Here is a 113550-nt window from a genome sequence, read left to right as displayed (position 1 = left end):
TTTTCTTCTTTTTACTTTTCTGTTAGTCTGTTACTATGTTAATATAACGTGGGCAGTAGGTCATCCCTCTCTCGTGTGATAGCAGCCATGACGTGTATATATATATATACATATACAAGTCTGCATTCTTTTGTAACAGAGATATAGAATAATATACAGAAAACATTTAAGCAGTGTTCTTCACAGAAGAACAATCAAACCATCTCTCGCTCTCTCATTATTTCTTCTGCAACTTTTATCATTTGTTACATGGTATCAGAGCCTCTGGCTCTCTAGAAAACTATGGAAACAGAAAACCAACAAACACCAACCTCAACCATGCATTCAACCTCACGCTTCCACAACCTATCAGATCAAAATAATCCATATCGACTTGACAACGGTGATACATTAGTTCTCAGTCTGGTAACCGATCTACTAACCACAGAAAACTATGTTACTTGGGCAAGAGCCATGAAAAGGGCTCTTAGAGCCAAGAACAAGCTGGGTTTTGTTGATGGCAGCATAACAAAACCAACAGATCCCAACGATCCTCTTCTGGATGCTTGGGAAAGATGCAACGATATGATCGTCTCCTGGATTCATAACTCTGTAAGTCCCTCAGTGAAATCTTCCTTCATTCTTGTAGATAATGCTTATGAAATCTGGAGGGAACTCTGTGAGAGGCTGACTCAACAAAATGGACCACGAATTTTCCAATTAAAAGGAGCTCTAGAAAACTTAACACAAGGAAATGATTTAGTCAACATTTATTATGTAACAAGGTGCCACATGCTCTCTATAAATAGAACATGTAATTTGATAAATAATGTGAATGATTGGACTTGTAACTTATTATATAATTTAATATTGGACCGACTTTCTTTTCATATAATTACTTTGCGAATGGGATGTTGGATCTTGAAGGAAAGACCAACGAGAATTAATTAATTATCAAAGAAAATTAGACTCTACCATGTTAAAGAGGACGTCGTAATAGACAAATTAATAATGCAAGGGCATGCAAATAGCTAATCATTCTCCCCTATGAGCATTGACTTTGCAGCCTGGTATTAATAAATATTGACAAAAATAAATATTTACGTAATATGGAAGTGTAAAGCAAGTTTACAATTAATATGCTTAAAAGAGTATGATTAACTCATGTCACTTGACCGTTGGAACCGGTGGTGGAAATAGTAAACTTCACATGATATGTAGCGATTCCATCGGATCCTGTTCTTTTAATTCTCTCATGAAGAAGTAATGTCACTGATTTTATTTTATTTTAATTGGAATTAGTGTTTGATTGTTATACCAGTTATTAGTTAAAAAAACAATATAAATTATATCTTGAAATTTTTTTTAATTGAATTTATTTAATTTTGGGAGTACTAACAACAATATATTTAGTGAAAATTTACAAGTTAATATATTTTTATTTTTATTTTCATTGTTTTTCTTAAAAAACCATAAGCGCATCCAAGTTGTAGAAAAACATTTATGAATCGGAAAAACAAAACCTAATTACAAAAAATAAAGAAATTAGTATCACACAATAATTAGCAAAAAGATCTTCTTATATGTGTCAAAATACACGAAAACCTTACAGACAATCTTTCATGTATTTCAGTTTTCACCCGAAAGAAAACAAAATCAAAACTAATTCATAAAAGGAAACGAACATGTTTTCGAAGATATAAATATTTACTCTCTTTTTCTTCTGTTCAAGATTCTCTCTACTGTTGATGTACATGATTATTTCCTCCAAGAAATAGGTATATTCTTCATCAGCCCCATTTCCGTCTCAAACTTCTCAGGAAGCCAGTCTTTGGACATCTCTACATAGTTCGGTTCCAAAATCCAATATTACAACCAACAGAACTCATCTGTGGTCTGATTGTCTTTAAGAAGCTGTACCTCGTATATATGTATTAGGGAGAATCGGCACTTGAGATCACCTTTGTCTTCACATGAGATGCACGTAAGGATTTATACACGTTGATGGATGCTTTCTTTAAATCATAAATCCAGGCTATTGAAATATAAATTCATCATTGTATATAATCATATCAAAATTTGCTACAAAACTTTTTTATATAAGAAGAAGAAGAAGAAAAAATAAAGTAGAAAAAAAAGGCTCGTCTGTTGCGAAATGAGGGATTCTAGTCTTTTTATTGGGGTATTTTATCGATAATTTAACAAACGAATAACACTACAAGATTTCACAGTTTTACCGACGGAAATATTCCGTCGGTGTGTGATAGAACTTTCGTCAGTAAAGTATTTACCGACTATATTACCGACGGAATACTCCCGTCGGAATACCTTTTGTCGGTGATTCCACATTCCGTCGCTATATCGGTCGGAAATACAAAAAAAAACTTTTACCGACGGTTTTACCGACGGACCGTGCGCGCCAAAAAAAAAAAAGTTTCCCGCTTGGAATATACTGACGGAATATTTTCTGTCGGTGTTATAAAAAGACCGACGGACTAACTCCGTCGGCAAAAGTGTCGGTGATATTTTATACCGACCGAATATTTCCGTCAGTATATACGTCGGTAAATTTATACCGACGGATTTGTTCCGTCGGTGATGGTTGGTGACGTGGCAGACACTGTCTAATGCCGACGGAGTTTTTCCGTCGGTAAATCCCTGTGTGATTGTTTTTTTTTTAATTGTTTTTTAATTATTTTGAAAAAATAATATAAATTAATGGTAACACAAACCAATTATGCAAATAAAATTTATATTAAGCAACAAAAACTCAAAGTGAAAAAATATTCATTACAAAATGAATGTGTTTCAAAAAAACATTAAACAAAATTTTAAATGTAAATAATGTTTATTAAAAATTAATATAAAGGTGGAGGAGGAGGAGGAGGAGGAGGATGGGGGTTAGGCGGCCAAAAAGGATTAGACGCACATGTTTCACCTTGTGTCATGTTCATGACCATTTGCCGAAGCTCTTCATAGGCCGCTCTTTGTTGTTCAGACTCTGCTCTGTGTTGTTCGTTCGCCAATCTTTGCTCTTCTTTGAGTTGTGTGTATGCCTCTGATAGGTGGTCGCACCTTTGCTGCAAGGCCACAAACTCCTTAGATTGGGAGCTCGATACAGATTGGAAGCTCCCAGCGGTTGAAGCAGTACCGGTCGACCGCAAGTTGGCCGCGGTAGTGTTGGAGAGCCCGTAAACCTGATTTTTATCGGGTCCACCTGACGATCCAGCCTCCATCCACAAATCCGGATCGAATTCCGGATGGGTCGATGGATCGTCCTCGTATCTCTCCCTCAACCGATTATTATAGGTCTCCTGAAAAAAAAATCATCATATTCAATTCAATAAACGTAATAATAACTTACAAAATAAAATGGTTGAACAAACATACCACAAAATGTTGAGCACGGTTGTCAACGAACTGTTGCGTCCCCTTTTGGCGGTCATGACTTCGCACGTGCGTCTCCACAAACAGCTCCATAGGGCTCGGCTCACGTCCAAGAGACGTAGCCTATAATGAAAAAAATGTATTAACAACAAATTAATTGAACGATATATTTCATTTAAATTAATCTTACCATCCGTTTCGCATGTGCAGAAAACGGAACGGAGCCGCCGGTGTGCGTTGTCACCGAGCCATGAATTGGCCGATTCCGGTTGCCAGCACCGGACTGTGAGCGTCGAGTGAACCGCTCAGACGTCACGTGCTGAAGATAGTGCGGCCATATATCTTCCGGGATGTATATTGGTTTGAAATCCCTCCAAACCGCAACATCGTTCCAACCTTGGAACCCCTTATCCCTCGTTGTTTTTTTTGCTTTTTTCTGGGTGTCATACCAAAAATCACGCAACCTAATTCACGCACAAAAAAATTACATTTCGAAACATAAATAATTATGTAAAAAAAAGTCGTATTGTTTTCGATGTTACCTAATTGCCGCGTGATTTTCCCACACCCTCCTCACAACAGCGTCATGTTCATCATCCCAGTAGAATCGATGTTGTATATAAAAAAATAATTTTTTAAAATGTTAATAATTTATTTACAATTATAACTAGAATTTATTAGAAATAAGCTGAAAATTGTATATTAACACGAACCACAAAATCTACGAAACCATGCATTGATTTGAGGCATCCATTCAGGATGTCTGGATATCTGACTTCATTGAAACAATGGAATCTCCATCGACGCTTTAAACGCCGATGATATTACTCGGGCGGCCTCAATGTTTGTGAACCTAAAAAGAAATGAAATTAATTTGTAATTACTTCATAAATTACTTCATAATTTGTTTCACATCGCTGAAGGGGCGTGCCTTCGAAGCGGAATCAATTTACCCGCCAGTACGAGGCACAGTGGAAGGACGATCTTTCAATGTAAGTTTGTTAATGTTTTAGTTTTTTTTATATAAAAAAAACTAAAACATTAACAAACTTACATTAAAAGATCGTCCTTCCACTGTAAAAAAAACTAAAACATTAACAAACTTACATTGAAAGATCGTCCTTCCACTGTGCCTCGTACTGGCGGGTAAATTGATTCCGCTTCGAAGGCACGCCGCTTCTGCGATGTGAAACATCGCTGGAAGAGGCAGCATCGGTTGACGGCGCAAGTGGTGTAGGTGCCTCTTCTTGAGAGACACCTAAGCAAACATCATCATCGCTGCTAGACGAACTTGATTCGACTGGACGTGAACGACCAGCTCTGGATTTCATTCTCCGCATCTAAACAATTTTATATAAATAATTGTATAATAAAATTCAAAAGTTAAAAAAAAAATCGGCAGCACCTCCCCTATACTGGATACTACCCAAATCCACAAACCTGCAAATATTAACAATAGCCACAACCAATTGAACCAATCTATACTAATTATTCCAACATATTCAACTATTAATCCTAAGATAAATTCAACGTTAACAATTACAATTCACAAAATTAATCAGTAATTATATTCAAAACAATAAAAAATATGACAAAAAATAAATTCAACAAATTATAATTCAACAAATTAATCAATAATTATATTCAAAACAATAAAAAATATGACAAAAAATAAATTCAATAAATTCAACAAATTATACTTCAACAAATTAATCATTATAATTCAACATTAACAATTATAATTCAACAAATTAATCATTATAATTATGACAACAAAACAATAAAAAATATTCAAAAAATTCAAAAAAAAAAAACCTACATCAATAAAAGGAACGAAATATACATACCTTAATAATGTGACAAATTCAAAACTTTATCTACATTACCAAAAAAAACCAAAACAACAAAATAACAAAAATAAAAACAACTAAAAATAAATTAAAAGTAAATAAATTAAATTGGAAATCGATAATTATTCCAACAAACGCAATTATTAATTCTAAGGTAAATTCAACATTAACAATATTAATTCAATAAATTAATCAATAATCATATAGGCAATACAACAATAAATTATATTCAATAAATTAAAAAAAATATAGACTAACAATTAAATTAACAAATATTCAACAAATTCAAAAAATTCAACAAAATTCAAATATTCAACTTTAACTAATTCTAAGTTAAATTAACTAATAACAATTCTAACAACACAACAACAAAAAATATTCAAAAAATTAAAAAAAAAAACCTACATCAACAAAAGGAACGATATATACATACCTTAATAATGTGTCAAATTCAAAACTTTATCTACATTGCAACAAAAAACACCAAAACAACAAAAATAAAAACAACTAAAAATAAAATAAAATAAAATAGAAAAAAAACACATACCTTTTAATATGATGAAGATTTACAACACCAAATCTTGCTAGAGATTAAAGGTGAAAGTGTTTAAGGATTGAGGGGAAAAAAATGAAAAATCTGAGGTGAAAAACGGAGGAGAAGCGAAGCGGCGGGGAGAAGAAGAAAAAATGAGGCGAAGCGGCGGGGGCTGGAACTTATAGGGCAGTTTTACCGACGGAATTTATATCCGTCGGTAAAAGGTAAAAAATTCCGTCGGTAACAGGTCAAAAATCCGTCGGTATTTTTTGAATTTTGCCCGGAATTTTTAAAAGCCCTCCATATTTTTCACAGTTCGTCGGTGATTCCGTCGGTAATATGACAAGTTCAGAGGCGCATTAATTCACACACTTTGGAAATCGCGCGGTCCGTCGGTATTTCTGTCGGTAATATGTGTGACCGACAAATTACCGACGGACCTATTCCGTTGGTATTAGCGTCGACAAATCTGTCGGTGAATCCGTCGGTCATTGTGAATACCGACAGAATATAATCCGTCGGTATTCCCGTCGCTGATTGTGGCATTTTGTTGTAAATATTTTCGAACTCTCTGTGAGATACCGACATAATATAATCCGTCGGTATTCCCGTCGCTGATTGTGGCATTTTGTTGTAAATATTTTCGAACTCTCTGTGAGATACCGACGGACTATAATCCGTCGGTGTATGTGTCGGTGAAGCCGTCGGTAAGTTCGTCGGTGTTTGTGGCATTTCGCGTAATTAATTTCGAACTCTCTGTGAGATACCGACGGATCACTATCCGTCGGTATTGACGTCAGTAAGATTGCATGATGTAGGAAAGGTTGTCTTTGTATTGCCTGTTTACCTTCCTGCAGAAACTTAACTGATAAACTGTCCATCACATAAACACAATAACCACATTGCTTAAATAGTAAATATTTTGTTTTACAAAATACATCATCTATAATCTAAATTACATGAGACAAATGTTTTTACATAGGGCTTCATTTTCATAATTAGTCGGAATTTTCTTCTTCTTCCTCATCAGTTGAATTGTCATCATCTTCATCGCAATCTTCAATATGGATATCATCTTCTTCATCGACATTTGCTTGTCCGCTAGAGCTGAGAACAACATTCAACTCCTCTCCGTCAATATCAACAAGACTATCATCGAGAACTCGAAAATTTGAATTTTCTTCCAATTCAATCGAAGGAGCAACTCGATATGGTTCAACCAACTCACGAACTTGAAAGACTTCATCTCGCACACTTGTGTCTTCGTTCTCATCCTGAACAACCTCGACACGACCCCGTGGTTTCGTTTTTAAAACGGAAAACCAATCAACTCTTGAACAATCCTTTCTAAATGAAGGGTTGTATGTGTAATAAACTTGTTGACATTGCTTTGCGAAAACAAAGACATCGTTTATGTTGCAGAGTCTAGCTTTTGAGTTGATTTCGACCAGACCATGGTGCGGATCAACTCTGATTCCTCTGTCCGTCATGTCATACCAATAGCATTTGAATAAAAACACTTTATTCTGCTCGCTATGATATTGCAGTTCGACAACCTCTTCTAATCTACCATAGTAGTCAACTTATAACTAGCTACTTGTGGATCCCTTAACACAAACACCGCAGTTGTATGTCTTTCTTCCTTGCCCGTATTCTTCAGTATGGAAAACATATCCCTTGACAAAATACCCGTTATAGCACCTAACTTTTCTTTCAGAGCCGAGGCTTAGTGAAGACAATGACTTGGGTGCACTCCTTCCCATTTGATAAACTTTGTAAATATATGTAATTAAATGTACATCAATACACGATAAATGAACGAGAATCTCGTAATGACATGCATACGTTAGAATGAGTTTGTGATAGTGCTTACATGTGTTCTGAACCATGTGGCAAATTATTCATCTTGTAATTGAAAGATCTGGGATTCGGTCAGGTGCGAGTTATTGGAGAGCAAATATTGTCGATGTTGCCTGCAAGTGATAATGAGTGTATGATATTACAATATATAATTAACAGTATATTACTGACAAAGTTTAATTAGTATTACACATATATAGACTTACTGAATAAATGGTCTCAGCTCATCACAGTTAAATAGAACATAGTTGTGTGCTTGTTTGAATTCTATTTCCGAAAAATATCTTCCTCTTACGGCATTTTTAGGTGTGGGTCGTCCAGTATTGGAGAATATTGACAAGTTCCTACTGGAAGGCACTTCACCGCCATCGTCATGCCGTGGAACGCGATTGATTCTGGTTCTCAGATGAGGTTCGAAATAGTACGAGATAAATGTTGATATCTCTTCAACAATATAGGCCTCAGATATCGAAGCCTCAACATGCGCCTTGTTCTTAACCTTTTTTTTTAGATTAAACAAGTACCTGCATTGAAGAACAATTCAAGTATTTTCAAATAAGAAAAACATAGAAAATACTTTAAGATATGAATTCCATTGCAACTGTAATATCTCACCGTTCGAATGGGTACATCCATCTATACTGGACCGGTCCTCCAGCTTTTGCCTCGAACGGTAGATGTATAGGGAGATGCTCCATTGAGTCAAAAAATGAAGGAGGGAATATCATCTCAAGTTTGCATAGTGTCTCGATGATATTCGTTTGAAGCATCTCAATGTGCTCAACATTCATCTTGCTGGAGCATATATCTCTGAAGAAATGACTGATCTCCGTTAGTGCATCCCATATTCCCTTTGGCAACAAATCACGAAAAGCTAATGGGATGAGTGTTTGCATAAACACGTGGCAGTCATGGCTCTTCATTCCATACAATCTGCATTCCTCTATGTTAACAAGCCTTGATATGTTCGATACATGTCCATCCGGGAAACGCAGACTCTTAAGCCATTTGTAGACTAGCAGTTGTGCGTTTTTCTCTAACATGAAGCTTGCCCTTGGTTTTGCGACCCGTGACTCGTCATAAACCAACTCCATATTTTTACGGTTACAGTATAAAGCTATATCCAATCTAGCCTTTATGTTGTCCTTTGTTTTCCCCTTCACATCCATGACGGTGTTGAAAATATTCTCAAACACGTTCTTTTCGATGTGCATGACGTCAAGGTTATGGCGGAAAAGATTAGTCTTCCAATATGGAAGCTCCCAGAAGATACTTCACTTTACCCAATTATGGGTCAAACCAAAACCACGAAACTTTTGCTTACCTGATTGAATGCCAAACACAATGTCACCGTACTCTGATACAACATGATGCAATTCTTCACCAGAAAGACGCAGGGATGCAACATCTTTTTCAACTCTACCAACAAAAAAATCTTTTCTGTTTTTTCTAAACCTGTGATTAAGTGGCAAGAAGCGACGGTGACAGTCAAAAAAAGAAGCTTTACCTCCGTTTGCTAACGTGAATGCCTTGTTGTTTTCCATGCAGTATGGACATGCGAGTTTCCCATGCGTGCTCCAACCAGAAAGCATTCCATAAGCTGGAAAATCACTGATAGTCCACATCAAAGCCGCCCTCATAAGGAAATTTTGTTTCCTTGATATATCATAAGTCAGAGATCCGGAGGACCACAACTGCGCCAGCTCATCTATCAACGGTCGAAGACAAACATCTATATTCCGCCCCGGGCTGCTTGGACCGGGTATGACAGTAGATAGAAACATGAACTCCGGCCTCATACACATTCCCGGTGGCAAGTTATAAACTGTGAGAATGACCGGCCAACAAGAATAGGGAGCAGCAAATGACCCAAATGGGTTGAACCCGTCTGTACACAACCCAAGTTGAACATTCCTTGATTCAGCAGAAAAGTCAGGATGAACATTGTTAAAGCGTTTCCACGCTTCGCCGTCAGAAGGATGCACCATCACACCATCAACGACATCGTGTGTTTGGTGCCATGTCATGTGCTCAGCAGTCCTTGGTGACATAAATAACCTTTGCAGTCTAGGTGTGATCGGGAAATATCTAAGTTTTTTATATGCCACTAGAGTCTTCCCCCTGCCAGTTCTGGGTTTGTAACGGGAATGCCCGCATGTCATGCACTCGGTCATCTCAGCATTTTCAAGGTAGTGTAACATGCAGAAGTTAGGGCACATGTCAATTTTCTGGTATCCTAAACCGAGGGTTTTCATCATGGACTTCGCAGCATAGAAGTTCTCTTTGAACCTGTTCCCTTCAGGTAAAATGCTTCTTGCCCAATCAATAATTTTGTCATACCCGGCCTCACTCAACCCGTGATCTGACTTGATGGTGAACACCTGTGCCACAGCCGATAATTTACTGTGGTTTGTGCAGCCATCCCATAATGGTTAGTTAGAATCTTTCAACAAATCAAAAAACCTAGCTGCCTCTGCATTAGGTTCTTCTTCTACGATTGGACATTGATTGACATTATCTTGATTCATTCTCATTGCATCCATAACCATGTTTCTGTAAGGATTAGTGTTGTCATTTGCCGCTTCATGCACGTTGCTAGCACTAGAAGTTGACCCAACCACCGTTTCTCCCATTCTCCTATTACTAACAAATACCTCTCCATGTGCATACCAACACTCGTAATCCTCCACAAACCCTTTGTGTAGAAGATGCATCATTACAACATCTGGATGCAGATACTTTTTATTTTGACACTTCCTGCATAGACACCTAATATCGCCTCCAGTAAAATTTCTGGGAATAGATGTTGCGAAATTAATAAAACCCTGAACCCCGTTATAATAATCCATCCTCCGCAATCCTTGGGGTAAATCTAGATACATCCATGAACGATCATCCATGACTTCTATCGAACCTCTATAAAAAGGACCCATTAAGCAAGCTCTTAATTATTTCAAAACATAACATGTAATTCGGTAATTATACAAATTAAGTTTTAACAATTTTCAAACAAATACAATCTTACAAAATCTAAAACAAACCATAACAAGTATAAAATTATACATTCATATACTACAAGTTTGTTTGAGAAATAACAATAAAACATGTACATCTACTAAAAAAAAATACATATACTAAAAAAACAATAAAATTGACATTTAAATAATGTTAAAATTTTGAAAGATAGAATTACTTACAAAAAATGATAAAATCCGTCGGTAAATCAGAAAACGGATGCTGTGACCACAAAACTTCAAGAAATACAACTTGTTATGCTGAGATGAGGAAGATTTTTGTTTTGGGGCGAGGGGGGGCTGGTTATTTTGTAGATGGGGAGGGTTAGGATTAGGAAGAAGAAGGAGAAATGGGGGAGGAGAGTGACGGCAGATCGTGGCCATATATTCACTTTTGCCGACGGACTTACCGACGGTTTTTATTCCGTCAGTGAATCCGTCGGCGAAACCGTCGGTACTTTTGACGGGCAATTGACACGTCACCGCACGGACCTGCTATTCAAATCCCTCGGTGATTCCGTTGGTCTTTTTAACGGTTCACCGGTCACGTCACCGGTACGGATCTGGCATTTCAAATCCGTCGGTGATTCCGTCGGAAAAATCACCCGCCAAAACCTCCGCGCCACCTACCCGCCCTTTTTCATTAATTCTAAATTTTCTGTCGGTAATTACCGACCGAATTACCGGCGAATATTGTCTATCGGTGATTTCGGCCGAAAAATACCGATAGAAAAAATTCCGTCGGTATGTCCGTTGGTATTTAGCGAATTTCTGGTGGTGTAATTAAATATTAATATTTTTAATTATTCTATCGGTGATTTTGTCTTTAATATTTAATTTAAATTTTCAATATGATATTTTTTTTTAATATTAAGATGATAATATTTTGAGCTTTGTAGCTTAACCTGTTAAACCCGCAACCTGAATTATGGACTTCATTGAGTTTAATAACTTTGTTTTTTGAAATTATTTTTTACCTAATTTTATAATTAGACACTCATAAAATTAAGCACCAATTAAATATCGACTCATTTGTTTAAGAATGTAATAACTTTATAGAAAGCAAACCAAAATAAATTATAAAGAACAATTTAAAAGCAATGCATCATTGAGTAATGAAATTTAAATTAAAAAAAAAAGAAAAAAAGAAAAAGAAAAGAAAAGAAAAGAAGAGGGACATGCTTGTATTGTTTACATGAACAGTGCTAGCAGGTGATTTCCCCTTCTTGATGTTGTTGTTAGTAACAGTAGCCGTAATAACAATAATAAAATAAAAAAGAAAGGTGTCAACAATAATAAAAACAAATTATTTAAAGAAACAGAGGCAATAAACTATACAAAAATTGTAAAAATATCAATGATTCTTTATATTAATTTTTTACGATATACATCTATTTTGATATAAATAATTTATTTAAAATCTAATTGAAAATAAATTTAGTTATAATATATAAAATCTAGTCCAAAAATTATTTTACCTTTAATACCCAAGAGAAATCTTAAGAATAACCACTCCATAAACCAAAATAATTATATCAACAAAAAAAACAGAGCTAAAATATTTTTTTAACATAAATAAAATATATAATAATTTATTTTATTTTTCATGATATTTTGGGTTTCCAAATGGACGACCCCAAATCCAGCCCTAAACCCTATATTTTTTTATTAATAAATCTATTTTTGGAAGAATGAAAAAGATAGATTATTTTGTTGTTGATTTTTAACCTAAAAACATGAAATTTATGCTTGTGAAAATTATCCAGTAATTAAAGATGAAAAAATAAAAAATAAGCCCCAAATATCAATACCCCGAATTCCCAAAACAAATTGAACTACCCAAAAAACACAAAACACCTCCTCAAATAACAAAAGTAGGGTTTTATAGCTCTTTACCGCCTATATATAACTTCTTAACACCCCTGTTTCTCCTCTATTAGCAGGCTCCACACCTCCAAGAACCCTGTTTTCATCACACAAATCCTTTTAAAAACTTACCTTTTAAAAAATTTTCTCTCTGAATGACGCCTCCTAGTCTTCACTTGTTACATTTCACTGAATTATAAAGCCCCGATGCTCATGCTAAAACACCTGTCGTTCAGTGTTGCAGTTTAGCCTCTTGTACCTTTTTTCACGGCTTATCTGTGTCAAATCAACGACAACATCTCTTATTTTTTAAAATTTCTCTTTTTTTAATCTGGGTATGTGTTTTTTTGTTGCCTCTCTATACCTCTAGCTTGTTTTTTGAGAACTATGGTGGAAATAAAGCTAGTCACTAAGGCAAAAATTGAGTTTTTTTGGTGGTGTTCACGTGGGGGCTCATGCCCTTTGTGTCAGTGGTTTTGCCTCTAAAAAATCCTTTCGAATTCATAATGTTTTGTTTGTTTTATGATATTGAATTTGTTGGCGATTATTATATTGGATTTATCACTCTCCTGAGAGAAATCAATGAAGCAAAGAGATAAATCAAGTTTTGATTGGATTCATCAAGTTTTCTTTTTACTGATTGATCTTGGGTTCTGTTTGTTCTGTGATTAAAGTTATGCTTTTTTCCAGAAATTTTTGGTAGTGATGATTAATATACAACTTTAATGCCAGTTCTGCTACTGAAAATTCTTGATTGATAGAGCTGTTATAACTTTGAGCCATTTAATTTATAGATACAAAATAGTTTGAATAGCTTATTGCATTGCATCCATTCATGAATTCCTTGTATATCTATTTTTAATGTTAAGTAATATGTAGGAGGTTTAAGGTTTTTGAGACTTGGCTATGGTAATTTTTGGTTTGAGCAAAACTGTAATGTAAGATTGCCTATGATGATATAATCCAATTTGTTTAAGGTGTAGTGGAGCCATGTCCCTGTTTATCAGGGAGAACCTACCTGGTGGAAGCTACATTACGATGATAGTAATTTGATTTTGAAATTTATGTAGTGTTTGATATGCTGTAAAAAATGGATTGGATGGTATAATCTTTTTGTGAAGTTTTTTTGGAGTATTTACTTTTTGTTCTATACAAGGCCAGTGTAGAAATTTTTGTTTATTAAAAGGAGTAGAATAAGCTAGATTGTTAAATCTTTTGCATAAGAATTAACCGGGTTGATCTGTATTAATATAAAAATAAAAATAATAATTATTATAATTTTTAAATTTGAATAATAGTTGATTTCAATATAAGGTTTGATTCATACATCATGTTCATCGTTAATTTGAGTGAATATAAAAATAAATATAATTATTTTTATAGTTTAAAACTCAATATAAATAAAAATCCAAGGCAAGATTTTGATTACTTGTTAGGAAGGTTACCAGATTGACTAAAATTAATATATAAATAAAAATATTTGTTATAATTGTTTTAAAATCTAATCCAAGAATTGATGTGAGACAAGGCCTGGTCATGAATTAGAAGGAAAGTCAATTTAAATTGATTTAAATTAAAAATAAATTAAAATAATTTTATTTTAATAAAAAAAATTAAAAGTTTTTATTTGTGTTTTATCTCAAGTAAACTTGATAATAGGTCAACTTGAATTTTTAATCGGGGTCAAGTTAGATTAATAATTATTTTTTACTTGTGTCTTGACTAATGCTAATCAAATACAAAATAAAACAAATTATTTAGTCTTAAAACACTAAACATAAACATAAATTGATTTTTATTTTTTTTGTCTCCGTTGTTCAAATTGAGTTTTAACTACACTCTTTACACCTTGTCAGTGGAATTAGGGTCTGAGAAACTCAGACATTGGGTGTTGTCATCAGCTTCATGTCCTTCATAACCCACTAGATCGGAGTTAAATCATAGCACTACATCATTAATTCATTAATTTCTCAAAATGTTTATGTTCTTCTGTTTTATATACCCATTTTCCTCCTTATTTTTATTATGGTTTTTCTTGTGCCTGTCGTAAAATTTTCCTTTGTTACTTTTTTATTTTTGTTCTCGTAAAAGAATGTTTTGCATTTCATGAGAATGATTTCGGTTAAACAAAAAGTTGGGAAGGTGAATGAAGTTGCAATGTGTAGAAATTCAAGTCTTTCGAAAATTATGGCTCAGTGCCATTCATCAAGAATCAAAGGTGAAATTATTAGCCTTGATTCTATGATCTCTATATTGAAGGTGTTAGCATTTCCCAAGTGCCAAAATTGAATTTTTCGATCATTGTACTCGTGAAAAGCAAGGTAAAATATCTTGATAAATAAAACCAACGTTACAGCTGATGCCATCAAGAAGATGACGAGAAGATAGTTTACAACACGAGCTAAATGAGAATCAATCTTCTTCAATATCAGATAACTCTTTTAAAGTCTGCTGAGAAGTGTTTATTTTCAATATTTTAAAATGATGCGGACTGGAACTATGAATGCCTTGGACGCAAAGAAGATGAAGGCTACACCAATGAAACAAATCGTGATTGCAAGCCATAATGATGGAGCTAGCACTGCATAACTTCCAGTGATGAATGCGATGACCATTGCCGGGATGGCCCTTATGGTTAAAGTAGATGTCCAATTCAGAGAAGTTTTCTTTTATATCCTCTTCCACTTGACCTCTTTTTCCAAGCAGTGCCCCAAAAGAGTGCATGAAGAGAGCAGAAGTTGAGAGAACCATCGCTATTGCATCTGATATAACGAAGACTACAAAAGCAGCATTTTTTAAGAAGAACTGGAGTGCCTTGTTCGTTCTTGTAAATGTTACTGTTGCTACGAGTGCCTATCAAATTTATGAATCTAGTCATGAGGTTGATATAACCCAATAAAAAGTAAATAAAAAAAATTATAAAACTTAATTCTTAATCGATTGTATCGGACCTAGTGTTAAATGATGAAATTTGTAAAAATTTAATTAAAAAAAGAGCTAAGTTAATATATGTTAACCTGTTAAGTATTATTCCCGAGTCATTAGACTGAAATAATCCCATAAAAATCAAATCAAAATAAATAATGAAACTTAATTCTAAATCAAACACAATATTAAATGATAAAATTGAGAAAAAAGTTAGTTATAAAAAAGTGAGTCAACTGTATTAATTTGTCAAACACGCAACTTAGATCATAAGACATGAACAACCCAATAAAAAACAAATATAATGTTGAAGGACATGAGATCAAGATAACCTCTTGAAAGAAAATAAAAAAATAACAACATGATTTAACCGAGGTTAAAATACCAAAACCCACAACCCTGATCATGATACCAAGATATCCTAGTAGAAAAGAAATCAGAAAAAAATATGAAAGCTCAATTTCCAACCGACCTAATATTCAATGATAAAATTAAAAAAAAAATTCAATTAAACAAAAAACATAAAAAAAACAACCTCAGTTAACTTGAGATTAACCTATTAAAAACTATTTTCGGGTCATGAAACCAGATTAACCTAATAGAAAGCAAATAAAATAAATCATGAAACCTAATTCTTTATTAAAACCAATATTGAATGATAAAATTGAAAAAAAAAAAGAGGAATAAAACCCCAGCCAACTAGGTTAATTCGCCGTACCCGCGATCCATATCTTGAGAGTGAGATAACCCAATAAAAAAAATAATATAACATGATGAAATTAAAAAAAATGATTGAAAAAAATAAAAATAAAAGCAAATGTATTTTTTAGAGTCACAAAACATGTGGGAAAATGTGGGGAAATTATTATTGCCATAGTACTTTCCTCACAAGTTTTAGATTACAGGTAATGTGTTTGATTAACTTTTTCATGTCTGAAAATTATTAGTATAACAAGAGATATTTTGATATATATATATATATATATATATATATATATATATATATATATATATATATATATATATATATATATATTAAATTCTTTACTTACAATACTTAGATATCAACACTATTGTTAAAGTATCAATATTCTCTACTTATAAAAGAAGGAAAAAAAACACTCACAATTGTTTTTTAAATTGTGATAAAATGTTTTAGTTTCATTTGCTATATAATGTTTTTATGAATGTACATCCAATATTTATATTGATTTAGTTTATGTGTGGGCGCGGAGGTGGGCATACACTTGCATATATGTGTGTGTTTTTATTTCACTTTTTAAGTCCGATGTAGGGAGGTGCTTTAATATATATAAGTGTCTAAGTATCAGATTTTTTTTTTTAAAAAAAAAGAAAAGAGTGTCAGCATGGTAATCCTTTCCTTTTATTCTGTGTTTCAGAATCCTTTGCATTGCTAGGAAATTATGCTGAGGGAATTAACAATAAATGTTTTTTGAAAACTTCTTATTGTCCTAAAAAATAATTAGGCAGACAAGTGATTTATTCACATTTGAGCATTTGTCACCTATTACGATAGAAAGCATTTCATCTCTATTGTCTTTTATGGTAAGAAAAAAAAACTTAAATATTATAAATTTAAATTTTTTAAAAATACGGATTGAACCGGTTTTCAAATGGGGCCATAAACATGAAGAGCTGTGTTTTTTTTTTTGTTTTTTTTGGAGTGAATAGCTGGTTTAGAGAAGTTTGATGACTCTTGAATGGGCGCTGTTGCTTTTTTACTACAGCATGATGCAACATCAGAGGAAATCATCTTGCATGACTGTTGTTTCTTAACAGTGGCCGTTGACAGGAGGTAGTTTTGGCTAATTAATCCAAGTACTAGCTAGACTTGTAAGCGTTTTTATACTAATTCGTATTGAAAAGAGGTAGCTGCCGTAATTGAGCTCTTGAATTTAATTGTTGTTTTTTATATATGTTATTAAAATTTAGTTGTCAAGAGTTACGAATTTCAATAACTTGAATTCTTAAATTGAAATGATTATTTAATAAATTATAATGTATCCTAACAAAAATATTAATTTTTTATTGGAATAATTATTTGAAAAGTTCATATACATGAAGATAAGTACAAAAAGAAATATAAAGAACATGAGAAAAACTATTCTAGTATAAGTGTATAGCAAATGGTGTTTTAATATAATTAATCACACTTTTTTTGCCTATTCATTTTTTTGTTCCTTTGTATAGCAAATGGTGTATAAATTAGAGAAAATAATAGAGAGAGGAGAAAAAAGAAAAAAATAAATGTTAGAGTGATATAAACAAAGAATTATATAAAAGTTAGAATTATGGGTTAGATAAATATGCACAGATAGATTGCAACAAAAAAAAAGAAATTAAATATGCGAAAGAAAAGAAAAAATGAAGTACGAGAGAGAGAGGCAGGTAATACCCTATTCAGACAAGTATATAAAAAAGGCAGGTAATACCCTACCATAATCACATTTCTTTCTCTTTTCACTTTTGTGTTGCAAAATCCTTTGCCCTGCTAAGAAATTATGCTTTACATAAGGAATTAACATTAAAAAAATTGAAAATTTGTATTGTTCATAAAAAACAATTAGGGGGACAAGTTAGGTTATTCATATGAACATTTCGCATGTTCAAGAGCACATACAACTTCAAAAAGCAGGCAGGTAACATCAAAATGCCAGGGTGGTCTAGGAACTGGCTCCATTTCAGCCAAAACTAAAGCTTTGATCTTTAAATGGTTATGGAGATATGGAAATAAAATTCCAGATTGTGACACCATATTCCTCATTTTAACTAGATTTTGTGTATGGATTAAAGCTTTAGATTCTGACTTCCCATATTGTGCTCTTGATCTACTTTTATCTGGTGATGGTTTGAAAAAAAGGGTCAAATATCAAGAAAATTATTTCAGTTGTTCGATGGTCCCCCGGGGAACATGTTCAAATATTAAGAAAATGAAGGCCAAAGGGAGAGGGTAATTAAAGAGAAGGGTGCAAAAGAAGACGAAGAAGGGCCAATTTGTTAACTTTTGGTGAAGGGGAATCGAGGCAGCTCCTCAATCATAATTAACCCACATGTGATTCGAAATTTGGTTGTCTAATTAACCCACATGTGGCATTCAAGAGTCAAAAATTTTAAAATATAGCACAAAAAATTAAAGTATTTCATTACACCCACAGCCACTAATAGAAATAGTAAAATAACCGCTGTTCATATTAGTGGTTTTATTAATAAATTGTTAATAACAATAACGGTTGTAAACAAACATTATACAATCACTAGGCGTGCTATATTGACAATAAAATCAGTTTTTTTAACTGTCAAAATATGGATGGTCAAATATTTTATATCTACTCATTCTATTTTTTTGGTGATATTTTTCTTCTCAAATTATAATAATTAAAATGCAAAACAAATAAGGTTTAGAACTCTAACATGAAACTCTAAAAAACATATATAAAGATCAAAACTGAAAAGAAAAACATTAGGAATAAATTGTAATTTTACATGCTGCATAAGCAATAAAAGAATTTTTTTTTGTTTGTGTTAAGCTCGGTCTGTATATATATATATATATATATATATATATATATATTTACATTGATAAGATTAAATTTATTTATATAAAATTGATGATCAATTTAACCAATGGCTACAGGAAAAGATTAAAAAAAATTACGTGTGTGTGTTTTGATAGTCAATTAAAAAAAAAAAAAACCAATCCAGCATGGTTTAATAAATATATAATTGTTGCATACAGATGATATATTAATTGGTAGTTGAGAATTAGAGTATTTTGCTGTCGATAACATTAGTGGATTCACTTTTCTCCTGGCATGCATTGTTAATTAACCTGGGCTAAAAATTGCTAGATATATAAAAAGTTTAAGAATACCCATAAAACTTTAAGAATACCTTTCCAAGCCAATAAGAAAGGTGAAATCCCACTCCATTTGGCAACAAGATATGGTCATTCCAAAGTGGTAACGGTCCTCATTGACTGTGCCAAAGCTCTACCTACTGATCCAGAGAGCGGAGTAACAGAAGCATAAAAGATGTTCATGGAGAAACTCCGCTTTATATTGCTGCTTCCAGTTGGGGTCAAGAACGAGGAAAGGTGATCGATGAAATCCTAACTAATTGCATTTCAGTCGACTATGGCGGCCCTAATGGTATAACTGCTCTACACGCCGCAATCAGGCGGGGAGATGATGGCAGGATTTTGTGCTCAAGTCTGGAGAATTAAATACTTTATATATAATAGTGTAAACTATAATTTAAAATCCACGTATATTTGATTTTATATATCCGTGTTTGCTTCATAATTAGCTTTTTTTCTTTTTAAATAAATAAATTATACCACTAAAATTATTTGTGAGCTTAAGTACTGGATATATATATAGTAATTCACACAGACTATGTGAGATGTCTGTTGTTAAAGAAATTCAAGAGGGTGTTTTACAGAAAAGAATACCTCAATCGTATTATGGTTTGCTGTTCTATACATGTATATATAGTAGGAAATTATGTGACAAGGAAATACAATCTTGCACATAATTTCTCCAAGAATCTCGCTAGGATTTCAGACTAATAATAACAGAGCATAAAATCATGTTTAATCTAGGCAACAAATAAATTACATTAGGAATTATTATAATACTGGAATCTGCAGGATCTCTTGGTGCAGCTGGAATATCTTCTGCAATATCTTCAATATCTTCAATACTCCCCCTCAAGCTGGATCGAGCGGATTGGTAGATCCAAGCTTGCCCAACAACCGGTGAAATTGAGTAGATGGCAATGCTTTGGTGAGCACATCAGCTAATTGATCATGAGAACGAACATACTGAGGTTGAATAAGTTTGGCTTGAACCTGTTGACGAATGTAATGGCAATCAACTTCGATGTGCTTTGTACGTTCATGAAATACCGGATTGGACGCAATATGCATGGCAGCTTGATTGTCACAAAACAATGTCATAGGAGTCACCCCATGAAAACCGAAATCAGTAAGAAGTTGTTTAAGCCATATCAATTCGCAGGCTGCAGAGGCCATAGCACGGTACTCAGCTTCAGCACTTGACCGAGCGACGACAGATTGTTTCTTACTTTTCCATGATACTAAATTACCACCAACAAACATACAATAGCCAGTGGTAGATCGACGATCAAGAGAGTTTCCTGCCCAGTCAGAATCAGTATATCCCATGATGTTGGTATGACCATTGCGAGTCATAACTATGCCACGACCAATGGTGCCTTTCAAATATCGCAAGATACGTTTGACCATACCAAGATGTTGGACTGTTGGAGCATGCATGTAACCACTGACAAGACTGACAGCAAAGGTAATGTCCGGTCGAGTGATTGTTAAGTAGATGAGTTTTCCAACAATCTGTTGATAATAAGTGTAAGATTCAAGAGGTTCACTAGAAGAATCCAATGTTAATTTGTTGTCCAAGGGGTTGGCAACAGGCTTCGTGTGCAGCATATCAACATCCTGCAATAAATCAAGGATGTATTTGCGTTGATTGAGAAAAAAACCTTTACGGGAGGCTGCCATTTCAATGCCTAAGAAGTATTTCAATGAACCAAGATCTTTGATTGGAAATTGCTGCTGGAGAGATCGTTTAAGCTGGGCTATGGAAGCATCATTACTCCCTGTTATAATAAGATCATCAACATATATCAGTACAGCCAGAGTATGATCAGAATTAGTCTTAATGAACAAAGAGTAATCTGCAGAGCTTCTTGTAAAACCGAGACTCTCAAGAGCAATGCTTAATTTTGTATGCCAAGCACGAGAGCTCTGTTTCAACCCATAAATAGATTTGTGAAGCTTGCAAGCTAACGTAGAGTTTCCACTGTGAGGATGTCCGGGAGGAAGCTTCATAAACACTTCCTCTTCAAGATCTCCATGTAAAAATGCATTGCTGACATCCATTTGGAAGAGAGACCATCCCTGGTTGATAGCAACTGAAAGTAAAACCCGGACTCTGCAATATCTTCAATATCTTCAATAGTTGTTCATGAAGGAAAGCATTTATTCATTGTTTTGTTGGTTCCAGAGACAGCAAGAAAATTGGTAGAAAAAGAAAAAAGGTTGAGGAAAACAACCGATGAGAACGGCTGGTCTCCTCCTATAGTGGAAGTATTACTAGAATGCCCTTCACTATGCTGCCTGTTATTCCTGGTCTCCTCCTATAGTGGAAGTATTACTAGAATGCCCTTCACATAGTAATTCACATATATATTACTGGATATATATATAGTAATTCACACAGACTATGTGAACGCCCTTCACTATGCTGTGGCCAGTAAAAGAAGCATAGTATTCAAGGAATGTCTGAGGATTCCGTTACTTGACAGACTTGAAACTGAGGAGGATGACAAAGGAAACACGCCCTTCCATCTAATTGCTGCTTTAGCGCACCAGCAGAAGCAATGGAGACGTGTTTTATATGAATATAGGCTTACTGAAAGGGAGATATATGGTCTCAATAAGGGAAAGCTAAGCATCAACGACATATGTTTCTGAAATTTAGCAGAGATACAGGTACTCAATCCTTTATCAATTAACTGTTGTGATATATATATATATATCAATTTCTCGATTTCTCAATTTGGATTTGAATATAATTAAATCACAGCAAACTAGTTTTCCTTTGCATCCAAGATTCTTTTAGCTCCGCATCTTAAAATCATATCCACCAAATGGGATCAGTTATATATCATCTTACGAGTGTCTTTTATTTTTTTTTTTGTTTTAAAAATGTATTTTATTTAAAAAAAATTAAATTAATATTTTTTATAATTTTAATAAGCTGATATTAAAAATAAAATAAAATTTTGAAAAAATATTTTTAAATAAAAAAATACTTTTAAAAATTATCTATATCGCAGTACTAAATATAAAAATGAAATCAGCGAAATAACTTAATACTATTTTTTATTTGAAATCAAGTTGTTTTATTGATTTTGTTAAGTTTTTCATATGAATCACATGTAACTATTTTATAAAAACATATATTATTCAATAAAAAAAGTAGTACAAATGAATGAAAAAAAATACAATTAATTAAAATTTTAAAAATCTGAAAATTAAAGTTGAAAAATCTAATAGAAACTTAACATAATCTTACAAGCAATTAAGTCCTCCTAGGAAATTAATTTTAGAATGAAATGATGTAAAATTAATGGTACATAAAATGAAGTCCACATCTTAGTTTTCTTTTCTGGGATAGTTGGGCTAATGCAAAACATGCGGTTTATTAAAAATTAGTTTTTGTCACCTTCTAATATATACAGTAACAAAAAGGATTAGTTGTGGAAACAAAAACAAAGGCTCCCAAGTGGATATATGATATATGTTAAATTGCTAAAAATGATGGATTATTTGTTTAAATTTTTGGATTGATGTGGGTTTTTTAAATAGTATTAGAGTCTTTCTGGTCAAGCAATTATAAATTCAGATTTTATTATTTTTATTTTTATTAATAAAAATTAAATGCAAAATAACATAAATAAAGTCCAAAAATTTTTCATTTTAAAAAGTATGCTAAAAAATAATATAAAATTATTTTTAAAACCTCATTAGCATCTTAAATTCTTAGACCAATTATCTATCATATTTTACCCAAAATATATATTTTTGCATAAATTAGAGCTCGTAAAATCCCTTGAAGATGTTGGCAGTGGACCGATTGGCTGGGGTCCCTTTGTTTTGAAAGGAGAGGAACACTTTGAGGAGAGAAAGAAAGAGTATAGGATGCTTTGAGTAAAGCAAGAGAGTCTCAACTAGTTGTTGCGGCATTGATAGCAACGGTAACATTTGCAGCGGCATTCACCCTACCTGGCGGTTACAAGAGCGACCGAGGCACTGCAATTCTTGCTAAAAAAGCTGTTTTTATAGTATTTATCATATCAGATACAATGTCGTTGGTGCTCTCTATTTTAGCTGTCTGTATCCACTTTTTAATTTCACTAATTAAAGGTTTGGAAAAGGCAAAAGATGAAGAGATGGATGATGTAGGAACCACTGAGAAATTATTTGAGGTTGCCACGTGGTTGACCATGATTGGCATGGGGACAATGATTATCGCATTCATCACAGGCACATATGTAGTTCTAGAATCTTCATTGGGGCTTGCCATCAGCACTTGTCTCATTGGTTTGAGCTTCTTTTTCTTTATGTTTTACGTGTTAGGGTTAATTTACATGGATTTAGAAGATGTGATTTGGGAGTGAAACAATCATTCTAAATTTTTTTATCAAAATAAAATTTAGATGTATTTTTTAAGACATTCTTATTGTTTTTGAAGAAAAATTGTGACATCATATGGTTAGAAATCATGTGGATGGTTGCCAAATTAGTTGTTAATTTTTTATTGTAATTGATGCGTATCACAAGTCAAATGGTCAAAAACTCTAACACTATTTTTTATTTATTTTTCTTATTCATGACTAAAATCTAGTGATGCAAGTACTAGTTGGTAAAACTAAATTTATTTTCCAAGTACAATTTGCTTTGATTGATTGTTTATTAATCAAGATTGTACTTGCAAAGTCTTTGTTTTTGTATTCAAAAGGTATTATTAGATTTTTTTATTTTTAAAATTTTATATTAATTTTTTTATAATTTTAAATTGTTTTAATATGTTAATATTAAAAATAAACACAAATAAATTTTTTTAACATATTCTTAAATAAAAATTATTTAAAAAAACACTTTTACCACTGTTAAAACATTGTAACAAAAACTACTCTCCAAAGTGGGATATGCCAAGTTTCATTCCTCTTGGCTCCTGTGTCCGCTAGCTAGCTTTTTCCATGAAATGCATGTATGGTTGGACTAATCTCATCGACTCCATTGGATGACAAGTCAGACCTGTGGACATGTGTTTTGATAGCATAAAAATTTTAAATTGAAAATTGAAACGATAATGTTTGTATTTTTTAAAAAATAATTAAAAATACCAAAATCAAGTGGTCAAAAACTCTGAAACTATTATTTATTTATTTATTTATTTTCCTTTTCCTTTTCGTGACCAAAATTTAGGGACACAAAAACCAACTAAATTTACTTTCCAAGTTCAATTTGCTTTGATGGTTTGTTTATTAATCAAGATTGCACTTGCAAAGTATTATACTCTAAGAAAACTACTCTAAAAAGTGGGATATGCCAAGTATTACGTGCATGAAAGGGTGGAAGAATCTCATCGACTCCATTGGATAACAGGTCAGACCTGACAAACCAGGCCGGTCTTCATAAACAAGAGCGTGTTTCAAAATTGTATCTTGTCCATGATAGATGAAAGTAAAGACTGACATCTTCGCCGATGAAGGTAACGTTAAACAAAGAACTTAAGATGAAGGTAATATTAATCAAAGAACTTAAGCATCCATTAAGCATAGCAAATCGAGAGTTTCCTACAAGAATTTAAATTTGGCATGATACATCATAATAAATTTACAATAAAAAAATTAATCTGAATCGAAAAAACATTTTGCCAACTTAATTAATCAACCATATTTGAATCAGTTAACCGATTCATTTAATCAAACTGGTGGACCGGTTTTTCAGTTTTTCAAAAAAATTAAAATTTAATTTATTTTCAACAATTTATCAATAGGAGGAATAGTTTGTCTAATTAAATCAGCACTCAATAATCTATTATTTTTTTATTTTTTTATAATAGTTGATTTTATTAAAAACATGACTATCTAGACAATAGCCATAAAAAGAAGATGAAGAAACTTAAATTGAGATATAATAAAGAAAAATAGACAAAACAAATCAAATCAAAATATCAATAAACTCTATATTAGTTTGTTCAAAATTTAATATCATCTGTACTGATTAAAAAATAAAATCCCAAATATATTTGAAAAGATATTTTATAAGCATTGATAGGCAATACATTTTTATGTTTATATATGCGCTCGGTATCCAAGTAGAAGCTCACGATTGTATGGCATGACATAGCTATAAGCAAACATGACGTTCTCCTATACAATATATTTTGTAGGATCATTACATTGATTATAGTAGATGAAACGATGCTCATCAAAGATTGTATCGAATTTGAGCTTCAATGGAGGATGTATCGAGCAATGTTTTTGCTTTATTCATCTTGATGTTGCAGGGAGTTGGGTGGGCATGGGGAAATGAGCTTTACCACTTGAGCAACATGGCGAAAACTTAGGATATCATTTAGAAGAGGCTGAAAGACGGTCATGAATCCAGGAAGCTAGGAGCACTGCAATACTCGCATGCAAAAACCAGCTTGTCTCTAAAATCAAGATGGGCACTGTGGGGCTGGCCTGAAAGCTTGTGTTTTCTTTTTATAAGATGCATAAATTGATGTTGGTGCTTGAAAATGTAATGATTGGGAACGATATATCAAGGAGGCCAGGAAGCACAGGTTATCAGCTAGCAAAAATCGAGGTACGTGCAAATTAACCGGACATTTCATATGAAAAAAATAAAAAATTTTGCTGTACTAAAAGCTATGAGGCATGCATAGCCTGCTATAAACGCAGGGTGGATACTGTAAAAATTAAGTACCTGAGATTGAAGGCTCTGCTACTATTATGATTATAAAATCATTTGAATGATTACTACTGTAAGAATCTTCAATGTTCATATGATCAAAAGACGATGTTGTTGAAGTTTGATGAACACATTTGGCTAAAAGGTTTATAAATCAATGAAAAAGGCTCTTGTATTGAAAGCTACGAGGCATGTATGGCCTGCTATAAACGCAGGGTGAATACTGGAAAAATTAAGTACCTGAGGTTGAAGGCTCTGATACTATTATAATTATAAAATCATTTGAATGATTAGTACTGTAAAAATCTTCAATGTTCATATGATCAAAAGATGATGTTGTTGAAGTTTGATGAACATATTTGGCTGAAAGGTTTATAAATCGGTGAAAAAGGCTCTTGTACTGAAAGCTACGTGGCATGCATGGCCTGCTATAAACACATGGTGAATACTGGGAAAATTAAGTACATGAGGTTGAAGGCTCTGATGCTGTTATGATTATAAAATCATTTGAATGATTACTACTGCAAGAATCTTCAATGTTTATTTGATCAAAAGATGATGCTGTTGAAGTTTGATGAACATATTAGAAAGAACATGTTCGCAGAGCAAGTGACCTTGCAGCATTTACCAAGATTACAAATGCGCTTGGCAAAACTTACCTGTTTTGTTTTTATAACATAACGCATGATGGCTCATGGATTGAGAGAATTTACACCTGGGGGACTCAAAAAAAGGTGATAATAAATTTGGTCGTTAATTTATTAATAATTAATAAAATTATAATTTGAATATATAGGAAAAAATAGATGCTTAATTGTTACTGGTTTATTATTATTTCTACTTATTTTATATTTTATTAACTTTTTAAAGTAACAATTAAGATTAATAGTAAGAAACTGAACCCTGTAATAAAGATGAGAGAAAAAAAAAACATTTATGAAATATCTGGTTGGAGAAATATATATTCTTTGCTGAAGAAGAATAATTGATTAAATTTATGGACCTTTCTGTTATCTTTTTTTTTTAATTTCTTACAAAAAAATTGTTGGAAATTATGTATGATAAAAAAAAATTATAGAATGCACTACTTGTTCCATGAAAAAAAGGGATTTTTTTTTATTAATGCTTATTGAAGATTTATTTAATTGTTAATTTTAGAATTTATAAGGATTAATCTAAATATCTTACATCAATTTAAAAAAAAAAAAAAATTAATGTAGAGGTAAAACATCCCGATACAATTAATCAAACTCCAAAAAAAAGTAATTAACCCAATAATCAATGGTAGATATCCTTCCTCATCAAGCAAACACAATCCGTCTGCGCGTACATTCACCAAATGACATCTCCCTCCCTCCCCTCTTGTTTTTATTAAGCTTCAAAAACAAATCACCAGCCACCCAAAGCCAAGCCAAGCCAAGCCATCCAGTCCAGTACCTTTCGAGTTTCAAAAGAATTGCAGCGAGAGAAAAGAAATGGCGGGGTTGACTTCTTTGAGATCAACAAGGGTTCCTTTCCTTACCAAACCCAAACCTTCTCCTCTCCATCACAGGCCCAACAACTTCTCCATGAATCCGAACCCGGGTGCCGGGAATCGGTTTCCCGTTACCTCCATTAAAGCTCAACAGGTTCGTTTGTTATGTGGATTGATTAGTTTTCTGAATTGTTATTATTATTGGTATTAATTGATTTATTTAATTTGCAGGCTGAGGCTTCAACAGTGAACAAGGAAGATGAGCTAAAAGCGAAGGATTGGGAAGTGAGGATGCTGCAAGAAGAGGTAGCTGCTAGCCAAGGTATAAGAATCAGACGAAGGCCACCCACTGGCCCACCTGTGCACTATGTGGGACCCTTTGAATTTCGGATTCAGAATGAAGGCAACACTCCTCGTAACATCCTTGAGGAAATTGTTTGGAACAAGGATGTGGAAGTTTCTCAAGTAAGTAATTTCTTGATTTATTTATTTATTTTGTTAGTGAATATATGAATTATGGTGGATACTGTTTTCAGATGAAACAGAGAAAGCCACTTTCTTCGCTGAAGAAATCTCTTGAGAATGCTCCTCCCACAAGGGATTTTGTTGGAGCTCTTAGGGAAGCAAATCATCGAACGGGGTTTCCTGGTTTGATTGCTGAAGTCAAGAAGGCTTCACCAAGTAGAGGGATTTTAAGAGAGGATTTTGATCCTGTATGTATATGCCCTTTTTGTTAATTAGTAATACAGGCGGGTTGTGTTTGACATCATCTAATGCATGCTTTCACCACGACTAATCACTATTTTCTGGTTCTATATGTTTTTCAGGCTTACACACTTCTTTTTCATGTTTCCCTTGTAATAATTGATTAGCTTTTCTTGGTCAATTTATGTTTTCTGAGTTTTTGTTGTAGTTTTCTGAATCTGTTTTTTTTCCAAGATGACCTTACAGTTATTTGCTTAGACCTTTCTTGTAATATGATTTTCATACAAATCTATATAATTGTGATTTTATTGCTACAAGTAGTGCTTTAATGGTTTCAGGGTTTTTTTTTTTTAATTTAAAACTGGGAATAACCTTAAACTAGGGATGGTTTCTGCAATTTTGGCATTTTGAATGGTGTGCAAATGTTTTTGAAAAATCAATGGGGGGTTGCGTAGTAATAATGCATTTTCCCCTAAAAAGCCTTCAAGAACTGCCACATTGGCCTGGTAGTAATCATGTTAGTGATTTCATCATGACTGACTGTTTCCCATGATAGGTTGAAATTGCCAAAGCTTACGAGAAAGGAGGAGCCGCATGTCTTAGTGTTTTGACAGATGAAAAATATTTTAAGGTATGATTTTCTTCCTGGACATCCTTACCAAGCACATTCATTGTATTTTTCATTTCCTTTTTTATTAGTAGGATGTGTGGGTATTGTAGCAAAATCATTTTATATGTTCTTTTAATTTGATTTTGCTTTGATAAATGAAGGGGAGCTTTGAAAACCTGGAGGCAATAAGAAATGCTGGAGTAAAGGTATGCTTTTGTGTTCTGCTATTGCTCAACATGTAATGTATTGTACATGCTTGCCTACATCAATGAGAGCATAAAACATGATTCTAATGCTAGCAAATTATGCAGTGCCCCCTGCTTTGCAAAGAGTTTGTTGTGGATGCATGGCAGATCTTCTATGCTCGGGTTAAAGGTGCAGATGCGATTCTTTTAATTGCTGCTGTTCTTCCTGATCTTGACATCAAATACATGACTAAGATATGCAAGATGCTTGGTTTGACTGCACTTGTGGAGGTCTGAATGGTGCTCCTTTTGTAATTGTTACACTTCTTTGTTACTTTTGTCTATACAGGCATCCAATGCAACATTTTCTTTTATTACATGCTTTGGACAAAATTTGTAATTCCTGATACAGAATTTTGTTCATTGTATTTCTCTTTTTGACCAATTATTAATCTGATGGAACATAGACAAGTTTCTAACCAATCCTTCAATTTGTTTTTCTTATAATGCTTTGTTTTTTGTAACATTCAAGTTTAACAGCACCATTGGCATAAAATAATTTATTTGGTTGGTGATCTGAAGTGTTGTTGCTCTTGCTGTTTATCCATAGGTCCATGATGAGAGAGAAATGGATCGCGTACTTGCAATAGAAGGGGTTGAACTTATTGGCATCAACAATCGAAACCTTGGTATACCTCTCAACATCTATAAACTTGCTTTTTCGATGGACCTGTATAAGAAGCTTTCACTTTCAAGCATTTTCAGTTTTTGTAATTATACATGTCATATGCTTTGCCAAGTTGTTCTACCACCTACATATCGACTGACAATATTTCACTTATGTGTGCGCTCTCAGAAACATTTGAGGTTGATATCAGTAACACAAAGAAGCTTCTTGAAGGAGAGCGTGGTCAACTTATCTGTCAAAAAGACATAATTGTAAGTGCCTCTTGTCTTGATGAGTGGTGACAGCTTATCTGATTGTGACCCTCTGATTAGTTGGACTAGTATTCATCATGTAAATGTGTTGTTTCTGACTCTGGTGTTCTTGTAAACTGTTGTTTTGATGGGTTCTTTGTTGGACTGTGCAGGTCGTTGGGGAATCTGGGCTATTTACTCCTGATGATATTGCTTATGTGCAAGAAGCTGGTGTCAAAGCAGTAAGTCTACAAATTGAAAACTCCATGCTAGATGTGCAATTATGCAAATGTTTGAAACCACAGTATATTTTCTTGCCCAATCATGCAGTTCTTGATGGCCTATTGTTAGAAACAAATAATTATGTTGTGACTCGGACTTGTTATGGATTTTCATCCCAATAACTTGATTTGTGTTACCCATGCATGTGAATAACAAATCCACAGTTCGTTATGTGAATCCATAACACCGCATTTGCAATGGATAATTATCTAGTGCATATTAGATGTTGAATATGCAATGCTGTCCTGCAGGTTTTGGTTGGGGAGTCAATTGTGAAACAGAGTGATCCTGGGAAGGGAATATCAGGACTTTTTGGTAAAGATATCTCCTTGTAAGCTCAAAGTAGGAACATCAACCTTGTTGTAGCTGGCATAGAGTGAAGTTAAACTGAGGCACTTGTTACTTACATATACGTGTTCCTGCATCCTTATTTCTCGCCATGCTTTACCATGATGTCTTGAACTGTAGCGGGAATCATTTTGGGGTTGGTCCAAAAGCTGTATTTGAAACATGTACGCAGTGTTCATTACAATGGAAGAACTGTAAAATTAATGATGGATTTCTTACGAAGTAGTGCATCTGGTTTTTTGGTATTTGATTTGACCGTAACGAGTGTTCTTGGTCCAAGCTTGCATCGGAATAATTTGGAGTGAAGAAGCTTTACGAGACTGGTTGTTAAAGTTGTTGCTTGTGCTTATGGTTTATGTATTTATTTTGGAAGGGTCAATACAACCAAAGTTATAGCAATGTCACAGGATAATGCTGCTGCGCATGGAACATCGATTCCATTTCTTACCTTCATAGACATGCTCGGATTTGAATGTGGTGTTTCAAGTCAAACCATATTAAAGTCCTAGAGATTTAGACGCTCAAATGGCTGGCTGGATTTGTTGTCTGCCTTGGAAGAAATGGAACCAGTCAAGAATTTCTATGGCCTTCTGCTGCAAGTCAGGTATGCTAACTTCCAACCTGGATAAGTGCTCCATTTCTTGTGGGAAAGCATGTGAGATTATCCATTCTCCGACAGAGTAGAAGAAATTAGTGTCTAATATTTTGGTTAAAGTCTGTGCTAATGATAAAAAGAGGAGCCAAATAATCCGTCCCATGGAGGCATGAAGAGTAGTACTTGATTGTCTCTGTAATCATATTCTATATTCATGAAGAGTACTTGAATTCTCACAAATTCTTCCGGTAAGCTTGATTAAAGTTAATGGAATAGCCATCCTTTAATTAATTATATCATTATTAATAATTAATCTAATTTGAACAAATCAAGTGCCACATTGTTAAGCTTAGCTTAACAAAATTGAAGAAATAGAAGAAAAAACAGAGAAGGAGAGGAAGAGAATTCAGAAAAAGGAATTCTAATTATTCTTTGCGTGCGTTCTAAGTCATCTGCTTCCCCTTTTTATATCCTCATGTCATGCATGACATGCTTACTAACAACTAACTGAATCTAACTAACTTCATGTGCCAATCAATTATTATGTTAGTAGTAACAGAATAATTGTAACCGTTATTATTCCAGTTGTAACAATAACCTTCCCTTGAATGCTTTCTTGACACTAAGAATGCTCAATTAAGAAGCTTTGAAGATTGCTTGGCAATCTGGGAATTGCTTCTGTAGATCAAATAGGTCTTCCCAAGTCGAATCTTCGGGATATAGGTTGGACCATTGAACCAAAACTGCAGTGGCTACTCCATTACCCTTCTTCATCAACTTCCTGTCCATTATAGCTAAAGGCATGATTTGCATCCGCCCTTTTTTATTTGATATTGGAAGCTTTAACTCATAAGCCACCATCCCAATCTTTTTGATGATTTGAAAGGGACCATAATACCTGGGGTTGAGCTTGAGGTTTTTTCTTACGACCACACTATTTTGCCTATAAGGCTGCAATTTAAGGAAAACCCAATCTCCCTAGTCAAATTCCCTTTCTGTTCTTTTCTTATCAACAATTTGCTTCATCTTGTTCCTTGTCGTTTCCAGTTGCTTCTTCAATGAGTGATCCATGTTTGCCCTCTTCTACAGTACTGCTTCCACTGCAGCTATTGGAGTTGGTTCATGTGCCAACCATTCCCTCTGAGGGGGAGCATAACCATACAGTGCTTTGAAAAGACTCATGCCGAGGGTTGAATGATGGCTTGAATTATACCACCACTGCGCCAATGACAGCCATTGAAACCATTGATTAGGCTAATGCATGGTCATGCACCAAAGATAGGTTTCCAAACACTGGATTGCCCTCTCGGTCTGCCCATCTATTTGTGGATGGTAGGCGGTGCTCATCAACATCCTAACCCCCAGCTTCTTGAATAGTTCCTTCCAAAACACACTGGTGAAAATTCTATCCTTGTCAGTGACAATCACTGCAGGTAATCCATGGAATTTATAGAAATGATCCAAGAATAATTGTGCAATGTCTTGTGCTGTGAATGGATGTTTGAGTGCAATGAAGTGTTCATATTTCGTGAATCGATCCATCACTACTAGGATAGCATTTCTCCCTTCTGAACTTGGTAAATCTTCTATAAAATCCATGGTCACAGCCTCCTATGCATCTCCAAGCACTGACAGGGGCTGTAATAGTCCTGGATATGTCACTCTTTCTACCTTGGCCTACCTACACACATTACATTCTTCCACTACCTTTTTCACCATAACCTTCATCCCATACTAATGAAAGTTTGTCTTCAGCCTTCTGTAGGTATTCGGAACGCCCGCATGACCCCCAACATATGAATCATGAACATATTTAACCGATTGAGCTTTGAGTTGTCCTCCATGTCCAACCACTATTTTGCCTTTATATCGTAGGATTCCCTCATTGTAAGTGAAGTCGGGTTCCCTGCTGCACCTGTTAATTTGTTGATAATAATAGCCTATAATTTGCAGTCCTTCTCATATGATGCATAAACATCTTCATACCATGCAGGAAGTATATTGGTAATAGCTATTAGGGTCCTATTCTCCTTCGTAGATAGGTTACTATTGCCCTTCCTAGACAAAACGTCAGCCACAATGTTCTCTCTACCCTTCCTATACAATATCTTATACTTCAATCCCAACAATTTCAGCAGGCCTTTCTTCTGAATTGGAGTATGAATTTTCTGATCCAACAAATATTTTAGGCTTTCGTGATCAGTTTGGATGATGAATTGTTCTTGTTCTAGGTAGTGCCTCCACTTCTCTACAGCCATAAGAATAGCCAGGTATTCCTTTTCATTGATGGATAATCCCAAGTGCTTTGCACTTAAGGATTTGCTGAAATAGGTTACTGGTTTTTCTTCTTGGCTTAATACAGCTCCCAAGCCATAGTCACATGCATCTGTCTCCAACATAAATGGCTTGGAGAAGTCGGGTAATGTGAGACTGGGGCCTCACAGAAGGCTTGTTTCAAAACTGTGAACGCCTGCTGAGCTTGTATACTCAAACCATAATTGTTTTTCTTCAGCAGGTCAGTAAAGGGTTTACTGATGATTCCAAAATGTCGGATGAATTTCCTATAATAACCAGCCAATCCAAGGAACCCTCTCAATTCCTTCAAAGACTATGGAGTGGGCCAATTGGCTACAGCCTCAATTTTTCTCTTGTCTATGGCCACTCCTTTGATGGAAATCACATGCCCCAGGTACTCTATCTGTTGTTCCCCAAATGCACACTTCGACTTCTTAGCAAATAACTGGTTAGCATGCAATGTCTCCAAGACTTGTCTAAGGTGAGCAAGGTGCAGCTCAAAGGTGAGCTATAAATCAGGATGTCGTCAAAGAAGACCAGTACAAATTTTCGCAAGAAGGGTTCCAGAACGCTATTCATCAATGCTTGGAAGGTGGCCAGGGCATTTGTGAGGCCAAAAGGCATGACTCTAAACTCGTAATGCCCATGATGCGTCCTGAATGCTCTCTTCTCAATGTCCTCCTTGTACATTCTGACTTGGTGATATCCTGATCGCAGGTCTAGCTTGGAGAAGAACTTGGATCCATGTAGCTCATCAAGGAGATCATCTATAAGAGGAATAGGGAATTTGTTCTTGATGGTCTGCTTATTAAGCTGTCGATAGTCTATGCAGAATCTCCATGTGTGATCTTTCTTTTTTACAAGCAAAACTGGAGATGCAAATGGACTAACACTATGCTATATCACTCCATTGGTAAGCATTTCTATGACTAACTTCTCTATTTCACCTTTCTGGATGAACAAACTTTTGTATGGTCGAATGTTGACCACCTGGGAACCAGTTTTCAATAGGATTTTATGGTCAAACCTCCTTGCTGGTGGTAAAGTTTGTGACTCTTCAAAAAGCCCTGTAAATTCCTTTAACAAGGATTCAATCTCTATAGCAGCCCCGGTTGGCTTTTCTTCCCCTTCCACCTCCATAGCAAAAAACTATCCAATTACATCTAGAATCACGTCTTTGAAGCTATTCTGCTCTTTAATTGTTGTTATCATGTGTAAGTCAGAATTGTGCACTATCCCCTTTAATTTTACCATTCTGTCATTTTTTTTTTAATGACAACCGCAGCTTGATGAAATCAAAGAGCACTGGAGAATACTGCTTCAACCAATCCACACCAAGCACTATATCATGCCTGCCTAATTTCAGCACCTTCAGGTTGGCCTTGAACTCGTAGCCCTGCATGAACCAAGTAAATCCAGGGCTTTGCATCTCACACAACATTATGTTTCCATTAGCAACAATGACTGCTAGCAACGTGGTTTTGCTTTTGGCCACATTTAACTCTGTGATTGCGCCTTCATCAATGAAGCTATGGGTACTCCCACTATCTATCAGAATTATAAGGTCCCTTCCTTGACAGTTTTCTTTAATCCCGATAGTATTGTAGGTATCATTTTATGCCAATGCATTTAATGATAATCTGAATTCATCTATCAGCCTCCTTTCTTGGCATTCATCTTGCATTATGTCTTCTAGTTCCTTCATTTCCTCACCCTCTTTTTCCTTTACTCCTTCAATCATATGTAAACCTTTTGTATTGCATCTATGTCTCGGAGTGTACTTGTCTCCACACTTGAAACACTATCCCAGCCTTTTTCTCTGCTCAAATAGGCTATCTGAGTGAGGTTTTGATCCTTCCATCCGATTTGGATTAAAGGCAGTGGCTGGAGTATTGCTGGCCATCCTTCCATTGTTGAATATAGCACCATTACGTTGCGCTGGTCTGGACCCCCTAGATAGGGCATTATTAGACTCTTCTTGCCACCTAGCTTATTCAAATGTCATTAGCACATTTAAAGGTTTCAAGATTTTCAACATTGGTTTGATATCCTCCTTCAGCCCACTAATGAAGTTAGAGACGTAATAAGATTCTGCCAAGGATGGATTTAGAGCACTCATCAATGATCTTAACTCCTCAAACCACTCTATGTAATCATCCACACTCTTATCTTAGTTCAGTTTGTTGAATTCTTCCATACTATCCTCTCTGCTGCCAAACCTTCTACAAAGAATCTGTGCAAATTCTTCCCAATCCATCCAAGATTCATTCTCCCTTACTAATCCTTTGAACCAAACGTCTGTCTTGCCTTCTAAGTAATAGGAGACCACTTCTACCCACTAGTGTGCAGGTATTGTGTTTAGTTTGAAATACTTTCTGCATTTTCATAACCAGCCTCGAGGATTCTCTCCTCTAAATGTTGGCATTTCAACCCTTGGCAATGGTATGTTGTATCCTATCTTATGAAGTTCTTGCCCCATCATTTGGTCGCCTCTGAACTGATTCCTGTGTCCTGGAGCGATTCTCTCGACTGAAACTGGCATTCTTGTTTCCTTCTTAGTGCCCGGGGTCGTCAAAATGCCTTTAGAATTAGTTCCAATGTCCCTTCTCGCAGGTTGAGAAGCAATGAATTGTTGGAACTGTGTGGATATTGTTTCCATTTGTAGGGCCAGCTGATCAATCATGGTGCCTTGTTCCATCCAACATTCCTTACTTTCAGCCATAGATTCTTGCCATTCTAGGTGATGGCTCTGCAGCTGAGACTCCAACTTTTTGCAGTTCTCGTTCACCGTCTTGAATTTGTTGCTTTCTGTCATGCTCTTATACCAATTGTTAAGCTTAGCTTAACAAGATTGAAGAAATAGAAGAAAAACAAAGAAGGAGAGGAAGAGATTTCAGAAAAAGAAATTCTTATTATTCTTTGCGTGCGTTCTAAGTCATCTGCTTCCCCTTTTTATATCCTCATGTCATGCATGACATGCTTGCTAACAACTAACAACTAACTGAATCTAACTAACTCCACATGCCAATTATTCTGTTAGCCATAACAGAATAATTGTAACCATTATTATTCCAGTTGTAACACACATGCTAGGAAATACCAATAAAAAAATATTTTTCTCCTATCATGGCAATCACCAGTCAGGACACCTCTCTTTTCCAGACGTCAAAACCAAAACCTCCAAAAACCGCAATGTCGGCGGCGAATCAAAATACACGGCCACGCGCCGCCTCCATTGAGCTTCGGAACTTGATTGATGTGCTTGGTACAACGTCTTCATGGTCCTCAAAGGCGAGGAGCTCACCGTGAAGTGCCAAAGCTTTGGCGACAAAGAGGACTCCTTTTTCGAGCGAGGCTAGGAATGTTAAGCTCAGCTTAACAAGATTGAGAAAGAATAGAAAGAAAAGAGAACAGAAATTGAGAAAGAAGAGAGAGCAGAGGAGGAGCAGAGAAATGAGATTAATCTTCTGTATTTTCATGTTCTTCAACGCGTTTCCATACACCAGTTTATATACAATGGTTTTCCCTCCAATTACAATTGATTCAACCCCTTTATTCAACTACCAACTAACTCGACAGCTAACTACCTCCTAACAATTCTTTGCTTGAAGGCTAGCAATTCTGTTCTGTACTGGAAGCAGTACCGGAGGCTTGCACTCTTTATTTGTAAGCTAGTAATTCCATGGTAACTTGAATCATAACAATACCCTTCCCTTGAAAAGGTTCTTGACCTCAAGAATCCATAACAAAATCTGGAAACTGCTTGCTCAATTCCTCTAGATCTTCCTACGTTGCCTCTCGATTCATTTGGAATGGATTGAATAGGATATAAAGTGTTCAAATAATCATAACTTAATGTGAATATTCTTAAGGTTTTTTGTGAGGAAGATTTTGCAGTGATTGGTGTAATGACCTGAACATCTGTTATCATTCTACGTCAATTTGCTTTCATTTCATTTGCAATTCTTCTGGCTGTTAGCTATCTGTGGTTACTAAGAGGTCATAACTGCGCTTCTTCTGAAACAGAGTCTCTAGCTTCATCTTCTTCGAGGATTTGGGGCAATCTATCGGTTAGAGAGGAGGGATGGCCTTTCGTTTGGCTGTCTAAAACCTGCAAACCCCATGATTAGAGGATTTGAGAATCAGAACTACGAGTGAGGTTTGGAGTGGGAAAGCAGGGCTGCCACCATCCAATCGCGTCAATCCTTTTCCGAGGTAAAACTTCTTTAATGGCTAGACTAAAACCTCGACGTGGGACAAAACAAACGATCTTGCGTTGCCCGAATGTTTTGTCGGTTAAGAGACAGATAATTTATGTGGGTTTCAGTTTCTAGTTTGAAAGAGAAAGGGAAAACCTCTTCATCCATGTCCGTTCATGGAATCTGTCCAAATGATGTCTTGGCTTAGGAAACTTGGCGCTCTCCATTCGAAGCCTATGAATAAACTATATGGGAAATTTAATTGAGGAATTTTTGAATACTTTAGGGATCCGATTGAGACAAAGAAATTCTCTAGGATTTCAATAAAGGAAAGTAGGGTCCAACAATGGAGGTTAAGGTAAATTGCCTTGATATTTTATTTCTTCTCCATCTTCTGAGTCTCCACCATTACTAACATTTTCTCATCAGCTATGATAAAACAGGGACACGGAACCCTATCAACAACACAGAGCCTCCGAACCCTTGGGTTCATTATGGCACCAAAACGTTGCAGTGATTTCTCTGGTATTTCATCCTTCATGAGGTATAATAAGCACACAAATACACACACGAAAATCATATAACTCGAAACAAAACATAGAATGTCACAGCAGTGTTGCCTAATGGGACATATTGAATGGAGCAGACAAGCATAAACCTCAATAATCACCCATCGGTATTCATAAACAGAAAATAAAAGTGTTCTTTCATCACATACTTCCCCAAGCCCTCATCGTTACCAAAGCTCAAGCCACAACAAATAGATTTCTGCAGGACCCATCATAGCTTCTGAAAACAGCTCCAGTCTTCCGGATTGTATGCTGTGGCTAGGTGTAGATAAATAATATCTTGCCATCAGTGCTCTTACAATGCAAGAGCCACTTCATTATTCTGCATGGGTAGCTTGTATGCAGCAAAACCATTTTTTCTGCAAACCAATAATAAATTTTGAAGTATCAAACATGATGCAAACCTAGAATTTGTTCAATTTAGCAACTGTTAATAAAACAAAGCATTTTATTGTTGCTCATTGATGTGGGTTTTGTCCAGGGGTTTAGTCCCAGCAATTAAGAGTGTGATTGGAAAATTCATAACAACCAAGTACAATTATTTATTATCTAAGAGACTACTTCAGAAAAAAAAAGGTCCCAAATTCATCCAAATGAAAGCTACTGAGGAAGATAGTGTGTTGCTAAAATGCTCAGGAAATGATAGAAGACTGAAAATACTTGTGAGCAATGATTTACTTTCCTTTTAGTTTTCTACCTCTCTGATATGTAATAGCAACAAATGAAAAAACCCTAATTCTGAAAGAACATAGCATGCACATTTTAGAATGAAGTAGCATGTCCCAGAAGTTGGGATCTCCGTTTATTATTTTGAATTGCTGAAGCAATTCCCAAAGTAGCACTAGCACAAGCAAAATCTTCATGATTGGAAAAACTTAAAATTCAAGAGGCAATCAGTAAACAGTATTGAGAATTATTTAAAAAGATTACTTTCATTAATGTTAAGTGAAAGAAAAATACATCCAAGTTCAAGATTAAGGCATGGGACTGGTGGCGTGATGTGTGAGATGAAAATGCTTCCAGCTGATAATGGCAGAGTATTTAACCTAACCCAAAAGCCAGCGAAATAAAATAAGAACGGTTGTTTACTTACAGTCTGAGGCTTTCCAAGAGTATTAGCAGCACCAGGCTTGTATGTGGAGGAACTATCCTTTGTTGGTGAGTCAGGCTGGCCACCTGTCTTTTTTTCATTCCTAGCCTTGTTGAAGATTACTGTGAATCCCTCAGCTGATGCTGGGTCGTTGACATCCCATTCCCCGAACTTTGGCAATGGTTGGTCCTTTTCCTGAAGAGGTTCAAAATTCACACGAAAAGTCAGTCATCTCAGGACAAGACAGCGAAAGGGATAACTGGAAGGCATAATGATATCTACATTATTTCCCATCACTTTTTTCCCTTCGACTGGCAAACAAAAAAAGGATCTTGCTGATCTTGTAAAATAAGGAATAGCAAAGTATAAAAAAATAAAAAGAGAGAGGGAACAGCAAGATTATATATTAAATGCAAGATTGAAACAGATACATCGAACCTTGAAGCAGATACATCGAACCTTGCATGCACTGAAACACATGCCATTCAAGCAAATGGTAATATTCTAATTTATGACCTGGGAGACATTCGATGTTAAACAATATAATAGCATGCATTCCCAATCAATTAAAATAAAATAAATCCATAACAAAACAAGAAAGGAAGACCGGTATATTAGGTTCATCAACACAAAAAAAGATGGCATCTTGAATAATAATTGACCACGCCCAAAATAACCACAAGCGAGCAGATGGCCTCGTAGGCAAGATTAGGTAATTTCAAGGTACAATCCACAACTACATAAATGGCGTTACTTACTTTATCACAAGGCTCATTCTGGAAAACAACTTGATTTAGAAAAAAACAGCAAGGCCACATAGATAAGCAAACATACATGCTCTCTATAGTGTTGGCTACCGAAATTTTTATCATCCATTTATATCCTTGTCCACATACAACCACTGCTGCTTTGACTATAAAAATCCTCTTCAACTTTCTATAATTACCCTCTTGGAGTCTCTCACAAAGGGTTCTAGTTCAACAATGATTACTGTGACTGAAATATTTTGTTTTTGGTTTTTCCATAACCAACATCAAAATCTAACATAAACATACAATCCCAAGCGTGCCACATCAGGTCATCTGGGCTAAGTTTAAGGTTGGTATAGGCTATTCATGTGTACAAACCCTGTTTGGAAGTGTTTATCTTTCTCAGCAGAGAAAAAGAATGGACCGGGATTTCATATAAGAACACAAGATACTAAATCAAAACTCAACTCCCATTGAGGAATATGATCAGGGAGGGTGTGCTCATTCAATTTGTAGTATCAGCAACACTTTATACGCCTTTAACAAACTCATTTTTCACCTAAAATAAAGCCCTCGCTCTCAAGCTTCCATAACATCCATGTAGACCTAAGAGGTAAGGCCTGTTAACATGATGTTGTATTCATTTATAAGGCAAAGACCACCACTAAATAACTCTTTAAAAATCCATGCTGGAAGACAATCTCTACAAATGAATAGAGCTGCATATATAAATTTGCATTCGGTTACAAATTGCCCTTCGCAATTGTCAGAAAAAGGAACCAACATTCTCCATTACTAGGTTCATATAGCAGGATTGATTTCTATATCTGCATGTTAAATAGAGAGAGGAAAAAAAAAAAAAAAACAGGATGTCAACAAATCGAACAACCCAGTTTAGCTTGGATCTGTTAGACTTGCATACATTATTGTAGCGAACAAACACGTATTCAAAAACAATTAGCCATCGAGGCATAACCGCCTATCATTTCATTAGCTAAAATACATGGAGGCCGTGATCGCCCTTGATTTTGACAAGGCGCAAACTAACAACTCATTTTCTTAGGAAGGCACTGCACGACCCGACCTAGTAAATCATCACTTGCGGCAATCTTCTAACACTTCATTTCATTTTCAGACAACATAAATAAGCATCATTTATGCAGGAACTTTGCGCAATCAGCCCAAATTATAATTATCATATATAAAGAATATATCATCAGAGCTAGCTGCAATATTTATGAATTACGGTAGAAATTAACATAAGAAATTAAAGAGAGAGAGAAGAAGATGAGAAATGTTAAAGAAAAGGAATAATAAAATAAACGCCGCATAAAATAAATAAATAAAAAGAAGGTTAATTATCATATGAAATGAAGAAGAGATTTTTCGGGTTGAGACAGTACCGCCATTATTTAGAGAGAGAGAGGAAGGGAAGCGCCGCTTGAGTCTCCTCCTCCTTCCTGTTAGCTGTTTCTGTGATGATGATGATGGTGGTGGTGGTGATGATGATGAGGGAGTTTGAGAGCGTGAGTGGGCCAAGTTGGGCCGAGAGAAATGGAATCGATGGTAGTTATAGTCTGTGGGTCGGTGGGGGCCCACAAGGAACGATTAATAAATAAATAATAAGGAAAGGCATAGCGTAAGCTTGTTTGGGTCAGGGTCTACAACTTCAATTGCAGTGTTAATATCCAGCTTGGCATGGCCAAATTGAAAAGCAAATTATCATAATTTTATTTATTATATTTCCAAGTTGAGCAATAATATGGTAGGTACTAGGTACCTCCTCTCCTCTACACCATTTTTTATTCATGTCAATTATCCATGCAAATTCAAATGATCCTACTCTTTATTAATTATATATGATTTGATTTTCCATTAACCCATCTTCACTACAATTACAAAAAAAAAAAAAACCAATATTCCTCAGTCAATTACCATAGCTACGGAGTGTAAACACGATGGACTGGAGCAGTATTAAATATTAACTCTTATAAAATTTTATCTTTTTTATTAAAAAAAAATAGTACAAAATATAATATCTTTAAATAAATTTATTAAAGGAGGTCAACTAGAAACCAATATTTATCTCAAAATAAATCCATTCTCTGCACTATTTAATGAGCAATAATTTCGTTTTATTTTCTCTTACATAAATATTCAAGGTGAACAAAGAACAATTATTTTTTATTTTTAGTTATAAAATAGTTCAATTTATCAGCTCTTGAGTTTGCTTTTTAAATATTATTAATTTGATTTTTTTAAAATTTCAGTCATTAATAATTTATATAATTGTTAATTTTAAAAATAATAGAATTAATTGAGATATATATAAATTTATATAATTGTAGAATTTTAGAAGTAGTAGAATCAGAGCCACGATGGCTTGTTTTTTTCCGGACTTCGCATCTGCTTTTGTTTTCAAACCCAACAGACCAGATGGTCCCAGACATTGTCCCATGCCCAAAAACCAAAAGAATTCTATACTCCAACCCAGATTTATTTTTATTTTTTTCGGAAGAAATAGATTAATTACACCTCACAGATTACTATGCGCTGTCACATGATATGGCCTGCTTTACATATTTTTATTTTATTATCATTTATTTATTTTGCTTTCTCTGACTACAGCTCCTGCAACCTCTTAGAATAATAATATGGGTCCACGCCCAGGACAAAGACCACAATCTTCCCTTAGTGAATCACGATGTACGTAAGGTGGATGGATTTAAAAAATATAGTTATGAGTATTTTTTAAAATATTATTTATTTAAAAATATATTAAAATAATTATTTTTAGTTTTTAAAATTTATTTTTGATATTAACCTATCAAAATAATTTAAAAATATTAATTTAAAATAAAAAAAATAATTTTTTTAAAACACGAAAACAAATAAATATTAATAAATACCGCAAACTTTATTTGATTATGTTTTAAAAAACATCTAAAATTTTTATTTTTTTTATTTTTTAAAAATTATTTTTTTATATAAACACATCATAATCTAAAAATATCAAAAAAATATTAATTTAAAATTAAAAAAAAATTAAAAAAAATCTTTTTTAAAAAAAAAACACGTAAATAAACAAAATCTTAATAGATACCCCAAACTCTGTTTAATTTTGTGTTTTTAAAAATATTTTTAAAAAACATTTAAAAAAAAAATTTAATTAATAATTTTTTGATATTTTTAAATTATTTTAACACATTGATATCAAAAATAATTTTTAAAAAATAAAAAAAAATATTTTTTTTAATAAATTTATAAATAAAAAACAGCAATACCAATTGCACTCCAAATAAAAAAATAATTTGAATTTAAAGTAGATAAAACTCAATTTATTTTATTTTTTATATTATTCTAGTTATAATTATAGAGCTGCCATGTAAAACTCGAAATAATTCTACTCGCTATTTGATTACAACCTCTGAACTGGTTACAAACGTGTTGTAATTTTATTGGATAAAAAAAATATCAAAACGAGGAGAGAAATTGATAGGCATCTGTTCTTCTGAAAGGTAAATACAACAACTAGTCTAGGTTATTAGAGAAGAAATTGAAATGAGAGACGGATGAAATTGAACGTTGACTTTGATGTTGACGGAGCAGAGGTTTATCTCACTTGATCGAGTCCCCATCCTTGTCTACCGCCTGAAAGAGAGTTACGTTATCGGACTAGAAATCTTGATTTTTCACCCACCACCATTATCAAGTGAGGGTCGAATCGCATCAAGCCATCATCTACGCTAGGTATTTGCACGAGATTTTGTACTCACCAGATATTGCAAGCTACAGAAGCTCTACAACTACGGCGGAGGCACCTCCGCCTCCATTGCAAACACCACTGACACCATATTTACCATGTTTCTGCTTCAATACCTACAGTACCATGACAACTGTACTAAGAGTCCACGCACTCACATGAATACGGGAGGGAGAAGGGGCGGGGGTAGGAAGATGTTATTAACAGCTCAGTAGCAATTCAGTAGAGGTTGAAGAAAGCATACCCCTAAAAGTGTGACCAAGATACGAGCTCCGCTACAGCCCAGTGGATGCCCCAAGGATACAGCTCCACCATGCACATTGACCTTCTCCTGTAAGCAGGATAAAAGGGGTGCTTCGTCAACAAGAATGAAATGCACAAATTTCAATGTCAACAAACATGAAGGAGCTAAATGAGATGATATTGCAGTCATTCATTAACATTATTAATCCATGTATCTTGAATATTAAAATCTTTACAGGTGCTGAGTAACACTGTATGCACACAAGGATTAGCAGAGGTCAAAACTCAAAAGCACTCACTGGATTAAGTCCAAGCAATTTCTGATTCGCAAGAGCCACCACCTGCATATAGTGTGACATAAATGGTGATTTTTATCATCAAAGATAGATGACCGAAACAGGCAGAAGATAAAGAATGGAAGCTCACAGCAAAGGCTTCGTTTATTTCATAGTAATCAACTTGGGAAGCATCCAAGCCAGCATTTGAGATAGCTTTAGGTATGGCGAGGGCTGGAGCTGTTGTAAAAAGCTCTGGCGCCTGCACAGGGAATTGCACATGATTAAGCAGTGCGTGGCATTAAAAACTCAAAAGACAACGTAATTTAAACTACACAGTATCAAGAAAATAGTAATTTCCCACCCAATTTAATGAATTACCTGAGCAGCATCAGCATATCCTGTAACCTTTGCAAGCACCTGCAGTCCAAGCTGAAGTGCCTTCTCTCCACTCACTAGAACTAAAGCAGCAGCACCATCACTGTTAATGAGAAAATTACACTTTTAGTAAAACATTTGGGCACTTGTTACCATGATTTTAACATGCTAGAGGTTCAAAAAAAGCTGAAAGAGATATAACAAGGAGAAACAATGTTTATAGCTCTTCAGGAAAAATATCCGTTGGGTATGGTGTTTGGAGATGCTCATAATGATGAGGGAAGTAAGGTGCTGGTATCAAATGACTACACTGTGGAAGAGATAGACCTCTAGTAGTCAAACATATAGCTATTTCTCATATTCTGACCTAACTGAATAATTAAAAGAAGATGGATAAGTAAATTGAAGGTGAGAGAAATATTAAACCTTATGCTAGAGGCATTGCCAGCAGTAACCGAGCCTCCAGATTCTTTGAAACTTGGTCGGAGCTTCCTCAATTTTGCAGCATCAAACTGGCATGGCATAAAAGCAACATAGAAAATTTAAGAGCAGAGCAAGTTGGATACTAATAACTAATTCCCAACATCAGAAGCAAGGACAAAGGACTGGTTTGGAAACATACCTTTCCTAAACCTTCATCCTTGTCAATAATTGTTGAAGGTCTTCCTCTTCCTCCAGGGACTTCAACCTGTGCAGTAACAGTTTAGATATACAATATTGACAAAAGCAAGCAAAGGAAATATTTTCAACATAAAAATAGATTTCTAACCGGAACAATTTCCCATGCAAAGGCACCACTATCTTGCGCAGAAATACCACGCTCAAAGCTCTGAATAGCGTAGTTATCCTGCATAAATCACCAAGATCCTAGTAAGAAACTGATTTGAAATTGAAAATAAAGGTCGTAGGTTTGAGGCTCTACGTGGCTGTGAGGACAGCCGAGATTCAGAGACTTGTGTCCATTAATCTAGCGCCTCCAGCTTTTATCATCATGCCCTCACTGGTAAAGCTGCCCCTGATACAGTGATACCAGAGGACTGAAGGCTTATGGTAACCATGGGTGTAGATAGGCTGGCTACTAGAGGGAAAAGAAAAGGCAATGGGAAAATGTGTGTTCAAGAAACTGAACTGAAAAGAGGTAGAAAACAAGCCAGCAAACTGGCTGCGTAACAGTTTACCAATTAATATTGGGGTTTGTGGCTAATACAAGGCTAGGTGTGATCAAAAAACATCAAATTGTCTATAAGATAATTCACTGACCACAAGACCATAAAGTAGATTTGACACTATATTATGAAGAAAATACGTAAATCAAAAGCCATATCTAACAATGAGGTTCTGTCCTATGGGATTAATACAGTACCTGGTCGTCCCTGGGTATTGAATGAGTATCAGCGCATAATTCAGCACAATTTCCCATTCCATAATCATTATAAACATCCCACAAACCGTCTTTGAGCATTCCATCAACCAGTGAATCGTGTCCAAGTCGGGATCCCTTCCTGCTTGAGATAATTGAATCATAAAATATTCAATGGAGTTTCAAAGTAATGGAACTGACTAACCGTAATGAGTGTCACACTAACCTTGCTTCTGCCAAGTACTTAGGGACATTTGACATGCTCTCCATGCCTCCAGCAACAACAACATCATTAATACCCAACTGGATACTCTGGGCTGCAAGCATGGTTGCTGCAACATCCCCCAAAAAAAAAATTAAATAAAACCTAAAATGCTTTAGTGATATTTTCTTAACATAAAAGGAAGAAGTAATTAAGAGATCAACATGATATCACGTGCACCTTTCATCCCTGAAGCACAAACTTTGTTAATGGTCGTGCAAACTACTGAATTAGAAATTCCTGCGCCTAATGCAGCCTGCCTAGCAGGAGCCTGTCCTAAATTCGCACAGAGAACATTGCCAAAAAACACTTCTTGCACAGTTGAAGGATCAACATTGGCCCTTTTAAGAGCAGCTACATATCAACAAGCAAAGGAGAGTATTTATCACCAAATGCCAAAAAGAATGTTTCATAAACAGAGATTAAGCCAATAAGTAAACACAAGGCTGTATTCTGACCTTCAATAGCTATAGATCCGAGCTTGGTCGCAGGTAAAGATGACAGTGAACCCAGAAAGGCACCCATTGGTGTACGTGCAACACCAACAACACAAACATCTGCGAAAAAAATTAAATCAAGAAAATTGAACAGCACATATAGAAACTATATTTGAAAGTTTTCCACCAATTTCATAAAATGAAATGTTGATAAAATAAAATTAAAATAGAGCATCAGGACTATACAAAGTTTCAGCCACAAGGATTACATTCAATTAACATGCATGTATAGATTTATCAAAAGAAAGAGAAAATACGGCACCTCTCGGCTTTATCTCTGCAGAAGTCATTGAGAATATTGGAAATGAAAATCTGCAAGAGATTACAAACCCAATTAGCCTTTGATTGCAATTAAAAGAAAAATAATTATGGTAAGCATAAGCATAAACATAAATGAGCTGTATAAAAAAATTATTTAAAAAAAAAAAACGACACAAGCTTTAGATGATCCGTCTTTTAAACAGTTGATATTAATGAATTAATGAAATGCTTAGTTAATCAGTTAAGGAAATCCGAAATCAATAGTAGAAAAAGCATGAGACATTAGATTATTATTATTATTATTATTATTATTATTATATAGTTTCCAAACGAGACGCGTATGCTTTAATTACTTAAAACACGAAAGATACTCACATCAAAGGCTGTTTGTTTACTGAGAAAATATAGAGAGAAGAAAAGCTAAGAAAACAGACAGATGGATGGACGGATCAAAGGATGAATAAACAGAGGTAAATGAAAAAAAACATTATAGAGAGAATTTATTAGAGAGGAGAGTAATGAAAGAAAGAAGAAGGTTATACCTGCAATACGAGACGCAGAGGACTTTTCGAGAGATCCTCAAGAAATGAAAGCGGAGAGCTGGAGAGAAGTTTAATGGCAGGATTTGAAGTGATACTTCTGTATATATAACAGAAAAAGACTGGGAGTGTTTGGAAATAGGCAACTGCCCACCTGCAAAATAATTAATTTAATATTCGGAGTATTATAAAAGTTTTTTTAAAAAATATATTTTATTTAAAAATATATAAAAATAATATATTTTTTATATTTAAAAAATTATTTTTTAATATTATCATATTAAAACAATGTATATATTTACCGTTCGTAAAAAGTAGAAATTGGGAATATCAACTTCTTAAAAAAATAAAAAAAGATAGGATGGTTTAAATTTAAGAAAGAAAGAGCAGAAAATTAAGTAAATAAAATTTTGAAAGGATTTTGAAGCGTTGATTACACCACATTTATAAAGATTTCAACTGTCCACATTCATTAATAATAAAGAAGTTCATCATCAATAATTAAAGTGGGTCAAATTATTTTGACATCAACAATAATAGCAAAATAATTTAATAATATTTGTTAGTGTTGTTGGATTTTATTTTGTTATGATTTTTCTAACAATATTGGTAATGTCATAATCAAAGCTATAATGTATCTCACAAGTCTGTTTTTTTTTCTTACACCATGTTTATAAAGATTTCAACCATCCAAATTTAATAATACCAAAGAAATTTATCACAATAATTGAAGTGGGTCAAATTTTTATATAAGGATAATACTGTATAATTTAATTATTATTTTTAATATTGTTAGATTTATTTTATTGAGATTTTTTTAATAATATTGATGATATTATAATCAAAGCTATAATATGTTTAAGGATTTTTTTTTCTCTTTTTTTTTTATTGTAATTATTTTGTTGTTTTTAAACAGAGGGTGACCCACTCTGATTATTGTAATATTTTATAATGATATTAACAATATATTTATAAAATCTTTTTTCTCTCTCTTTCATTTTTATTCCTAAAATTTGTGCTATCCTGTTTTAACAACTCTTTAGAAGTAATATTCCTAACATCAACCTCTCGCATGGTTATTAATCTGATTGGCCTTTTCTTATAAGAGATATTTGATATATTCGGGAATTCTATTTTATAGTATTCTCTTAATGGGTTTTGTATACAATAAAAATCTTATATTTTATTATTTCCACCTCATAAATGGTTATTTACCTTCTTCTTTTCTTTTTTTCTTTTGTGTTATATATCATTGATTTTGATTCCAAGAAAGTATTTATGAAACAATAATAGTTTGGAGTATAGTTGCGGTTTTTTTATTTGTTTTTTCGTACCGAAATGTATTAAAATGATATTTTTTTATTTTTAAAAAATATTTTTGAAATCAGCGCATCAAAACGATATAAAACATAAAAAACAAATATTAAATTCTAGTAAAAAAAATAATTTTTTTTAAAACACAAATACAACTATATTTTCAAAAACTCTCTAAATTTCACTTCCTAGGTGATAACCCTCAGAGATTTTAGCATGTATTTTTATATATAAGAGATGATTACCGGTTATTTTTTATCGATTTTATTGACTTTTAAAAAAAAATAAAAAATAAAAACTTTGTCTAAACACTACGAAGAACGTGGAAATAAAAAAGAATTCCAGGGAAGACCAGTAGGAACATGAAAAACAATTTAGTATAAAAAGGTGACGTTAAGTAAGGACTGACTCTTTTCTTTTCTTTTTTTTTGGTCAATATGGGTTGGTTTGACTTGTAACATTATGAGTTTTAAGTATAAATTTGTCCCTCTATTTTTTTCTTTTAAAAAAAGAATTAATTAGTTGCCCTTGTTAAAAAAAAAAACTAAAAGAATGCGGTGAATTTATTTTGCCCCTAAATACAATGCATGGGTTAATCTGTTATTATTGTCTACAATTTAAATCAAAATTATTAAATCAAATGATTTTATTAGATATAATTAAATTGATGACTTGAATATTAAGTTTTTTTTACTTTTTAAAAAAAATATTGTCATTTGAGCATTTTTTAAATACTAAAATATTTTGGATGACTTGCAATATAGTGTGAGTCATCATATAATTTTAAAAATTAATTATTAATATTCTCCATTTATTTTATGTTATTTTCTTGTTTTGAAATATAAAAATATTTAAAAATAATAATTAGATATTATGAAAGGTAATTTTATTTTATTCAAACATGAAATTATGAAAGTTCCTTAAACCAGTTTGCACATAAATTAAAAAAAATTAATTTCTATTATATTTCATCATAAAAAATTAATTATTTTAGAGCCTGTTTATTTTTTTATTTTAAAAGTATTTTTTAAAAAAAAATTAAACTTTTTTATTTTTAAAATTTATTTATCATTTAATAAAAATAATTTTAAAAAATAAAAAAATATATATTTTAATATATTTAAAAAAAAAACTTTTAAAAACAACCATAAAACCACCTCTATTTACACAAATTGATAAGCTAGAATCTGGCCTAAAAAGATCATAGATTCCCAATTCTGAAGGGTAAATCAACTAATCAGATATTATATATTTTTTTAATAATCACAAGTTTAAAATCTTTTAAAACTATTAGAGGGTTATATAAATATTAACTTTAAAAATTATAAAATTAATTAAAATATACATAAGTTCCCCAAAAATCCATGTTAATTAAAATAAAAAATCAAAGATTCCCGGGCGTGTTTTAACATCTAAAAAATACCGACGCTCTTGTTTTTTCCCCCCTGTTTTCTTTTGTCTTTTACTCCTCTCCCTTTCGTCTCCCTCGCTGTTTTTCATTTATTATTATTATTATTATTATTATTATCTTGGTGGGTGCAGCGATTACAAGATATCACAGACAACAGCGGCATCTCTCTCAGCAGGTAACGGAAGAGAAACAGTAAAATCAATAGGTACAAAACACAGCATCTTTTTCAATACTTGAATACATTTGGTTTAAGTGGATTGCAAATATCCCTTTTACCCTTTTGCATTTTATTTAAAAACAAAAAGGTCAATGCTTTTGGTTTCCACGATAGCCATCATCGAACGTACCATCATAAATGTCAAGTTCGGTAAGTATTAAGTTTTTTATTTGTGGTTTAAAAATATTTTAAAAAAAATTAAAATTTTTTATTTTAAATTAAATTTTTGTTAATATTTTCAGATCATTTTAATACACTGATACCAAAAATAATTTTAAAAAATAAAAAATATATTATCTTAATTCATTTCCAAATAAAAAATTCTTAAAAAAAACAATCCCAATCACCTTTCCAAATACATTATGATGAGGTGAGGTGATTAGGAATGATTGTGCTTTTTTTTTAATTAATTAATTATTGTTAATGATTTAGGCTAATAAAAATACAATATAGACAAGTCATCAGCTTTTTCCCCTTTGGATGAATTCATCCGACGAATCAGCCAGCCACCTTAATTGACTAGCTCTATAAATCCGTTGACTTTTAAAACAGTTAGCCAACCCAGTTCACCCTCCTCAGCCGTCTCTCAGGTCAATCTATGATTTGAGATTTTAACCAAACTTTTAATTAAATTTTAAATTTATAATAATAATAATAATTATTATTATTTTTATATTCACTTAGGTCAGTTATCAACTCAGCTTATATCCTAAGTTTTTCAACGCTTGTGTTAAATTTGTAATGTAAATGTATTTGAGTTTGGCATCACATAATAATTAAATACTCTTTAGTTTTTCATGCACCCCATTTCAGAAAATAAATAAATCTAAACTGCAAAAAAATTGTCAAATCCTATTCAAAGGGAAATACTAGTGTGCATGGATTCGTGGAAAACATTGCTGGGTTAGCAGCGGCTGATATGTGCTCTTTGACTAGGAGCTCGTTTGGCTTGCCACCACTAGTCAAATTTTATTTCTTTATTTTTATTGTTATTTTGATTTGTTGGTGCAAAAAATAATTTTTTTTAAAATAAAAATATATATTATTTTAATAAATTTTTAAATTACAAAAACAACTATTTCAAGCACTTCTAAATTCCAGTATTTACTTGCAGTAAGTTTCCTTGATTTTTTTGAAGTATAAATTTTAAGATACACTAAGATTAGTGTTTGATAAATCCTTTTGTTTTTAAGTTTTTAAGATGTGTGTTGCATTATATTTCAGAAATGTTTTTTGAAAAAATTTAAAAAAAAATTATTTATTTTCTTTACTATAAATTAATATTATATATATATATATATATATATATATTCAGATCATTTTGATATGTTAATATAAAAATTAATTTTAAAAAAATAATATTTTATTTTGTTTTAAAATAACAAACACTTTAAAAAACCACTATCATACTAACAAACACACTCTTAAAATCGATCACTTAATTTCCATTTGATACATAACCTAATTCAAACATATTTTTTTTTTCAATTAACATTGGTATCCGAACTAATTTGCACGCACTCCAACTAATTTTCCAGACCCTGAAATTAACGACTATATAAGCCTCAGTAACCCTAACATTTATGTAACTTAAATTGATCATCTCTTGAAAACAAATTCAGAACATGAATAGTTAACTCAGGGTTAGTTCAAACATATTACTTGAGAGAGAGAGACTTGGAATTTGGTGAGAAGCAACCAGCCACCTACCACTACCGTCCAAAACAAGGTATTCTCAGGCATGCAAATTGGCTTGTGGAATGCGTGTGACACATGCACCGGTCAGTTCACGGCACCCATTACTCATTAAATAAAAGAACACCCTCTTTGACAATATTTTATTTTCCTCCAATGTTTAATTGATGTTTTCTATCTTCCTTTACACGGAGTCTTTCTGTTTGTGATCAAACAGACAAATAATTAATGTATACCTGTCTGCTTGACAAGTTCCTTGCCACTCAGAGTCTTCAGGAAGCCATATCACCACCTCAATGGTCAAATTATATGATTTTGAGCTTGAAGTTATGGTTGATCTCTCAAGCTTGTGATCACTTGGATTAAGAATAGGACAATTGACGACTTCAGATAAATGATTAGTGTCTGGTGTGCACCATGCAGCAGGAAGTCTGACCAGTCGCTTCAGAAATCATACCATCTTCTCAAATTTATCAAGCTTCTTCACCCTTTGCATCGACCTTAGAAGAAGTGTCAGAAAAACTCCTGCATTTTCAATGACGAAACACTTTATGCCATGGAATTTCAATGTTTGAAACCAAAAACTCGCGGATATGATTTGAAGGTTCTTATGCAAGAAAGCTCACCTGCACCAACGAATGATCCATTTGCTATAACTTGACTGCCCGTGTTGCTGAAGGTTACCCCGAGGTTTAGTAGGGTACCTCCTAAGACGGTATACATGGTCGCCATTTGTAGTATTGTTGCTTTTCGAGCTGCTCTTTCTGACTGGTAAAGGCAGTTTGATTGTGGTGTTAAATTGAAGTAGGAAAAAGATATGAACTCCTAAAAGCTCGGTCTAGCTATGGTGGTGAGCTTTTTCAAAAAACCATTTCAAGAGGCCATCAGACTGCATATTCTAATTAGAATATTAAAGGATGATTACCTCAAGCACCCGGACTCGGAGTTTCAAGTCACCCGCTTCAAGTTGTTTCACAAAATCCTCTATTCGCTGGATTCTGTACGGCATGGATATGGTGGAACTTCTAGCCTGAACAAATATACAAGTACACTTAACACAGGGATAAAATATAACCAAGGAAACTAGAAGCAGGAGTTTCTATCTAACAGCATTTCTAGGGAGGAAATGGAATCTAGGAGGAACAAGAGCGAGGGCAATACATCATTTGCTTGTTTCCTTATTTCCTCAACTAGTTGTGTTCCATCACGTGGCCTTTGTCTTCCATCTAAAAGCTCCTGTAGGTGGTGTAAAGCATCAGTCAACTGTATACAGACCATGAAAGCATTGGGAGAGAAGCTGTAATGAAAACGAGCTAGTAAAACATATCCAACCTGCGCATAAGGGGCAGCAATCTTCACAAAGGAAAAATCTGGATCAAGAATGTACCCGATACCTGGACGAACACAATGATACCGAGGTAAGAGCGACAAATATGTAGGCTACCCTTTAAACTTTCCTCATTCACAAAGTTAACAAACTAACAAAATATCCCAATAAGATTCTGTGAACCAGCACAAATCCAGGAAAGCCCCTTCAAATCAGCACAAATGTGATATGTGTGTGAGTGTGTGTCTATCTGGTAGTAAAGCTTTGAGATAACCTTCAAGAGTTGAAAATGCTCTAATGACGAAGGTAAATGTGGATGGAAACAGGAATGGCTGATCCTGAGCTATTGCAAACAAATCCTGAAAAAAGGAAGGGGAGTCAACCTTAGTGATCAAGGAAGGATCATATAAAATGATTGGGGGAAAATAAATGGGATCATATTATTAAAAAAAAAATAAACATGCATTTACCTGTCACTATAATTAAAGATGACTTAAATAATAGTTATTTTCTTTTAGCTATTTTGTTCATTTAGCCATAAACTGACAAGACAAGTGCGAGGATTATATAGATACAAGAGCTATTATTAAGTTTCACATATAGATGATAAATGATTTTGAAGCCTTCGTTGTTGCATACCTCCCCAATTGCAGCCAAAGTCTGCTGCTGATCAGGTGTCTGGCTCAGTAAATTGTCCAGGAAAAACTGTACAGATCTCCTCACCTAGGAAAATACCATAATAAAAATGCTTATAAGACCACTTGTTTCAAAAAACTGTTTACATATTACTGAGATACATTTCCTAAATACTGATTCAACTGTGTTTGACACCTACAGATGATAAATCTCCAGTGGGCTGAAGTGCTTCAAGATCTATGAGGCATTGAATAACCTGCATGGTAACTATTCATCAGTTCACACCGCCGAAGCAAGCACAGGAAGTTCATGTATGGAGCTTTTTGAATGATTTTGATTGCTTGTTTCTGGAGTGTGTTGTTTTTCAAATGACAAACAAGAAAGAAACAAGTATTCTCAAAACATGGCTGGAAGTCTTATACATATTCTGCATTCTTTCATTTGGTGTCAATATCACATGCATGGTCCACAAGATTCAATAGCATGCTTAGAGAGTCCAGGTGAAAATAATGATTATTATCATGTATGTGCTAGGAGAGAGGAAGCATCATCTAAAAGTCTCCATCAATTTCAGACAACATATATAGAAAGGTTCTGACTGTTCCAACATCTCCTGTTATTGCAGCTGAAAAGTGATAGTAGAACTTCTGACCCTAGCACCGTAGTGCCAATGTCAGCGGAACAGTACAGAGAAAATTTTTCTTCTCACAAGTCCAATTTTCAAAATTGACTTTGATTTAAAGAAGTTTGGTGAAAGGGAGACGGAATGAGAGTTGAGGATAATGATGCAGAGAAACAGTTCACAAATTCTGCATTTTACAACTGAACTCCACATTAAGTTGTGAATCAGAATATTTTATGAACTGATTTTGCCAAGTTCTTGGCACACCATGGTTCCTTCCTAACAAATTCCCACCTGCCAACTCTCTTATCAATAGTCCAGGAACTATGTAATAAAGTGACATCACAGAGGTTGAGAGATAAAACAGTCATAGCATGTTAATAACATGAATACACAAGCATTCAATGCTGCAACATATACTAATTTGAGGCATTGAAAATAAAAGATGGCAGCTAGTTTGCATTAAAATTGGGGCTTCCCATCCTACAAATCATTCTAGAGCTTGAAAAATGTCAAGGAAACATTAGTAAAAAACAAAAAAAAAGCAAACCTTTTTTGCATCTTTTTCATAAACTGCATAGAAAAGTTCAAGCAGCCTCTCACGTGTAAAAGTTTTGATCTCTCCCATCATACCAAAGTCATAATAGATAAGTGATTCATCCACATCAACAGCGAGATTTCCAGGATGAGGATCAGCATGAAAGAAACCAGTTTTCAGAATCTGTAGTATGACCCAAACCCATTAATTAATAGGAACATATACAAGGGAACAAATAAAATCCATTTTACAGTCATCACTGCTTAGGTTGAAAGTCAGTAATGACTTAAAGTCATGTTGATGTGTCTGAATAGTGTCATATACCTGAATCAAATATGCTTCTATGGCCCGTGATGAAATTTGTGAACGATCATATCCCCGTGAATCTAGCATATCTAAATGATTTATCTTAACCCCTGCACACAGAAGTAAAACAACATGACGTCAATTATCACAAACACTTTTTTTACAATTTATATAATGTGTTTAATTATAACAAGATCTTAACATAGACTTTAACTGCCTTAAAATATAAGGGGCTTGACATCAACTGGATCTTTAGAAAATGAATAAGTTTAGGTTGATACCCGGTACATACTCCAAAGTCAAAACCTTCGTGGCAGTATAATCCCAGAATACCAGCTAGAAGGAGGCAAATGAGATTTAAAATAAGTATTGTTCAAATAAACAGAATTCAAGTGTACAGTCCACTTTCACTGACAAGTTCAGAATTTAATCTGTTCATAAGTGTAAACTATGAGATCAAGGAGAAGGAATAAATTAAAAAATTTTGTAGCAAAAGGCATACCGGCACCCGGACCCATTTTATATTCCGAAAATCTCGGCGGAATCTGTCAGCATTTTTTCCTTCATTAATATAATCAATCTCCTCGTACAAAATCCTGAAATCAATGCAGCACTAGAATGATAGGGAGCATTTCATAATTACATATATGAACAAAAACACATGCCATTCTTTACTTGCATCACTTCGATAAAGATTAAATCCTTAAGTCTCTGTTATGTCCAAATCAACAAAAGCTATATTTGTGGAACAATGCAATGTTGAAACCCAGCTTGTCTTTTGGATTTCAAAGCAAATATGAAATGTCAAGCACAATAGCACAGGCTAGGACATTGATTCATATTAAATAAGTATGCCTTATTGTGTTTAATGTACAATTAGAGTTCCACAACTGTTGCCAATGAGCCTATGGCTCAGCTGGCACCCATGTTCCCTTCCTGCCAAGAGATCTCCACTTTGAGCCTCTCCTTTGTAACCCAAATAGAAAAAAATTCCTGAATTTTTATCCATAACCATGATAAAAATAAATAAATAAATAATATGACAAGTAATAAATGCCTATGATTTACTTTTTGCATTCTTCATATATGCCAATCCAGTCTCTACTTGGACCACCAAAAGTCTCGCTTCTCTGAAAGTACTCTGCGATTAGCTTTAGATTTCCTGGGTGGAAGAAGAATAGAGTTGGAGAAACAATCAAAACGTTAATTGTACAGGGTAAGCACCACTATCTATGGAGTAAGACATAATAAGAGTATAGCCCCCAACCAAACCTATAGAGTCAATATATGCACCTGTAACTTAACATGTGAATATATTTTTTAGTAGTGCCTCGGAAGATACTAAATCTGTCTGAGCATAATTTTTATTTTTTGGCAGTTTAAAAGCATGCCAATAGACACGCCCTTCTTAGTGCTTTTATTACAGTTTTAGTATACTCCAAGCAATTCATCTCCTCTAATGAAAATTGCAAAACCAACCAAAAAGAATCCCAAAACTAACAAAGAGCATCAAGCTAATGATGAACATATTTTCCAGCAGAGCTCAAAAAAAGAGAACAAAGCTGCAATAAAGAAAGCCATGAAGCAGAGAAAAAGAGTAAAATTATGCCTGGTATTACATAGTTATAAGCAAGTACAATATCCTTGTCTAGAAGTAACAAAAATATAGTACACATAACTCACTTAAGTCGATGTCAAAAAGTTTCTTGAGACCAGGCCTTTGAACTTTCACAACTACTTTCTCCCCATTATGCAGGATGGCGCGGTGCACCTAAAGGCACCAGATAAATTCCAATCAGCAATATAGTGAATTATTCACCATAAAGAAAATAATTGCAGAGAAAAGATTTCAATGGTCCTAACAACTAATCAATACACCACTATTATGGGAATAGAAGTAGAAGCAATGAAATCTTGAATTGGTGAAAGCAAGAAGCCTTGTGTGCATGTTTTCTTAATGTTGCTTGAGAATGGTGTCCTAGTCATGAATTCCCTAAACTTTATAGAAGGAGCTTCTTAAATCTGCAAATCATATCACATGAGAAATATCTCCACGACATTATATTTTCAAAGCTCGATAGAGTACCAAGTAAATTTCACAGAAAGCCAAATACGGACACAAACAAGTACTACAGGTAAGCATAAATCAAACACCTGACCAAGACTAGCTGCAGCAATTGGCTGGTCCTCAAACGCCTTAAACAGCACATCAATCGGAGCTCCCAATTCTCTCTCAATGAAACTTCTTGCTTTCTTTGGAGAGAAGGCAGGCACCCTATCCTGGAATACATCATGCGACCATCATATCAAATTTATAAGAAAAGCTCAAAGACTGCAAAGGATAAAATGACTGTACTACTCCATATTAGCATATAATGACAAAATAAAAGATTAATACAGAATAAAATCAAAGAGGTACCTGCAACTTGGCAAGCTCATCCACAAACTCTCGGGGAAATAGATCTGACCTTGTTGAGGATAATTGTCCAAGTTTGATAAAAGTTGGACCAAGCTGCAATACACACTCCCGTAGCCATGAAGCAGTTCTTCTCCTACGGCTTTTCTGAACAAGAAAGACCACCATTGCCATGAAAGGGAAAAAAAAAGAAAACAGAATTATAATCAACAGAATTTCACACAGAATTTCATCCATTAGAAAATACTTGCAGGTGAAACAGAATTTCAAAACATAAGGCATGAACAACACCACCACATAACAGTTTTAACTCTTCAAGGGATTATGAAAAGTCACCTGTTTATCTTCTGTGAAACCACTCGCGTATGCCCATTTGGCATTGTCAAACGTAACACGAACACGCAAGGCCAGAACAAAGGACCAAATGTCAATGGTCCTTCGAAAGTCATTGTAATTCTCATCCGCCCAACTGAAGCCCTCATCTGTTGGAAGAACCCTAAAATCCTCCAATGGTGGAAGTTTGTCAGTCTCTCTAGCTCTCGTTGACTTTACAAGTGCAGCACTAGAATCTCTCTTAGCTAAAGTTGCTCCATTAATAACCTGCTTCGTTCCATTCTGTATATCTACTCTGTTACCATTCGGGGTTCTTTTCTTCATCACCTCACTTGTAGGCACCATCTTTATCGCTCTTCCATTGGAGCCTAGTTTTTTTGGGTCTGGTGGTCCACTGGAACCTAAGTTTTTGGAAGCCGGCGACTCAGTTTGTCGCATTTCAACTTCCATTCTTAATTTATCAGAGAAAATCAGGTTTTGTATTTTTCGGTCAAACTTCACAAATGGGTTCGAAACTGAACTCGAGAAACTGAGATTGTCCGATAATATCCTTCCTTCATTCATCAAATCAATATGACGACAATAACAACCTTGTGAAGCCAGTATTGCCGCCATTGAAGCAACAAAATACCACCTGAGAATATACAACCTATACCATAAAAAATAATAATAAAAAAAAAAACAGATTAAAGAGACCCCAAATATTGCTGAAACTGAGATAAAAGTGAATAGCGATTCTACCCTGGCCTTGAAGCTACGAAAAACAAAACCCTTTTGAAAAGAGAAATGACCATAAAATTGGAGGCAGAAAGAATCAAATATCTAAGCAGCCAGGCGGCTAGTATATAATCAAGCAACTGAATGAGGCAAGCAAAATTCAGAAACAAAAACATGAATGGAGTAGATGAAAAAAACTAACCAATTGAGCTGGAGAAGAGATCAGGAAGACAACAAGTTTCTGGGGGGCAGAAATTATTTGTCTGAAAAATGAATAATTGAAGCCACTGCCTGTTAGTGAGAGTGATTTGCAGGAGAAGACGCTAAAATAGAAATAGAGGGGAAGACACAAAGAACGTGGACGAGAGGACAAAGCGTGTACATGTTTCTAATTTCACAAGTTAATTTCCTTCTTTTGTTTTTTAAGGCAAGGCAAGGCATCCATGTCCCTGTGGCTTGTGCGGGTGTGAGTGAGTTTATTTTCTCCCTCTTTTTTTCTTTTTGTTTTTTGGTGGTAAGCAACGGCCCAAAATAACAAAATAGAAAATCGATTTTTTCGTAATATAAACCACCACCACCACGTAATATAAACCACCACCACGATTATATAAATAATTTTTTATATAAAAATAATAATTTAAAAATAAAATAAAATAATTTAAAAATACAGTTGGATCAATATCAAATATCTATACAGTAGCTTCTTGTTTAGTTTTTCAATTATTTGGGTTTGGTTCGTCTTCTTTCGGATCCATCAATCAAACAAAAATCATGAAGAAAAAAAAGGTATATTTTTTTGAACCCTGTAGTTGTATCAAGTTATTAATTCAGTCCTTTTGAAAACATATGCATGTATGTATATCATTTGATGTTTCCGAGTAAGTGGCTGTTTTATAGCTATCATCGTAGCTATAATCTAAGGCCCGTTTGTTTGCTGAAAAGTAATTTTTTTTTAAAGAGAATTTTGAAAATATAAATTATATTATGATATTTGGTAGTGTAATGAAAAATAAGTTGAAAAATATTTTCCAGTGTTTGGTTATATCATAGAAAATGAGATAAAAAATAACTTATTAATGTTTTAGTTTTTTCAAGTTTATTAAAATAATAAGAAACAAATCTTACAAATAAAAAGGTTGAATGAAAATAAAATTAAAAAAAATATATAATTTCATAAATTATCTCAAATAAAATAAATAACAATCAAGATAATAAAGATAAAATATAACAAATAAAAAATTAAAAGATAAAGAAATTAAAACAATAATAATTATCATTTCATAAATTATTTCAAACAAAAATAAAAATAAGTAACAATCAAAAGAATGGAGATCAAATTTGATAGATAAAAAATTTTTATTAAAAAATAATAAGGGAAAAACAAATAACAATTATAAAAATAAGGACTAGGGTTAATATAAGAAATAAATTCTAAGAGATGAGATTGAAAAAACAAATATTCAAAACAAAAATATATATAGCAATTAAAAATTTGAGGATCAAATTTGATATAATCAGCAAATAATATGACATTTCTAATTTTTTCACAACTTCCAGAAAATATTTTCCGCCCAAAATAAAAGAAAAACACTTTTCTGAAAAACCAAACCAAAATTGTTTTTGATTGAAAAGTGTTTTCCGTCGACCAACTTTTCTAATAACAAATAAATATAAAAAAGTTTGAAAAATAATTTTCAAAAAACCACTTTTCAATCAAACAAACACTCTTTTAGTTATGGTTATAATTATAGCTTAATTGTGATTAGAAGGATGATAACAATTTATTCATCAAAAGTTCAATATGGCCATATATATTTATTTATTTTGATATTTTTTTTTTTCTCTGTCATAACTGGTGTTGTTGTTAGTTGTAAATAAAAAAAATTAATTTTTATACTTGAATCTTTAATCATTAAGTAATTTTTTTAAAAAAATATATTAAAGTAATATTTTTTTTAATATTTATATTTGTTATTAGTACATTAAAATAATTTTAAACATAATTTTTTTTTTTTTTACGGAAATACCGCAAAATACAAATACTCTCTCAATTATTGTTAGTATTTGCGTGTCTGATTTGGTTTTTCTATTATATGGGATTGGTCAATATTTGAATCATTATAGTTTTATATCGCTGTACCAACCTGGCTTCCAAGCAACAAAGTTTAAAACATAAAACATGAAAAACATTTTAGAGAAGACATTATAGGGTCATAGGCACCATCATTATCATCAAATCAATATCATCATTATTATTATCAATAATTATAAATAGCTAAAAATATCAGTATTTTACTATAGATTACACAATGCAGTCCACAGTAAAACATTGATTCCTTAGATGGTTTTTTTTTTTTTAAGTTGTCTTAGTTTTTTTAGCTGTTTTTTTTATGTTTTTTGAGATTTTTTTTTTTGCTTCTTCCTTTTTTTTAAAACAAAATTTTTTTGTTTAATTTAGTTTATTAATGTTAAATTTTTGTATTTAGTTATTAGATTTTCATGACACGTTTACCGAATTTAATGGGTTAACCTGGTTTGACAAGTTAAAATAAAATTATTTTTTTTTGCTTTTTATTCTTTTTAATTAATTTTTTTTCGTTTGGTTTAGTTTGTTAAAATTAAAATTTTTTCTATTTAGTTATTAAACTTTCATAACACATATCCCGAGTTTCACGGGTGAACCTAGTTAATTCTGGGTTGACCCGTTAATTTTTATTATTATTATTTTCATAAATGTTTTTGTTTAATTTAGTTTGTTAATATTAAATTTTTTTTTAATTTAGTTATCAGACTTTCATGACACAGATCCTAGGTTTAACGGGTTAACATGGTTTGACGAGTTAACCCAGATTTTTTTTTCTTTTTAATTAATTTTTTTTGTTTAGTTCAGTTTGTTAATGTTCACTTTTTTTTTTATTTAGTTACCAGACATTCATGACATGGATCCCCCGTTTAAAGAGTTAACTTGGTTTAACAAGTTAACCTGAATTTTGTTTTTTTTGCTTTTTTTTTTTTTTTTTAATTTTTTTCGTTTAGTTTAGTTTGTTAATGCTAAATTTCTTTCTATTTAGTTTTTTTTTTCTTCTTAGAGGTTTTTTTATTTTATTTTTTTCTTTTTAATTTATTTAATTTATTAATATTAATTTTTTTTCTAAGTAGTTCTCGGCTGATGCCTTTAGTTTTTTTTTTTTTTTTTTATGCCTTTGACTGTGGACTGCACAGTGGAGTCCACAGTGAAAAGGCTGATGCCTTTTGTTTTTTTTTTTTAATTAATTTTTTTTCATTTAATTTAAATTGTTAATGTTAAATTTTTTTATATTTAGTTATCAAATTTTCATTACATGGATTTCGGGTTTGACAGGTTAACCTGGTTTGACAAGTCAGCCCGGTTAATTCTTGGTTAACCCATTAATTTTTTTATATTTAGTTATCAAATTTTCATTACATGGATTTCGGGTTTGATAGGTTAACATGGTTTGACGAGTTAACCCGGATTTCTTTTTCTTTTTAATTAATCTTTTTTTGTTTAGTTCAGTTTGTTAATGTTCACTTTTTTTTTTATTTAGTTACCAGACATTCATGACATGGATCCCGGGTTTAACGAGTTAACTTGGTTTAACGAGTTAACCTGAATTTTGTTTTTTGCTTTTTTTTTTCTTTTTTAATTTTTTTTTCGTTTAGTTTAGTTTGTTAATGTTAAATTTCATTCTATTTAGTTTTTTTTCTTCTTAGAGGTTTTTTTTTCTTTTTAATTTATTTAATTTATTAATATTAAATTTTTTTTCTAAGTAGTTCTCGGCTGATGCCTTTAGTTTTTTTTTTTTATGCCTTTGACTGTGGACTGCACAGTGGAGTCCACAGTGGAGTCCACAGTGAAAAGGCTAATGCCTTTTGTTTTTTTTTTTTTTAATTAATTTTTTTCATTTAATTTAAATTGTTAATGTTAATTTTTTTTTATATTTAGTTATCAAATTTTCATTACATGGATTTCGGGTTTGACAGGTTAACCTGGTTTGACGAGTCAGCCCGGTTAATTCTTGGTTAACCCATTAATTTTTTTTTCTTTTTAATTATCAAACTTTCATGATGTGAATTCAAGGTATGACGGGTTAACCTGGTTTGAAGGCTTAACCCAATTAATTCATTTTTTTCTTTTTTTTCATTAGTTTTTTTTTCTTTTTAACTAATCTATTTAATTATCACACTTTTATAACACGATCTTGCAACCAGATCCACGTCCAATGCTATTGGGTCTGGTATTGCAGTCCAAATACTTTTAAGCTAAGGGTTAACCTAAGTTTAATGTTATTATTAATATTATAAACATTACTCTTGGGTCAGACGATGTAACCAAACCTGAGATTCTTGGGTATAACTTTACAAAAAAACCTAACACTTGTAGATCTTGGCTATTTTTAAAATGTAAAAATTAATTGACCCGCGGCATTGCGCGGGGTATATAACTAGTAAAAATATAAACATCAATAATCACTCAAATAAAAATTCAAACTGAAAAATAATCTTTGAATCATGAATCCATACATAAAATTATCAGCTAAAGCAGAATTGTTTTTTATTTTTTAAAAAAAAAAACCCGAAATAATAACTTTTAAAATATTTTTTTATAGATTATATCTATAAAAATTCATTTAATTTATCAAAATTACCCAACCACAATCATCATCATCATCACTAATATCACTATCACCATTATTATTAGCAATAATAAAAATAACATCATCAATAATATAAGAAGTAGCAACAAAAAAAAAAATACACTTTTTTATAGTTTTTTTAATTGAAACTTTTTGAAATTAGAGTTTAAAGAGATAGACTAGTTAAAGTGTTGTGCAATATTGTGAAGCGCTTTTTGATATATATCCCTACTTAATTTTATAAACAATTAAAATAGATATTCGTGGGAAAAAAATGATTCACATTTTATATATATATATATATAGAATCCCTTTCATTTTTGTAACAAAAAAACGTCTTTTTAGTAGTAACATATATATTTTTGAATAAAAATTAAAAGCAACAAAAATAAATACATATAAAAATTCAATTTTTTTAAATTAAGGAGGAAACAATGTATCTGTTTAATCAAAACTCACTTTCCTTATTCATGTTTTGTTTTATGAATTTTTTTATATTAGAAGTGTTATTTTTCAAAGGAAAACTTATAATGATCTAAAGAGAGAATTTCAATAATAATAAAAAAAAATTACAACTCAAATATTTTTTATGTAATTACATAAAAAATTAAAAAAATATTAATTTAAAAAAAATTATACAACAAAAATAAACAAATAATAATAAAAGAGACATTTTATCCTCATTGAATATTCATGGGATTTGTTTTTTATTAAAAAAAAATCCTTTATTAAGTTCATGTATTGTTATATACATAGTAGCTATTAATATTATTTGAAAACTATGATATGATCGATTATTTTAATAATCTTATTTAATGTGAATTTTATTCTAAATGAAAAAAAGGAAAAAAAAAAAAAAAAACAAAGGGCAATTTAAAAAAGTTCAAGCATAAAGGATGAGACTAGAAAAAAGAAAAAGAAAAAGCCTTAATGAGCCTCCACCAAGCATAATAACTTGTTCTTAAAATTTATTTTTTAGCATGTTTTCATCTAGAAACGCACATAAAAAAAAAAATCTTAAAAATCTTAATAATTTCATTTTCAATTTCAAAATACCTTTTACTAAGTCTAAATGTTTAAAAACAAACAAATACAAAATAAAATTTTTAAATTTTGATATATGTTAATGGAAAAAATAACTTGCATCGAGTTTTTCTTTTTTGACCAACAAATCAATAATAAGATCAATCTTTTATATAGTTAAAATGTAGCTGGTCAAAAGCTTATTCTCTCTTATTCTTTTTCTAGCTATTTTCTCTTTAATTTTTCAATATTAAAAAAAATGAATTATAAAAAAAATAAAATTTAGAATTAAAATATAAAAACCTCCACAATGTACAAGAACCAAGTAATGAAAAGAAATAGAGATCAAACTATATTTTTTCATGCTAAAACATCGTGGATGCATAATGTACTTGGTCTTGGGGAAACATGAAAAACATTAAAAACATCGTGGATGTCAAATCACTACATTTAGGTAGTGTTTGGGAACGCGGTTGAAACGGCGTTCTCAAAAAATTTAAAAGTTTTTTTTTGTACTAAAATTTAATACGGTTTGTATTTTTTAGATCGTTTTAATGTGCTGATGTCAAAATTGATTTTAAAAAAATAAAAAATATCATTGGCATATATTTTGGCACGAAAATTTATTTGAAAAGTAATCACTACCACATTATCAAACACGCTCTTAAAGCTTCGTGACAAATTTTTTTTTCAAGAACAATAAATTTGTTGAATTAATTTATTTAATTATCACATTTTTATGACACGACTTCACAGTCAAACCTACATCCAAGGCTATTGGATCTGGTATTACAACAAAACCTACTTAAACTTGGGTCATGCAAGTTTAATGTTATTATTAATATTATTTTTAGATCAGGTGTTGCAGCTAAACCCAAAACTCTTGGTATAACTTTACTGAAAGATCTAACACTTTTAAATCTTAGTTTTTTTATATATTTTTTATGCAAAAAAATATGACCCGCGAGTGTAACTAATATTATATTAAACCGTGTGAGAAATCAAATGATATTAAAATTTTGGGACAAAGGAAGTATTGTTTAGGGTAAAAAATCAAGGGTTATTTTTTTTTAGATTAAAGTTGGTGTTCGGAATAGCTTGCACGTATCTCAACTAATCTCATGAGTCCTGAAGTTAAAGATCATGTAAACTTCCAGTGATTCTGAGGTTAGTGAGATCTGAACTGATGATATTTGGGAAGCAAATCCAGGATCTAACCAATTGAGCTAAACCTTTCAGGGTTGTTATTTATTTATTTATTTTTATCTTGAATACTTATTTTTTCACTTAAAATCAGGGTTTTTTTTTTTTAATAGTTTGGTTGATCAATAATTTCTTTTTAAATTCAAGGATTTAACTTACTACTTGTCTCCTCTTCTTTGTGAAAATTTCTGATCTATCAACAAAACAAAAGTCATGAAAAAAGCCATCTTTTCTTTTAGCCCTTTAGTTCTATCAAATTATTAATTGAGTCCTCTTAAAAATAATTTGGGACATATTTATGGTAGAAAGATAAGGATATTTATTTTTTATCCAAAAGGGTAATTATTTTTTCACTTCAATTTTTTTATATATATAGTTTGGTCGATCGGGACTTCACTTATTTCGTCTCCTCTTCTTTGTGAGAATTTAGGATTCCTCAGGGGGGGAAAAAAAAACTCATGGAAAAAAGCCATCATCCTTTCTTCTACTCCTTTCCTTGTATCAAATTATTAATTGAGTCCTCTTCACAAACTTTGGGTTGGGTCGGTTGAACATTAATATTTTTCAGTCTCGGTCAATTAGATATTAAGAAACTATTACCTCAATCTTCGTATAATATTTTTATTTCTAATTTAGTAAAATAATAAAGGATATATTAAAATTAAAAAACATTATTGTATCAACATCAATTTGTATCAAATTTTCTCATAGTTTTTCCGACCAAACTTGTTTGGTTATACAAAAGCTCCATTTTAGAGTATTTCTAGTTTTTGCTCTTCATTATTATTATTATTATAGAAAACAGTAAATGAAATAGAGAACCATGCTACTGTTCACACACATATAATTCACTGTGGATTGTCATCATATTTTTTTCATCATTGAAGTTTGTTTCTTTGCAATTCACTCCTTTTATGACCAAATTGATGGTCAATTGACTTTGTTTTGTTAAACAAGGGTGTGATTGAAATATGGAGGATCAAAGTGAAAAAAAACAGGCAAAACATGTGGCAACTTCAAAGTTTGGATATAAAGTTCACTTTGGTACTATACTTTCCAATTTATTTTTAAGTCCCTTTGGCTTTTGAAATTTTAATTTTAGTTTAAAACAATATTTTCTTTAATTTTCGCTTCCTAGTATAAGAGAGGAGAGATAAAATAATAGTATTTTGTTAGTAAAGAGAAAAAATCTTGATTGACATAAATTAAACCTATGAAAAAAGTTGATTTTGTTGAAAATACGTTCTATTCGATGAGAAGAGTCTTACCTAGGTGTTTTTTGGCCTTCACACCTGAGCTTTTTTTGTTTCATTGATTTTTCCTTAATTGTTTTTTACTTTCAATTTGATCCTTCAATTTTAGGACTTTATTGGATTTTTTCATTTTTAAAAAAAAGATTTTAACACAATTTAAACAAAGTTTTATGATCTTTTTTAATGTACAACATTTTAGTTTTTAATTGGTTTAGAAATAAGATTTCAATATTTTTTTCCCTAATATTAGGAAGCATGCTTTTTTTTGAATTTTTTTATTAAGTTTTATTGAATCGCTTTCCTATGCTTAGTTTTTTTTATTGTCATTTTATTAAATAAAACATTGTTACAATAAACAAAATTATTAAATATAATTGATTTTATGACTATATTTCGGGATTAGATATCTACATTCATATCTATCTCTCAACCATTAAATTTAGTTTTTACTTAATTTCCACATAAAATGATAACAATCTTTTCTAAAATGTGCAACCTTACATAATATCGTTTTTCATTTGATTTTATTATATTACTTTCATATGTATGTAACATAGATAATTCTCGATTTATTTAATTAAATATATGTATTAACTCTTTGGTTTACAATTATGATTTTTTATGTCAAAAAAATATATTTGAAAAAATTATATATTTTTTTTATGTTATTTAATTTTTATCTAGCACACGAGAAACATAGGTCAAATAACTAATATTATTTCTAATGTTTTTTTTTAATAATATTTTTTTTATAGTCCTCATAGCTACATTCATAACTAAAACCCAAACCTAACGTATGGTTGTAACTATAGCTTAATTGTTACTATGATAATAATTTACTCATTAAAATTTCAATATACATATTTACATATGTTCATACATGCTTAGTTTTCCGGTTGTAATGAACCTCCTTTTATGATCATATATATGTACATGTACATTCATTATTATTTTTTTAAAATTATAAAACGTGTGTGTATATATATATTAGTTTTAAATTCAAGCTCAGCCCACTTGTAAAAAGAAGAAGAAGAAGCTTGTTGGGCTAGGCCTAAGCCTAACCAGTATAAGTTGGTATTGTTCTTAAGCTCAACAAGGCCAACTAAAGGTGATCATTTTCGGTTTGGTTTGATTTTTAATAAAAAAATAATCAAATTAAATTTTTTTTTAAAAAAACCAAAACCGGTTTGACTCGGTTTTTTTCCGGTTTGGGTTTGGTTTGGTTTGGTTTTTTCAGTTTTAGGCTTATAAAACTGAAATCGAACCGATTGATTTTCTTAAAATTTTAATCGGTTACATTGATTTTTTTTCATGATTCAGTTTTTCAGTTATTTTTTTTTTCTAATTTTCTTAGTTTAATCGGGTTTTTAATTTTTTTGCTCACCTTTAGGCCTAACCCATGTGGCGATGTTAAGCCTAATTTAGATCTAAGGGTGTGTATGACACACCTATTGTTTCCTTAAAAATAAGGCTTTGTTTGGGTCTTTAGGTCACATTTGTTAAACACTTTTAAGGAATTTTTAATGCTTTTGACTTTAGACTAAGAGGCGTGTTTAACACGTCCTAAGAAATTTCGTTTTGCTTTTAATTTATCTTTATTTGTGTGTATAACCAAACATACCCTTAGAAAATCTAAAAAATTATGAGAAAATTTAGGGACTATTTTGGAATTATTTGTGGATCCCTATCGTATTTTTCCAATGATTTTACATAATATCAGGCTGTAGATTTATACTGTAAAATACAGACTCGATGTTAAAAATACATGATTTTTCTCAATTTTTTTTTAAATTTCAATAATTCAAAAACAATTCCTTTATTTTAGAAATTAAAAAAAAAAAAAATTTTCTTCTTTAAGAATTTTATTTAATATTGAATTGTAGTCTTACACTATAAGATATAGGTCTGGTATTAAAAATAAATACCTGATTTTTCTCTAAAATTTTAAAAACAAATCCAAAACAATTCCTCATTTCAAAAACACACACAAAAAAAGTGATTTTGTCTTTGTGCATGTGGTCAAATCTTAAAAGTCTTTCATGCATATTTTCTAAAAAAGATAAAATCATGTTTTTATCATGTTTTTTTTTAATACAAAATGGATATCATAACTAGTTTATAATTATCCATTAGGATTTGACTAAAATATCAAAAATCTCACATCAATTATTTTGTTTAATTAATATTCTAAGTGTAGGATTTAGTTGTAAACTTTAGGATTTTATGACATAAAATTAAAATGTAAAATATACCTTAGACATTAAAGATATAAAATAAAAAATAAATGAGATAATAAAATTAGAGGCCTTAGAATAGTTATGATTTAACCTAATGAGATAGAGGTTTCCTCACAAAAATTCATCTTTCTTGATCCTCAGATGAGACCAACAGATATAAACATGAGTTATATTTTTAATCAATCAACAATACAACTTACTTTAGGTAGGGTATGTTAAGGGTAATGCATCTTTTCTTTACAAAATTAGCCTCCTTACTCAGACTTTGACATGCTATATGTTTTCTAGTGATCATGATACTGGACAATGACTCCTTTAAATCATAACTTTATGATTAAACCCAAAACCTTTTCAATTTTATAAAGCAAATTCATCATTCGACACCGTGCATGTTATGACATGATTTATATTTTTTAAATTATTTGTTCTTGGTGTGAAAAAATCACCTAATATAAAAAATATAAAAGGCTTAAATTTAAAATAAAAGTGGATGCTAAATATTTACATATTCATTTGACTTTTTCTCTCAGAAAAAATATTGGCTTAACAATTTAGTATTTAATTCATATTAACAACTCTTTCATTGCTGATCGGTTTATTTATTTTTTAAATTTATTTTATTAAACACAAATAACTTCACATTTCTTAATTAAAAAACTATGATACAATAAATTGTTTTTGTAACATATAAATTTTTTTACTATGTTAAAAATTAATTTGGAATCCTGATGTACTTGAATTTTAAAGCTATTTATTTATTACATCTTAAGTTATTTTTTCATCTTTCATGAACAAACTAATACTTCTAAAAAAAAATAAAATAAAAAAAATCTAAGAATAACAGAAAAAAGTAAAATAGTTTCAGCATTTTATTTCTATTTTCTCAGTGCTTTCAATTTTTTCCGGGTTTTTTAATAGCAGTTAGCCTAAGTTAACTTAAATTTTTATTTTTATTTTTATTTTATTCTTCAACATTAAATTAATTAAATTTCATATATATATATATATATTATTTTTTTTGTAATTTGCTTTATATAAAGTTATCATGGTATCATAATTCGCGTCGCAGATTTAACATGTTAACCCGAGTAGATCTAATATATTATGGTCTTAATATTTTAAAAAAATATGCTATCCAATATATTCCCATATCAATATTTTTAAAAAATATGCTATCCAATATCCAATATATTCCTATATTAATATTTTAAAAAAAAGATAACATCAATTATGTGCATTATATTTTTTAGTTCATAATTAAACTTTTTATTAGAAAACAAAATAACAGCGTTTATATATTTTTTTATTAAAAAGAAATTGATCCGAGAAAATCGACAAGGATAAATGATTTAGTTATATTTCTAAACCAAAACATATAGAAAAGAAAGTTAATATTTACTTACTGTCAACAAGTTTATCGTGTAAAAAGTGGGTGCCGTTTTTCACTCACAAAACTTTTTCGTTTTTCCTCTATTTCCTTCGTTGCAGGGACAGTGAGAGGAAGGTGGAAGGAAATGAACTGGAAGAGCAGCTTGTATGAAGCAGCCAAGCTGCTATTTTCAAAACCCCTTTCGCACGTAGTGGTCTATTCTACAATACAAAACCGTGTGAAGAATTTTAGGTCAAGATTAAGAAAGAACCATTCAAGGTATCCTGGTCAGCTGATGAACCCCAACCCCACGAAGTTTTGAGGCGCCATAAATGCAATATGAAAGAATCCGAAAATTCAGAGAAATACAGATCTCTTTCGTGAAGTAAGGTGGAAGCTATCGAAAGCAGCTCGAACCTGCAAATGCTGTATATTAACAGTAATATTTGGCTTAACATTAACGATAAGCAGATGATCAGAATCAGGTATCGCAAACTAGTGGTTCTTCTTCCGAGCAAGAACTCGCCGTCACCAGTTTCTCTACCTCCAAATAGGCCTCGTCTGTCGACCACCCAATTACCTCCATCTTCTTGTCATGGATTTTCGAAAGGTATTACTCTGGCTTTCCGATGACTCCTACTCTGTTGTTCAATGAATTTGAAATGAAAAGTTTATTAGGTTCCCAGAATGTCTTTTTCCTCAAGACATTCCTTTTTCTCTTCTTAAGTCACATAAAAAAAGAGCTAATGGTTAATTGGGTTGAATGCAGGCACTTCTTCTTGTCACTCTCTTCATCTTCACAATGAGGAGTGAGATACGTTTTCCCTTGTTAATTAGGAGTTTTAGGACTTGTTTTAATTACTTTTCCATATTTTTGTGAGCTAGAAACAGATCACTTCACATTGAATAGATTTGTTTTGCATACCTTCCATAATGCTCGAACAGGAAAGCTTTTTTGTATGGTTATGTCTGGATAAAAAGCATTGATTAGCTTCTATAATTGTTCTACTTTCTCTTTCGGAGAATTGGAAGGTGTTAATAATGTTCTTTGTTTTTTCAACTCAAGTACTATTGATTTTCCGTTCCTTCAGGAAGCAGTCATTTCAAGGCTTCCTTTTCGACCAGGAAAATTCCAGCTTCAACTAGTTCATTGTCTATGAAGGAGCAAATTGAAGCTGAAAGTAGAGTCGAGCATGTTGGGTTACTCAATGCAGTTGAGGATTTGTATGAAGGAATTGTAATAGAAATGAAAGAACCTGTGGACTCTACAGAATTTATCCCTTCACTCAGAGCATCCATAGTAAAATGGAGGCAACAAGTAATGCTTCTTTAGTGTTCATTAGTCTCTTATGCTTTCCCTTTAATCTCACTTGACTCAAAGATAATTTAATCTCCACTTACATAACACATTATTTCTCATTTCGCGACACTCCTTTCAGGGGAAAAAGGGTGTCTGGATAAAATTGCCTATTGGACTTGTTAGTCTTGTTGAACCTATAGTTCAGGTAATTAAGCACATCTTTCCAGCAGCAACTAGTGCCTGTTCATAAACTTTGAAGTAATATTTTCTAAGTTGTGTAGGAAGGATTTAGATATCATCATGCTGAACCAGACTACTTAATGCTGGTGTATTGGATTCCTGATACTCCCGATACTCTTCCAGAAAATGCTTCGCATCGTGTAGGGGTTGGGGCTTTTGTATTGAATAGTAATGGAGAGGTATTTGATAATTACTTTCAATCTGTCCACCTTCTCTTTGGATAAGTTTTGATGGCATTGAATTCTATAATTTGTTTACGAGCAGGTTCTTGTAGTCAAGGAGAACAGTGGAGGATTTAAAGGCACAGGTGTATGGAAGCTACCTACAGGGGTGGTTAATGAGGTGAGCAGGATTGCAAGCATTTTCATTCCCTGCAGGCTGTGGTGTGTTGTCTTCTACAATGTTCTACCTCGTAAATTAAAAATTTTCATCCACAGGGTGAGGATATTCCTTCAGCTTCAATTCGAGAAGTTATGGAAGAGACAGGAGTGAGTAATCAATCTGCACTCTTTTAGACTTAAAAATGGGAGCAGCAAGATGGTGAAATACCTTTAGCTTCTTATTTTCCATTCTAAATCTAATGTCTTTGGTTTTCATCCTGTATCAGATTGACACAGAATTTATGGAAGTTTTAGCATTCAGGTGAGATGTCTGCTTTGTAATGAATAGAGTAGTTCATCATGCATAATTTGTTTCCACGTATTGGTGCTATACAAGGAATACAGATAGGCTTCCATGTGCTTCATTCAACAGAAGAATTCCAGTCTTTCTCAGCATAATCTCTCTTTTTTTCCCACTTCAATTCCGTACCTTCACAATTTCATCTCTGTTGTTCGCTCGCAGACAAAGCCACCGATCATTCTTTAGCAAATCAGATCTATTTTTCATTTGCATGCTAAGGCCACGCTCTTTTGACATCCAGAAGCAAGATTTAGAGCTCGAGGCAGCTCAGGTATTTTACTCTGCTAGTTACGTGATTGTATGTAAAAAACAATGATCCTCTGGGTTAGGTCATGCCTAGATTCAATAGTTTTTCGGTGCCCACCTTAGTTTTGTTTCATTTTGCTTTTCTCAATTCTCTCAGTGGATGCCAATTGAAGACTATGTGAACCAGCCTTATAACAAAGAACATCAGCTCTTCAAATATGTTGCCGAAATATGCAAAACTAAAGCCAAGATGGACTACAGTGGGTTTTCTGCGATGCCTGTAGCCCCAGATTCTGGTAAAGAAACCTACTTGTACTTCAACAACAGGGATTTCAACTAAGCTTCTGCGAAAGAGATCCACGGATTGTTACAGAACTGTCGCTTACTTACAAACAGTAGAACTCTTTAGTTTTTCCTGTCTACCTTCTCCTGTTGTTTTGGTAAATGTCTGAAAGAAAAAAGGAATAATTCTTCGTTTATGAACATGCTTCACAGCGATGAAGGCCTGATGAGCGTCCTGCGGTTGAATCCCATTTGGCAAATCAATTATTAAGTACGGTGATAACGATGAATATGTGATGATTAATGCTACATGAAAAAAAAGTTAGGAATTTTATAGGAATAGACAAAAATCATGGGTCATGTATTTTATCTGTGCAATCAATTAAATTCCTCAAAATTCGTTGTTATATTCATCTTTATCTATGCATATGACCTTTTCTCAGGATTTTTGGGATTGAAGACATCGAACGAAAAGTTGCTAAATGATGAGCGAGCTTCACACCTTCTGCTCCATAAAACCGGCCAAGATTCTTTAACTGTACTCGAGAGAAGAATGTCCTGCTATTGCGAACACATTTTCACAAAACAATATATTAAAAAGCAAGTTTTAATGCCAATGCATTAAAAAGACATAACAGATAGTAATGAGAGAATTAAATAAAAATATATTAAAATAATAATAAAAAATAAATAAATATGTCTAGACAGACCACTGAACAATATCTGGGCTGCAAGATAGATTCAAACTTCTTCGATGTTGCTACAATTTGGACTTGAAAATGATCTTTTTAAATCTTGAACTCCTATGAAAGTTTTAGGCCTATGTCTTAACTTTCCATCTATATAGAGCAGACCTAAATCCAAGATATACAGCTCCAGATATGACCCAATGACCGAACAATGTCCCAGTTTGGACTGAACTAGAATCTCTTTTCTAAGTCTGGCCCTCTCTTTATCTTTTAAATTTCAGTAGTTAAACTCATCAATCAATCCTTTGATTTATGTGATAAGCCTGCATTTAAGATAAACATTTACCATAAATTAAAGGTATCTTATAGTATCAAACTTGTTATTATAAAACATGCTTTCGTTAAGGAGTTATTGATACTTCAACTGCAAAATGATGATATAAAACCTTGATAAAAATGCACTTTTAAGTACTAATCACCAACTTCTATTCTTAATCAAGTCACCTTTTGAATGTATTTTTCGGTCAACTCCTGACTATAGTTTTGTTTTGCATTTTTGAGTGTCTTTGGTTCCCTTTTCTTCTCTTGTATAATGCTTATAAACTCGATTTTTGTTCCTCTTCTTGTGTCTTTATTGGTTACAACACCTCTTACCTAGGTTATTGCTATCTCAATTTATATTGCCATCGTATCCATATGGCCCATCATGTTCAATTCCACAAACACTTTCCTTCTAGCAACTTTTGAATAGAATAACTCTCCCTCACAATCAGACACCTGAACATGTCTACCTCAACTATTCCCTATATTCCCTGTGTCCTCTTCTCATTTATCATCGTTTCCTGCCTCTATTTCCCCTGCCTAACCTGCCTCCACTGCACCAGCCTCATTTGCCCTTGTTTTGAATCCCCTCATGAGCGCTAGTCCGCTCCCTTTATCTCCACATGCATATATTTTTGTTGATCAATGTCCCGGTACAGGTTTGGCTCCAACGTCTCATCATGCTTCACCACAACCATTAACATTGTAATAGACTGGTTCCGTGTTAGCTCACCCACTGTTAGACACTTCTTCTCGGCTTTGTTTAGACTTGGCTACCTCACCAACATGTCTCCCTAATGTTTCTCCTCTTGCTTTGAATTTAATCATTGATCTTTTGCATTTTGATCTTCAGTAGGTCTTAAACAATAGTGCTCTAGCATTTCTTCCTCTAGTTCCTTGCCAGCACACCACTGTTCTTAGGCCATGGAAGGCTAGGAGTGTCATCTCTGCTCTAGGGCATTCATCTTCCCTTACATACAAACATTTCACCTTCCAGAAGGCACATCACTCATTATCCTAGCAACACACTATGCTAGAAGAAATCCAGGCTTTGCATGATAATGATATATAGACCCCAGTCCCTTACCAACCCTCTATGAACTTGGTTAGAAGTTGATGGGTTTACAAGATCAAACGACGTGCCAATGGTAGTGTTAAGAGATACAAAGCCCGGTTGGTGGCTTGAGGGTTCACTCAATAAGAGAGGATTGATTATTTTGAGACATTTAGTTCTATAATCAAGCCTTCCACCATACAGCTAGTACTTACAATCATTGTCTCGAATGGTTGGTCAATCCATCAATTATATGTTCACAATGCTTTCCTTAATGACATCTTTCAGGAAGAGGTATGCATGGACCAACCCCCTAGTTTTGTTCACTCTGCTTTTGCTACTCATGTATGTCATCTTCATAAATTATTATATGGTTTTAAGTAAGCACCTCGGGCTTGCTATAAATGATTAAGTGACTTTCTACTCTCCATTGGTTTCCAAGCATTCAAGGCTAACTCCTCTCTCTTCATCCTCTCTTTTAGTGGTGCTTTATTCCATTTACTTGTGCATGTTAAAGATATTCTGTTGACCGGGAGTAACTCTAAGTTACTCCACTGATTGATTACTTTACTGAGCTCATAATTCAAGCTTCAGGATTTAGGTACTTATGCACTATTTCTTAGGCATTGAAGTAAAAACCATCTCTATGGGCATTTTATTAAGTCAACATAAATATGTTAATGATATCATTCAACAAGAAGGTATGTCATCCAATAAACCAGAGACACTCTTTCATCCCCTTCTACTATATTGATTGACTTAACCAATTTGAATTGGTCAATCATTTTAACTGTCAGAGGAACATTACATAGCTATAAAATGACTAGTTTTGCTAGAAACATATTTATATCTTGTCTAATTGCATAAATAAAAATACAAATTGAATATATATAATATACAAGCTATTTTAAGAGCAAAAACCACTTCAAATCATTAATCCTAAATCATACTTTTATTTGTGTATTAAACCTTTATATTCTTGCACAAGAGTATAAATTTCTACACTCACTACACTTAAACACCTTCATATATTCTAAATGTTATTGAGTAAGATATAACGATATAAGCTTCAATTGCATTGCCTATTCTTTGAGAGAGTGTTTTTACATCTCAAACAATTGTAATCTTTTAAGAGTTTAAGTGAAAAACTCTTGGGTAATGGCGAGGTACATCATTAAGAGAAAAAATTTTGAATATGATATTTTTTCCAAGTGATGAAAAGGGGTTTGGTAAGGATTCATCAAGGACATTGTAATCTTTGACTTGAATTAGTAAAGAATACAATACTTGAGATAAGTTTGGTGTTTGAGGTGTAAATGTAGGTTTACCGAACTACATTAAAAACCAAGTTTACAATTTATATCCCTATACTCTTTACTTTAACCACTTTAATTATATTGTTGTTGATTGTGTTAATTATGTTTAAGTGAGTTAATTGCAATAATTGTTATTACTAGTGAAACATCTAATTCACCCCTTACGTGTTATTGTTGCCTTATTCCTAGAACAACAATTGGTATTAGAACTTAACTCTCATTTATATAAGTTTACTTAGATTTTGAGTAAAATGATAACCATTAGTTTTAATATTCAAAATGAAGGATTATCAACCTCGAGGTCATCTTCTTTGATGGTAATGACTATATCTTCAATCTATTGATTATGATGTATGACTATTTATTAAAAATGAACCTCACAAGCCTACTAAAATTAAAAATGAAATTAGTATAATGATGGTGATAAGAAATTGTTATTTATAGATGGTGAATACTTTATATTGTTCATTGAGTAGAAGTGACTTCAATAGGATTACATAATGCAAGAATACTAGAGATATATGACATCCATTAGAGATAATAACACATGAAGGAATGAATTAAATAAAGGAATAAAAAAAAATGACATGTTAGTACATCAATATGAGTTATTTAAAATATACTTTTTAAGTTTAATCTCTCTTTCTCTTTCATTGGAATTGTTCTTTCTTGATTATAAAATCTTTTTTTGTCTAGTTGAATGAAATTAAATGAAAGGAATGACACATACAATATTAGTTTTTTTTTGAAGGAAAGACCATATGAAAAATTAACAAGAAACAAAGCAGCCATAGAAAATTTAGTGATGTTTGACGTAAGTTCTGTTTCTATTTTTAATTGTTTGACAAAAGTATTTTAGGATTTTCAAATACATATTAAATTAATAGTTTTTTAAAGTTTTCTAATGATTTTAATATTTCAATATAAAAAATTAAAAAAATCTAAAATAATTTATTTTGATATATTTTCAAACAAAAAAATATTTTGAAAAATACCTTACACCACAATCCCAAACACCCTATTAAGAACAAACAAATCAGCCTTGAAAAAAAAAATTAAAATGATATTTTTTCCCTGTATGCTTAAGGGATAAATTGTTTTAGGCAACAGCTAAGGAGTAATGGATGTCTTTTGGAAACCATACAAGATTAGCTTGAGCTTGAGCTTGAATTTTTATATATATATATATATATATATATATATATATATATATTTCTTAACAATATAAAAGGAATCTTAAGAAATATCTTATAAATAAATTAGTAGCGCACTCTTAATGTAAATATAGTTTTTTTATCAGTAAGTTTATAATATACGGCCAAGGATCATCCATTTTATATATTTTATGAACCGTCCAAGAAAATCCTCCACCAGAAAATCCACCACCAGATAATCGCAGGATATCCTCAACAACTCACTCCTCATCTAACCATTTCTCCGTCGCGGTTGTAACTGTTTTTTTTTTTTTTTTTTTAAATAGAAATACAAGTAATTTTGATGTGTATTTTACATAAAAAAATAAATTAAAATGTAAATAAAAAAAACTATGCAAATATTTAATTAAATAAATTAATAACTATTTATATAAATAAATGAAAAAAAATCATTAATAATAATTAAATTTTTTTAAATAAATATAAATTAAGATATTTAATTATATAAAATAAAAAATTTATTTGATTGTATTTATGTATGTTGTTTATTGTCTGAATTGCTAATAAAGTTGCTGCTGTTCTTTATTTGTTAAAGCTCAAGTTTTTCTGTTCAAATAATATATTATTATTCGGAGTTTGAGCTTCTGAACACTAACTTTTAGTCTTAGCTTGAGCTTCTAATTACTTCATGATCTTTGTCAAGAAAGCAAGCTACCTCCCTCAGTCCAAGTCACTGACATCAATAAAAACAAGTGAAATTGATAGAGTAAATTCATACTTTTTAAAAAGTATTATGTATATTATATATATTATTTAAAAATAAATATTTTTTATTTTTAAAAAATAAAATTTATTTCTATAAAAACAAATTAAAATAATATTCTGAAAAATCAAATATAAAGCAAACAATTTTAAAAAAACTTATATTAATAAAAAGATAAGCAAAACCCATGATGTAGGTAAAGAAACCTTCTAGATTTGATTTAGATCATAAACTAACCATTAAAGAATGAGGGTGAAAATAAAAAAATAATAATTAGAGGGCAAACAAAAATTTTCAATTGGAGAATTAAATTGAATTTGAAAAATAGGTTTAACAAAAAGAAAAAACAAATCAAAAGAAAGAGGTCAAATTGAAAAAAAAAAATAAAACAACAAATTTTTTGATTAAGTGATGCAATTGAAAGAACAAAAAAAAACTTTAACAAAAAGATCAAGAAAAACAATTAAAAATCAAAAGAATTAGTACCAAAATGAAGAAAAAACATATGATAAATTTTAATTGAAAAGCTAAATTAAGAAGAAAAAAACTTCTATAAAAAAAAATAAGAATAAAAAAAATAAAAAATAAAAAAATAAAAACTGAAATTAAAATATAAAAAACAAAACGAACAATCTAGCATTTTATTTGACAAGAGAGAGAGAGAAAAAAACTATAAATGATAATTTGACCACCATATATCTTCATACCATACTATTAAAAAAAAAAAGATAGCATATCTAAAAAGACAATAAGAGATTAGATTTAGTCTCCAGGTGGTGTCGAACATGCAGTCTAAATGACACAGACACAACATGCTCGCTATAAAATTAAAAAATTAACACAGACATCATACACTTGTTATAAAATTAAAAAAAAAATTAATTTTAAATAATTTTTTTTTTTTAAAAAAAATTTGAGGACAGGGGCCAGGGTAGCAGAACGGCACGTCCCTTGCCGCCGAGAAGGAATCTTGTAATTTAATATCCGATCCAGTCCAAGAGACGCAGTTTGGTAAATAAAAGGAAAGCTAAGTGTATATACATAGTTGTAACCTAGATGACCGTACATTGTTGTTAGCCTCTATAAATTTAAGGTGATTTGCCCATCGAAAAACATCAAGAATTTCACCCGACACGCACGATGGCTTTGGTGGAAGGCAAATGGGTCAAGGTAATCAGTTCTTTTTTACTTCTCTTTTGCTTGCTTTCCAAAGTTTCATACTATTAAAAAGAAATCTTTAGTTGTAGTTTTGGTGTGTTAATTTCTTGGTCCCAATTAATTTGAATTGAATTAGTCTGTTTCATCAACTATGATATGTGGTGAATTCTTTCTTGTTTCTTCTCCAACCCCTTGATTGATTAATAAATATTACTCTTTTATCATATATCTCTGTCATCATAATTGATAATGGTGATTTTTGTTTTTTGTTTCAACTGTAAGAGTTATCTTCGCAACAGTTTAAGCATCAACAGTAGTATTTGTTTCTGAAGTGTAGAAGTAGGTAATGGTAATTCGACCCTTTGTGTTTTAGGGTTGAATCTATTTTAGTTGTGATTGTTTAACTGAATCTGATTACAATTGTCAATAGGTAGAACAAACTAGGAAATCCGATGAATCTCAAGCTATCACCAACTCTAATATAATTGGATTTTGTTGAAATTTGTGTATCAGCTTAACCAGAAAGGAACGGGGCTAGGAGCCAGGAGTTCACATGCCATAACCCTAGTAGGACACGAGGCCTATGCTTTTGGCGGCGAGTTTGCCCCTCGTGTCCCTGTTGACAACAAACTTCATGTCTTTAATCTCCAGAGTCAAACTTGGTCCGTTGCTGATGGAACTGGAGATATCCCTCCACCACGTGTTGGAGTCACAATGGCCACCGTTGGCAAAACCATCTATGTGTTTGGTGGCAGGGATGCCACACATAAGGAGCTCAATGAGCTTTATTCTTTTGACACCTCTACTAATCAGTGGACTCTACTATCAAATGGTGATGCTGGGCCCCCTCACCGGAGCTACCATTCAACTGCATCCGATGACAGACACATGTACATCTTTGGTGGCTGTGGTGTTGCTGGCCGGCTTAATGATCTGTGGGAGTATGATGTGATTGAACAGAAGTGGATCAAGCATCCCACACCAGGTGACAATTGCAAGGGCAGAGGTGGGACTGGGCTTGCTGTGGCTCAGGGAAAGATATGGGTTGTTTATGGTTTTTCCGGGGTGGAGACAAATGATGTGCATTGCTTTGATCCGATCCAGGGAACCTGGACTCAAGTCGACACGAGCGGGGAAAAACCATCGGCTCGAAGTGTGTTTTCTACGGTCGGGATTGGGAAATACATAATCATATCTGGTGGAGAAGTAGACCCTAGTGACTTGGGCCACCTTGGTGCTGGAAAATTTGCAAGTGAGGCATATGCATTGGACACTGATACTCTAATCTGGAAGAGGTTGAATGATGGGCTGGGTTCCGATGATCATCCGGGGCCTCGTGGTTGGTGTGCTTTTGCTGGCGGTTGCCTAAATGGCAACCAGGGGCTCTTGGTGTGCGGCGGAAACTCCCCTAGTAATGACCGGCTTGACGACATTTTCTTTTTCACTCCTTGTGTGGATGCAATTGGAAGTTGATGTCTGGGAATGATCATGTGTTAATGTGTGCTGTTTCTATGGAATGAGTTTTGATTTCCTATGGTGGTAAACGAGAGAAATGATCTTTGAAACTGCATAAGGTTTCCTGTGTATATTTTGATAATATTATGTTGAGTTTGTTAATCAGTAGAGATGCATCAATCGATCATGTACATCAACGTGATCATGTACATCAACGTTTGACCTGCAAAATACTGTCAACTTTCTTGGGAAATAGGCAGGTATGTATTGTCAATTTAACGCGTCTTTTTTGTTGTTTCAAGTGCATGTTTAATGTTATAGCTATCCTTCGAGTCTCTTGTGTTATTTTTATACATGTATTGAAAGTATTGTAATGTAAATCAAAAGCACAGGGCTTTTCTTGTGATATGGGAGCTGTTTTTCACCATGTTTAAGAGATTAGTTAGAGCATATTTGTTGAATAAAGGGAGAAAGAAATCATAAAGACAATAAATTCAAGAGTGAGTGGATGGAGAGGCGAAATAAAAAACAAGAGATGCAAGGTATGAAGTCTAAAAAATAAAAGTTTAGGAGAGAGTTTCAGTGCAAGTTGACAAATCCTCTCATAAGAGAGACAGGACAAAAAAGATTGCATATGAAAAGGAAGAGGATAGAGAAGTTCTTAGAGGAGTGGGAAATAGAAGATGAGTCATGATAGTGAAGAGTTGACTATGTATAAGAGTTAAATTTTGAAAGAGAGATGTTTTGTTATAAAAATGTGTCTATGGTTATAAAAAGAGAGAATAATGGCTAAGATTAGTCCTTTTAAAACAACAACAATAAATTCTACTATGAATGCTAAGTGTGTATATATATATATATATATATTCTAACTTGTAATCAGGAGTGATAAAAAAACCGAAAAACCAATTAAATCGAGAAAACCGGAAAAAACAATAATAAAAAAAATTAAACCGTGAAAAAACCCCGAATAAAATGTTATTTTATGTCTTTATTTTTTTTTTTTTTACTAAACATGTTTATGTCTCTTTTATATATGTTTTTTTTCACAATTTTAAGAATTATTTGGTTATTATTTCAAGATTAAAATGATGAAGATAGTTGGGGTAGAAACATGTTTGATCATGAAGATTGAGACAAAAATCTTAATCTCATAGGCAATATTCAGTCAATTTTCCATCTCTCTGAAAATGAGAGATTGATGGGATGAAGACTTTTAAAAATGTAATTGTATTAAAAGTTCGTTTTTTTCATTTCATCAAGTTAATATGAAAAAGTAAGTATCTCAAAATAAACAATAAATCATTTTATACAATTTGATAATTTGGAACAAATAAAAATGAATGAATTAGAGTAAACAATTTTTTTTTTCTATAAATTGAATAAAATTAATTAACTAATTGAATAGTGATTCTTACTATATTTTTTTTGCAAAAAAGTATAAAAAGATTTTTTAACATTAGAATATTATTATTGAAAAGTTAATATAATAATTAAAACCGAGAGAGTCGTAATCCGATGACAACTGAGAAATCCAAGGAAGGATTCATGCCTTAGCCATGGAAACTACATGATTGTTGTATCCACCATTGACTGTTTCCATGGACTCACCTATCTTGATCGAAAATCTTTGGAACATAACATCAACGATTTCGTCTCCAAAATTCCTTGCTAGTATGGCCTCCATAATAGCTCTGATTCTCTTGGCTGCGCACTTGCCTTTCGTATACTTATCCGTCGTATCTCTGTAACGATCGTCGATGCTTGCATCCCAACTTACATGGAAGGATTCAAGCCGTTTGATGGTAAACGATCCTCTGCTTGAATCACATCTCTTACTTCTTCAGCTAACGCTCCATACAATGGAATATTGAAGGAGTCCAGCTTCGATTCCTAGATCAATCCCTGCATGCACAGCAAGCACCAAATCAACTAATCAGCAAAAGGGAGACATTAATTTAGTATTTTCGAGTGCCTCTACACTTATTAGTCCATGATTTAACAACATTTGATGCGGATCAGCCCAACACCAAGCATAATCATGCCAACGATCCATTGGAGGTGTCAATTGGACCAATGACAAGAGCTAGGGCTAATCAAGGACATCAAAGGAATGGGGGCAGCAACACAAATTTGATTCTAGCATATTTAGGATGATAATTTTTGGATTTTGATTCTAGCATATTTAGGATGATAATTTTTGGATTTTTATTATTTTCTTCTTAGTTTTTTGGTTATTATTACTTATTTAGATTAATTGTAAATGACTTTCATATAAGTCCATTAAGGGGGGTCCATTAGGGTTTCTTTAAGTCTAGAGGCAGTATAAATAAAAGCATAACCAAATATGTAAGGTTACACAATTTTTAGATCAATAAACTTCTTTGTTGCATTTGTTGTGTGTTGGTGGGATAATTTTCCTTCCTTGGTTCTCTAAAGAACTGAAAACGACTTATCGAAGAACAACTGGCTTCGTGGTGTCATCCTTATACTTCTCGTTCGCGAATCAATATTCGTTGGGTGGGGGTTTACATTTTCAATAGTGCTAGTGCCTAGGTACAAGTTATCTTTGTGTCACACTCCTATCAAACCTGATTTACTTGGCTTTCCGGAAATTGGTATCTTTACGTGTGGGTTGCGTGACCACGTAATCACGAGGTTCGCATTAACATTAATATGGTCCTTTGTGATTTACGAGCGTGGTTACCTAGCTCTAATACCATGTCATTTAGCATCATCCCAAAAAAATCCCAGATGGTGGGGCTGTACTTGACAGAAGAATCATTGTTCTCATCTCTTCCATAGATGGTAAGCACCATACAACCTCCAGGAATCATCTCTTCTGACCGGGATTTTAAAATTGCTGTGAAGTCTTTCTCAAACTGATTCAAGTATGCTTTGTGGACACAGGAGGGCTTGTCTTTGCCAGGTAAATGTTCCCTTTGTTCAGTGGAATTCTCGGCACCTGGTAGAGCAAGCACAATTTATGCAATGTTTGAACAGAAAATGCACTGCACTAAACTTAATTTGGCATTTATGAGCATGTCCAAAAACCAATGGATTCCAGATTTCCCTGTCAGAAAGAAATGCAGAGTGGATGGGTTGGGCACATAACACACTAAATGGGATCGATCTAGCTAAGTTACAGCTTGAGCATTTGCTTGTGAGAAACTGAACTTGCATGCGACGCCATTGATGCATGAGTTGTGTTTTCGTACAGAAAATGTATTAAAATAGCTTTAGTTTTTGTATTAAAAACAGAAAGGAACATGGTCTGTTTTTCAGACAGCTGGGAGCCAGCGTTTTCTGGAATCAAAATCAGTTTTTTGATACTTGAAAATTCGGATCAAGCTGAACAATCTTTCGTGTATAATTCTATTCTACTAACTACTTGTAAGCTATAGCTGAATGGCTGACATCAGAGAACCAGTGGAGACTGTAAGAAGAATGAACAAAGTGAAGGGAACGAGCTGGAAAAAGCCTCCCATAGAAATTTCCAGGCATGGCAGCTATGACTTGCCACCCATCTCTTCCTCAAGTTTCTTATGAAAACCTGGCAATGACCTGAAGATGGAGTTGAAAATTATTCCTTTAAAAAAAGTATATCATATTACAATACCAAATACACAAGTAGATACTTGAGATATATAATTTTTTTACCTTATATATATATATATATATATATATATATTGTTATCAAACTTGAACAATAAATAGATATTACTATTACTAGATAATTGCGAATGTTATACTATGGATTCAATTAAATTTTTTTGAACATAAGAAAATATTTAGGTGTCAAAAACATATTTTCTAGCAAAAACAATTATGTGTAGGTTACCTTGACGTGACATAATCAACTTTGAACATCTAAAAATAACTTAAACGAATGATAAAAATATAGCATGACTAAAAATAATCAAGATGATATTGTTTTTTTTTTTTTTTATATAGAGACGACAACAAATTAGATCTACTTGGATTTACTCGGATCAACTCAGATTAACTTGCTAAATCTTCAACTCAGGTCATGATACTTTGGTAACCCTGTAGAAAGAAAATAAATAAAAAAATCATTAAACCTAATTCTCAATCAACCCAATATTGAAAGCGGTAATTAAAAGCAACATTTAATTAGAAAAATGAATCGAGTCAACCCAAGTTCGGCTGCAAAAACTTAATCATTAGACTAGGATAATCATACAAAAAGAAAGTTGAAATCAATTATGAAGTTTAATTCTCAATCAACCCAATGTTGAAGGATGAATGAAAGACGAAAATTAAAAAATAAATAGATTAAAATCAGGTTAACCCGTAACCTAGATTATGAAATCGTGATACCCCATAAAAAAAAATATAAAAATTATGAAGCACAATCCTCAATCAACTTAATGTTGAAGGATTAACTTGTCAAACCCAAATCATGAGACTTGTATAACTCTATAGAAAGAAAAACAAAACATATGAAGTCAAATTCTTAATCAAGCCGATATTGAAGGATGAAATTGAAAAAAATATTAATTAGAAAAGGAAAAAAAACCTGGACTAACCTAGTTAACCCGCAAAACTTGTAATCCAGGTCATAAGACCATGATAACTCCATTGAAAGCAAAAAAAAAGAAGTCAAATTATCAATCAACACAATGCTGATGGATGAAGTTAAGAAAAAACTCAATTGAAAAAAGAACAAAAAGTTTTGTCGAGTCAATTAGTGTTAATCTATCAAACCTGGGTCGTAAGACTAAGATAATTCCATAATAAATAAATAAAAATAAATTATGAAGTCTAAAACCCATTCAACCTAACATTGAAGGATGAATTCGCAAAATAATAATAATAAAATTATTAAAGACCAAATTTTAGAAAGCCAAAGTATTTCATTGTTCACTGCTACAATGAAAATGCCAAGGCTTTTTAATAAACCTCGAGGATCAAATTGTAAAAGGTCAAAGCATTTCATTGTTCATGCCAAGGTGTTTTAGTATATGTTAATAATAATTATTAAATGGATGTGGTGTAAATTTAGTCCTTCCATTTTAAATGAAATTATAACTTAAAAATTTTATTTTTATAATTAATATTGCAATTCATTGGCATATTTTTTTTTTATTGTATGATGCTTTTAGTTTACTAAAAAATGCCAAAAAATGCATCTAGATCCCTATTATGTGCCTTTGTCTCATTACCAACATGGTTGTATAGTGTTGTCTTCTCTAATGGTATGGGATAATAGTATCAAATATAAAAATCATTTTAAATAAAAAATTTTCTCAACACAAAAAATTATATACACAAGATTTTTCGACATGTTTTTGTAGTTAAAAAAATTATAATGAAGATAAAATTTTTTATGCATACATGTAATTAAATAAATTCAGAACAATGTGTTAATAAAAAAATAAAATAAAAAACAATAACAAAAAATAAAACATAAAAAATCAAGAAACATGTATAGATCAAGATATTCAATCTTGCAAGGGGGGACATTTTTCCTATTGTGTTTCCTAAATCTGTTAATTAAAATAGATTTTTTATTCAATCAAACAATAATATAAATAGAGACACCTATTAAATTCATTGAATAAAACAAAACTGGAAAAATATTATGAAAGGCTGTACATGTTAGAAATAGCATTTGAAAATAAATATTTTTTATTTTAAAAAATAAAGTTCATCTATAAAAATGATTAAAAAAATTATAAATGAATTGAAAACATCTCTTAGGAAATTAAATGCATACAAAATAACAAAAAAAAAATGTAATTTAAGAGATTTTATAAACAAAACTAAAAGAGAGAAGAAGTATTAATCTAAATATAAATAAATAATAATAATTTTGAAATAAAAAAAACACATTAATTTTTTTTTAAAATAATTTGGAAAAACAAGAAAAGATCACGCGCTGCTTAGCTTGGTAAGCTAGACTAGCCCCCTTAACCCATTTTATCTGGGTCCACACACAGGTCTGTTTTTTTTTGTTTTTTCATCTAGGGTAACGACATGTCGTCCGCCCTAATTTTTTCTGAAAATAAAAAAAATTAAATGACACATCATTTGATTTTCCTATAATTTGGTCATTTTTGTGTTCGGAAAATTATGGCAGAAGGGTTTTTGTCATAAAACCTATTTTAAACCCAAAATATCTCAAAAAAAAAAAACCTAGGAACCATGATAAATCTATCAATGGCCTAAAAAACCTAAAAAATCATCCCAACACCTGAAATTAACCCGATACGAAATGTCTTTCCAAGCTTATATATGTTTTTCTAAGCATTTTCAAGTTTTTGTTAAAATCATATAATATGAACCTCCCTTATAAAATGGAACTATTTAACACAAAAATCAACTGTTTTGATGGTCGAAATCGGTATCAACAATATTTTTCTCTCTCTATACTCGAATCTAGTGACCACTCTCTCTCTCTTCTCTCAAACTAAAGAATAAAAAATTAATAAAATAAACTTTTATACTAAAATTCAATTGAGAAAATATTGAGGTACCAAATATTTATTATTTTTAAAGTATGAGTACTAAATTAAACTTTTTGTATGAACTTTGAAACCATTATCAATTTATAACGCCTCTTTTGCTTTGGTTCTCTATTTTTTAATTTCATCCTTAGAAATTTGATTCAATCACCCTTTAATTTAGCTAAAAAACAATGCAGTTGTAAGAAAAAAAGAATTTGAGGATGAAATTGGAATTTTTTTTTAAACATTAGGTCCACATTAATCTTATTTGAAAACTAAACAAATTCATAAATAATTTTATCTTTTAATTTTAAAAACAAAACAAATGTATATCTTATAAAATCATCAGCAATCACAAATACATATCTATTACCACTTAAGCTTGTATTTCTAGTTGGTCCAAATGGATCAATATATAGCAATTCTAATGGTCTTTTGGCTAAGATATGTGATCATTGCTTTTAAACAAGGTTGTCACTAGTTTGCCCATTTGACAAACATCATATAGCTTTTCTTTTTTAAATGCAATATGTGGAAGACCTTTGACCTAGTCTTCTATGCTAAAGAAAACTATCATTTATACTAGTAATAAGACAACTTTCTATTCTCATATATGCATCAATTTTATTATTGTAAACATTACCTTTATCTATTTCCTACAAAGATTACTTCGTTATTTTCAAGAATCGAACAACATGATTTTGGTAACATTTATAATCTTATAACATTTATCACACAATTGAGTAATATTAAGAAAATTACGCTTTAAGTTATTAATATAAAATACCTTTTCAATTGAATGTGAAGATTTATCTCTAATATTGACAACTCCAATGATTTTCCCTTTTGAGTTGTCTCCAAAAGTGACTTTTCCACCATTGATTTTAGTAATGCTTAAAAATAAAGTCATATATCTTGAGTAAGCACTATTCAAGAATCATTCCCCATACTCATTTGATTCTTATACATAAAAGTCAAGATAAGATTTTTGGTACCCATATCTTCTTAGGTCCTTTGTGGTTAGAAATGGTTTCTTTTAGAACCCAAGTTATATTACAAAGTTTGTCCTTTTTAATTGGACATGCATACATCAAATGATCTATTTCTCTACAATATTTGCATATATAATTAGGATCTTATGATTGTTTGACTTTCACAAAGTAGTTTTTAAAATATATTTTTTATTCTTTTTGAGTTGGTAGCCTAAATCTCTTTTATTAAAAGCACATCTTTGATTCAAAAGCATGCTTTCTAGTATTTATGAGCTTTGGGTGATTTAGCTAAAGGAATGTTTAACTTGTCTAGCTATTCTTTCAATGATTTATTTTCACTTTCAAGTTTATTCACTTTATCGCTATCATTAATGACAATGAAAGCTTCTTTTCTAGAGTTTTTTTTTTTTTACAAGTAAACATGCATAGTTCTTTTTTTATCTTGCTATACTTTGAACCTAATTTTTGGGTAAAGCCCATCCCTTATGGGCTCAACCTAGAGGAAGAGATACGTTTTGAATCCTTATTTCCCTACACCCTTAGATGTATAAAAGTCCTCAAAGGACTTACTATATTTCTTCAACACTAATGTTGTGTAAGAGATAGTGTATAAAAGTCTTCTAAAAGCCTACCATATTTACATCGACATTAATGTTGTGTATGGGATATTGTATAAAAGTCCTATAAGGGCTTACCATATTTTCATCAATATTAGTGTTTATGTAAATGATATTTATCCCTTATTAATGTATATGTCAGTGATATTTTTTCTAATTAAAACTATCAGAGAAAAATTACACTTTAGCCCTTCATTTCCATAAAAAGACAAGACTCATAGACTGTAAATACACATGGAATCCTTCAAACTTCAGGTTCTCAATCTTTATTTTCTACTGCACATATATTTTCATAGCATCTCTCTCTAAAATATCATTGCTTTGTCTCTCTAAAAGATACTTATTTATGCATCTGAAAGTCCCTGAATCTACCAAATATGACTTTTTGTAGGTACCATCTACTAGCCACTTTGGTCTACCAAGCACCAAGTACCGACTACCAGTTACCTTGGCCAGGGAAAATAGATTAGATTGCTAGAATTAAGAGATTAAACGATTATCCAATATATAAGTCTTGCTCATAAGCCATCTATTGTTTAGAACTGGTTTATTGACATCCTTAATAACCATCAAAGTCAGATAATCAAAACACTACTGGAATAAGACATGTCATAAACCTCCCAACAATTGTTGGCACATCTGATCCATCAGAGCTTCAGCAACTCTTCAATAAGAGTTAGGAAATGTTATGTAATAATTTGATTGCACTAGGTCAGATTATGATTTCTTCTGCTTGCCCATGAACTTAGTGAGACTAGTAGATTTGGTATATGTATTTGCCAACTTCACGAATGTAGTTAGAGCCTTGAGATTTTAAAAAGCTCTCAACAAGTATAAGTGAGATGTTGGTTCAAATTGTAAAACATGTGAAGTATATTTGAAAACCATCCAAGAGAAAAGAAAGTCTACCTCATGCCTGACATTTTAATCAAATAAAAAATTACCATAGCTAATGAGAACAAGAATGTTAATTTCTTATATATGAATGACTTATTAAAAACAATCTTTTATTTTCTCAGGTGATGTCTGAGGGCCTCTTATCAACTCCTCAAGAAAATGATTGACTTGGGAAATAACACTATAACCTTTCAAGGATGAGATTGACTTAATCTTCTTAGTGTGATTGCATAATTTACCTTGGAAGGGATCATCATGGTCTCCCTAGTGCAATTTCATAGTTTACCTTAAAAATGATTGCTTGGTCACTCTAGTGAGATTGCATAACTCTTTAAAGATGAGATAAACACCACAACCTTCCAATGATGAGATTGACTTAGTCTTTCTAGTGTGATTACACAATTTACCTTGGAAGGGATCTACTTAGTCACCTTAATACGATTGCATTACTCTCTAATGATGGGATAAACACCACAACCTTTCAAGGATAGAATTAAGTTTGTCTTTCTAGTGTGATTACATAATTTACCTTGGAAGGGATCATGATAACCTTTTTAATGTGATTACACAACTCTCCAAGGATTAGATAGACACCATAAACTTTCAATGATGAGATTGACTTAGTCTTCCTAGTGTGATTGTATAATTTATCTTGAAAGGGAACCTCATGGTCTTTCTAGTACAATTACACAATTTACCTTGGAAGAAATTGATTTACTCACCCTAATGTGATTATACAACTCTTCAATGATAGGATAAACACCATAACCTTCAAAGGATGGGATTAACTTAGTCTTTCTAGTGTGATTGTACAATTTACCTTGGAATGGATTGACTCAATCACCTTAGTGCAACTACATAACTCTCTAAGGATAGGATAGACACCAGAACCTTCCAATGATGAGATTGATGTAGTTTTCCTAGTATGATTACACAATTTGCCTTGAAAGAGATCATCACGGTCTTCTTAGTATGATTACATAATTTACCTTTGAAGGGATTAACTTTTAGTCACTCTAGTGCGATTTCACAACTCTACAAGAATGAAATATACACCACAACCTTTTAATGATGGGATTAACTTAGTTTTCCTAGTGTGATTGTACAATTTACCTTGGAAATGATTGAATTAGTCATCCTAGTATGATTGTACAACTCTCTAAAAATGGGATAAACACCATAACCTTTCGATGATGATATTGACTTAGTGTTCCTAATACGATTGCACAATTTGAAGATATCATCACAGTCTCTCTAGTGCAATTGCACAATTATTCAAAGATGAGATAGACATGACAACTCTCATTGGAAATGATGGATCTGAAGCTCCCTAGTGTGATAGTACAACTCTCTTTGGAAGAGATGAATTTGAAACCTCCTTAGTGTGATTTCATAACTCTTCTTTGATCCATCCCCTTCGCCCCTTAGAAGTTTTTCTATGTATGGGCGTTGATATGGATCCATCCTTTTTACTTTTTAGAAAGTTTTCCAAGTAGGGGTGTAGACATGAGTTCTTCCCCTTTGCCTTTTAGAAAGTTTTCTAAGTATAGACATCGATATGGATCCATCCCCTCTGCCCCTTAAAAATTTTTCTAAGTATGGGCGTAGACATGAGTTCATCCCCTCCACCATTTAGAAATTTTTCTAAGTAGGGGAGTTAACATGAGTCTGTCCATTTCGCCCTTTATAATTTTTTTTTTAAGTAAGAGCTCTTTCTCCATGGGTTTCTCAATCTATTAGAAATATTTTTTCAATATAGGTTCCTCTGTGGTTTTCCTTTACATACATAGAAATTCCTTTTCAACCAAAGTGTATGCCTCTACACATGTGCTCTCTAGTATATTACCTGGGGTTTCCACCCCTCTTCTCATATAAAGAAAATTTAACAAACTTATTGTAACAAATATTTTTACAAAGTGTTAATGTATAAAGTATCACAAAGACTTTGGGGCTATTGATAAACCTAAATTTAACAGGTATAAAAATCCCTTGAAAGTGTAAAAACCCATATTCTCAGGCAACGTGCCTAAACCCAGTATTGGGGAAATCCTAGCCCTCATGGTGTAACATCCTTTAATTTAATTACATGATATTATATATATACATATTATATTATTGTTAAAAGTGCAGGAATGTTTTTTTTTTTTTTTAGATTTATGTAGAGTTTTCCCTAATTATTTCATTACTTAATTATCGACTCAATCAGATTTTCACAATTTACAAAAAAAGATTTCAACTTTTCATATCATCCAATATGCTCACAAATATAACATCCCATATTCTAGGACTTCGACATTCTCAATATCATCCGACAATAATATTTTTTTTTAGTATCCTTAATTTATGATTCAAGTAAAAAACATTCATTATTAACAATTTTCAAAGGATATTATTAATAGTAAATATAATTGAAGTATAGTATATGGCATAATCTATCTAAGAATTTAAAGCAAGTTTATAGCAAGACATTATTTAAATCATCCAAGTTTCAAACTAATTAACATTACATTATTTATGATAATTTCTAACATTCTAAAATTAAGTCCAAAATATAACATCTTAGAACATGTTTACATACAAAATAACCTAACAATTTGTTAGATTTCAAAATCTAATATAAAAATGAAATTCCTAAAACAACTATGGACCAATGTGCTGCTGCGAGGTTCCCGAAATGTGTTTTATATAAAATTAATCACTCTCAAAATATAACATAAGATAAAATATGCAATAGCTAAAAATTCTTTAATTTAACTTAATTAAATCAACCCTTGATAGACTTTGCATCTCTTGGTTACAAATACATTTTATTCCTCTCTTGAACGCCTTTTCATTATCAAATGAGCTTTTATTTGTGACCAAAACCAAGCAAAGACTTTATATTCAGGTTGGTTATCCTCATTTCCTCAATTCGAGTGCTAGTCCTTATACTATAATATCTAGCTTGACATGCCCAAACCAGGCGCTACATCTAATTCGGGATAACTAGCTCCACTTTTATAAATCAGGTTCTAGTCTCTATATTGGGACAACTAGCTTGACATGCCCAAATCAAATGTCAATTCCTAATTTGAGATAACTAGCTTAGTTTGTCCAAACCAAGCACTAGTCCCAATACCAGAATAACTAGCTCCATATGCCCAAATCAGGCGCTAGTCCCTAAACCAAGATAACTAGCTCAACATATTATTTGACAACATGAATTTTAAATGAAATGAGATTTCAATAACATAAATTTATATAAATATTTTAAAAAAATGTTATGGTGTTTAACACCAACCTGAAACTTGTGCTCTGTTAGCTGTCCCTTATTGATGTATGGTACCCGCAGTCTCTCTTGTACCAACATATACATTATATAAATTTTAAATCTCCATCCACACATAATCCACATTTTCATTTTATCGAAATTATATATAATTATGGCAATAATATTCCACTTCTAACTTCCTTGAAATTAATCATTTATTCATCCATCATTAATTAAATTAAAAGGTTAATAACCACATTCCATGGTAAATTAACCATCCTAATTAATTTTTGTTTGTTTGTCTTAGCTGAAATATCTCATTCCTTAAGTAGGGGTATTCTTTTTCTTTCAATTAATCCAATCACTTTACCATACATTATTAATTCAATTAACACAATTCACCCAATTAATATATCAATTGCATTAAATGATCCAAACAACATTTTTCTCCTATTAGGTTGAAACCGTTGTCTAAAAGAGACAATTACTTTTTCTTCAATTCCTTCAAATTGAATTCTTACAAAATAATTTTTTTAAATAAATTAGCGTAATTCAACATTTAAGATATATAATCTAACACTCTAGAATACAATTTCAAACGTCCCTACACACTAAAATTTTCAATTTAACACTATACACTAATTATCTAAATCAATTATATTGGAGAAGTTTCTTACCTCTCAACTCAAATAAAAAGGAAGGTCGAAAGTTTGGAAAAATACATTTATCCTCTCTTTTCTTCCTCCCCTTCAATAATCCCTTAACCTAAAATTTCAAGGGTTTAGACCTTGAATTTACCAATTTTTCTTGTCTAAATATCTTTCTATCACACTTCGATTACTTAATCTATCTCTCTTTTGTGTTTTTAGGATGGATTCATTTGGTTTTCCTTATAATATTTCTCCCCTCTATTTCTTGTTTTTTGGTTGGCACTAGAGTGTTCTTGAAGAACAATATCCATGCTTATATATAGCTATAGATTTTTCTTACTTACTCCATTGGTCCTATATTTCTTTATTTGCATATATGTCCCCACACTTTTCTTTTAGCTTAATTAGTGTTATTAACTTTCCACTATTTTAATTTCATCCCTTTACTTAATCAAGCTTCCTTAATGAAAATTTTATTCATTGATATTAAATGAGTAAATTTCTAAAACTTTCACAACTTAGGGTCGTCAACCAAAAATATATATTCGTACAACAAGATTTTTTTAAAAAATACCAAAGGTTTAAATATGGACTTAGCCCAACCCTTATACGTTCTGCATTGGGAAAGAACCCAATGCCATGGGCTCGACTTAAAAGAAAAGCCTAGCTCCCATGGGGTCAACCTATGAAAGAGTCAAACTTTTATGGACTCAACCTTGAAAAGGAGCCTTATGCCATTAACTTAGCTTAGGAGAAGAGCTCAACCCCCATAGACAAAGCTGTATTATTTTGGATCCTTCTCTCCCTACACCTTTAGGTATATAAAAGTATTCTAATAGCCTATCATATTTTCATTGACATTAATGTTGTGTATGAGATACTATATAAAAGTCATCTACAGGCTTACCATATTTTCATCAACATTAATGTTTGTGTATGAGATATTTATCCCTTATTAATGTATATGTCAAATATATTTTCTCTCATTAAAACTATTAGGGCAAAATTACACTTTAGTCCCTCATTTCTATAAAGAGACAAGACTCATGAGTTATAAATATACTATGAATCTTTCAAACTTCAAGTTCATAATCTTCATTCTGTAGTGTATATATATTTTTAGAGTATCTCTCTCTAAAATATCATTGTTTTATCTTTCTAAAAAGATGTTTATTTATACATCTGAGAGTCCTCAAATATATCAAATAAAGTATTTTGCAGGTACTATTCACTTTGACTTACCAGACACCAAGTATTGACTATAAGCCATCTTGAATAAAGTGCTATAATAAAAAACATTAATAAGTTATTCAATACATTAACCTTGCTTCTAAATTTCATAGATTTCTCTGGACATCATCGCATCAAATTAAAACATCTTTAAATAACATTATCAATTCTCTCCATGGTTGCATTGTCTATTGATGGGATCACTAGAAAATAAAATAATTGATCAAGATCAGTGGAGTCATTCATTATATTGATTGAAATCCGCTCATCATGCATTCGTTTGCTAACTTCTTTATTCTATTCTCAAACCATATCAAAACGTATTAACTTTAGCAAAACAATCCTTCATAAATTTTCTTAAGTATAAGAAACATTGAAGAAGAAAAAAGCAAAATAACAACAAATACTTGTTACAAGAACCTAGAGGTCACTTCACTCTCGGAAGAATCCAAGGAGTAAACATACACAACAATGAGTTAAAATTTAGGAATAGATTAATAGACATCATAATTAGAAGGAAGAGAAAAATAAATTATATAAGTGAAAATAAAGAAAATCAAGGAGCTCTTAACCATAGGATGGGAATTATTTACGTACCACCCAAATAATATTATACGCATCCATAATTCGAAATCATAATTGCAAATAAAAGGAAACCCACACGTAAATCCAAGCCCAAACCCGAATCCAAACCTAACAAAATGGGACGGTCCCATAGTTATCGTTTTCCTTTCTTTTCTACAACAAATCAATTTGTATCGATGGCTCCATCTTCATTTGCTGTCCATACACTGTATTCCAATATCACAATCTTAATCAAGCTAAAAAATAAAATTATTCAAATAAAAAAAACATCACCACCCCAAAAAAGAAACTCGGGGCTACAACAGCCAATCTCCCACAGCCCATTTTATTGACCCCGTTATCATTATCTGCCGTTTGATCATTCGATTCATCTGAAGGCGCATCGGCATTAGGTCCATCCGCCACCTCCTTCTCCCCCTTAGGCGCCGGTGCTTTTTTCTCTGGAGCCGCCTTAAACAACTCCCTGGGCAACAAGACTTTATTAACCTTATACACCACCAACGGCTCCTCATCTTTTACCGTCCCCGTTATCGTCGCGGTCATAACTTTCGTCTCCAGCGTCACCACCTCCCCATCATTTTGGACTGTGAAATCGTACTTGTTGGCACCGTTTGTGGCCAACGTGTTCATAATCCCGTTACTGGTTTTTAGCATTTGGAGTGACTGGTAAATTGGGATACCGTGATATAACAGTAACGAGACTTTTTGGGGAGCTGTCAAGTTCTTGTACTTGGGCATGAAGCCATTGATAACGGGGTCGGTGGGGCAAAATACAGTTAAACCTCCGTCAACGTTTTCCTCGAATGTGGTGTGTGCCCCAGAAGCTATCAACAAGTCGGAGAACGCTTTACAACCTTGATTCGACAGAATGGCTGTTACATTCAGTGTTGGCGCCGCCGTCGGTGCTTCTGCTTCCGCTGAATTCAGAGGCTGTTGTGCGCATATATATATTATTAATATTATATTGTCGTCTAGAAATTTATTTAACACTCCATATTAGCTAGATAGGGAAGTACTATCACAAACCTGACTGATTTGTAAAATGGATATGTTATATGGAATCTCTTCGAGAGACTTGACATAAACAGCATCAAGCTTTCCATCGTTATCTTCAGCGCCAAATGCCACTTTACCTCCGTTAAGATCAGTAATATTGACATAACCTGAGGCGCCAGGGGCTGAACCAGTGGCTTGGAACATGGTGGCAGTCACTTCAGTACCATTAGTAATCTGGTGGAGTTTCCTGGTACCAAAGTAATCAACAAGAACGTGTAAAGAGAGAACATTCCTTAGAGTGTAAACAGAGAGCTGCTTGGATATTAAAGATGACATGGCAGCATTGTCGAGAGCGAGGACAGTAATGGTCTGTCGGCGGTTGATTTCTGCGGCGAGGTGGGTGACTGTGAGGTAGTGGTTGAAGGTGGAGAATTGAGGGTGTTTGGCTAGGATGCGTGTGATGTTGTGTGCATTTACAGTTGTGGTGGAGGCAAGGAGGACTAGAGAGATGGCGAGAGTGAGGAGAGGCAGTGGGCGTGGCATTGTGGTGGAGTGGTGGAGAGGAGTGGACTGTGGAGTTGGGATGGGAAGGCAACAAGAAAGTGCTTTGATTTTAAGGAGGGATTTAGAGGGAGTGGTGGAATTTTTAATTTTATTTTTTGGGCGTTTTCTAACATGCCAGAGTGGCATGTGGTTGGGATAAGGGCCCACATTCTTGGAAGTGGGTCCCTTAGAAAAGTACCTTAACGGGCATTATGCCGTTACACCGTGCAAAGATTATTTTGGAAAAGGGATTAAAATTATATTTTTGAAAAATTAAATTTAATATTTTTAAAATTATTTTAATATACTGATATTAAAAATAATTTTTTAAAAAATAAAAAAATATATTTTTAAATAAAAAAATACTTTAAACCATAATTATTATCATAGTACTTTAAAAATCAAATCATAATACTTTATTTATTTATTTTTTTAATAATAATATAAGATAGAAGACACAAATATTGGGTATAATATTCAATAATTAATCTCCATGTAGCATTGTTCTTTTTTCTTTTTTTTAATGCATGGTGATTCGCCATTTCTCCTACTCTTTATTAACTATTAATTATTCTACAAATTAATTAAGATTTTTATCTAGAAGATTACTATTATAATTATCAACTAGATGAATGGCTCGCCAGTGGGAGCCACAAGTGTCGGTAGCAAAGTACAAAAAGGAGGAGAGCCAAGCTGGCAATTAATTGGCGTATCGTAATGGGCCACGTAGTTTGGTAGTGACACTTCAGCAGATACCTCTTCTGTGGTCTCCACCGACAATTGGTCCCTGGAATTCAAATAACCAAGACGGTTAGGATTTTCTTTTCAACACTAATCGCTGTGTTTTTGTCGCTTCTCTTCAATATTCCTCTAATCATAGAGGGGCTGGTTGCCCTTTTTTAAAAAAAAATAAAAAATAAAATTTAGCATACTTTTATAGTTTACTAGATAGTTTCATTATTAAGATCATTAAATGAATATTTTAATTTTAATTAATATATAAATTATAAATTTATTTTTAAACGTTTCTTATAACAAAATAATAAAAAAAAATAGCTTACCAATGGTTTTAAAACTAAATTTCTTGCTTTTGGCACTGTAATTGCAATAACTAATACAAGTTTTTGTTTGTTTTTGTGTTTTAAAAGTATTTTTTAAAAAAAATTAATTAATTTTTATTTATTTTATTTTAAATTAATATTTTTTTTGATATTTTTAAATCATTTTGATGCACTGATATTAAAAATAAAATATTATTTAAATATTTTTTTAAATAAAAAAAACTTTAAAAAGCGATTTTAAAAAACATTATTTTGTCTCTAAATTTAAGTTTTTTAAGGTTTTTGTCTTTATATATAAAAAAAAAAGTTGTACCTTTTTGTTTAATTCTATTTGTTTGACTGCCACATGTCGATCAGTCATTTGTTAAACTACTAGAAAATGATACACATAATAATTTTAGAAAAGAGATCAGAAAAAAAAAAGAAAATACAAAAAAGAAAAAGAAAAAAAAACCGTTTTCTTAAATTATAAGAACCAAGGCCCATAAAAACCAATTTAATTTCTTCCTTTATAATTCAATAAATTCTTTTTTAATTTTGTTTCCTTTTTCTAAAATTTCACATGTTTATTTTTTATGATTCAAATAGATGATTCATCGACATATGATACTTAAACTAACAAAAGCAGACGGAAAAGTATATTCCTTAATTGAATAATAAATTAAAAAGCAGAATTTATTAAAAAAAGAAGAAGAAATTAAACATGGGCAAAAATTAAAAACAAAATAGAAGTACAATTTTTTTTTTATTGATTGTAAAAAACATATTGAAAAAATTGAAAGCATCATATTTGAAAAAACTATTAAGCACCATTATCAACCAATTAAATATTAAATAATAAAATCAAAAGGAAAAAATCACAAATTTCTGATTGAAGAGTGAAATTAAAAAGAAAAATCACTTTAGCAAAAGAAAAAAAAAATAAAATCAAATGAGTATAAACCAAATTGAAAAAAAATATATATCATAAATTGAGATTGAAGGATGAAATTAAAAATAAATAAGAATTTTACAAAATGGTTAAAAAAAATAGAAATAAAAAAAATAAGGATCAATTTGAAAAAAAATAATATATCACAAATTGGGATTAAAAGACAAAATTGAAAACAAATATTTTTTTTTTTAAAAGGCCAAAATTAAAAAAATAAAAATAAAGGCTAAAGTGGAAACATCAATAATTAATATGACAACTATAAAGTTTTGAATAATCAACACGAGTTTCGAGGGGAGAAGAGAAAAAAGATGAAAAAAAAGAAAGCCTCGTTGATGATAAAGCGCTTCGTCACTACCGCAACAAGCCACCTCATAATGAAGAAGATTCCGTGACAATTCCAACGACATGATAAAAGAGAAATTGTGGCCGCCAGAGGCGTCGCACACAATGCTAGAAAGTCATGGGCGCTTCCCTCTCGCTAGCACTTTGCATGACATGCACCAACAATGTTTTCATTTAAATAATATTTTATGTTTGTTAAAAGACTAAATTTCCATCACTCAACTTAATAATAACAAAAAGACCATGTCGAAAAGACAAAAAAGCCTTTGAATGCAAATTTAAAATGTTTGTCTTATAAGTGTAAATTAATTATTTTATTGTGCTTGGAGATGTAAGAAAACAAAAGTTTTTAGATGCTAGTTTCAAAGATTTTGTTTTTAATGGTATTTTAATTGTGCTTAAAAAAAAGAGGAAAGGAAACTTTTACCATGGTCAATTTTATAATAACTAATAAACCTTGTGTGGAAAGACCTAATTACCCCAATTCTAAGGCCACTAATTTTGTTAGGCATGACAAAATAGTAATTTAACTATTGCAATTAATAGTTAAATGTGTGTGGGTGTATAGTGAAAAAACCTTAGTTTTAGCTTTTTTTTACTAACCATTTAACTCGCACTTCGCTGGAGGTTATAATTTTTGTTTTCAAAAACATATTGGGTATGCAGTTACTCCAATGTGTTTTTTCGCATAAAAAACTCAAAGTGTAAAGTGAAAGGTCTATGCAAGCATCTAATTAAATAAACTGATAACTATTTATGTAAATAAAAAAAAGTTGTTAACAATAACCAATAAAAAAGCTGAAAAATTTAGAGATAAATGCAAATCAAGATATTTAATCACATAAAATGAGATATTCATCTAATTGTGTTTACTGAACTCATTTATTTAAATCAATAAAAGATAAATCAATACCCTAAAAAACGCATAACTTTAACTTAAAAGATAAATACAAATGAAACTGTCTAAATAAACTCATGATGTAGAAAATATTATGTAGGGTTGAACACATCAACAATATTATTTAAAAATGAATATTTTTTATTTTTAAGAAAATAAACTTCATTTGTATAAAAAAATTATAGAATAATTAGAATAATATTTTGAAAAATAATAATAAAAAAACTAAAAAAAAACTTATATTGAAAAAAGACATGCAAAACTCGTGACTTAGGTTATGAGACCAAGATAAACTTATAGAAAAAACTTGAATATAATCACAAAATCAATATTAAAAAAGAGAGTAATGTAGAACTATAAAATCATACAAAACTGAATCCCCAACAAATTAAATGTCAAAAGATAAAAAAAAAATGAATTTCATAAAAGTATCTAAAAAAATAAGGGTGAACAAATGCACTAATTAAAGGGGTACAAATTTTCATTTAGAGGGTTAAATTGAATTGAAAATAGCTTTAATAAAAGGAAAAAAAAATCAAAAGAGTGAGGAATAAACTGAAAATAATAATAATAAAACAACAAAAAAATTGATTGAATGATGAAATTGAAAGCAAAAAAAAACTTTAGCGAAAGTCCCACTTTTATAAATAGAAAAAAATAAGGACTAAAATGAATAACAAAACATATGAGAAGTTACAATTGAAAGACTATATTGAAAAAAAAACACTTTTATAAAAGGAATAATAATGAAATAAAAAATTAAAAGAATGAGGACCAAAACTAAATAAAAATATATGAAAAATTATAATTGAAGAAATAAATTGAAAAGATAAAAAAACCTCAATAGATGGAAAAAGAATGAAATGAGAAATTAAGAGAATGAGGATTGAGATTGAAAAATAAGAAACATAGATGACAATGTTGTACATTATTTATTAGGAGAGAGAAAAGAAAGGAAAGAAAACAAAAAACCATCAACAATAATTTAAGCACCATAAGTTACCACACACCACTCGTATATGAAAGAGGACACGATGATCCATTTAAAGAGATGGCGGAAGGCCAGTTTTGATCACGAAATAGCATCACACGCATCGCTGAAATGACGTAGAGGCTACCCATTCGCTAGTGCATGTTCAACAATGTGAAAATACCAAAATGCCCCTTTGACATTAACAATTACACAGAATAATTATATGAAGGTAAGAAGATATCCTCATATGCAAAGCTTTTTTTTTTTTTTTTTTTCAAATCTAAAGATGTACTTTCACTATATATGGATATTTTAAAACCAAAAAAACCCATATCTAGTAACCCAACAATTTTTTGATGCTGCGTCAAATAAGTATTTTTACTATTAAGAAGCTAACGAAAAGTCAACAAAGTTATTGGTCAACAATTCTAAACTTTATTGGGTTAGTGAAAAGTATTTTTATTATGCTGAAAAATCTAAAAAAAATGTACACCCTCACATAATCCTTTAATAACCAATGGGTTAGTGAAAAGAATTAAAACACCCCCACCCTTAAAGCTTCATTTTTTTTTCACTCAAGGGCAACATGATAATTTCACTGTAGTGTAGTAGTCTCGTCTCACAAGACTCAGCCCTTCCCTTACCGATTCACTTGTCTTTTGCCTACAAGTAGGTTGTCCCACAAACTTAAAAATTACCCACACTCTTTTAATGTCGCAAACAAGCGAAATAACACTAATAAATATGAGCAGAATACACAACCCAAACAAAACAGATTGCAGAATAAATCCCAACTTTTTTATTAACTCAACAAAAGAATTCCACAAAGTCCGTCTTGCTATGCATATTTATGTTTTTACAGCCGACATATGTACTATACAGTGGAAGTTACACATAGAAACTGCCCCTAAGTTCCTGCACAGGTGGAGCAACCAGTAATCCCGTCCCGTCTCCTTACTTGAGATATGATCTGAGATAGCTCCGTCAACTAATAACTTATAATAGACGAGACCATTATCCTTCTCTTCTGAACTTGCTTCTTGGTATGCTATAGGAGGAGGGGCGAAGAATTCTAGTTCTAGTTCCGCTTAGAGATTGAACCTTTAGAACCATGTGTGCCTCAGAGGGCGAGAGGACCTTTCTAGCCATAATTCTTCCCTCAATTCTACCTCCTTCTGCAATCCACTTTAATGGAGATTTATAGCGTCATTCAAGTAAATATAAATAAATAACCACTTTAATGGAGATTTATAGCATCATTCAAGTAAATAAATACAGTTTGAGATCATAGAAACATGAGCTTGTGATATAGCAACACCTAATTCCAAACCGGTTAATGCAAGAACTATACATAAAGGAAAAGATGGCTTGTAACTGTGAGGCTACAATGGATCATACATACCCTGAAGATTACGAAAGAAAAGATGAGACACGGGAAAAAGAGTTCGTTTACACTTTGAATCACCACAGAGTGCTGGGGCCACTGGAAGAACAAATCGGAAATTCTTTTGACAAGTAGCCTTGGCCCAATATACTCGTGATGGAATGTTAAGTACCGTCTTCTTTTCTTAAACTTGAAAGGGATTGTGAACATGAAAGTAGGCTAAGTTAGGCCTTTTAACAACATCATGAAACGCGTAAGATCTAATAAAATATTCATTAATTTTTTTTTAATTGGATAAATGAAATAAAAATAAAAATAAAAATGAAAAGAAAAAAAAATGAATAACAAAGAAAAAACAATGAGGACAGAAAAAATAAGAAAATGATGACAATTTTTTTTTTTGTACTTTTTCGTTAGAATATAGTATGATTTCAATTAAAATGATAAAAAAAATGAAATATGTTTTTTTACAATCACTTTTTATTTATTTTTATTTTTATTTTTATTAATTTTTATTGTATTACCAATTGAAATTGTACTATATTCCAAAAATAAATTATTGTAACGAATTCCTAAAAGGAAAAAAATTGACTTAAAAAAAATCATATTTTCCCTCACTTTTTCTTATTTTTATTGTAATTCAAATTTTACGGTACTATATTTGATAATAACAAAATGGATTGTAATTATGTTTTTGTTCATTTTCTTTTATATATATATATATGTTTTAATTTCATTCGATTTTAATTAAGATGCCACATCCTTGTAAATTTTGTTATAAAAATTAAAAATATCTGAAATAATTAGAAAAATAAATACAACCAAGATTTTTGTTTTCTTTTTTAATATTTAACTTAGCAATTAAAATAAAAAATAAAAATAAGAACTAAAAATAAGTATAAAACGAGTAAGGGTTGATAGAAAACTTGAAATTATAGCACGCATAAACTTTATCCTTAAAGAGAAAACTCCCCCTTTGCAAAAGAATAATTTTGCATGGGATACACTTCTCTCCCAAGATATAACAATTCATCAGAATTTTTGGATGCAACAAAAATTCTCCTAACCTTTAAATCACTATTTTGTTAGCTTAAATTAATAAAGTATGAGAAATAAAATATAATAAAATTGGAGAGGAATATAAAAAATGAAGATTAAATTATATGTAAAGATTTTTAAGAGACTAAAATTGAAAAATATTTTTAAGAGTTTTGATGATGAAAAGATTATATATTATCATCCTAAACACATCACGCGCGCACACAATAAATATATCAATTACAAAATATATTCAAAATAATTAAATATAATAAATTAATTTAATGATAAATATCAGCCCATTAATTATATTAATGTTAACCATTTTAATTTTATACACCACCATTAAAATTTAAATGGCTAAGTCAATAAAATTTACTAATTACCAAAAACAACTTTATCAATTATAATTTAAAATTAATATTCTAACACCCCCCAATTGATTTAAAATTAATCATATATATAATAAATAAAATAAAAATGAACAATTAATATTGTATAATAGGTGTTAGGTACTTTCATGGTTTGAACCCATATTTGATGTCAATAATTCTCAACTTGAAAAACCATAATTAGGATGTTTTGAATTAGGTTTTTTGGATTAAGTTTAAACTTATTACACTCCCAACATATGAATGATTTTAAGGTTATATTAATGTAGCATTATTTTTTTTCATGTGCATGTATTTTATCTTATAAGTGTCTTTAAAGAGTAGCCCAAGCTCTTACAATAATGACCCCACCACCACACTCATTTAAATGAATCCTTTAATGATGTTTTGTGACCAACATCCCATAAAATTTCTTTTGCCTTTGGATTCATTTTAATTATCACAATGTAGAGAGCACATTATCATAGAAATAGACCTACAACCACCCTACAAAATTTTTATGTAATATTTGTACTCTCTCCAATCACCCAATAATTTTGTTTTTACCTATTGAGCTTCATTCATGGGATCGCCATATATCTGAAAACAAGTTTCCAACATTAGTGATTAATTTATGGGATTTAGTCTCATTTTTCTTGACAATTGAATAACTCATTAGCATGCCAAACCTTTAGTAAACATATCTACAATATTATTTCCAAATCTAATAAAATCCAAAGAAAGATTTACAATCTATAGATTTAGGACCTATTTTTATTTTCTTAGTAATTGAAATATTTACTTTAAATAAACACCCCCACACTTTAAAATATTTTAAAAATATTTTTTATTCTTCTAAAATTCATATCATGTTTTATCCTAATATTTATAAGAAACTCTATTAAGAATATAGATCTTGTGATTTTATTAATTCGTTGTGTTTTCATGTTTTGTTTGGTTTTTAGAAGAAAAAAAACATTTCAATCCCATGCTTTGTTTGGTTTCTAGGACAAAAAACACTTCAATCCCATGCTTTGTTTTATTTAGGATCCCAAGATCTTGCTTGTTAATTTGCTTCATGATTCAATCCTATATGCATCTAAAAATTGAATGGCCTCTTGTTTATAAAATCCAAGATGCTTCTAAAGTGAGTAAATTACAATCAAAAGAAACTTATTTGCTTAGTTATTTCTCAACAACCTTGCCCTACGCATTATTAGGCAAGCCAACACTAATTAGTATTGCATTAATCATATCCATTACAGTTCTATTTTTTCTTTTTGCTATCCTATTAAACTGTGTAATTCTAAAAAATAAGTCATTTCATTAGAATAATACTCATCATCTTTATCAGAACATAAAATTTTTATTTTTCTTTCTAATTAATTTTCTATTTCTGCTTTAAAAAATTTAAACTTAAAAAATAATTCACTTTTAGAATAAAAAAAAATAAATATAACAATATAATAAAAAATCATCAATAAAAGTTATAAAGTATTTTTTACCACTATAAGTCAAGGCATTATTACTATCTCATAAATCACCATGTATCAATTCCAATAAATTTGTTCTCTTTTCTACTGGATTAAAAGCATTTCCTTCTTTAGCTTGTGCACAAATCTCATATATTTCTCTTTTATTAATATGTGACTTATAAATTAAATCTAAATGCATAATTCTTTTAATAGTATTAAAGTTAACGCACCCAAGTATTTTTAAGAGTTTTGAGGATGAAAAAATTATATATAACCATCCTTAACACATGATACACTCACATTCAATAAATATATTTGTTACCAAATACACTCAAAACAATTAAATATAATAAATTAATTTGATCATAAATGTCATTCCATTAATTATATTAACACTAACCATTTAAGTTTTATACACCACTATAAAAAATTAAACGGCCAAGTCAATAAAATTCACTAATTACAAAAGACAATTATCATTAATTATAATTTTAAATTAATATTCTAAAAATTTTAATGGTAAAATTAGTCCATTAAAATTTTAATATTATGAAGAAAAAGCTGGAATGATTTTGATACAAAAAAGAATAGCAAGATATTTAGGCTTTATTTGTTTCAGGAAATTACTTTTCTATATTTGATAAACTTATAGAAAGTTAATCAAAGAAAAAGTTAAGCTTTTATTCTAGGAAAGTGTTTTTCTTTTCTTATCTTTGAAAATAAAAAAACACTTTCCTTTCTTTATAAAGAAAAACATCTCTTAGGAATAAACTATGGTTGTTGCAAATATCTCTCTCTCTCTCCACTACAACATTCCACAGTTTTACCGACGGAAATATTCCGTCGGTGTATGATAGAACGTTCGTCGGTAAATTATTTACCGACTATTTTACCGATGGAATACACCCGTCGGAATACCTTTTGTCGGTAATTCCACATTCCGTCGCTATATCGGTCGGAAATACCAAAAACACATTTACCGACAGTTTTACCGACGGAATGTGCGCGCCAAAAAAAAAAGTTTCCCGCTTGAAATATACTGACGGAATATTTTCCGTTGGTGTTATGTAAATACCGACGGACTAAATCCGTCGGTAAAAGTGTCGGTGATCTTTCATACCGACCGAATATTTCTGTCTGTAAATTCGTCGGTGAGTTTTACCGACGGAAATAATCCATCGGTGAATATATCGGTGATAGGATGGAATACCGACCGAATAGGTCTGTTTGAATATTTGTCGGTGATGGTGGCAGACACTGTCCAATGCCGACGGAGTTATTCCGTCGATAAATCCCTGTGTAATTTTTTTTAAAATTTTTTAGAAAAAATAATTTAAATTAATGATAATACAAACCAATTATGCAAATAAAATTTATATTAAGCAACAAAAACTCAAAGTTAAATAATATTCATTACAAAATAAATGTGTTTCAAAAAAACATTAAACGAAATTTTAAATATAAATAATGTTTATTAAAAATTAATATAAAGGTGGAGGAGGAGGAGGAGGAGGAGGAGGCTGGGGGTTAGGCGGCCAAAAAGGATTAGGCGCACATGTTCCACCTTGTGTCATGTTCATGACCATTTGGCGAAGCTCTTCATAGGCCGCTCTTTGTTGTTCAGACTCTGCTCTGTGTTGTTCGTTCACCAATCTTTGCTTTTCTTTTAGTTGTGTGTACGCCTTTGATAGGTGGTCGCACCTTTGCTGCAAGGCCACGAACTCCTTAGATTGGGAGCTCGATATAGATTGGGAGCTCCCAACGGTTGAAGCAGTACCGGTCGATCACAAGTTGGCGGCGGTAGTGTTGGAGAGCCCGTAAACCCGATTTTTATCGGGTCCACCTGACGATCCAGCCTCCATCCACAAATCCGGATTGAATTCCGGATGGGTCAAATGATCGTCCCCGTATCTCTCCCTCAACCGATTATTATAGGTCTCCTGAAAAAAAAAATAATCACATCATATTCAATTCAATAAACATAATAATAACTTACAAAATAAAATGGTTGAACAAACATATCACAAACTGTTGAGAGCGGTTGTCAACGAACTGTTGCGTCCCCTTTTGGCGGTCATGACTCCGCACGTGCGTCTCCAGAACGACTAGCTCTGGATTTCATTCTCCGCATCTAAACAATTTTATATAAATAATTGTATAATAAAATTCAAAAGTTAAAAAAATTCGGCAGCACCTCCCCTATACTGGATACTACCCAAATCCACAAACCTGCAAATATTAACAATAGCCACAACCAATTGACCCAATCTATACTAATTATTTCAACATATTCAATTATTAATCATAAGATAAATTCAACGTTAACAATTACAATTCACAAATTATTCAATAATTATGTCAATACAACAAAACTATAAATTCAAAATAAATAGAAACAATTAAACACAAAACATCAAGTTAGAGTAAAATTAATAATTCTTCCAACATATTCAATTATTAAATCTAAGATAAATTCAACATTAACAATATTAATTCTACAAATTATTAAATAATTATGGCAATAAAACAATAAAATATATTCAATAAAATAAAAAAGAATTATAGCCTAACAATTAAAATCAATGGAAACAATTAAACACAAATCATGCAATAATATATAAAAAAATACTAATTATTCCAACATATCCAATTATTAATTCTAAGGTAAATTCAACCTTAACAATTATAATTCAACAAATTAATCATTATAATTCAACATTAACAATTATAATTCAACAAATTAATCAATAATTATATTCAAAACAATAAAAAAAATGACAAAAAATAAATTCAATAAATTCAACAAATTAATCATTATAATTCAACATTAGCAATTATAATTCAACAAATTAATCAATAATTATATTCAAAACAATAAAAAAAATGACAAAAAATAAATTCAACAAATTATAATTCAACAAATTATAATTCAACAAATTAATCATTATAATTCAACATTAACAATTATAATTCAACAAATTAATCAATAATTATATTCAAAACAATAAAAAAAGATGAGAAAAAATAAATTCAATAAATTCAACAAATTATAATTCAACAAATTAATCATTATAATTCAACATTAACAATTATAATTCAAAAAATTAATCAATAATTATATTCAAAACAATAAAAAAAATAACAAAAAATAAATTCAATAAATTCAACAAATTATAATTCAACAAATTAATCATTATAATTCAACATTAACAATTATAATTCAACAAATTAATCAATAATTATATTCAAAACAATAAAAAATATTCAAAAAATTCAAAAAAAAAAACTTACATCAATAAAAGGAACGAAATATACATACCTTAATAATGTGACAAATTCAAAACTTTATCTACATTACCAAAAAAAAACACCAAAACAACAAAATAAAAAAAATAAAAACAACTAAAACTAAATTAAAAGTAAATAAAATAAATTGGAAAAAAACACATACCTTTTAATTTGAGGAAGATTCACAACACTAAATCTTGCTAGAGATTGAAGGCAAAAATCTGAGGTGCAGCGGCGCGGGGAGAAGAGAAGAGAAGCAGCACGGGGAGAAGAAGAAAAAATGAGGCGAAGCGGCAGGGGTTGGAACTTATAGGGCAGTTTTACCGACGGAATCACGGACGGAATTAATCTTCGTCGGTAAAAGGTCAACAATTCCGTCGATAACAGGTCAAAACTCCGTCGGTAATTTTTGAATTTCGCACCGAATTTTTAACAGCCCTCCATATTTTTCGACGTCCGTCGGTGATTCCGTCTTTAATCTGACAAGTTCAGAGGCGCATTAATTCACACACGTTGGAAATCGCGTGGTCCGTCGGTATTTCTGTTGGTGATATTTTACTGACGGAAATATTCTGTCGGGGAAGCCGTCGGTGATTTTGGCATTTTGTTGTAAATATTTTCGAACTCTCTATGAGATACCGACGAACTAGAATCCGTCGGTATACCCGTCGCTGATTGTGGCATTTTGTTGTAAATATTTTCGAACTCTCTGTGAGATACCGACGGACTAGAATCCGTCGGTGTATGTGTCGGTGAATCCGTCGGTAATGTCGTCGGTGGTGGTGGCATTTCGCGTAATTAATTTCGAACTCTCTGTGAGATACAGACGGATGGTTATCCGTCGGTATGGACGTCTGTAATTTTGCATTATGCAGGAAAGGTTGTCTTTGTATTGCTTGTTTACCTTCCTGCAAAAACTTAACTGATAAACTGTCCATCACATAAAACAATAACCACATTGCTTAAACAGTAAATATTTTGTTTTACAAAATACATCATCCATAATCTAAATTACATGAGACAAATGTTTTTACATAGGGCTTCATTTTCATATAATTAGTCGGAATTTTCTTCTTCTTCCTCATCAATTGAATTGTCATCATCTTCATCGCAATCTTCAAAATGGATATCATCTTCTTCATCGACATTTGCTTGTCTGCTAGAGCTGAGAACAACATTCAACTCCTCTCCATCAATATCAACAAGCCTATGATCAAGAACTCGAAAATTTGAATTTTCTTCCAATTCAATCAAAGGAGCAACTCGATATGGTTCAACCAACTCACGAACTTGAAAGACTTCATCTCACACACTTGTGTCTTCGTTCTCATCTTGAACAACCTCGATACGACCCCGTGGTTTTGTTTTTAAAACGGACAACCAATCAACTCTTGATCGATCCTTTCTAAATGAAGGGGTGTATGTGTAATAAACTTGTTGACATTGCTTTGCGAAAACAAAGACATCGTTTATGTTGCGGAGTCTAGCTTTTGAGTTGATTTCGACCAGACCATGGCGCGGATCAACTCTGATTCCTCTGTCCGTCGTGTCATACCAATAACATTTGAATAAAAACACTTTATTCTGCTTGCTATGATATTGCAGTTCGACGACCTCTTCTAATCTACCATAGTAGTCAACTTCTAACTGGCTACTTGTGGATCCCTTAACACAAACACCGCAGTTGTATGTCTTTCTTCCTTGCCCGTATTCTTTAGTATGGAAAACATATCCATTGACAAAATACCCGTTGTAGCACTTAACTTTTCTTTCAGAGCCGAGACTTAGTGAAGACAATGACTTCGGCGCACTCCTTCCCATTTGATAAACCTTGTAAATATATGTAATTAAATGTACATCAATAAACGGTAAATGAACGAGAATCTCGTAATGACATGCATACATTAGAATGAGTTTGTGATAGTGCTTACATGTGTTCTGAACCATGTGGCAAATTATTCATCTTGTAATTCAAAGATCTGGGATTCGATCAGCTGCAGTTATTGGAGAGCAAATATTGTCGATGTTGCCTGCAAGTGATAATGAGTGTATGATATTACAATATATAATTAACAGTATATTACTGACAAAGTTTAATTAGTATTACACATATATAGACTTACTGAATAAATGGTCTCAGCTCATCACAGTTAAATAGAACATAGTTGTGTGCTTGTTTGAATTCTATTTCCGACAAATATCTTTCTCTTACGGCATTTTTAGGTGTGGGTCGTCCAGTATTAGAGAATATTGACAAGTTCCCACTGGAAGGCACTTCACCGCCATCGTCATGCCGTGGAACGCAATTGATTCTTGTTCTCAGATGAGGTTCGAAATAGTACGAGATAAATGTTGATATCTCTTTAACAATATAGGCCTCAGATATCGAAGCCTCAACATGCGCCTTGTTCTTAACCTTTTTTTTTAGATTAAACAAGTACCTGCATTGAAGTACAATTCAAGTATTTTCAATTAAGAAAAACATAGAAAATACTTTAAGATATGAATTCCATTGCAACTGTAATATCTCACCGTTCGAATGGGTACATCCATCTATACTAGACCGGTCCTCCAGCTTTTGCCTCGAACGGTAGATATATAGGGAGATGCTCCATTGAGTCAAAAAATGAAGGAGGGAATATCATCTCAAGTTTGCATAGTGTCTCGATGATATTCGTTTGAAGCCTCTCAATGTGCTTAACATTCATCTTGTTGGAGCATATATCTCTGAAGAAATGACTGATCTCCGTCAGTGCATCCCATATTCCCTTTGGCAACAAATCACGAAAAGCTAATGGGATGAGTGTTTGCATAAATACGTGGCAGTCATGACTCTTCATTCCATACAATCTACAATCCTCTATGTTAACAAGCCTTGATATGTTCGATGCATGTCCATCCGGAAAACGCAGACTCTTAAGCCATTTGTAGACTAGCAGTTGTGCGTTTTTCTCTAACACGAAGCTTGCCCTTGGTTTTGCAACCCGTGACTCCTCATAAACCAACTCCATATTTTTACGGTTACAGTATAAAGCTATATCCAATCTAGCCTTCATGTTATCCTTCGTTTTCCCCTTCACATCCATGACGGTGTTGAAAATATTCTCAAACACGTTCTTTTCGATGTGCATGATGTCAAGGTTATGGCGGAGAAGATTGGTCTTCCAATACGGAAGCTCCCAAAAGATACTTCGCTTTACCCAATTATGGGTCAAACCAAAACCAGGAAACTTTTGCTTACCTGATTCAAGGCCAAACACAATGTCACCGTACTCCGATACAACATGATGCAATTCTTCACCAGAAAGACGCGGGGATGCAACATCTTTTTCAACTCTGCCAATAAAGAAATCTTTTCTGTTCTTTCTGAACCTGTGATTAAGTGGCAAGAAGCGATGGTGACAGTAAAAAAAAAAAGAAGCTTTACCTCCGTTTGCTAGCGTGAATGCCTTGTTGTTTTCCATGCAGTATGGACATGCGAGTTTCCCATGCGTGCTCCAACCAGAAAGCATTTTATAAGCTGGAAAATCACTGATAGTCCACATCAAAGCCGCCCTCATAAGGAAATTTTGTTTCCTCAATATATCATAAGTCAGAGATCCGGAGGACCACAACTGCGCCAGCTCATCTATCAACGGTCGAAGACAAACATCTATATTCCGCCCCGGGCTGTTTGGACCAGGTATGACAGTAGATAGAAACATGAACTCCAGCCTTATACACATTCCCGGTGGCAAGTTATAAACTGTGAGAATGACCGGCCAACAAGAATAGGGAGCAGCAAATGACCCAAATGGGTTGAACCCGTTTGTACACAACCCAAGTCGGACATTCCTTGATTCAGCAGAAAAGTCAGGATGCACACTGTTAAAGCATTTCCACGCTTCGCCGTCAGAAGGATGCACCATCACACCATCAACGACATCGTGTGTTTGGTGCCATGTCATGTGCTCAGCAGTCCTTGGTGGCATAAATAACCTCTGCAGTCTAGGTGTGATCGGGAAATATCTAAGTTTTTTATATGCCACTAGAGTCTTCCCCCTGCCAGTTCTGGGTTTGTAAC

General features: G+C 32.2%; 9 protein-coding genes, 4 non-coding genes and 1 pseudogene across 15 annotated transcripts; 7 read left to right on the top strand and 7 right to left on the bottom strand.

Annotated features, from left to right (window-relative positions):
- Positions 1 to 1737: 1737 nt before the first annotated feature.
- On the bottom strand, positions 1738 to 4697 carry LOC140954547 (uncharacterized). The gene is made up of 5 exons (XM_073404605.1): positions 4608 to 4697; positions 3557 to 3802; positions 3370 to 3489; positions 2918 to 3293; positions 1738 to 1820 (listed from the first exon to the last, which is right to left on the bottom strand). Exons 1-5 carry the CDS (start codon positions 4695 to 4697, stop codon positions 1738 to 1740), a joined length of 915 nt encoding a protein of 304 aa, XP_073260706.1.
- A 7945-nt stretch (positions 4698 to 12642) lies between these two features.
- On the top strand, positions 12643 to 12792 carry LOC118041810 (small nucleolar RNA snoR134). Its single transcript, XR_004686380.1, has one exon. It is a non-coding gene; the product is annotated as a small nucleolar RNA snoR134 (small nucleolar RNA).
- A 393-nt stretch (positions 12793 to 13185) lies between these two features.
- Positions 13186 to 13276, top strand: LOC118041818 (small nucleolar RNA Z223). The gene has a single exon (XR_004686382.1). It is a non-coding gene; the product is annotated as a small nucleolar RNA Z223 (small nucleolar RNA).
- Positions 13277 to 13437: 161 nt separating this feature from the next.
- On the top strand, positions 13438 to 13553 carry LOC118041829 (small nucleolar RNA Z278). Its single transcript, XR_004686384.1, has one exon. It is a non-coding gene; the product is annotated as a small nucleolar RNA Z278 (small nucleolar RNA).
- A 785-nt stretch (positions 13554 to 14338) lies between these two features.
- Positions 14339 to 14445, top strand: LOC118041784 (small nucleolar RNA snoR97). The gene has a single exon (XR_004686373.1). It is a non-coding gene; the product is annotated as a small nucleolar RNA snoR97 (small nucleolar RNA).
- Positions 14446 to 27258: 12813 nt separating this feature from the next.
- Positions 27259 to 30735, top strand: LOC118045059 (indole-3-glycerol phosphate synthase, chloroplastic). Its single transcript, XM_035053605.2, has 10 exons — positions 27259 to 27593; positions 27671 to 27904; positions 27976 to 28152; positions 28701 to 28775; positions 28916 to 28960; positions 29066 to 29230; positions 29550 to 29628; positions 29796 to 29878; positions 30031 to 30099; positions 30391 to 30735. The coding sequence occupies exons 1-10, from the start codon at positions 27441 to 27443 to the stop codon at positions 30472 to 30474; spliced, it is 1164 nt and encodes a 387-aa protein (XP_034909496.1). The 5' UTR covers positions 27259 to 27440; the 3' UTR covers positions 30475 to 30735.
- Positions 30736 to 31718: 983 nt separating this feature from the next.
- LOC140954546 (uncharacterized) lies at positions 31719 to 36192 on the bottom strand. Its single transcript, XM_073404604.1, has 10 exons — positions 35772 to 36192; positions 35127 to 35362; positions 34684 to 34773; positions 34343 to 34511; positions 33948 to 34246; positions 33692 to 33885; positions 33034 to 33512; positions 32385 to 32509; positions 32175 to 32300; positions 31719 to 32033 (listed from the first exon to the last, which is right to left on the bottom strand). The coding sequence occupies exons 1-10, from the start codon at positions 36190 to 36192 to the stop codon at positions 31719 to 31721; spliced, it is 2454 nt and encodes an 817-aa protein (XP_073260705.1).
- A 1946-nt stretch (positions 36193 to 38138) lies between these two features.
- Positions 38139 to 41543, bottom strand: LOC118045131 (protein NOI4). The gene is made up of 3 exons (XM_035053917.2): positions 41388 to 41543; positions 39239 to 39430; positions 38139 to 38504 (listed from the first exon to the last, which is right to left on the bottom strand). Exons 1-3 carry the CDS (start codon positions 41391 to 41393, stop codon positions 38463 to 38465), a joined length of 240 nt encoding a protein of 79 aa, XP_034909808.1. The 5' UTR covers positions 41394 to 41543; the 3' UTR covers positions 38139 to 38462.
- A 1827-nt stretch (positions 41544 to 43370) lies between these two features.
- Positions 43371 to 47696, bottom strand: LOC118048920 (acetyl-CoA acetyltransferase 2). The gene is made up of 15 exons (XM_035058804.2): positions 47566 to 47696; positions 47025 to 47074; positions 46724 to 46822; positions 46446 to 46619; positions 46230 to 46335; positions 46007 to 46145; positions 45413 to 45490; positions 45266 to 45331; positions 45070 to 45155; positions 44647 to 44746; positions 44417 to 44527; positions 44290 to 44331; positions 43992 to 44078; positions 43761 to 43863; positions 43371 to 43635 (listed from the first exon to the last, which is right to left on the bottom strand). Exons 2-14 carry the CDS (start codon positions 47050 to 47052, stop codon positions 43774 to 43776), a joined length of 1206 nt encoding a protein of 401 aa, XP_034914695.2. The 5' UTR covers positions 47053 to 47074; positions 47566 to 47696; the 3' UTR covers positions 43371 to 43635; positions 43761 to 43773.
- A 4619-nt stretch (positions 47697 to 52315) lies between these two features.
- LOC118045377 (protein ACTIVITY OF BC1 COMPLEX KINASE 7, chloroplastic) lies at positions 52316 to 59535 on the bottom strand. Of its 2 annotated transcripts, none has more exons than XM_035054025.2 (18): positions 59297 to 59535; positions 58381 to 59026; positions 58048 to 58191; positions 57783 to 57908; positions 57312 to 57399; positions 56697 to 56790; positions 56131 to 56224; positions 55910 to 55964; positions 55647 to 55738; positions 55335 to 55505; positions 54362 to 54418; positions 54166 to 54249; positions 53801 to 53885; positions 53532 to 53593; positions 53361 to 53435; positions 53125 to 53229; positions 52826 to 52967; positions 52316 to 52724 (listed from the first exon to the last, which is right to left on the bottom strand). In XM_035054025.2, the coding sequence occupies exons 2-18, from the start codon at positions 58990 to 58992 to the stop codon at positions 52651 to 52653; spliced, it is 2160 nt and encodes a 719-aa protein (XP_034909916.1). In that variant the 5' UTR covers positions 58993 to 59026; positions 59297 to 59535; the 3' UTR covers positions 52316 to 52650. The 2 variants fall into 2 exon arrangements, with proteins under 2 accessions (XP_034909916.1, XP_034909991.1); XM_035054100.2 differs by having other exon boundaries at positions 58381 to 59011.
- Positions 59536 to 70905: 11370 nt separating this feature from the next.
- On the top strand, positions 70906 to 73854 carry LOC118045509 (nudix hydrolase 2). Of its 2 annotated transcripts, XM_035054270.2 has the most exons (10): positions 70906 to 71444; positions 71604 to 71643; positions 71926 to 72152; positions 72274 to 72339; positions 72416 to 72553; positions 72639 to 72716; positions 72812 to 72862; positions 72982 to 73016; positions 73218 to 73326; positions 73459 to 73854. In XM_035054270.2, exons 1-10 carry the CDS (start codon positions 71430 to 71432, stop codon positions 73639 to 73641), a joined length of 942 nt encoding a protein of 313 aa, XP_034910161.1. In that variant the 5' UTR covers positions 70906 to 71429; the 3' UTR covers positions 73642 to 73854. The 2 variants fall into 2 exon arrangements, with proteins under 2 accessions (XP_034910161.1, XP_034910096.1); XM_035054205.2 differs by lacking the exon at positions 71604 to 71643 and having other exon boundaries at positions 70907 to 71444.
- A 5942-nt stretch (positions 73855 to 79796) lies between these two features.
- On the top strand, positions 79797 to 81899 carry LOC118045658 (thiohydroximate-O-sulfate sulfur/sulfate-lyase (nitrile-forming) NSP5). The gene is made up of 2 exons (XM_035054382.2): positions 79797 to 80050; positions 80552 to 81899. Exons 1-2 carry the CDS (start codon positions 80021 to 80023, stop codon positions 81509 to 81511), a joined length of 990 nt encoding a protein of 329 aa, XP_034910273.1. The 5' UTR covers positions 79797 to 80020; the 3' UTR covers positions 81512 to 81899.
- Positions 81900 to 82302: 403 nt separating this feature from the next.
- LOC118049013 (probable caffeine synthase MTL2) lies at positions 82303 to 85347 on the bottom strand (annotated as a pseudogene).
- A 10819-nt stretch (positions 85348 to 96166) lies between these two features.
- LOC118045744 (fasciclin-like arabinogalactan protein 2) lies at positions 96167 to 97789 on the bottom strand. The gene is made up of 2 exons (XM_035054486.2): positions 97211 to 97789; positions 96167 to 97114 (listed from the first exon to the last, which is right to left on the bottom strand). Exons 1-2 carry the CDS (start codon positions 97721 to 97723, stop codon positions 96434 to 96436), a joined length of 1194 nt encoding a protein of 397 aa, XP_034910377.1. The 5' UTR covers positions 97724 to 97789; the 3' UTR covers positions 96167 to 96433.
- Positions 97790 to 113550: the final 15761 nt, after the last annotated feature.

Source organism: Populus alba, chromosome 14 (genome assembly GCF_005239225.2).
Source record: "Populus alba chromosome 14, ASM523922v2, whole genome shotgun sequence".
In the NCBI taxonomy this organism is placed as follows: Eukaryota; Viridiplantae; Streptophyta; class Magnoliopsida; order Malpighiales; family Salicaceae; genus Populus; species Populus alba.
Note: the sequence above shows the minus strand (reverse complement) of the source record. Positions and strands in the feature narration are given on the sequence as shown.

Coding starts and splice junctions, on each gene's coding strand:
- LOC140954547 (XM_073404605.1), bottom strand. CDS start 4,697: ATGAAATCCAGAGCTGGTCGTTCACGTCCAGTCGAATCAAGTTCGTCT. Junction 3,490..3,556: donor CTGCACATGCGAAACGGATG/GTAAGATTAATT, acceptor TTTTCATTATAG/GCTACGTCTCTTGGACGTGA. Junction 1,821..2,917: donor GGTCATGAACATGACACAAG/GTGAAACATGTG, acceptor CGAACTATGTAG/AGATGTCCAAAGACTGGCTT.
- LOC118045059 (XM_035053605.2), top strand. CDS start 27,441: ATGGCGGGGTTGACTTCTTTGAGATCAACAAGGGTTCCTTTCCTTACC. Junction 28,153..28,700: donor TAAGAGAGGATTTTGATCCT/GTATGTATATGC, acceptor TTCCCATGATAG/GTTGAAATTGCCAAAGCTTA. Junction 28,776..28,915: donor CAGATGAAAAATATTTTAAG/GTATGATTTTCT, acceptor TGATAAATGAAG/GGGAGCTTTGAAAACCTGGA.
- LOC140954546 (XM_073404604.1), bottom strand. CDS start 36,192: ATGACAGAAAGCAACAAATTCAAGACGGTGAACGAGAACTGCAAAAAG. Junction 34,774..35,126: donor ACATAGATGCAATACAAAAG/GTTTACATATGA, acceptor TGGTTCATGCAG/GGCTACGAGTTCAAGGCCAA. Junction 32,510..33,033: donor TGCATCATATGAGAAGGACT/GCAAATTATAGG, acceptor GATTACCTGCAG/TGATTGTCACTGACAAGGAT.
- LOC118045131 (XM_035053917.2), bottom strand. Junction 38,505..39,238: donor CTCTTGGAAAGCCTCAGACT/GTAAGTAAACAA, acceptor ATTGGTTTGCAG/AAAAAATGGTTTTGCTGCAT.
- LOC118048920 (XM_035058804.2), bottom strand. CDS start 47,052: ATGACTTCTGCAGAGATAAAGCCGAGAG. Junction 46,146..46,229: donor AAGTACTTGGCAGAAGCAAG/GTTAGTGTGACA, acceptor TATCTCAAGCAG/GAAGGGATCCCGACTTGGAC. Junction 45,156..45,265: donor AGGATGAAGGTTTAGGAAAG/GTATGTTTCCAA, acceptor ATGCCATGCCAG/TTTGATGCTGCAAAATTGAG.
- LOC118045377 (XM_035054025.2), bottom strand. CDS start 58,992: ATGGCGGCAATACTGGCTTCACAAGGTTGTTATTGTCGTCATATTGAT. Junction 56,791..57,311: donor ACTTTTTGACATCGACTTAA/GTGAGTTATGTG, acceptor TCTTCCACCCAG/GAAATCTAAAGCTAATCGCA. Junction 52,968..53,124: donor TCCGAGTCCGGGTGCTTGAG/GTAATCATCCTT, acceptor TGCCTTTACCAG/TCAGAAAGAGCAGCTCGAAA.
- LOC118045509 (XM_035054205.2), top strand. CDS start 71,258: ATGCTGTATATTAACAGTAATATTTGGCTTAACATTAACGATAAGCAG. Junction 72,153..72,273: donor TAGTAAAATGGAGGCAACAA/GTAATGCTTCTT, acceptor CACTCCTTTCAG/GGGAAAAAGGGTGTCTGGAT. Junction 73,327..73,458: donor TAGAGCTCGAGGCAGCTCAG/GTATTTTACTCT, acceptor CAATTCTCTCAG/TGGATGCCAATTGAAGACTA.
- LOC118045658 (XM_035054382.2), top strand. CDS start 80,021: ATGGCTTTGGTGGAAGGCAAATGGGTCAAG. Junction 80,051..80,551: donor TGGAAGGCAAATGGGTCAAG/GTAATCAGTTCT, acceptor TTTGTGTATCAG/CTTAACCAGAAAGGAACGGG.
- LOC118045744 (XM_035054486.2), bottom strand. CDS start 97,723: ATGCCACGCCCACTGCCTCTCCTCACTCTCGCCATCTCTCTAGTCCTC. Junction 97,115..97,210: donor CCATTTTACAAATCAGTCAG/GTTTGTGATAGT, acceptor TGCGCACAACAG/CCTCTGAATTCAGCGGAAGC.